This window comes from Ceratotherium simum, chromosome 19, assembly GCF_057802395.1.
Source record: "Ceratotherium simum simum isolate JZ-2026a chromosome 19, ASM5780239v1, whole genome shotgun sequence".
In the NCBI taxonomy this organism is placed as follows: domain Eukaryota; kingdom Metazoa; phylum Chordata; class Mammalia; order Perissodactyla; family Rhinocerotidae; genus Ceratotherium; species Ceratotherium simum.
The window spans coordinates 28247217-28391395 of NC_141918.1; the positions used below are offsets into that span (position 1 = coordinate 28247217).

General features: G+C 41.1%; 1 protein-coding gene across 1 annotated transcript; it reads right to left on the reverse strand.

Moving 5' to 3' along the window:
• Positions 1–2574: 2574 nt before the first annotated feature.
• PREP (prolyl endopeptidase) lies at positions 2575–119688 on the reverse strand. The gene is made up of 15 exons (XM_004422165.3): positions 119495–119688; positions 113982–114056; positions 94673–94806; positions 93218–93348; positions 90001–90210; positions 85879–86000; positions 69408–69513; positions 55262–55453; positions 51078–51275; positions 45460–45563; positions 15775–15911; positions 12674–12768; positions 9503–9634; positions 5824–5980; positions 2575–3331 (listed from the first exon to the last, which is right to left on the reverse strand). Exons 1-15 carry the CDS (start codon positions 119537–119539, stop codon positions 3037–3039), a joined length of 2133 nt encoding a protein of 710 aa, XP_004422222.1. The 5' UTR covers positions 119540–119688; the 3' UTR covers positions 2575–3036.
• Positions 119689–144179: the final 24491 nt, after the last annotated feature.

Here is a 144179-nt window from a genome sequence, read left to right on the forward strand (position 1 = left end):
TTTTTTTTGGTGAGGAAGATTGGCCCTGAGCTAATATCTGTGCCAATCTTCCTCTACTTTACATATGGGATGCCGCCACAGCATAGTTTGATGAGCAGTGCATAGGTCCGTGCCCAGGATCTGAACCTGCAAATCCCAGGCCACCAAAGCGGATCGTGCGAACGTTAACCACTATGCCACCGGGCTGGCCTCTAAATATTTGTTATTCATTGGCTTCAGCCCTCATCCTACTGGCCTGACCACCCCCTTAGATTCTGACATGCTTTTTTATAGCCCCCTACAGCTTTCCAGCCTGCCCTTAACTCATCTTTGAGTCTTTGTAACCCTTCTGGACATTGGCTATGTGGTCCACCCTAGGGGACTCCCTGAGGCTGGTCAAACTGTCTGATAAACATGGAGAGACTGTGACAGGCTTAGTTGAAATTGATCCTTTCAAACTAGCAGCACCATTTGTGTGTAACTGCCTAAGCCTTAGTGGGGGTATTACGAAACATGACTCTCTGCAAAGTTTTACAGTATTCCAGGTGTGTACACATTAGATGTCATAAATGTGACTCTATCTTACTAAGGTAGCAAATGCTCTGTGGCATGTTCAGCAAGGCCCCATGATCACCTGTGCAATGCATGTAGCTTTTTTGCCCCCAAACACCATAGACCAACATGAGACAAAAGGGCAGAGCACAGGACATAGAGAAAGGTGGCATCTCATAGGGAGGATGCTGTGAGATCTGGGAAGAAGCCCCCAACCTCAAGTCTTACTTCCAATGTTTAAGGCTCAAAAGAGCATCCTTCAGTGTGTGGGCTCAATTGTCCAGCTAAAATCTAGACATGAAAATTAGCCTGGGAAAGAGAATTCAGTTGGAGGCCAATTATACGCTAGGCACGTAAGTATATGATTTTGTTTATTCCTCATAATCGCCAGTTACTCAATGACAGGTTGGGATTTGAACCTGGGCCTGACTGACTTCTTCTATAGCTCAGGCCTACACACTGTACTTCTACCTTCTGCTAAGTAGGAGACATCAGTGAGAGAGCATGGCTAGATTCTGTGCAAGCATGAAAATGCTCTGGACTCAGTGGGTGTAACTCAGCTGTCTGCACCTCAAACATCCCAGCTGGTCTAGGAAAAAGGCTGCCTTTGGTTTATCTATGCAAATGCATTTTATTCAATTTTTTTTCTGCCGTGCTGGTCCACAGTTACATGGCAGTTAGCAAGTGTTGGCATCTCTCTGGGTAGACGGTGGTGATGTCAGTCTCTGCATGCACTGCTAGCTAGTGGCACACTTCTCCAGGGGTCATAGTGAATCATGTGTTCAATGACAGCCCCATTATACACAGTGCTTATTTAAACAAACGGTAACAGAAAACATGATTCTAGAAGAGAAAAACCAGACCACGTAGCCACCTTTCAGCTGTGCTTGGTATGTAGTGATATGCCTGATAGAAGACAGTGTGTCTAATTTTAGACTACAATTTGAGAGGTGGCGAGAGCTCTAAAGAAAAGCACAAATATGTAGGATTTGGAAAATAGGACTTACCGGGAAAGTACAAGTTATTGGAATAATGAGGTAATCTTTTAAGCTACTTTTTTAAGGTTAAGATACTTCATACAAAATAGATAGTAATTATTTTTGTCATATCTGATGAAGTAAGACAAAGAAGAAACTGTTTTCTTCTCATAAATTAGATCAGCATTTCCCAAACACATGCCCAAAGGAACAGTGTATCAAGAGACACTAAAACAAATGCCTTAGAAATTTTTTTTATGGACAAGTTTGAGGAATGGTATATCCTCCTCTCAAAGATTCAGGACACTGTGAGGATCCAAACTGTTTTGTTAAAGTATGACTATTTCTATTTCCAGGAAGTGGTCTATAGGAGGAAAAACAACTTGGGAAATGCTGGAATTTCTGATTGTAAGATAAGTTTGGATAAATGTATCTGTTTGGATAGTTCACTCATGTGGTCTCTAGTTCTACATCCTAGGTACTGATTTCTAGGAATATTTTGTAATCAAAATGATAGACAAATAGGTGAATAATCTGAAGTTTCTGGTCCACTGATTTTTAAGATTTTATTTATTTATTTATTTTCCCCCCAAAGCCCCAGTAGATAGTTGTATGTCACAGCTGCACATCCCTCTAGTTGCTGTATGTGGGACGCGGCCTCAGCATGGCTGGAGAAGCGGTGCGTCGGTGCGCGCCTGGGATCCGAACCCGGGCCGCCAGCAGCGGAGTGCGCGCACTTAACTGCTAAGCCACAGGGCCGGCCCTGGTCCACTGATTTTTAGAAGGAGACCTCCAAACCAAAAGAGCCCTAGATCAGATTATCAGCTGACTGAGAGGTTAATACGTAAGACAGTGAGCCACCTCTAACGGCTGCATCATCCATCAACAAGGGAGCAGGAATGGATGCACTCAGCTTCCTTCCAGCGCTCACATTCTATGACTTCACTGTTTGGAAACTAACTTGCGTGGAAAGTGAACTGCTTATGCCCCTAGAAAAGTGACATGATCCAGGATGACTGCACTTCTGGAGTTGCCCCCCCCACACACAAAGGGACCAGAAATAAAGCCTCCCGTTCTTAAATAACATTTATTATTGTTGCAAAGAAGTCTTTTTCATGAGAACAGTTCTCACATTTATTTAAAGATATATCAGTTATGGTTATAGAAGCAAATGTCACTGAGGTGCTATAGATGAAGTATGCCCGACTAGGACTCTGAATTCAGCAATCTAATATTCACAATGTGTTGGGTGCCATTTAGCTATTTATCCAAACATGCCCTTTTTTTTTTTTTTTTTTTTAAAACACGCGCCTGCACAGGGTGGAAAAAGAAACGCCAAGGGCTCGCTAAAAAGGAGAAGCCTAAAAAAGATAAAATTCCCGCAGCAGTTCTGTTCAACTGCAGTCTGTGAGTGCAGGAATAGTGTTCGTGTGGTGAAGCAGTATGCCCAGTGGTTTCTCGGTTTTAACGGTGTGAAAGCCCTTGAGGTTTTCTGCGGCTGTCGGGGCGGGGGAGTAGGAAATTCCATTTACTGAATCCAGTCGATGTTCAGGCACCGCGCTATGAATGCAAACATATCTGAGACTTCTTCTATGACTTTGGCTGTGGGCTTCCCGGCCCCGTGGCCCGCCTTGGTGTCCACGTGGATAAGCAGGGGGTTGCTTTGCTTCCGGCTACGGCCCACAATGTACTGAAGGGTGGCAATGAACTTGAGGGAGTGGAGCGGGACCACCCGGTCGTCGTGGTCGGCAGTGAGGAGAAGCATGGATGGGTACTGGATGTCGTCTGCCTCTGGTAACTTCACGTTGTGCAGTGGAGAATATCTTAAAGGCAAACACACTCGCATGAGGCTGGACGTCAAAAGCACAGTTGTTTGTTCACCACGATAATCAAGGTGGACTGGTGGGCACAGTGGCCTATGTAGTTTACCAGCCTAACTTCACTAGCAATGAGGAAGCAGCTAACTAGTATATGGGTGGGCGACCACGGCAGACGACGCTTGCATGGTTGTTTAACTGGCCAGGGCAACTGGGAACTGGGGAGCTGTGTCCTTTATTCGGCTCCCACTCTGGAAGACTATGTAAGAAAGAAACTCACAGGGCTGTTGAAATACCCAAACTATATGCACACTTACTATCTTGAGCTGAATATTTTCATATTCTTTCGATTTACTTTTTCACTGCTACAAAGTGGACTGATTGTCTTTTTAAACCATTGACTGTGGATATAATAGGTGCAAGCCTTTCTTTTGTGGAGGAACTTGAAATCCACAGTGTGCAGCAGCTGTTTGCCCCTTTTATATCTATAACACCTTTATTCCAGGCTTAGCTTGGCAGTCTTAGGAAGAACACGGGTCCTTGCTGGGCCTGGTTTCCTGTCTCTAAACTGGGGAACCATGGATGGGCTGCTGACCTCCTGCTGGCTCTCAGTCAAAAGAAACTCCCTTTGGCCAATGGTGAGAACGTAGAGGAGCAGAGGAGGCACTTTCTGAAGGACAAGCTAAGTTTCCAGGTTAACAAAAAGGGTTTTCAGAGTAAAAGTATAGTTGAATTAAACAGTGATTAATAATAGTTAAGTGAGACTCACTTATCCTCTTAGGCGTATATTTTCTCTAATTTAAACTATAGCTTCTTCAAATATTTAGCTTTTACCAATGTGTCAGCAAGCCTATTTGTGCATTTAAAAGTAGTGGCTTTTAAAGTAAACTTTTTCCCTCCTACAGAATAGAATTTAGTAGTTTAACAGTATTCAATTAGAAATTCAGCTAAAATGACTGAACTCTTTTTTTTTTTGGTGAGGAAGATTGGCTCTGAGCTAACATCTGTTGCCAATCTTCCTCTTTTTGCTGAGGAAGATTAGCCCTGAGCTAACATCTGTGCCCATCTTCCTCTATTTTGTATGGGACGCTGCCACAGCATGGCCTGATGAGCGGTATGTAGGTCTGTGCCCAGGATCTGAAACCACGAACCCTGGGCCGCTGAAGCGAAGCATGCAAACTTAACCACTACACTACCAGGCCAGCCCCTGACTGAATTTTTTTAAGTGGAGCGCTAGCCATAAAAACACATAAAATGAAAGAAAAAACTGACTTGAGAAATTAAAGTTATTGTATCAAAATTTATAGTTGAGCAAGAAGACCAGGACAGAGGACACAGGCTTTTTGTGCTATTCCAAGGGCAATTCCTAAACACAGCTGATAAAAATCCTAAAACTCCTAAACGTGGAAACTAAAGAGAGGGAAGAGCCAAAAAAGAACATAGCTCGCAGTCTTGAGAATCTACACGTCTGCCATTTTCTCAGTGATATCGCCAAAGTGGTTGAGGAACGTGAATGAGGGAAGTTGTACAGTATTTCAATAATGCGACTTGTGGTTCCAAATGTATGTGGTTATCCTGAGAGCATAAAATAAGTTTAATTGCACTTGCATATATTCCTCTTTATTTCCTTATTTCTTAACTTAAAAAAGAAAATCCTATAAATATGGATATAAGGTATAATGACACTTTTTATTAGTTTTTGCTACAGTAACAAATGACAAATTTAGCAGCCTTTTAAAACAAGATAGATTTCTTATCTCACAGTTCTATAAGTCAGAAGTGTGGGTTGGCTCAATTGCGTTCTCTGCTCTGAGTTCAAGACCAAAATCAAGGTGTTGTCTGGCTGGGTTATCAGAAAATTCTGGAAAAAAATCTATTTCCAGACTCATTCAAGTTGTTGGCAGAACTCAGTTCCATGCGGCTATAGGACTGACGTCTCCATTTATTTGATGGCTGTTGGGTGGGGGTTGTTCTCAGATTGAGGCCCCCACCCTCCATCTTCAGAGCCAGCAGTGGCAGGTTGAGTCCTTCTCATGCTTCCAATCCCTCTGACCTCCCTTTCTGCCGCATCCCTGACTCCAGCCAGAGAAAGTGCTCTGCCTTTAAGGGTTTATGTCATTAGATTGGGCCCACTTGGGATAATCCAGGATAATCTCTTTATTTTAAGGCCAGCTGATTAATAACGTTAATTTAATCTGCAAAGTCCTTTCACAGCAGTACCTAGATTAGTGTTTAATTGAAGAACCAGGGACAAGAATCTTGGGGGCCATCTTTAGAATTCTGCCTATCACATCTCTGTAGTTGGTTGTTTTTCTTAAAGATCAAAACAAAGACAGACAGGTATTCCCATCATGTCCCCTACTTTTGCAGTAAATTATATGCAAATATGAGACATTGAAGGGGACAAAGAGTCAAATACTTTTCCCTTTGATTGACTGTGTTCAGTATTATGATATCAAATCATTAGCAACACATGTCAATACAAATTAAAACCTTACTTGATAAGCCAGTCAAAGTGTTGTTTGCAGTCCGAGCACCCGTAATCGGTGGTCCAGGCATGACCGATGGTATATTTGTGGAACTTCAGCATGTCCATAACTCCAACTTGGGCAATAACACAACCAAAGAGGTCAGGACGCTGATTTGCACAAGCAGCTAAAAACCAAGACAGAAAGAAAAGGGAGGCAGTCCATCATTAAACATCTAAGTAAACAAAAACAAAACAACACTTCAATGCTTTCAGAACTGTGGTTGCCTTTTTCCTTAGAGCACAGGAAAAAACCAGCATAAATCACCTGCCTAATAGCCTACAAGCTTTTTCCCCTCCTTCCAATATATCCTAGGGATGGGATGTTCTCATCAGTAATAAGAGATTTACTCCCCAAAGTGAATCTCAATGGGAGAGTGTTATTTGAAAAACTCAAGGACTTTCTACAAGACCCATGTCCCCTCCTCCCCTCCCTGCATGCTTTCACGGTGATGAGGGAGGTTAAGGAACTTGTTGAGGATCTCAAAACTAGCCTGTGATATAATAAGAAATATATATTCGTGTGTCTTTGCCCCCAGTTCCTGGCACAGAACTCCTAAAACTCTTGGAATTTCGTGAGTGATAAGGGTGAGAGGAGCATCTTTTATAATCCCTAACTAGCCCCTTTCAACCATACCTGAGTTTATGCTAACGAGGTGACTCTTGGTGGCCCCTAGATAGCTGATTGCCAGAGGAACCGACCATGTCATAGGAGGGTTGGAACTTTCAGCCCCACCCCCAACCTCTGGGGAGGGGAGAGGGGCTGGAGATCAAGTTAATCACTAATGGCTAATGATTTAATCAACCATGCCTGCATAACAGAACTTCCATAAAAACCCCTAAACAACAGAGTTTGGCATGCCCAGAGAGGATATGAAAGTTCTGCATGCAACCCCACCCCATCCTTTCCCTATGGATCTCTTCCATCTGACTGTTCCTGAGATCTGTCCTTTATAACAAACCAGTAAATGTAGGAAAAGAGTGTTCCTAAGTTCTTTGAGCTGTTCTAGCAAATTACTGAACTCGAGGAGCGGGTCATGGGAACCCCCAATTTATAGCTGGTTGGTCAGAAGTATAGGAGGCCCAGGACTTGGGATTGGCGTCTGAAGTGGGGGCAGTCTTGTGGGACTGAGCCCTTACCCTGTGGGGTCTGAGCTAACCCTGGTAGTGTCAGAACTGAACTGAATTTTAGGACACCCAGTTGGTGCCTGGCGAGTTGGAGAATAGGTTGGTGTGGGAAAAAACCCCACACATTTGGCGTCAGAAGTATTGTGAGTAGAAATAGTTCATATGGCCCAAGGCAGAAGAGGGCCTAAACCCAGCTCAGGGCTCTAACCAATACCGGCACACCTTCTTGTTCTGTTTTAAAAATACTCTTTATTGTATACTTATGTTACTTAAACCTAATTTTTTTTGATAATTCAACAAATATTTATTGAACACCTGCTATGTGCCTGGCACTAGGCCTGGGGATATATCAGTGAATACTTTAGTGGGAAAGATAAAGAAGTGAACAAGAAGTTATAGTGTGCCAACCACTACTGCTGAGAAAGTTCAGGCGCTATGGAAGTGGGGTGTAGGGTACCTAACCCGAGGTTAGGCAGTTAGGGAGGAAGTCACATCAAAGCTGGCATGACTAGGAGTTAGTCAAGGGATTTAGACTTTTCCTGTCTCTAGCAAAAAAACATCGTTCCCACCCCAATTCTGCTATCAGTGCTTATTCATAAGACTGAATCCTGAGTCCCACCCTCGGAAGTCCTGATTCTCTCACTCAGACAGGAGGGGCAGGGATCTGTCCTTTTACTTAAGTATTCAGCATACTATGGGGGAACTTCATCTCTGCCGGTTCCTTAAGTGACCAGGTTTGTCAACAGACATAAACCAACTCCTGAATATGAAATGCCGAACATATAAAGGAGTTATTGGAGGAACCAGAAAATTACAAAACAATTCTCCTACTATTGGAATCAGATGGTATTTTCAATGTCCTCTCCCATTAAATCTTGGATTCGCTCTTAGTTTTTCCTTCTTTTACACTTCATGTATAATCCATATGCAAGTTCAGTTGGCTCAAATTCAAAACATACCCAGAATCTGACCACTTCTCACTACTTCCAATGCCACACCCCAGCTCCAAGCCACCATTGGCTTTCACCAGGATAGAAGCCTCCTACCTGGTCCCCTGCTCTTCTGTCTACCCTAACACCATAACAGCATCAGTGCATGATCCTGTTAAAAAATAAGTCAAATTATGACACTTCCCTGCTCAAAACTCCCCCAAAGGCTTCTCCTTTCAGAGTAAACCAGGTCCTCTAGACTGGCTATGATGTCCCACCTGATTTAACCTCCTGTCACCTCTCCCTCACTCACTCTGCCCAGCCACAGATGTGGGCCTCCTTACTGTTGCTAGAACACTCCAAGCCCCTGCTGGCCTCAGGGCCTTGGGTGTGTTGTCTGCCTCCTCCAAATAGAATAGGCAGAGATGTTATCTGTTTTGTTTCTTAAGAATTTTATCAATACCCTTTCTAAATTTAAACAAATTATTTTGGATGTATATATTTTACCTCATGGGAAAATGATTTTTTCAAGCCTATATTCTATTAAGGTAAAGAGTAAGAACTGGAATTCAGGTTTTGACATGACCCAGTATCTTTCAAAGATAAGGAAACTGAGTGAACATGCTGCCCCCGACCACCCCGCTCCAAATCAGTCGATTGAAAACCCCGAAAACTGTCACATGTGTGTTTTAAGTTGAGCCTATATGTGCTACTCTACATTTGTACAACGGCCCCTCATACCCTAATGACATTGGATGTAGGACCCAGCAAGCAAAGTTCAGGCCCACCATAAATGTTCGTTATAATGGTAAGTGCTATCGAGAGAGAAAATGCAAAGGAAAATTTCATTAACTACCCCAAATTAGGAAAAGCTACTTAGAGACAGTGCCACACAGAGGTTAAAAAAGCAGAATCTAAAACCAAGTGCTAGGCCCCAACCCCAGCATCACATTTTCCAATTGTGTGACGCCGGGCAAGCTATTCCACCTCTTAGTGCCTCAGTGTCCTCTCTGTAAAATGGGGATAACACTCGTCCTCATCTCACAGGCTGCATGCACATCAAATGAGAGCATGCGTGTCAAGGGCTAGCACTGGACCCTGCACACAAGGTGCTCAGCAAATGTGAACTATTTCATTACTATTATGCTGTGGAGCCATCTGTGTGTTCCTCATTTTCCTTTATGACCCCTCTCTGCACCCACAGCATTTAGCATTACATGGCTTAGGTATTCAACAAATGTTTAGTGATGATCACATCTTACAAGTTCTCAGTAACACAAGCAGAGGGGTTATCAGGCCCAGTCCTGTGCTGGCTGAACCCTAGAAACCTGTGGATCCAGTCTGTGGGGAGAGGGATCCCACCCCAGGGAGGTGGGACAGCTTTTCAGGCTATCATGAGTTGAGTCAGTACAATGTGCGTTCAGCTGTTTCTTTATATGTTGCTTATCAGATGCCTAAACACAAACAGGTTTTGCTTTCTTTGTACCACTGCTCCCATCCATGAGCCAAAGTGAACAGAGAGCTTCCTACAATGTATCTGAAAACCCCAAGAGCGTTAACTAGTAAGTACAATGAATAAAATCCAGATCTCACCTACTAAGAGGCCTCCATTTGAACCTCCATTAATAGTCAGCCTCTTGGGAGACGTGTAACCTTCCTTGATAAGATACTCCGCAGCGAGCTGAAAGTCATCAAAGCAGTTTTGTTTGTTGGCCAAGATACCACCTACGATGTGCCAAAGTGAAAGACAGTTAATTAACAAAACAAAGCATTAAAAAAAAAAATAACAGTTTAACCTAAAGGGAATTCAAATGATGATAGGGCATAGTTTCAACTACTGATCAACTTCAACAACTTAAAAGCAATGGGCTACATTCAGAAAAATTGCCTCAATTTAAGTTTTGTTATGCATGGTGGAAATCATCATCAATACCACAATCGCTAATCCATATGGTGGATTCGTATTTCTGTAAAAACTCCTAGAACTTAAAAGGCAAATGCCCCAAAGGGAAGAAAATGATCTGTTAACGTCAGAGAAGCATGAGATTGAAAGAACGAAAGCGTGTCATCAAAAGGAACCTCTATGTGGGAGAAGCTGAACTTAAAACTGGAACAAGGCCTCGAGCAGTGTTCAGTCCTCTCTGAGCTCCACCTGGCACACGAGGATGCGGCTGCGGGCGCCTCCCTCTCCCTGGGAAGATGAAAGTGCTTTGCGCAGAGGCGCACTTCTCGCTCCTCTTGGCCTTGCAGGAGTTTGAAATGGGTGGGTGATGATGAGAAAGGAGTTCTCCAGTTTTGCCCTTGGTTACTTATTTAAAGAACTTATGTAGGAATGACGTGGGGAGGCGGGTGCTGCAGAGCAGCAGCCCATCACTGTTTCTCAATTCTTGAATGAAGAGGATCTCAAACATCTCCCCAGAGAATCTGGGCTTTCTCATCTAGAAGTCATTCCGATGTCTAAAACCACACAAAGAAATTACTTAAAGAGAGGAACATTTCAAGATCTTGGAATATCGAAAAGCAAAGGCCAAAAGTCAGAGGGATGCCCTTAAAGAAACAGATGTCTGAAATAACTGCCTATGAAATGAACAAAAAGCAGACACAGATCTAATCAGATATTTGAGATTAACCACTTCTGCAGAAATTCAATTAAAAATGAAGCAGTGCTACTGAAGAAATTTTTTTATATAGCAAAACAAATGTTAAGGTTTTAATAAGAAATTATCAGTGAATTAGAACAGCTAGGATTACTTAGTTTCCAGGAATAATATCATTTTGGGTATATGACTATATTTTTTAAAGAGCACTAAATTTTAAACTCAATTAACTGAATGGAATTTAGATTTTTCAACATCCAGTATACTAGGGTCTAATGGGAAAACGTCCATTTCTGGCCCTTTCACTACCTAAATTTAAAGAAAGTTTATGCATCAGTCTAAATACAGTCCACTTTTAGCCCTAGTCAAGCTCCAAACTCCCCTCCTCCCAAGGCTTTTGGACAGTAAGTTGGTCCTAATTAACAGAGAGATGAGAAAGAGAGCTGACCAGGACTGAGGGCACACTTCCCTATCAGAGCATCGTGGGCACCTGATGACCAGAGGGGTTTTATGGAAAGAATTCAGGTTCTTTGAGGAGACGGCGCAGGATCAGGAGGCGGTCCGTGCAGGTGGATGTGTGTCTGAGTGTGTACACCACAAATTTTAACTAAGAAATCAGGCGGGTCAAGGGGTCCAGACTTAGCATTGGATTTGGGATGTTTATGTAGAGATTTTATTCTTATTTATTCTCCTTTTGTCAGTCATCTCTTAATATCACAGTTTCACAGTATGGTTTTAGTGTAATTAAACTCTAATGTCAGATCAAAGTCAAAATTATACAATGAATTCTACGCCATTTCAAATACAATGACAACTGATAAAGTCTTTGGGGATGACCCTGGCAGCAGTCGACCTAACGATGGAAGGCAGGCCTGTGGCCTGTGGGTTAATTAGGAACACTCCCTCTTGCTAAGATGTTTAAATTGTTGTCTGACATCAGCTCTTGGGATGCATGCTGGATACCCAGGGTTAGGCCTGGGCCTTTCCTGCACCCTGACACCTAACAGATACTTATGTAAAATCTCTCTATAGATCTACCCTCAACTTGGCTGATTTGATTTGATGCAGAAAGCTGGAGCCTTTGGCCTCAGGTTTGGGAAGTAGAGAAGAACCAGAGAACACATGGATCTGAAGGGTGGTCTCTGATGTTCCTACTGCGGGAGAAGACCCTTGGTGCCTGGTGCTGCTGATCAACCCTAAGCACCGGTGCCACCTTTGTCCCTGAGTAGGCCTTCTCACACATGATGGCTGACGACGACAGAGGGGAGAAGCACGGCGCTGGTGGGAGTGAAGGTGCTTTCCCACATCCTCCTCCCCAAGAACACAGGAATAAGGCAAGTGAAGAACATCTCCAGACCATTGGTTAGCTTATGAATTCCAGATACACAAAAACCTAGGAGAGAGGTGTGCTCCATACATAAAGAAAAGGAAGAGATAGGGCTTTAAAAATAAAGATTATCATCCTTCAAAAAAATGGTGATAATCTGAGGAACGAGGTTGAGTACAGAAGCAGTACCTCAATCAATTAGAATACATGAATCAAGAGGTCAGAGAATGGAGACTGAATCATTAAAACCAGGAAAAAAAAAAACAAACACAAAACCGACTGAGTTCTTGTGTCTAAAACCTGCACGATAGTCACAGCAGCAATGCCAGGAGGATGCTATTTCTCAGCAACATTGAGAAAACCAGAGAAAACAAGTGAAAGGATGCCCACACTGGGAACAGGAAAGCTCTATTTTAGATCTCTTTTCTTTTAAGAGAAAATGACCTGTTTTGAAGCCCATTTTGAGACAGCCAAATAATGCTAAAGAGCACAAGCCAGACTAACAGGAGACAGAATAACAAAAAGTCCCTGCCCCAGACTCACTTCTGACAGTGATCGATAAAAATGCACCCCCAAGCATTGCTAAAAAAATTTTTGATTATAGTCTATAGGGAAAGCTTCTGAAAAATATGTACTTCATTAAAATAGACTACAAAGGAAAATAAAATGTGAAAAAACAGTGTTTTTTTAAAGGGGGAGTGGTGCCTGCAATGTGTTTGAAACTATCCTTATTTTTCATCTGTCTAGTCAAAATGCTTTTCTGCTCCTAACCCCCTCAGCTCATTCAAACACAGCTCTGACTACACCATATTTGCGTTTCCGTAGAGAAAAATACCTCACCTTTATGCCACGTCTCTCCGTATTCGCCACCTCCTCTGATGTTGGCCACTGCGAGGACACCGCCCATGTGTCTCACAAAGATAAGCCTGGACACACTGAGAAACAGTAAAAATAGTCAACCTTCCATTATCCTCCTAGTAAGGACCGTGTTGTCTCTCTCCATCTCAAAAAAAAAAAAAAAAAAAGTATCCCCAAAGACGTTCCACATGTAATATCACCTAAATAGGAGCCCAAGACTTTTATATTACTTGACTAAAGTGAAAATATATAACTCCTGATTAATGTTTAACTGCAAAGCTCATACATTTTTGTGATCATTCAGTATATCTCATTTTTCTATACTGGTAAATATTTCGCTAAACACAGTGGGATAAGCAATTCGTAAAGCAAACAGAAAAAACCAGAGGCCCTCACTGCATATTGAATCCATCTTTTAAACAACTGTCTTGGCAAACAAAATACCATCAGCCACATGACACAGCCCTGGTGGTAATGGTGCTGGGCTTATAGAAACACCCAATAATGGCCCTGCTACCATTTTTTCCGGTATCGCTCTCCAAAGTGTTCAAGTTGGAAAAAAGAAAGCTATTTCTGAAACATGGATTTTAAACAGGTTTTCCAGTTTTACAGACATTTAGATGTTGAATTAGACAATATAGGTGTATGAGAGGTAGAAGAGATGAGTGGAATGTTCAGGGCTGGAGAATGTTTTCTAGAAATAAACAGAAGAAACTACAGCACAAAATTTCCAGGAAAAACAGTTAAGTTCTTTGGAAAATTTGGATTTTACGTTTTGCTCCTCTTCTCTCCACTCTGACCCTAATGGTGCTGAGTGACATTTATTTTTCTATTTGCTGTGAGCTAACATTAATTTTGCTTTAAGAACTATTTCTGAAATTTTTATCATTCTTCCTTTTAGTAACTGGGGAAACCATGGGCTTCTGCAATCTGAGGCTCTAGATGGTCTGGGTGCTAATTTCCTGGATCTCAAGGAAGAAGAGGAAAGGAGAGTTGGGGTAGGTGATCCGACCATACAACCATACTGTTTTGACCAAATGGATTTTCAATTACTTGGTCTTCTCGTCAACATTTTTCATGCACCCCTGATGGTCTCTACTGAAACTACCAGTGTAGCCACTAGGTTTTGGGATAAAAATGGTACAGGGACCCTTCCTTACTCATATCTTGATTCCTGACAGAGCAGGCTTAATAAATACAGGCGTGCCCCATTTTATTGTGATCCGCTTTATTGCTCTTTGCAGATATCACGTTTTTTACAAGACCCTTCACCAGCAAAAAGATTACAACTCATTGAAGGCTCAGATGATGGTTAGCATTTTTTAGCAACAAAGTATTTTTTTAATTAAGGTATGTACATTGTCTTTTTAGACATAAAGCTATTGCACACTTAACAGACTACAGTACAGTGTAAACATAATATCTATATGCATGGGAAACCGAAAAATTAGTGTCACTCGCTTTATTGTGATACTCGCTTTATTGCAGTGGTCTGGAACTGAACCCGCAGTATCTCTGAGGTATGCTCGTACTTGTTGCACAAATGAACAAAGACAAGTAGTTTTAGCTACAGTAGATCTGCTCAGGAATCAGTGTCGTCTTCATCCAAACCCCACTGTAGGGACCAGGGGAATGGGGCTCAGGGTCTCTGACTTCGGTCTCTGACTTGTTCACTGAATGGAGCACGTATTCACTGGCCCGGCACTCAGGCATCAGCATGACTTAAAATACAAGCTTCAGTTTCATCACTTTGAGTGACAAAGAGGGGCACACAGTGACACATTTTACTTTTTCTTTTAAGGATTGGGTTAATTGAATGAACTAACAGTCACTGGCTTGCATTCTTAGACTAATAATCACAGATAATAAATATGGCATATGGTTTTCTCACACAGACACGGACATACCAATGAAATAGCAAATCTCATCACCTGGGAAACTCTCTGGCAAGGGATAGGAAGCCCATCTGTGGGCTCAGGCCCTGCCTAGAATGGTGGCTGGTACAGAGGAGGCATTATAGAACATTGAATGGTGCTGTCACTGTAAAGTGAATGAAGAGCCACTGTCACTACACTCTTCTAACTAGTTTCCTTTCAATTTACTCATATGATGATGCCTCACAAATCTTCTGAAAATAATATTTTACATGATGGTTTTACACTTTCATCAGCTCCTCACTAACAAAAGGATAAAATCAAACTTTTTAGCCAGATGTTCAAGGCAGTTCACAATTTGGCTATGAACTACTTGAAGGCAGGGACCATGTTTCATACTTCATCAAATCCTAAATCATTAGCAGAGTGCTCCACTGATATCAAGTGCTCAAAACAAGTAACAGTTTTCTTGTATTCAGATTTGGAACAGCTGGTTGAACCTAATCTGAATTTATGTTCTGGTAGTCACTAGTCTATGACGTTCTTCCCGAATAGAATCAGATTTCAAGTGAGGCTCTATTTAGAAGTTGGCTTAAAGCGGGTCTTGCTGGTAGGAGATTCCTTGTTTCTATTAAAAATGCTCAAAAGCAAATTCCATTTTATACTGTGAAGGGGATATTAAAATCAAGTTTGCAAATAACTAATAAAATATACTCATATAAACAATAGCCAATGTATAAATGCAGACTTTTCTCCCTGAACCTAAGTTATTGGGAAATAATCACAGAAACAGTGCAGAACAGTTTAAAATAGATGAAGTAATAGGTGAATGTTAGATAGTTTAAGACTCTGTGCTGATGAAAAACGAAACCATTCCCTCTCAAGAGAACACACAGTGGGCTGGTAGCAAATGACAAACACTGAAGGTAGGAGCTTTGTTTCTTCAAGACCTCAGCTATAGCCTCGCCATCTAGCTCTCAAACAACCTATCACTGAAGACACAAGATTAGCTTGTAATGATCCTGAAATTCCTGATCAAAAATGCACGTAGTTAACACATAATCCTGCCCCTCCACAAAAACGAATGGCAAGAAATATAGAGTTAAATATATTAGTAAAACATGATTTAGTAGACTAGTCTCAGGTTTCTTTCCACTGTATGGAGAGCATCAAATACACGTTGAAGTTCCAAGAATGTTCCCTGCTTACCTGTAGTTTGGTGTGATAGATATGTTGAAGCCACCATAGCCATATAAGAAAGCAGGATGAGAGCCATCCAGTTTTATGCCTTTTTTATGCACAATAAACATTGGAATCTTTGTACCATCCTTGCTAGTGTAGAAAATCTAGAACAGAAGAAAGCAGAATAGATTTAGTATTACTTAGCAAACACTTGCATGCTTTTAAATGGGAGAAACATGCAGGTAGTAAATTCCCTTTTCAAGATGTAGAGTCGTACAATGAAAATCCAGTACCACTCAGAACATGTGATGAAGCATCCTTCAGTTTTTATGGAGATGGTGTGCAGTGGTGAAAAGCACATGGGTCTGAAAATAGGGAGACTTGAATCTGAATTCTTATTCCATAACTATCTAGCTAGGTGACCTTGGGCAAGCCATTTATCCCCTCTCAGCCCCAGTTCTTCATCCCCAAAACAGGGCCATCACGCCCACCTCTTAGGGCCTTCACAAGGCACACAGAAGGGAACAGACACTCAGTGCTCTACTCCTGATCATCCCTCCCAGCACTGGAAAAAGTCGGATTTGGCCATCCTACCAAACAATTCAATCTAGGGAGATTTCTTTTCTAAAACACAATTTCATATTCAACTTCCTCTCTATACGTTAGGACACTCAACTCTTCATTTCTCTATGTTCAGCTATTTAAATGTTAGCAACAACAAAACATATATTAGCTTAGAGAGTAGATGAGGAATAAAATAGAAATCCTATTATTCCTGTTTAAATAAAGACAGACATTTTCTCCAGTATTTTTAATTAAGGCTCATGAAACGTTACTGAATCTGGCAAGTTCAGTCAACATTTCTATATTCATTACTTTTTGGATAAAAAGGAATAAGAGAAAAAGGATAAGAAAGAGAACATTGAATGCTATTCAAATGATAAACCATAGAATAAGTGATAAGTTATCAAAAGCTGATAATGGCTTTTTCCAGATAGAAAATCTGTAAATAGCTTTCTCTTTGGGCAAACATGGTGTCTTTACCCCACCTGACACCTGCAAAGTTCCCCAGCTCAAAGAGGTCTTGCTGACCTCACATGTTATAGTCAAGACATAAGCCTTTACACTTAGGGTGACTTGCAGCCATATTCTACCCAAATCTTTTTAAGGTGGCATTTCCATTGTAGAAAGCTGCCACAAAGTTCTTGGAAATAAGCAGTGGGGGGCAGGGAGGAGAGGGGTGGAGGCGGTGCAGATTTGGAGAAAGGCCCTACAGGGCCACAGTAAATGCAAATCTGGTAGTTTTGTGAAACCTGCCAAGAAATACCAGCATAAAAAGCAATTGTTTTTGACTTTGGAGAGAAATACTGAGAAAGGCATAAATTTGACAGTTTAGGAATCATGGAGAATACTTTGCAGAGTTCAAAATTATCAGAAGGAACACAGTTTTATTCAAGTTATTTAGTGCCAATTAGCAGCCACTAATGGAGTGTAACTGTGTGGTTACACACAGTAAATGCAGAGTAAGAGGAACAAGTTCCAAGTGATTGGCTGATTGGCTGAGGCTAATGAGCTAAAATACTTCAACTCAGACTAGAGAAGAATCTGGAGTACTCTAACCACAGAGGCAATAGCATCAAAGGAGCAGTGGGGCAAGGTGTCCCCCACGGTTCTACCTTAACTGAATCATCTGTTCAAAAAATAATTTTCCCTCCAGCTAGCCCCCAACTTCCCACCTATCCTCAACTCCTGCCCCGGCACCTAATCCCTCTCCAGTCCCGCTTACCCCTCCTCAGGAAACATCCTCCTCTGACTCCGCTCTTCACCCAGTCAGTGGGACTGATGCACCTCTAGTCCCCACTAAGCTGACTCTCAGACTCCCCTTCTGTTTGCCAAGTGCCCCAGCTTGTTGCTTTGTGATGATCTGGCTTCCTTCTCTGGTACCACTTTTCTTGCTACCACCTGTAGGATTGTCAATGTCTGCAAGTCGGTCTGCAACTCTCCCACCTGGCTCCAGGACAAAGGCACCCTTTTAGAATGCCATCAAAAGCCTCAAGTCCCCTTTATGCCCATAGTTGCAAAAATATATCCAAGCTTTAAGTTGGTGGGTTCACATGTTAAAATAACAACATTTCGAATGCTGTCCGAAAGTGAAAGGGCACTGTGAAGATGATTATGATAAAATGATCTTCAGGAAAACTCCTTATAAGAAGGCTATTTCAGACGTGAAATAAACATACACACCACATACATATGCGTGTATACAGATCTCTACACACACACAACACTATTCCATGCCATTTCCATTTATAGAAGGGCAATTGATAATAAACCTTAACCTGACTCTTCAGTAAAAGGGCAAATTGAATCCTGAGTATTTGATAACTATGGAAGGAATCCATGTGGACATTTTAGAAATAGTCATTCAAGTAGCCCAGCCATTTTCCATCCTGCACTTTCTACTTCTTTGACTTAACTGAAACTGGATTCCTCAAGAAGCCACTTCCCTCAAAACTTTTCTCTAAGAGGCTCTGTGGGTATTTTCTTTCCCACTGCTCTAGATTTGCTCAGTTAGGAGGAGAAGACAGCAAAAGTCCTCGTTTCCATTTGTTCCCCAAACCGGGCCAAACCAAAAAGCTCCACTTCAGAATCTACACCAATGGTTCTTAAACCTTATTGGCTGGGTCTAAGCATCTGTGGCAAACATGTTAAAAGTACAGTTTCCCAGGGTTCATTCCCAGAAATTCTGATTCCACAGGTCCAGGGTGGAGTGCCCAAACCTGCAGATTTCACATGTCTCCCAGCCACTCTGACGCAGGTGGATCTGGGCTCAAAAAACTAGTCACAACATTTGCTTTTATCACTCCCTCTATCCTTGTCAATTCTATCAACTAAAAGCAGGGATTTTCCCACAATCCTTGACAATTCCATATGGAACTCTATACTTCATCTAGTTCTGCCGTGATTTTCTTCAGTGACTTTAATAATGAAATTGATGACCTGTCCAGCACCCTGCCCTTACAGATGCTCGAATGCCTCAATGTCAAGACCTTCACTTCCACCCCACCCTAACCCCTTGTTCATTCAAATATTTGCTGTGTGTCCATTATGTGCCAGGCATTGCGCTAAGCAGTGGAGATATAAAGATGGATAAGACCTGGATAATTCCTTCCCTCATGGGACTTAAAGTCTACGGAGACAAACCAACAGGTACTACAAACACCCATCACCTTGGCTATACCTTGGCCCTTAGAACGTGAAACTCTTCCGTGAGGAACTCTGACATTCCTTCTGTGACTCCAACTTGTTCTTTCACTGCCTCCTTCCCTTCCTTACTCCTGAGGTATCTGCTTTTTTAAATTTTTGCCTCTAACTACAACATTCGGTCCTTATACTCTCTCTGGCTCTGTCAGCCTCCCTTGGGGTGTCTTGCCCAGCTTGCGACCCTTAGCCAGTCCTTTAGGTGTCACTAATGCCTGAAATCTTTTAATTTTAACCTAACCCACTGAATTCCTTCTCCTCCTCCAGGCTGCTGGGCACTCAGGAAATGCCAACTCACCTCATTACAAATTAATAAGACTTGAACTCATGGGCTCTGAACTTATGCCTGATGTCTTTTTCTTTCTTTCCTTAAACGAATTCTTTATTTTTCCTTCTTTGTCTTTTCCTTCCTATGTCTTTCCTAAATGTCTTCCATATACCTCTGTTGTTCCTAAATCAATTCCAGAGTAGCTGTTTCCAATGTTTTCCATTTCTTCCATTCCCACACCACCTGTTTACATCCCCTACTCTCCAGCTTTGTCTGTCTTCAGAGGCTATCTGCTTGGAGATCTTGAAAAACCTTCTGCCAACTTCACTCATCCTCTACGACCCCAGAGGAAGAAGGATCCCTCACTCAACCTTGATTCCATTTCTTACCAACTCCACCACTCCCGCACTCTTCTGACTACCACAACTTTTTCTTTTTGTATCTTCTCCCTTTCCTTGGCATAAAATAGACTCAAATTTCTCCATCCCTGTACAAAAAAACACACAAAAAAGAAAACCTGTTGTATTGCCCTGTCTGCCCCTTAAGCTAAATTTTCCTCTCCCTCTTCCTTCCTGATCAAACATGTCCACAGTAACCTACACCCACAGCTCACGCTTTCCTACCTTGTACACCCCTGTCTCCACAACCACACTCTCAAAGGGCATCAGTGAACATTTTTATCTTTCTCCTTGCCCCTCTATCCCTACCTTTACCCCAGTGGTGTATATCCTTCCTTTTCATAAGCTTATAGAGACGCATCTATTTATACATATTCATACACATACAGGTTATTATTATATGGTGATCCATAGAATCAGGCTAATATATTGGGTTATAACTTACTCCTCCTCTCCTTACTCTGCAACATATCATGGAATTTTTTCCAGTTTAAAACACCCAGATTTATCTCATTAAAGAAAATGGCTGCCTAGTATTTCATTGTATGAATGTACACAAATTTATTTAACCATTTGCTCACTGATGGATATTCAGACTATCCTTCGTTTTCCTGTTATCAACAATGATGGAATAAATCCCATTTAGATAAATCTTATATACTAATGCTATGATTTCTGTAGGATATATTCTTAGAAATGAGATTGCTAGATCAAAGTGTATGTGCATTTAAAAACTCAATAGATTCTGACAAATAATTCTCTAAAAACAGTGTATCAACTTAAGCTTCTACTGACAATGATCTACCTAAGTGTCCATTTCTCATCAGCAGTGGATGTTAAAATGGATTTTAAGTTTTGCTAGTTTAACAGGCAAACACTACCATCTCATTATTGCTTTAAGTTTTTAAAACTAGCAAACATTTTGATCTATTAGTCCTTTTCTCTCTCTTCCTCAGAAAGCAAAGTGTGCCCACCCTTTTATCGTTACTTTTCTGATTCGTTTATAGAAACTCTCCGTACATTAAAGATATTAACATTTTTTCTGTCATATGTTTGTTTATATTTGCTCCCGGTCTGTAACCTGTCTTTTAACTTTCTTTGTATATCTTGAATATAGATACCACATATATAGATAGGACTCCTTCACCTGAGGTTATAAAAATAGTTGTCTATATTTTCATTTTGAATTTTTACGTTTATATATATATATATATACACACACACACACACACACATATTTTGTGTGTGTGAGAGGAAGATTAGCCCTGAGCTAACATCTGATTGCAATCCTCCTCTTTTTGCTGAGGAAGATTGGCCCTGGGCTAACATCTGTGCCCATCCTCCTCTACTTTATCTGGGACGCCACCACAGCATGGCTTGACAAGCAATGCGTTGGTGCGCGCCCGGGATCTGAACCTGCGAAACCCAGGCCGCCGAAGAGGAGCGCGTGCACTGAACAGCTACGCCACAGGGCCAGCCCCTTTACATTTATATTTTTAATTTAAGTGGAGTTTATTTTTACATATGGTTTGGTATCTAATTACTTTTCCCCAAATGGCCCACTATTACGCACCATTTACCAAAGTGTTATTCTTTCCCTTACTGTTCAGAAACACCATTTTTGAATCGGTTTCTTCCCAGGCCACAGCCGTTTTAGTCCCTATCTGGCAACTGCTTCTTTGGCTTCCTGGGTAGGATATTTCTCTGGTTCTTTTTTTTTTATTTCTCTAACTCTTTTTCAACCTCCTAACTGATCCATTACTACCTCTCCTCTCTCCTGCCCAGTGCTACTGTTTTGCAATTTTCTATGCTTCAGTCTTCTTTTTCCTCTCTGCAAATTCCCTCTTGGCCATTTCAAAGGGCACCAAAAAGTACTGTGCTAAGGACCTTCACGTCCACATTTGCAGGCCGAGGTGAGCGGCTGGTTAGAAAGCCTCTCAGGTTGCCTCGACTCTGAGGGGCTGTGATCTCACATGGTGGGTGGCCTGTCTACATCTCCAAGTCAACGTGCCCTAGATATACCTGTGTACGTGTTCCTCTCCAGGGCTCTCTTATTTTGGCTAGTAGCAGCAGTCTCTTATTTGACTCTCTTCTCAGCCACCCAACTACCAACTCTTAGAATCATATCTTGTGCCAAGGACCCCCAAACCCAGGCACTCATTCAGTCATTTCAGTTCCTATAACCTGGCCTCTCCTCTCCCATTTGTATTGGCAAACCTGCTCAGAATTCTCTACTGCACTAGCCTCAAAACCAACCAGTCTCCTTGACTCCTCTCATTTGCTGAAGTGGAGTTGTGGTAGGAATAGAACCTTAAACTATTATTAGTAACTCACAAAAATTATAATGTAATTTATATATATATAAAATACAAAAGCCATTAGTGCTTGATGAGTAGACAATTGCCAACGCTTAAATCCATGTGTTATTTTTCAATTATTCAATATTTTATTGCTACCACAAGATGCAGGTTCAAGTTAAAAAGCAAAAAAGGGTTACTTTTTTTTTCTCATACTTGTAACCAAATGAGAGAGAGCTGAAAATACATATCCATTCTTTCTCAGTGTCCACTGTAGGCACAGCCCTTTAATGGAATGCCAAAGCTTTCATGGGATCTCTAATGGACAGGAAAACAAAGTGCTCACATGGGATCTAACAGGCGCCCACTTGAGTAATAGAAAAAGTCTGTCCGTCATCCAGGGCTAATGGCTCATCATGTGAAGCTGTCCGGCCCTGTCTTCCCTTCTTCTGTCAGCAGCAGAGCAAATAAGTCATCTGAAAGATCCAGTTCAACAAGGAGCCAACAGGGTCTGTCCCCTGCACACCCTTTCACCTTAACAGACTATAAGCACCACCAAAGAATCTATGACCGATGGACTATCTTTGGAAGCACCCATGAGATCTCATAAGAGGACCTATTTTAGTGTATTTCGATATGAAACCTTCATCAGGGACACTGCAAATAAAAAATAAACGTCACCACAGTGATTCAAAGCCACAGTTAGTTCTGAACACTAGTGAGCCAGCCAAAGATTGATGACACACTAAATTAAGAAAGCTTCCTTCCTTAATTTTCTTTTCCTCTTCTTTAAAACTTAAATTCTTCATTTTGGAAACTCTCACAGCAGCATAACAATGTTGTTCCACATCTAAAACCAAGAACATTCAGCACAAGGCAAAAAGGAACCATGCCCTCTGTAAAGCCTACACTGTTTCTTGATAGAGGACAGCTATGGGTATTTTCTGAGCAGTCACAAGACTGTGCCACCTGGTAAAAAAAAAAAAAGGTGGTGTCAGTTCTTTCTCAACCCTAGGGAATTAAGATGATAATCCCCAATTCTGGGGATTTAAAACATTTCACATGCAAGGAGAGATCATCACTCCAGGACCTCATCTAGCTGGTCACCTCTCTTATTTTACAAATGACAAACCTAAGATCCACGAAGATAAGATACCTGCTGAGGTAACACTGCCAGCTCATGGAAAATTACCACCTAGGTCTCCTAAGTCCCTGGTCTAGAGATTTTTCTACTCTATCACAAAGTAATTCACTTCCAGCAATTGTTTACTTGTAAATATCTTTATTGGGTGTAATTATGCAAAAATTTTGCAAAAGTTAGAACCTCTGGCATAGATTTAATAGATTTTTTTATGACAATGACCACCAGTCCCTAGAGAATCCAGGGGACATATATTCTGCCAGAGATACTATGCTTTATTTGCTCTTCTGTTTTTATTTCCTTCTTGAAAAGGAGACTCATTCAAGCATGTCAAAAGCCATATTCCAGATACAGGGGTTGTTATGTATTTATTTTTTTAAGCAAAATGAGTCTGCTTGGGAAGATGATCCTCCTCCAAGCAGTCATCAGTGTTACCATCTAGAAGACAGATTATTAAAATGATAATAAAAATCTCACTATATCCTGCCATGCCGTTCTACTAAAAAAAATTCAGTTTCAATAGTATTTTTAGAAGGGTTACCAGACACAATTTACTTCACAAATGAAACAAAAAGTGCTTGAGAGAATTGTAAAGAAAGCAACCCCAACTTACTAAGTAATAATGAAATCAAAGCAGCTTCTAATTTTGCACTTTTTAAACCATATTCTAATGAATGATTGTTTGACAGATAAAAGCTCCTGGATCCTTAAGCTGAATCCTTTAAATTAAAAAACTATTGAGGAAAACAGAGAAAAGGTTTATATTTATATAAAGTACTTAGCCAAAAAAGTCAGAAATGACCCATCCCTATTGTCAAGCATGACTTTCCAGAAGCATCACCAAATACAAAGGGGCTTTACTCAGAAGCATGTTCAGCATGAGACGGCAGTCACTGAACACGTGTCCAGCTATCTTAACATGTGAATCTGGTTTCAAATAGGTGAAATAAAAACATCTTCCTTTAAAGGAAAAACAAGAGGAAGAAAACATAACAAATCAAGGGAACATTATTGTTCTTCAAGAGAATGACATCAGTTATGAAAAGATCAGCGATCTCTACCTAAATGATTACTTTTCTTGAGATGAATGCATTTGGTAATAAAATCAATTTTGCTAAGACGTTCAGACATGTGCAACCATTTAAGCTCCCGAAAACAACAATCTTCAACCTCGCATTTGATGTAGTTCGGGTCTGGAGCTGAGGCAAATGCCAAGACTCTCATTATCACCAGTATGGGACGCGCTCAGACATGCAAGATGGAGGTAAACTGCACAGGGCAAGCCCTTCGGGGAGCAGAACCTCTGGTGATAGCAGCTCCTGCCTAATTTTAGAGCCTGACAAGTTTAAAGGAGAATGTTCCTAAAAGGGTGCTGAGCTTCCCTTTTTATCAGAGTTGACAGAGGCCACTTGTGTGGCCTGTGCTAAGTGTGGCAAATACAGCTGACAAGGAGCAGAGCCGCTCAGAAATTCCACAGTCAACGCAAACAAGGAACAAGACATTCCATTACCCAAAGAACTGGGCAGAAGGCAACCTCTGTGCCCTCATTATCTTGTAAAACAAGTATCTGAAGAACTTCCTAGGACTTCGAACAGGCACTGCACATGTCTGCTCCATGCTTAGGTTAAAAATACTAGCTTGGCATTAGAAGGTTGTAACCCTATCTGTTTTCCAGGCATTTAACTTTGGAGGAGTGGGGAGGAGTTTGAGTCACCTTTGGGCAGAATATATCAAGGGAAATTTCTATTCCAGGTGGTTGAAGTTTGCTTTTCAAAGGATGGTTGGACATTTTTGTCACACTGGAGATTTAAAAACTCCCATGGGGCACCTCAATAATAGCAAAATCAGTCTATTTAAAAATCTGTTCTAATTTTTGGTACATTTCTTGAGCGCCAATAACATGCTAAATGCTATATTGATAGTTTCTGCAGAAACGCATCAGCTCTCAAAGGCTTGGCTGTCTATTCTTTGGAATAATAAGCCTATTCCCAATCTCAAACTGTGGAGCAAGAAGTGAAATAGAAAGTGGAAGGTTCTGAACACAAGGAAAGTAAGACAGTGGTGGAGGCACAACTGGATCCTGGCACTCTGATGCGTTTATTTGGAGTTTAGAGGAATTCAGGTATTTTAAGGTAGAAAGACATTCACGCCTATGATGAATAAGTATGACTTGATTGCAGAACATAAAGCCGTCTTCAGTTCCACTGCTCCGATCTCTTTGCGGTCAATGCAAACACATAACCAGACATTTTCATACAAGAGAAGGGCCTACTACATGCAGAGGTTCAGAGAAAACAGCTTCTGTTTTTGTAACAGGCGTTGTTTCTAAGGGTGCTCTTGCAGAACGCATCAATTGCCCCATAATCAGGCTTACTACAATGGGATTTAGGCTGCACATGGAACGCACGTGTGTTTGTTTTGCTCTTCATGAAACAGTATGATGAATCCATTATCGGGTGTTACGAGCACTGTTTGCACTCAATAAACATTTGTTGAATAAATAAATGAGTAAGAATTGCATATTAAACACTCTCTTTCTGATCCTCCAAATACCTATACCAGCTTGCCTCGGTTCCTGAGGCTCAAAGTCATCTCGGATGCCTCTCTCACACCATCTTATCCCTGCCTCTCTACATGATGGCCTTGTCTTCTAACAGGACTCCTGCTTCCAAACTTTGGGCACTTTTTACTGGATTAATCTCTCTGAGATAAAAAAAAAATCTTCCTTTCAATCTAGGTCACTCCCCTATTGAAAACATGTGGTGCTTGCCCATTCTCTACAAAATGAAGTGAATGTTTTAGACCAGCGATTAAAACTCTCCACTCTCTGCCTTCAACCTTTGTGAATCCTTCCCAATTTCAACTGTCCTCGCCACTGAAATTGCCATTTCACATCCCTAGACCCCCGTACCCAATGTGGCATGACTTTATAGACTACAGCATAACTGGGAAAAAAAAAAAGTTCATGGGCTCTTAGGAATTCACTTGTTTGACCCACTTCCACTCCTACCCAATGCAGGTATCCCCAAAGCGACATCTCAGGCAGGTTTAACCTTTGCTTGGCTATTTCCAGTAATGAGAAAGAAATTTACAACAGCACAAGTAATAACTCATTTCATTTTGGAGCCTCTCTAATTGTTAGAAAGTTCTTCCTTACCTGTAAATGTCAGAATAACTGAAAACACAGAGAACAAAATTTACCCAAGACTCTGGAGACAGAACCTAGTGATAGTAAATTCCTATATAAGCTAGCTATCAAGTAAAGTTTCCATACATTAAAAAACAAATATTAAAATGCCTGACAGTTAGCTTGTATATTTTTCACAATACAGTTTTCCTTAGCCCTTACTTTGGTCAAAATATATTTTATCTATTTTATTTGATTTGCTTAAAACACTTACATAGTTCTTACCATGTACCAAGCACTATTCTAAGGGCTTTATAAATATTCCCTCATTTTAATCCACATATGAGGTCTATACCACGAACACCCCAATTTTTTCAGGTGGTCACTTTGACCCAGAGAAGTAACTAGTCCAAATCACACATCTCATAAATGATGCAGGCAGGATTTGAACCTGGGCCATCCGACTCCAGCCTCCATGCTCTCAGCCACTGTGAAGAAGGGATCAGCAAATCCCCTGGCCTCTCTTCCAGGGGCCCCTCCTGCACCCTCCGTGGCACAGTGACTGTGTCCTCCTGTGTCTCCCTTCTGAGGTTGTGCATCTATTTATCTCTGTACCTTGCACAGTGCCCCGAAGAGAGTAGGCACTTAAAAAACAAATGCTGGATAAATCTATAAATGAATGCTGACACTGGACCCTATGCTTCAATCAAATAACATAAGAAAAAGTATTTTAAATGGCAGTTGATTAAAAAAATCTATACAAATAGAGCAGTTGAGAGTCTAGCATCAAAATGCTTATAAGCTGAAAAGTAATAAAATACAAATTACCTCGGTTGAAGCACTTGAGAGACTGTATAAGCATGTATAAGGTCACAAATTTCCAACTTATTACTAACGAAAAATATTTAACACCTGGCATTTTCCTTATGTGCAGCTGTTAATTTAGCAATGCCATGGCGATGAGCTTTACGGCGCCTGAACTGTTTAGTTATGGTAATTTACTGCATGAGATTGTACCTGCGTCATGAAAACCTGACAAGAATACTTGAAATCCATTTCAAATCCTCATTATATTAGAGACTACAGCAGACCACTTATTTATTTTATTGCATTAGAAAAATAAAATTAATAATCAAAACGCTGAAAAGACAAACTCCGGCCAGAATGTTCAATAACAGAAGAGAACTGTGCAGCTTTAAAAATTTGCCGCTGGTAGTTATGCACGCCTTAAAAGGGTGGACTATTAAAGAGAGACAGATGTTAGTGAGGAGAGAGGAGAGTAGTGTTTGTGCAATCAAGCGGTCTGCGGCTGTGGGGGGCGGGAGGATGAAAAAGAACTGCATAGAGCTGAGAGTGGCCCTGAATCGAGGACAGCGTTGACAGAAGCCCGAGAACCAGGAAGCTGGCACAACCGTCCAATTACCATTTTTCGTTTGTACATGCAAGGGGAAACTGAGATACAGAGAAACGCTGTGAGGAGCAAATGCACACAAAATAATTTCACTGCAGAAAAACGAATGACCGGAATACTGAAAAGGCAAATTTGGAAGGAAAATTCTCTGGCGCGAAGACACTTACGCGAGTTTCTGTGGACACAGCCAACGCTGCAATTACACTCTGATCCACTTCTACCTAGAGTCTCTCAGACAACACAAACGCAAGTCACCAAAGTAAACGCCTCGGGTGCGTAAGAGGCAAGAAACACACCCATCACAGATGATTTCGAGTTGCTTAAAGAACAATCATTAAGAAGCTCATGAGCACCACAGTGCATTTCACTGCGCCCACTGGGAAACGTGGGGCCCGAAGTGGACTCATACTGGCGAAGGCAGGCTGCAAAGACGTGGTCAATTAGAAGAGACAGAAGCAGAGGCTGGGAGGAGAATCACAAATAGTTACCGGGAGGCAACTCACCAGGGGCGGAAGAGAGGAAGGTGAAAAAAGGAAGGCAAATCACAAAGTTCAGGAATCCTGCTGCGAAGGCACAAGCACAAATTCTTCTTTGATTTATGCTCTATACTTGGCTGTGTAAAGTGTTTTATATTTGTGCAGTAGAATAAAAAAATCTTATCCGTGAAACCGTACATAATTTTTTTCTTTTTTGATGGCTACGAAATGCCTCCCACCACCTTGTTTACCCCAGCACTATCATGATAGAAAGATCTTGCCTATTCATTTTAAAATGTTTTAAAATGTGGAAATAATATAATTATACACCTTTTTATTATCACCAGTAATCAAGGGGCATTAAGGCAGTGAAAAATCAAAGTTTATGAAAAACAAAAGCTTAAGATGAATAACTGAATCATGTTCTTGGAAGAGCTAGAAAAGAACATCGTGCTGTACTGATGATAGATGGCATTCAGGATGGTTGATGGGGAACATTCGACGATTATGAAGCATCAGGGGTGTGTGCAGTAAAGCTAGCTACAAAGCCAGCACACTGAGTGCAAAAACTTTTATTTAGTGAATTTTGTGTAATATCTCTACTATCTACTAATTAACACACAAAGCCCAGGGCTGTAAGGAGACCCCTCACTCCATTAGAAGGGACGGGCTCACTGGCTCCACTCATAGGCTCTTCAGTCCATTGCTACCTGACTTTCACTGGCTGCTCTCACCATCAAATGCTCATGGCCAATCCCAGTGCTCATGCCCAGCACTGCCCAATCCATGTCCCCTATGACTTCTCTGCAATACTATGCCATCCTCCTTGAAACTTCTCCCCCTGCTCCCATGATGCCAACTTGCCTGGCTCCTCTTCCTCCCCACCATCCCTTAAATGTTAGTGCTTCCTTGAGTCTTTGGTCCTCTTCCCCCTCTATACACACCGTTGTAGTGTTCGAGCTGTGCCCATGGTTCATCTACCACCACCACCACCAGCCGTCATGACTTTCCCTGACTCCTGATCCTAATTCTCTGAGCACTTGGTAGATGCCACATGTGCAGCTGGCACAGGCCCTTTCAAGAGCTCCCCATTGCATAGGGGATAAAATCTCAACCCGTGTGAGTACATACCAGACCCTTAGGGTTTGGACCTGTCTCCCTTTCCAGGCTCTTCTCCTGCCACTGGGCTCCAGCGGGGTGCTGAGGATACCTCTGCTTTTGTACAAGCTCTCCTCCCTCCACTGCCTTCCCTTGTCTGCCCAAAGCTCCTTTCCAGGAAGCCTTCTCCCAGGAACAGTCTTACATGCTCTTCCTCCTCTGGGCTCCCATAGGACCTGTGATCAACTTTCATATAGTTTCCCCTGCCATCAAATTGCTAAAAATATTTGATTACATCCCCATTTCCCCTGGTAAACTCTATCCTTCTTTATATTCCCAGCACTGCCAGTTACAAGGAGTAGCTTAGTAAATGTTTGTGAAATAATTATTTTTATTTACTTAAGCAATCTTTTTCACTCAGTCATTCCTAGACATTCACTGTAATTTCCTACTTGAAAATTCCATTTTATTTAAATTAGTATTAGTATAACTGTCTTAAGCATCCTTTGGCTTCTCTCTCTGAGGCACAGGGACTTCTGGGACCTCATTTAGACTAACACAGCATGGAAAGACATTACAGGAAATATAAATAATGAAGAAGACAAGAACCATACATACAAATCAATAAAAATATTGAGAAGTGAAGGAAAGGGAAATTGAATGCATGAAATAAGATGCTGCTTTAGAACACATGTTAGAAAAGCCAAAAGCCACTTAAAAGGGAGAAAATTTGGCTTCCAAAGTCTGAAAAAATAAAAAAATCCAAAGTAATGATCATAAACTCTGAGAAACATAACAAGGAGTCAGTCGAATTTACATGTTCGTAGAATTGCTTTTTTGTTGCTCAACTTGTCTAAAAGGTTCCCACACATTTGTAAGCAGGCAATAACAATGCAATAAATATGTGCTAGGAGAATATAAAGAAAAATTTACTTTGATGCTTTAAAAGGGAGAGGCCGTATTATTTCCTGCTTTGGTCATAGACCATGACCCAAAATACCCTTAAAGACTAGATCACACAAACAATTCCACAGTACAAAGGGTAGTAAACATTCATCTTCTGACAATATTTGTTGGTTTTGAATGGACAAGACCAATTACTGTAGGAGAGGAGAGGGAGATGGTCTAACACAGAAATTTTACAGACAGGAAATATTCCGTTTTTATGAGTGTCTGGCAATGATAACTAGATAATTTCAGAAGGCACCATCTATCCTGGCCTGTCATTCATTCATCAAGTATTTACATGTATCTACTCTGGGCTCTGGGGACATAGCAGTGGGCAAAAACCACTTTCTGAAGGGAAGACAGTTGAACACATAAACAAATGAAAAGATAATGTCACCTGATAAGTGATAAGTGCAATGGGGAAATAATAAAGCTGGATGTGAGGGAAGGGATCTCTGACTAGTGCAGTGAAAGTAAGTGAAGAAGGGGGCTGGGAGTGGGGTGGACATTCCAGGCAGAGAAAGAAAGGGGAGGAGCGGAGGGAGTGTTGGGGGCGGGGAGCGTGCGTGTGTGCAAGCAAAGTGAGGCAGCTGTTGTGACTGCAGCTGAGTGGACGAGGAGGAGAAGGCAGGGCCCAGACTGTGGGCATTACTCAAGGCTGGTCAAACTAGCAGACAAACATAATCGTGAGGGATATGCTATTTATTAAGAAGCCGCATTATCCTATGAAACAATAGCAAATAGTCACTTCCTTTTGACCACTGATCTCAGAACTGGCTGCCCTGCCTGCTAATACTGACCCCAGCCAGGAAGTCTGCCCACTAACATATCAAGAATAACCTAGATCATTCACCCAAACTGACACCAGCACAAACTCTCAATACTGTGGGGGTAATATGTTTATATGAGACTCGAATTCACTCATGTCACCCCAGGGGACGAGTCCGGCTACATTACGCTTATATTTTTCCACTGACGAAAGAGTACCACATTAGAGGCAATCTAGCGGAGAGCTCTAGTTTCACCTCTACTACAAACTACCCCTACTATTGGCCCCGTGGCTTGGGGCAAGCCCTGTGGCTGTGGAGGAGAGAGCAGCCATAGAGGGGATCCCAGCTCTCCAGGAAGGGCTCTACTCTGAGGGGTGGGAGAGAGAGGGAGGTGCCCTGAAGGGGTAAGACAAAAAGGCATGCAGACAAGGAGGGGCCGGAGCAAGTGGATGGAAAAAATAAGGAGAACGAAGACAGGGCCAGTGCCTGGCTACACTGTGACGCAGCCAAGGGGGTCACAAGTGGCCAGCAAGCCCCCGTGCCGCTTCCCTGCCCCCAGCATCATCCTGCCCTCCTCTCACAGACCCGAGGCACCTGAGAACTGGGGAGGCCCAACACAAGTTCCTGGATCCAAATGGGTCTAAAGAGCAGTAATGGAGATCTGAGAGTTATGGGCAGAATTCCAAAAAGCCCAGTAGGAAGCAGACCTGTAGGACGAGGCTACACAGATCAGCCCGCAGTTATCAGCAACTCAGGCTAAGTAGAAGCTGATTGACAGTTCTATACATTCTTTATTAAGTAAAAGTAGGAAAATAAACATTACTTAAAAAACAGTGTGTTCAGGACACAAACTCTCCAATAATTTTGAGTCCACCAAAGAAAATAATAACGTCCTTGGAGGAAAAAAAGGTGACTATTCACTAGGTTTTCTAGAGCTGTTTATATTTTTAAAGAAAATACTTGGAAAATGAAAGCTTAAAAATAAGGGAATGGATTTCTATTGACAGAATTTTAGGTGCTGTGGTCAAAGGATGGGGCTGGGTGCAGAAGCTACCCCCAAAACTCCACCAAGGCCTACAGTGCCTTCTCTGGGGAGGGATGTGTGGTGTCAGCAGGGCGAGTCCTGCATACGCTGTTCTCTCTCCTTCCAGCTCATGGAGGATGGCCATCGCCATCTGCCCGCTTGGAAGCTGGTTTGTCCTCATGACATGGTGTTGGCCAATGATATGCAGCCGGGGGTGGGAGGTGATACTTCTAGACAAAAGGACTGCAGGCCACTGAGGGATGTGATACGCTTTCTCTCTGTGCCATGGGGCAGACAAGGCTTGGGTGGGGCGGCTCCTCAGGCAGGGCCTGGAGGGAACCCAGGCCGACGTCCGACAGACAGCACAGGGGAACGAGATGTAAACTTGTCTGACTGTAAGCACCTGAGATTTTGGAGGTGCTTGTTAACTGCAATGGCCCAGCCTATTCTGACTGACACAGCAAAGAGCAATGGGAAGGAACCACTCCTAAGAAGCAGAAAATTCTAACGCTCAATATTTGAGAATCTTCCTACTCCTAAGCTGAATACTCAACAAAAAGCATACATATCTCGAAATTTCAAAATTATTTTTCGATTTTTAGTTGGAACTCAAAAATTGTTTGGAAAAAAATTTGGTAAGAAGATAGAGAATTCAGGGCCTAAGAGTTTCTCACAGAAGCAGAGGGAGGGCTTGCAACTCTGAGGCCCCTCGGCACTCTCGAACCCAAACTGGATTTCTTCCCTCCCGGCAGAATGGAGGATATGTCCCTCCACAGGGCTTGCGATCCCCTCACCTTCTGAAGGAACTCAGCTCCTATGGTAGTTCGCTTCCTACTGGGACGAACCCATCAACACACCAAACACAATCTGGTTTCTCCCACCTTAATGAGACACGTCATTGACCTCAGACACCCCTCTCACTCTACGTGAATAAACTTCTCCAAAGACTGTCGACACACCTGGTTCTCCATTTCCCTTTCCTCTCATACCTGCTCCCTGATCCTGAACTTACTGCCACAACGCTATGGAAGGATCCATTTGCAAAATGTTTTATGAAATTAAAATTTGATTTTTTTGATTGATTTGTTTTCTTAGCATAGCTGTATAAGTTATTCTACAGGAAGAAAATGACAAATTAGAAAAGTAGTCTGGGGAAGGAGGAAGAGAGTGGGGAGAGTGGGAAGATATAAACCCACAGCTGTGAAAAGTCAGAGATGTGCAGTTAACCTATCAGGGATTACTTTTTTCTTATAAATTTTTTAAACTTTTAAAATGTAAGCTTTTCGGATTATAGCATTAATATAAGATTGTTGTAACTAGGAAAATAACGCGATACAATGTATGAAAACAAAGCTAATCCCCCAATCCCTCAGTAACACCCACCCATAAGACAGCAATACATGAACACCATGTACATCCTCTCCCCTCTTTCTCAATATACCTGTTCAGCCACCAGTCTGCCCCCGCTGCTCACGGAAAGTGTTCTTGTCAAGATCACCAATGAATCCACATTGTCAAACCCAAGAACTCCTCTTGCTGCCTTATTTGACCAACCAAACACACTGACTGTCGTCTGCCACGCCCTCCTTTTAGTACCCTTTCCCTGACCTCCTGGTCTACCCCGTCTGCGGTTTGTTGGTTTTCCTCGCACCTCTCTGGCTGCTTTTTCTCAGGCTCCTTTGCTGGCTCTTCCTCCTCCAAGTAACTCCTAGATGTGGGGCTCCTCAGGGCTCAGTCCTGAGCCTTCCTCACTCTATACATGCTCCTCCATGTGATTCTGTCCTTGCCCCTGGATTTAAACAGCACACTTCTGCTGAAGATGCCTACACTTACAACTCCAACTCAGATCTCTCCTTTAACCTTAAGACTCAAATATCCAACTCCATATTTGACATCGCCACCTGGATGACAATTTAACAGGCACTGCAACCTCGACAAATCATTTTTGCTCCCAAACCCATCCCCCTCAACCCACTGCCAACAACTTGCTACATGGTACCTACCAGCTGCTCAGATTCGAAATCTCAGAGTCATCCTCGATGTCTCCCTTTCCCTGTCCCCTTCACATGCAATCCCTTAGTGTGTCCTGTTGATTCCACCTTCTAGGTGTATTCCAAAACCACTCTTCCCCACGTCCACAGTCTCCACTTTAGTCCAGGCCACCTATCTCTTACCTAGTCTGTTGCTACAGATGTCTGTCAGCTCTCTCTGCATCCACAACTGCCCCTTCAATCCATTCTCCACAAAATGGAAAATGATTTTCTTAAATCAGAACATGTCACTTTCCAGTATAAAACCCTGCAGGGACTTCCACTATACTAGGGATCCCTAACAAACTCCACGAGGCCCTGCCTTCCCCCACACCCATTGCCCATTTCTCCCTCATTCATCATGCCCCAGTCTTCTCCCAGGTCCTCTCTGAGGCCAAGCGCTTTGTTCTCAGGACCTTTGCTCTAACATTCTGGGCTGCTCTTCCCCCATTTTCACATGGTTAGTTCCCTCTTAGCCTTATAAGTTTCCACTTAAAACTCCAGGGAACTTTCGTTGACCACTCCATGCACACTGGGCCCCTCTGTCATTCTCTCAACAGTTTTTATTTATTTTACTCACAGCCCTTGTTCCAGCTTGTAATGTTCATGTTTATTTTCTGTTCCTTGTTTAAGGGCAAGGACCACATCTCTCCAGGTCACTGCATATGCCCAGTGTTTAGCACAATGCATGGCACAGAGTAAATTCTTAATAAATACACTGATTAGATGAATGAAAGTGGTTCTTCCTCATTCCACCTCCACCTGTCAATGCTGACCAAGAATTTCTGATGGAAGGTGAGGAGCAGAAGACCCGCTGGTAGCCATATATGGACTTGAACTAGCTGTGAAAGTCTAGACCGGTGAGCAGAGGCAACTCCAGCGATGCCCCATAACACTCCTTTGCCCTTCCTATCTCTGAAGATTCTGAGCAATGGTTCAAAGTTGGCCATTCCAACACAGTCAAATCCACAGATTCTCAAACAATGCATCAACCACAGTTTCGAGTATTTATACTCTTCTTTGCTCTTTTCCAAATATTTAAATTAGCTATACGCACATTAAACTTTTGAGTCGAACTAGATATATTCTATGTAAAACATAGAAAAATTCAGGGTCCAGACGTCGGCAGCACGTATATAATAATTTTTACTTGCACCATAAATGGTTTTCTGTTTGAGATTCAATTTCAGAATTACCCATTACCCTAACTGGGATCAAAGAGCATATTCTCTGTTTAAAAAACAGGTTTGTGTGCTTATTAGTATTTATATTTACTCATATACATACACATGTATACAAATGAATGCAGCTGGAGGGAGGGAGGACACAAGGCATCATCTATTACTTAGTTCAGCAGAACAGACTAGCAGATGACGTTAAACGTGTAAGAATTAGTACTGGCTGCGTTGACAAATACAGCCCAAGTAGATGATTTACATTTCTTTCTTTTAAGTCATTAACCAAGGTAAACGATGAAGCTTTCTCTAGGGTCTTAATAAAGCCACAATATTTTATATCAATTTCTATATGAAGACCCAGAACTACTCACCTCATGGTACTCAGCTGTTGAATCATGACAACCACTGTCATTGGAGACCTGGGCTTAAGTGCCAGTTACGCCACTGTGTGACTTGGGGCAACTCAACTAACTTCCTTACACCACAGGCTCCTCATCTAGAAAATCGAGATCATGAGAGTACTGATCTCAAAGGGTGGTTTTCCTCTGAAGAAACGAAATAATGCACAGAGAACACTGGCACAGGGTCTGGCATATTGTGTGCACGTGCACATGCTGTATTTTCAAGTAATAGCTGAATATCTCCTTTCCCTGTCTTTTGCTTTAGACTGAGTTCCCAAGGGTAGAACAAGAAGAGAAGCTTCTACAGAGGAGTTGGGACTTGGTTGAATACTGAAAAATGTGTAGAATTTCAGAAAATGGAGTAAAGAAAATGAGCAGTTCCAGGATGGAGCACAGAGGAAGGAGAGCCAGGCAGAGGTGAGTGAGTAGGCTGGTCAAGGGCTCAGCTGGGAGGTGAGCCTGGATGGTGTGCAGTATTTGGGGTGGGGGCTCAGGACAGTGAGGTGGCCCCTTGTAGGGCTGGATAAAGGAGGGCATCAAGAATTGAGAAGAATGGCTCACACTCAACACAGACAAGGACCTCCTAACCTTTGTGTGTCCCCAATTACTACCCTCACAATGCCTTCCATTTCATGATATGTTACTATCATGTTTACCACTATCACAACATTTCTAATCCACCTCTTACATGTAGTCAGCACTGGAAGTGAAAAGAGAATGATCAAGTCAACTTCTCTAAACCTAGGTCATGGTAAACTTGATCCAAATCAAAAGATTATACTTATGGAAACGGAACATTTTTCCTCCCTTCTTCACAGACAATGACAGTTAGGCCAGTAATGGCTTTCCCTCCAGGGAGATAATGGGATATCTGCAGTGCTTGGTTTATTTTTACTCACATCACTATTTTACTCACATCATCCGCTGACCATCAACGTAACTCTAGGCAAAGGCAGAAGGGAGGGAGGAAACTGTGTAGCAGGTGGAGGGTCCACACTAAGTTCCTGTGGTCTCTTTTCTCCTTTTTCCCTAAAGGATATAGTAGAGCAGGAAGCCAAAGAACACTTGTCTAGTTGGCAACCTACATAAGACACACTCCTGGGGTTTAGGAGTGATAGTATCACAGAAAAGCAGGGGAAAGATAACCTCCAACTCTCTCCTGCTGAGCCTTTTCAATGCAGAGAAAATCTAAACAATGACCAGATTCCCGTTTCTAGATGCCCTCCTAATCCTGTGGATTCTTTGTCTAACTTCACCTATTAAGAACACAGAAATACATGGAGAGACACTGGTACGGTGTCCCCTTCTAAGAAAAGGCAGTAGAGAAGGTTGCCTGCTTTGGGCACAGAAGCTGCTTTCCAGGTTCACTGCACAGGAAGCAAAAGTCTTGGGCTGGAGCTTCCAAAATAAATCTGTGAATATTCTCCTGAATTTGAATGAGAAGCAATCTGGTGCCAGTATTGACATTAATGCCAACCCCTGAGTAATATCTTGGGGGAATTTCAGCAGAGATAAGATGACAAAAGCAAAAATATAAATACGTCAGTTTTATTTCACTTCTGAACATACTTTAAATGGAGTTTCAAGTTAATACATGGTGACCAAGATTTAAGACAAATAAAGCTCCTCAGATTAAAATATAAATGTGTGTATGTATATGTGTGTGTGTATAATAAATATATAATGTAAATAAATGGATAAGGCAATGAGAATCTCCATTTAAGTGCAACCAGGAGACTGGAAATGAATATTTAAATAAATCATAATAATAGTTATAAGTCATTAAAAAATAAACTTATGGGCCCTTATCGTCTCCGCTTTCACACAGAGAGTATTTTTATTGTTTAATAGTTTCCATAAGAGCCTACAAAGTACTCACTAGATACTTAGAACGATGCAGAAACATACTTTCAGAGGTAAGGGAGCTTAGGGATTTAGAGGCCTTTCAGTCTAATTTGTGTATTTTAAAAGTGAAAGAAAACATAGCTGAGCTATAGAGAGCGCAAATATCTTATCCTCATAACAAAATGTGCAGGATTAGCACAGCTCTGGAGTTCTGTGTTCCAGTCTTGGCTCTGTCAATTATCAACGGTGTGACCTTGGTTAAAACACTTACATCGATTGAGTTTTAGTTTCCTCATCTGTAAAATGAGAGTGCTCAACTAGAGGAGCCCTAATGTATACGCAATTGGAAGGCATACAACTTTGTCCAGAGTCCAAAACCATATTAGTGGAAAAACATACCACCTAGGAGAAAGCAAAAGAGGCAGCTACGAAATTAGGGACCTAACCACCTCCCCAAAGGCTGATTCGTGCCGTGCTTCCATTCCAAAGGGCAGGCCCCTCAAGGGTGGCTTGTGTGCATGTCCTTTGCAGGGACAGTGCAGGAGGGTGGCTGGGAGCTGGTCATCCTAGGCAAGAAGAAGACTCTAGCATGGAATCAAACACCTGGAGAGCCACCTAGACATTAGCTTACCTAACTTCCTCATCACGCCAGAGGTAACCCCTCCGAGTTCATCTTGATTTTAATGCTCAACTAGTCCCATATACTCTTGCATCACACTTCTGCTAAAGTCAAGACGAGGGTTCAGGAACGCCATATACTTATGTTCTAGAAGCAATATTAAATGTCTTTCTTCATGGGAGAAGAGCCTCTTTAAAAGGTGCTTCTCTCTTTGTAGTGTGTGGTTTCTGCTGTCCACAATTATAAGATTTGAAAATTCAACTTTTTTGGAGTCTTCGTTTTTCCAACCCTGATCCTGAGATTTAGGTACCTGGCCACCAGGTGGCATTTAGGTTCCTTGGTCTCAGTCCACACCAAAAAGTTTTTGCTGAAGGCCGGTTTTGCCTTGTGTGGCAGATTGCTTGTTGTCCCCCAGTATCCAGTCCCCCCATTTCCTTCATAACAAGGCAGATTTTTTCTGGGAATAAAACTACATCTCTAAGCCTCCTTGAACAAGGTGTGACCACTCGAGTACATTTTCACCAGTAACATGAAAGCAGACATAACGTATGCCACCTTCTAGCAAACACCCCTATGAGACGGCTGGCATGCACCTTCCCTCCCCCTCTTCCCTACTGCTGCCTTCCTGCTGGCTGGAAAGTGGGTATAACATGGCTGGAAGCCCAGCAGCCTTCTAGGACCATGAAGTCATGCTGGGAACGGACACCATATGTGATGAAGCCGCAAGAGAGAAGGAGCTAGGATTCCTTACACCTTGGACGCCACGTCAGCCCTGGACTGATTCCCCCTGCACTTCTTTTATGTGAGAGGGAAATAAACATCTCTCTCCTTTAAGCCATGGTTATTTTGATTGTTTCCTGTTGCTCACAGCTGAACCTAATCTGAAAAACACACCTTGAGATTCAGATTCATTTTTAAAACAGAAACGATTATTAAAATGGCAATAGATATGTACCATGAGCACACGTACCATTCACAGATGATACTATGCTATTGATTCAGTTCTAATCAGAAGGAAGTAACTTTCTACTTTGTTTTTATAGGATAATGAAATATAACATTCTGTTCCCAAGATGATTTTCTAGCAAGAAGCTGGAGCTAGCTGTTAACTGTGAGTAACCAGAAGTCTACCCACCTCAATATCAGCAAAGCTCAGCAACCTGCAACTTTTATGGACCTCAAAAGTGATGACTCAGAAAAATGTAAACAAACTTTAAACCTATAAACTCAGTATTATCTGTAGATATCCAAATATTGAAAACTTTGTATATACTCCAATGAGTATAGTTGTCACCTATGGTACTGAGTTCATGGATTGCCTGATCTCTGACAGTTAGGGCCTCTAATACAACAATATTATTAAAGAACAATAAGCCTGGACGGCCTTCTAAAAGTGACTCTAACCATTTCAATTAAATCAACACCTGTTCCACTCACCAACACCTCGGCAAAGCAAGATGAGCAAATTCCCATGATGCCAAGTCAACACCGCACCCCCCAGGAGAGCCAATCACTGGGGCTTCTTTTCCTGGCCTCCACCCTCACTCTGTAAGTCACCAGGCACGGGTTCTGCTGCTTTCCTGGTCCCCATCTCACTGCAGACCCACTCATAATTTAAACAGGACCCGTTTCCTCAGAGCAAAGTTCAGAGAAACTCAGAGGAAGGTCAGCACAGGCCTGAGTCAGCCTTGAGCTTTCCTTCCCCTTACCACAGGGAAGCCCCACAGAAGGCTCAAGAAATCTCCCCAGGCCTATCATCATGGGGACTGGTTGCTCAATTCTGAAGGCCACCTTGTGATTTGTACTGAGAGCGGGTTACATATTCTCAGGTGGCTGCAAAGTAATGTCTTTTTTTAAAACACGGAAGAGGATTTATTTATAGTGAAATGGAGACTGCAGCAACTACAGACGTGGGCCCCATAACTTATTTCTCCATTATAAGATAGTGAGAAAACAAAGACTTTATCATCTTTTACAATCAAATTATTTTAACATAGCTGATATGTAAAGAGGAAAGAGACACAAATATGTACTCTTTGAATATGAATATGATGCCCTCGGTCTAGAATGCCTGCATGACAAAGAGAATTCCAAAGAAGGGCAGGAATCTGTTTATGCAAGAATATGTCACCATGAAGCATAATACCAAAAATAACATGAACGCTTAGGCAATAAATCATCAAAAACAACTGATTCAATTTAAAGCAGTTTCCTAATCATATGCAAGCACAGTAACCCCTCAAAAAGTTCTTTCTGCACGTTTCCCCATTCGCTCTTCACTAACATGTTCTAAAGATTTCTGACCTATACCTAATGGTGAGAACACAGTGCTATAGAAAAATATCATCACTAGTTCAACAATGAACTCACCAAGGACACGGATGAGTTAATATTCAAAAACCATATGTGCCATGTGCTCAGCAAAGAAGTTAATGAGTATTAAAACACTAATTAATCTTCTGAGAACATGTTCTCTGAATGGCAAAGCCTGTATGCTAGCAACCACAAATTGGTTATTACCAAGGTTAGAAAAATCCAGACTGAATTAAAGAAAACATATTCCCACTCTTTCTACTTCCCCTCCCAAGGCATCTTGGTAAACCCAAAGAATCATCTAATTTTAACTATTTCTGTTCAGCTACATGGCAAATCACCTTTGGGATGTTCTTGATGTCTCATATGCATTACTGTAGGTAAACCTCAGAAAAGTAAAATTTCTATTAAGGATAACAGAACAGGAATCAAGATAATAAAATCTACGTTAAATACTTATAATTCTTATTATTTTCGTTCTATAGTCACACACTGCATAATGACTTTTTGGTCAATGATGGACCACATACATGACAGCGGCCCCATAAGATTATACCATATAGTAGGCTATACCATCTAGGTTTGCATAAGCACACTCTATGATGTTCACACAACGACGAAATCACCTAATGATGCATTTCTCAGAATGTATCCCTTATGTTAAATGATGCATGATTGTATACTGATTTAAGTTTGCTTTTGCCCCATAAAGTTGGATTTTTCTTCTGATGTATTGTCTTTTATAAAATGCAGAAACTATTGTTAATGGAGTTTATTCATAGTTCACCATTCTTTTTCAGGTCTATAAATTTTGTCTTTCATTTTGGGAGGAGAAAAGCCACTCTCTCAGCTGGCTGAACAAAAATGAGATACTGAGAAACCAAAAAGTACACTTTTGCTACACTACATTCCTCTGTCATGCCACATTCAAGCACAGTGCAAACACTATTCTATCCACAAAAGACAACTGCCAAAGGCAACCTGTTGCCCAGGATACTGAGGGTGTGATTCCTTTCTTTTTGAAATTCCTATGAAATTATGAAATTACACTGCTGTGAAAAGGCAGTCTCTGAATGAACACTGGTGGTTCTGGGGACCACCACCAGTAGGGAACTGGGAATCGTGAAAACACCCATCCCTCAAAGCCCTACCCGATTTCCACCTCTCCTGTAAAGATGTCCTCCTTGACCCCGGCCAGGACAATCTCTAACACCACAGTGCTGACCGAAGCCTGCACCTTTCCTTTGATCATTGTGATAACATCCTTGGGGTGTCTGATCTTCCAAATCTGTGTGTTTCAACTTTTCAGTCTGACTGTAAATTTCCGAGGGACAGTCCCTGTGTCTGGCATGTCTCTGTATTCAAATAGTACCTGGCATTGCATGTCATGTCATAATTATTTGTTGACAGACTAACCACCATTTCCCTATTACTTCACTTTGTTTAAAACAAAACATATTACTGGTTATAAATGTAGACATATTTTTCAGGTAAATCACTTATCATCAAACCTGTTTCACAAATGTAATTTCTGATGCTCAGTATTTCAACTTTTTAAAAGACATGGAGGGCCGGCTCCGTGGCTTAGCGGTTAAGTGTGCGCGCTCTGATGCTGGCGGCCCGGGTTCGGATCCCGGGAGCGCCCCGAGGCACCACTTCTCCGTCCAACGTGAGGCCGAGTCCCACATACAGCAACTAGAAGGATGTGAACCTATGACATACAACTGTCTACTGGGGCTTTGGGGGGAAAAAACTGAATAAATAAAATCTTTAAAAGACATGGACACAGAGGTTCTAATCAATATTATGGTCATGTCATTCACAATAAAAAGCAGGAAAAAGATTAGTCAATGGCAGATTTGATAAACCTACCTAAAACTAAATTCTTGTAGGTACTCCAGATTGGAAGAGATATGAACAGTTTTTCCAGGATCTGATTTTCAAAATTATATTTCTGATACAGATCAATTTTCTGCTCATAGCTGTAATTAGGAATCGTTAGAGGCTATAGAGACAGCAGCTTTGTTCCGTGTCTATCAGCAAAATACGACACCATACCCTTCACCTTGCCCATTCGAGGTGCTCTGAGTCCTGAGAGAATGCACATCACACAGAGGACAGACCTCTGTGGCTTCTTTAGCCCTCTGTTTCTTTGACCCCCTTTCTCTTTCCTTGGCTTGGTCTCTCTTACCAGCTACACTGCCAGGTAGATGTTCATGGTCATGACCACCATTAATTGCCTTGACCAACCATGCAGGGTAATCCGTGCTGCAGTATTTGCTTCAAAACGATCACGTGCCTCATAGAATGCAAGAGGGAGTGACAAATAGCCCAGGGGTTCTTTTTTTTAAATCACATTCAGAATAAATATAAACACCAGGGTCAAGTACAATCACAAGCGCCATTACCCTAAAGTGACTGAAAACAAAAATAGAATATCTTTTTTCAAAATGCTGTGGTTTCTATTACACACCATCAGGATGTTTTCCTTCCATGCACAAATCCCTCTCTAGGGTCTGCTTCTATAAGGGTAGGTTATGGTTGGCAACCCCGCCGAGAGCCTAATCAACATGTGAGACATGTGTCACACTCATGTTTCATGTCAGAGCTCTGCTGCACACACTTGAATCTACAACGCTGCAAAATGGATTTTGAGTGACACAAGTCTAGGGTGTTGTGACCTCACAGTGCATTTCAAAAGCACCTTTTCACACTGAAAGAATTCTATTCTAATAACTCAGTGCAATATGTATGATGTGTATAACCAACAGATACAAATCTTCTATTGGCGTTATACATAGAGGCTATACTCTGCCCACAATCATATCTCCACTTTCTAAAACATGGAAAGGAGGAGCAGTGCATTAAGATCTGTAAACCCATGTGTTCTCTCCTTTACTATCTCTTTAAAAATTTACCATGAGTCTTTCTTTTTTCCCCCTCCTGCAGCAGTACAAATAAAACGTTGTAAGTATTTGAGTAGTTCAACATCAGGGAAGTTTTCTTTGTCAAGTGGACAGCCAGGCAGGAGTTCAGTTTTCCAACGACACAGGTGACTGGCAGCACGCAAGCACATTTCCTCCCCAGTTAAATCTGGAAATTTCAGGCTGCTATGGACACGGTTGAGAGATTCCTACTCCACACAAGCACTTGCCAGGATGTGAAGTTTTATCTTTTCATTTATAAATGAAAAAAATACATATTAGGTGGTAATTAGTTTCTTTGTGTGTCACCTGTAAAGAATATTACTATCATCAGAATAGACAAAAACGGCCACTTAATAGGAGACACAACTCTAACCATTGTCACTGAGAAGAGTCACTTCCCTGTAAGAAGCAGCCTCCCCGGCAGCCGTCATCATTACAGGTGCCCCTCCCTCCCCCAAACTCCAAATGTAATTGTACAAGGGGCACCAACTGCTTGTGGGAAGGTAGAAAAGAGAGAAGAGCTGAGGGGATCGTGTAGCAGAGATGAGGAGAAGACAGGGGATCTCAAGTGGGCAACTCTGCCCAAGTCTAGGGCAGCCAGGCTGCACCCTTGAGAGCAAAAGAGGGGACAGTCACTGGGTGCTGCCCAGGCATCCTGGGCATTACTGATGGCAGAGGGAGAGGCAGTGGCGCCCACATGTGCACACACGCCCATGCACACACACACCCTGGCCCTGGGGATGTCAGGCAAGGACTAGAATCAGGCCCTGAGAAGGCCAAATGTTACAAATGATAGGGACAAATTTTCTACACATGGACAAAAGGGAAAACAGCAAAGAATGATGGCCTAAAAGTGATTTTAAAAGTCTAATACAGGACAAGGGTGAATTAATGAACCACGTTAGCACCAGACAGGGGCTCTAAGCTCCTACAAGACATCTCTCCAGGTAATGGCTCACCTTGAAAATGAAACAAGAAGCAGGCCAGAATAGATACAGAAGGCTAGAAGTCTGTTATATTTATTTCTATTATTGATTGAAAAAAATATTTATGCACCTACTAGAACATTCCGACGTTATAAATACTATTTATATAGACCAGGGATCAGCCAACTTTTTCTTAGAGGGCCAAGTACGAAGTACTTTAGGCTTTGTGGGCCATACAGTCTCTGTGGCACCCACCCTGTTAAAGTGATAAAGTGGCACAGACACAATGTAAACAAATGGGCGTGGCTGTTCTCCAATAAAACCAGAGGCCGGTCTGCTGACTCCTGACATAGAACAGGGCTGGCAAACTGTAGCCCTGGGCCACATCCAGCCACCATTGGTTTTTGTACAAAGCTTTATTTATGTATGATTGAGATCTAGCCCATCATCTAGACTAGCTCTAGACAGACGAAGGGTAATTTACCAAGCTAAAATAATGCTGGAGTTTCACAGAAACATTCTTGGGAGAATTCCACGCTCTTTGTTTTAATCTTCCTTCACAAACAACGTCCTGACTCCTAATGTGTGGTTGGTGTGGTCCAGCCCTCCAGGAGAGTCCTGATCAACACCTCGTACCTGACAGGTGACCTCTCATTGCAAAGGAACAGAGACATCCTCAATCAACAAGTGATTCAGTGTCTTTCAGTACCTTTGGGAAGCTGAAGAAACAAAAATAGAGGTTCTTAACCTGAAAGGAGGGTGACCAGAGATTGAGCTTGTGGTGCCCTGACAATTAATTAGTTAATTCATTCCTTCTAATACTTCACGGCGTGCCAGGCAGAAATACATATGAACTTCAGGCTGAAACGACTGACTCACAGCACTTGAGTAAATACTTTATGTATAGCAAATCTGTATTGTTATTTACGACACCACAGACCTGAGCTAGAACACAACCACTTCCAAGCAAGCAGACAAACTGTGTGGCTTTGATAGCTACTGCAGTAACATCCCCCAGACACGGGACTCTGGCTTCCTGTCAAGAGTAGCAGCTACGGGAGCAGAACCTGCAGGCTCTAGGAGGGCAGGACTGTGCTTGGCTCAATGCCCAGAAACAGCAGAAGCTCCAAAAATATCTGTCCTCCGTATCACTATGGATTACCTCCACGGCTCCTGACAAGCTAGCGTGTGAATGGCCCAGCTGGAAAGTCAGATTTTCTAACTCGCACATTATCAAGATCAAATGCTCCATACCTGGATTGTCTGGTAATCAGAAGCATCGATTCCCTTCACAGTCACCTCTCGGAAGACTCTTGGCTCCAGTTCCTCTTTGGTAAGATCACAGTGATAAATGATACCTAGAAGGGAGCGGAAGTCTTAGTTTAGCCCACAATCTCACTAGATACAAGATCATAAAGCACAATCGGATGCCATGGACAGCAAGAGAGGAACATTCGTCAGGGACAATGTCATCGCACGCAGAGTGCTCACAGCAGTCTGGCATGTGTATCACTGCGTAAGGGTTCGCTCTTCATCACCACCATCGCATGCGGCCTTCCATTTTATAGCCGTAATTTGAGTACACATTTTAGAAAATTCTAATGCATTCCATGAGTATGAGAAGAGGTAAACAACTAACTGTGGAAATGTAACAGGTCTTCCCCTCTCCAGAGCCCTTAGGAGTGCAGGTCAGAGAAGACAGAAAACTGCACATGGGGCATTTTACCTGAGGTGATTAAGACAGAGAACTCAAATGGTCTGCCCAAAGTCAACAGCCAGTCAGGGGTCTCTTGATGGGAACTCTGGGGCTCCTGCTACCGACACCCACCTATCCCTGGACACACGAATGGACCAAAATCAGGGACCAAAGATGATCGGGTAGCCATTTTAGAATTGCTTTTTAAATTTTGCTTATCCCAGTAATTGTGCACAACACAAATTGATGAATATACACCAAGAATTCCAGCTTATTTAACCACTAATTAAAATTCCATTTCCTGAATTTAATGCTACTACACTCTAACATTTAAGAACTAAATCAAAGAAACAGTAAGACGAGTCATTACTGTGTGAAAACAACGACACTGCTGTGGTTTATGAAACACAATTAGTCACCCAGAGTGGCTGGTGTGGAAACAGCCCTCCCACGTAATACTTTAAACATACGTTGTCAAGTAGAGGAAAAATCGATGTAGTGATCCCAGTGCTTGCTGGAAAACCAGAAACCAAACGGGACTCCCACAGGGCACATTCAAATTGATTGATCGATCATGTATTAAAATGGCGGCTTTCTTTCTTCTCAACTCCTCTGTGTATGTTCTCCACTAACAGTTGAGAAACAATACTCTGCCCCCACTGACAAAGAGTAAGACATTTAGATTCATTAATAGCATGCCTGCTAATCTCTATGAATGTTATCTCAATTCTCATGCTTACAGACAAATTATTTTAAGGTACTATAACAGGGAGCGCTATTAACATTGACAGTGGGGAGATGTGTAACATGACTGAAGTATTGGCTTTCTTAGTTTAGGTTATACGTGGATATTTGCTGAAATATATCTTTATTTATTAAAGTACTTCCACACTACACTCTGGGCATATGTTCTAATTCACCAGATACACTCAACACTGTACTTGCCTAGATGAATGTAATCTTGAGGGCAAAGGCTATCTTCACTTAAATGTTAATTTTTTGAAGAGCTTCTTGATTGGTGCCTGCTCCCTTCTTCAAAACACAAAAAGCATCTGAATCCTTGAAAAAAAACTCCAAACAACAACAAAAAAGAGACAGCAGACCAAGCATGTGCCATTTGAGCACCTGACTCAGCCTGGCGTCTCCGCTACCTGTAGTACAGTGAACGACAAGGACACTGGGAGCCAGGATTCCCAGCTCTCAGTTACTGGGTCAGTGACCTTAGACAAGTCACCAAAGTACTAGATGGCAAGTTCCCTAGTGAAAGACAATGAGTAGGAAACACACCCTAAATCCTGCTTATCTAGAAAAATCGAGACATCAAATCCTCTAACAGCAGAATGAAAAAGTATACAACAGCGCCTGACGACTGTTCAGAGAAAGGGCCAAGTGTCTGACCTCTATTCCTCTGTCTTGTGCAGAAGTGGCAACTTGGAGAGGCTGGGAGAAACCTGAAGGTACCAGTGCTTAATATTTGATCAATACTTTCTATTTACAGATCCATCTGTGTTAGCCCAGGTTAGCCCATTGCACATTCACAATGTAACATGAATCCCTATAATTTAATGATGCTCTGTGTCCTGTCTGAATTGGCTCACTAAGTACAAGGAAGGTGGGGTTTGGAGAAAACATCCTAGAATCATGAACCAGAGAGGACTGGTTAGGTGATCTCTAGGAAATAAATTTCAAAGTTTAAGGATGAAAGAGAGAATTGGATCATGGAAGTCCCTTATGCCACAGGAGGTATCTAGACTTGAGGAAATGGATCTCCTGAGGAAAACAGTGCTTTAATAAGGCTATTGTAGCAATAGGAAGGAGGCAGGGACGATCAGCTCAGATATTCCTGCTATAATCTGAAACAAACGTAAGGAAGTAAAAGAAATGGGAGTTAAGAGGAAGGGGCAATGCTCAGGGAAACTGTAAAAGAAGAATCAGAGGGATCTGAAAACCCAGATATGTAAAGAGAAGGCAAAAGAACTTTGTAAAAGATGACCCACGTGGATACTGTTTTATCTGATTATAGGTTGAGTTTTAAGGTTATTAAAAGAAAAAAGTATAAACAAAAACTAAAATAAGTCTCTCAAAAAATTTTTGCACTATTTACCCAAAGGAGTTGAAAACTTATTTATGCCCACACAAAAACCTGCGCACAGATGTTTATAGCAGCTTTATTCATAATTGCCAAAACTTGGAAGCAATCAAGATGTCCTTCCGTAGGTGAATGGATAAATAAACTGCTACAACCAGACAATGAAATATTATTCAGTGCTAAAAAGAAACAAGCTATAAAGCCATAAAGGAAACTTAAATGCCTATTACTAAGTGAAAGAAGCCAATCTGAAAAGGCTACATGTTGTATAATTCCAACATTCTGGAAAAGGCAAAACTATGAAGACAGTATAAAGATCAGTGGTTGCCAGGTGTTGCGGGAAGGGGGAGGGATGAAAAGGCAGAGCATAGAAGCTTTTTAGGAGAGTGAAAATATTCTGTAGGACACTAAAATGATGCAAACACATCATTATACATGTATCCAAACCCATAAAATGTACAACACCAAGAGTGAATGAAGCCTAAGGTAAACTATGGACTTTGGGTAATGAGGATGTGTCCATGTAGCTTCATCAGTTGTAACAAATGTACCACTCTAGTGGGGGATGTTGATAATAGGGGAGGCTATGCATGTATGGGAACAGGGGGTATATGGGAAATCTCTGTACCTTCCCCTCAATTTTGCCGTGAACCTAAAACTGTTCCAAAAAAATTAAGTCTTAAATTTTTTTTTGCCTTTCCCAAACAGTCTGGGAAAGGTTCTTTGATTTCTTATCTCTGTTTCCCAGAGCCATGCACCTAGGAGTGCTGTACTGGATTATTACAATGTGCAAGTCTGTCTGGAGCTAACCTTAGACAACCCTCCAAGGTTGCATGAGCACAGAATTAATCGGCTCAACCACTAAGTGGTTTGAGCCACAGGGAATAAGTGCATCATCCTCCAAATTGCCCTGGCTGCCTGCTTTCTCCCAAGTGTGACTCAAGGTACAAAAGTCCTAAATGGCTTGGGCCCAAGACGCGTCTTCACTATGTGTCTCCATGGGAAACGAAGTCAGCTGGTCTGCATTAGCCAGATGTACCACATGTCCGCAGCAGCTGGAGCTGCAGTTATTTTTGGCCTTGGGGCTTTACTTATGATTTAGTGTCCTATTGTTTACCACGGTAGTGGACAGCGAACCTTCAGAGACCAGTGCACGACAGCCTGTGAGCTGACATATATGTGTATGACTGTGTATTTACACACACTGACCATTCTTGCTTTCAAGAGATCTAGTTTAATTACCTGATGGTCGTTTTTACATTTGGACGGGAAGGCCTGAGTCTGGAAGCCCCCGTTCTCTGGTTTTAGATATCAAATTGCATTAAGGAGAGAAAAGAAAAAGCTGGAGGCAAAATGAATAAGAAAAGACAAAGGGAAAGAACAAAGCATTACAGTAACAAATTAAAGCTTGTTCAAAGCTGCCTGGCAGTACAGAACTAAGAACACACGTCTCTTTTCAAACTTCACAGCCACAGTCGTGGATAATATTTCATTGCTTGGCATAGAACCCATCATTTTACACTAGGACAATGAGCTCTTTCTTCCCCAGGTAAAGATGAGCTTGTTCCTGAAATAAACAGCCACATGGGGTCACTGAAGGTGGTTTAGAGGCCTGTGGGGACTCTGGCTTTTATTAAGAGCAGGTGGTTCACACTGACTCTGTCGTCCTCATTGCCCTTTATCCATTGAGACTGTTTAAGCTATGAGATTTTCCAAAGTAAAACTTCTGGAACTAGTATAAGTTGAGGAAATAAATGCAGACGCCACAGCAGTGGGTTGAGAATGGCTATCTGGAGGAAACTGATTTTTCTTGTTTCCTGTCCACTGGCTGCCACTGTACCCCAGGCTCCGAGGGAGGAGGGGTGAGTTGCAGGACACCCTGATGCGGAGTTCTTGACCCATGAGTCCCTGACTCCTGGCCCTGGGCATGGTTTCCACACCCTCGTGGGCACTTCTCCTAGCCCCCCTAGGTCCTCTGAAAGGCGTGTGGGCAAGGAAAGCTTGCCAGGTGTTCCAGGTATAGCAGCAGACCTACCTACAGAACATCATTCTTTCGGTTTTAATAACCCTGACAGCACCTGTCATGAGGATAAGATTCCTTATAGATGCCTGCTCTGTGACTCTGGGGTGCAAAAACAAGTAGATGAGGCATCACTGTCATCTGGCTAAACCCCAGGAGGATGGAGCTACTTCAACATCTGCCTGGCTCTCCCCTATGTCTGCTTTATTTGCTGAGGACAAAACTACTGCAACAAAATTGGGAAGGACAAAAAGGGCTGTGGAGGAGCTTAAAAAACAAAGAAGGAAAGTGTAGAAATTGTTTCAGCCATATTGCCTTTAGGATAGGGTCTGCCCGGTCAACTGCAAACTGCCAAGTGAGCCAGGCTCCTCAGACAACTCAGAGTATGTGCTATGGCTTCAGCTATAACAAAAACAGTGCAGCCAAGTGGAGAAGCAGGAAAAAAATCAAAACAAAGCAAAATGAGTGTGACCAAGTTAAAAAAGTTAAAAAGAGAGCTATGTTTACTTTGGGGAAAATTAACCCATACTGTGAAATGTAAAATCGCAATTTACAAGCATCATTTTTCTTTTCTACTAGACCCAAGTAACAAGTTTTTTTTCTAAATGATGTAAGACTATACTTTTAGAATTATATTTTAAGTCAGTTTAACAAAAGCAGAATTTATTCTCGGTTTGTTCTACAAAGCAGTTTTTTAATGTCAGATGTGACTACAGATTTTTATTTTATGCTTTTAGTTATCTGCACTGTGTGTGTCCTGGTATACATAGCCTAAAGCCTGAATCTAAGGTTATACTTGTTCATATTAATTTTTTAAATCAACCTAAAACAACAGTTGGTGCTGTCCCCTGGACAGACATTCAGGATATAAGATAAATGAGAGTACAGTTTTAGGCGTGCACATTTCTCTTTGCTCTGAGCGTCTGTTTTATTCCCAGGAAGTAGTTTTGGCTATAATGCAGCATATGTGATTTTCAATAACATAGCATTATAGTTCCATTTCCCAAAAGAAACCCACATATTAGTCCGATTTTTAAATTGAACAACATTAGTGAAAAGACTCTCACCTGGAGATAAAAAGGAAGTAAACTGATAGAAGATCTCGGTGTCCTTCTTCTGACCACTGTATCCCACCACACTGCCGACATCGAGCGGGAAGGTCTTGAGGAGAGCACCAGTGGCCAGGTCGTGAAGCTGCAGAACGTTCTTCACGTCGTGGAGGTAGCATAACACCAGAAAGTTGGACCTGACGCAAGCTACCCATTCTGAAAAGATAAGGATAGATAAAACCTAATGTCGTCTTGAAAATTAGTGAAAAGCATATTTATTTCATCAAACAATAGTTCTTGAGCTACACATTGGGCTATGCAGCAATGAGACTTGCAAAGTGACTTTATAATTGGTTTTAATCATTCATAGTTTTCGGCATATTTCTTTAATAAATCATCACTCTAAGTCCAGAGGAAACAAAATATTCTCCACCTTGGGCCAGGGGATTTTGACGATCTAGATAATGTATGTAATACATATAACCCTGCCCACTGATTTTGTGTCCAATATCATGTTGCAGGAGATATAAAGAGGAAAACAACAAAAACCAAACTATGATCCATATCTGTCAGGGTTGTTTATTCAACAAAAAATGTATTAAGCCCTTGGTATGAGCCAGATACCCTGGAGAGACAAGCAGGAAGATGGCGCAACGTCTGCCCTTGAGACACAATCCTATAGAAATACAAGCAGTAACATGTAAACAAAGGAAAGGGAGTGGTTGGTGGGGACCCAAAACAAGTGACAGCCCTTAAGCAGGTGCTGAACCGTGTCTCAAGTACAGGAGTGTGGAGACGGGGTGTCCCTGGGGTGGTGTCAGGACAGGACAGCTCTCGGGGGACGAGGTGGTGGGAAGACAGGAGACTCAATGAATGAGGGTCAGTGCTAGGGATGAGGAGAAAGGAAAGGAATACGAACGAACAGCAGGAAGGGAGGGAGGGAGGGAGACTGGTAAAAAGAACAAGTGAGAGACCCATTTTCAGGAAGAAAAAAGCTGCTCAGTGCGGGGGTGGGTGGCGATGGTGGTGGGGGTCTGATGGGGGATTCGCTGAGCCAGGCAGAGTGGAGTTTAGTTCTGACTTAGCTGTTACTGAGGAGCTACTGTTTGGACAGAAGGGTGACATAGATCAAGATGACATCAGTGAAGGATGTAGAACAATGGACGGATACTGAAGGATGGAATAGAGACCAGGAAGAACACTACTGCAATAAGCCAGTCAAATCAAATCAAGCTGGGGATAACGTCTGCAGAGGAAAGAAAAGAAATGAAAGGCATTTCCCAAGAAGAATCACCAGGACTTGGTGACTGTGGGGAGATGGAGAGTAAGGTAGAGAAATGAGTCCTCCCCAACTCCCAGGGTGGCAACTTGAGTAATGGTGCTGTCAGTGACAGAGCTGGGAGAGTGGAGGTGAGCGAGGTGATGGGGAAAGGAGAAAACAGCAGGGCAGGCACAGAGCACAATCCATTTCGTTTTGGACACGGTCAGCCTGAGGTAAGGACAGGCCATCTGCAGGGAGAGATGCTGTGGCAAACGGAAGCAAGGACCGGGCTCCAGGTAACAGCTCAAACGTGGAAAAGTCAAGCCTTTTCTGGGTTGCATGGTGGGAGGTGAGGTGGTGGGGTTCTTAACACCGCTTATTTTTATAACCTAAGAAACTAGTAGTTCACTCTTATGACATGATCAACCATCAATACGAGCAAGTCATTGGCCAGAGGAAACTCAGGATCACCAGGGGCCTCCCTGGGTTGTTTAGATTACCACAGCAAACTTTTCCTCAAGTAAGGATAGAAAGAACTCTTACATCTAAAAGTAATTTGCTCATTCTCCAGAACAATTTTTTTAAAGTGCCTCCATCAAGCAATATATGTCATGGAGCCCTAACAGTTTAAAGAAAGCATGGGGAAAAATTGGAGTAAATTATTTCTGTCAAAGAATAATCAATCTGTGTTAACTACTGGTACATCAGAATTATAAAACAGACAAAGTGAATCAGAAAAGGACAAGGTGATTTGTAGACTGTCGTTAACAAAAGCTCTGACTTTATAGCTGTACTTTATGACTCATCGCTAGCTTTTATTCTCAATAGGGCATTCTGTGCTAATGATATATAGCAAATTCAACTGTGCTGCTCTTTGAATTGATGAGTTCTAGTGAATATTGAAGGTTTCCCCTTTCCAGTCTAAAGAACGTATAACTTTTCAGAAGGAAGGGTATAAAAATATATCACCTCCCAAAATCTCTGAGCATCGATTTACATTTCATTAGATCTACAAGTGAAATGGGATGTCACCTTAAGGCATAGTTCAAACCACTTGTTTTGGCCTTAGAAGGCAGAAAATTCACATGCCTTGGGAAATATTTACATCTCTGATGACCTTCCCTATACAAGAATCACTATTCCAACCTGACCTGCACCTGAACAATGCCCAGGGCACCCTATATGAAGACTTATGCCATCAAGGTCTCATTTGGACCCACCAATACATGAAGTCCACTCATGTGGTGCTTAGGAAGCACTCACTACATGCTGCCTCTTACCACCCTTGGGCGGACGTTCTGTTTCAGCTTGGACAGAAGCCATCAGGCTACCGAAGTCACTGTAAACCAGATTCCTCACATGAAGATGTTAAAGGAAATGGCCAAAAACCTGTTCTACAACTCATGGCTGGGTCCTTCATCCAATTATGAACGAGGGTCAGGGAGTCAATGGAAGGTTTTGAGGAGACAGGTGAAGAGATTTCCTTGGAAAGAGACCCTGTCAGGCTGTGAGTCCCCCGCCCCACTGCGGAGAACCCCAGCCCTACAGAGACAGAGCACTGGCACCTAAACCAAACCTAGAAGCTAAAGGGACTGTGACTGGAACATCTAGAAGGCAGGACAAGGTAAGTAAGTCCTTTAGGGGAAGAGCCCGGGATGGGCTGCTGCCTGGGGGCTGCAGATGTGGCTTTTGCAGGGAAGAGCATAGAGGGGGTTGTCTTGGGTCCCGTCCAATAGAACTGCCTGGAGGGGTGTGGAGACCTCAGTACACAAGAGGGTGGAGGGTGCGGCCAGATGCCCAGGGGCTGAGGAGAATCTCAAGCAAACACCCAGAGCAGTGCTTCCTCCAGGGCCAAGGGAACTGCAGACACATGGGCCCTCGGAGCCCCGTAGGATGCACTCCCTGAGTGTCAGCTGTCATCATCCGCCTACCTTCCCCCTCTACCCACTAAGCAAGGCCAGGTTTAAATATCCGCCAGGCACAGAGCACCCTGCCTTGAGCCAGGGGAGAAAGAGCTCCTTACTCTTCCAGGACGTGACCCTGGATCTGTCTGACCCCAATACCTGTGCTTTAACTCACTGAAAAAGACATGTGAGGACTGCTTTATCTGAGCCAGGCCACTCTGCAGATCTCAAAAGGAATTCTTTTTCTAATTATATATCTTACACCTTCGCATTCGGGGAAGGCCCTAGATTTTATCCTCATTCGTCCCATCAGCAGAAGTTCACCTCCAACAAGTAAACTCTTCATTGGCTTGAAGGTACTGGACTTTCCTTTTGTGTAAAAAGCTGTAGCAAAATTAGCGAGTCTTATTCTAATCAAATCGAGCTTTCAGGCAATAAATAATTTATAATGCTGCGTATCATTTTTGGAAAATCATAGAGAAAACGAATAAAAGGGAACTTAAAGGCATTCTGAAACATGATTGATACAGAAGTGAGGTTCTCAAAAGTTTAATGTAGCTCAGGTCACACAGCAATCACAAAGGATTTCAATTAAATCTGACAATAGTCTCTTTTCCTTTCTAATAAGAGGACTGTGACTGCACTCTAAGATCTATAATAGATATAATACAAATAACCAAAGGCTATTCAAAAGCTAAAAGCTAAGGATTCTGAATACGAATGGTTTAAAAAATTAAATGTTAGTGATTATTATCAGACAATAACTATACAAAAACAACTGATAATAAAAAAAAAACTACCTTTGAAAGTCTGGATTCATACCTTCACCATTTTTATGAAGACCATGCATGATATTGTACTAAGTACAAAGATATCACATAGTAACTACTTGGTTGTGCTATTTAGACACTTTATTCCTAATGAGAAGAGGTTGAAGGTTCTTTACCTTATAACCGGTCACCAGAGAACGAGAGATGCACCAACTTGTTGATGTTCTCAGCAAAAACAAAAGCACAATTTTCAAGCAGCAATCTTACCTAAGACATCCTTCTCGTGCTCAGGAACAAGCACTTTCCACTTAGACTCCTCAGGATCCGTGAAGTCGATGTTGATCAGGCGATAGTTGGGAGAATGGCGATTTGTCTTGAAGGTGAACACTGTCCCCTCGTTGGTCACGTAGTCATATTCCCCTTCAAAGTTGTCGATCAGTTTCACCCACTTCAGGATTCCTGGTGAGAGACAAACACCCATGTCACCTCTCTAGTGTTTAAAAAGGTGTGGTTTGTGTGCAGGGAGGGGAGGGTGGACCTTTTCTGTTTATAAAACCCAGAGCAGACACAATACTTGGAAGATCTAAGGCTTGATAAAGAGCAAGGACAAACATGGGTGAATTTTAAGGTTTTTAAAAATTGTGAAGGAATTTTTTCCTGAAAAGCCTTGCATTGGAGGAGAGAGAGGGAGCTCTCCTCTCAGCCCCCCCACCTTACATAATCTGGTAAATCCTCTTCTACCTGAGGGTCTCAAACCTGAGCACTTCTCTCTACCTCTCTTGCCATCACCCCATTCCAAGTCTTCCGCATTTCCCTCCTGGTCTACGGCAGTGGCTCTCAACTGGGGACAATTGCACGCCCCCAGGGCACTTTTGGAAATACCTTGCAGACATTTTTGGTTGTCAACTTGGAAGGTGAGAGGAGAGCTACTACTAGCACCTAGTGGGTAGAGGCCAGACATGCTGCTAAATGTGCTTCAGTGCACAGGACAGCCCCTCCAACCAAGAATTAGCCCGCCCAAAACATCAACGGTGCTGAGGGTGGGACACCCTGGTCTGCAGCATTAGCTTCTCACCTGGTCTTTCCACTGCCACTCTTCTCAGTACAGCAGCCACCATGATGTCTTAATATCCTAAATTGGTCCATATTGGTACCTTTTCTAGAAACTTCCCCATTACTCTTTGAATAAAATCCAAATTCCTTTTCATAGTCTCCGTGGTCCTGCATGTCACAGTCCTTGCCCACTTAGCCAACCTCAGCTTCTTCCAACCCTACCCCCTCATGCCCCTCCAGTCCTCTGGCAACACGGGCTTTTGTTAGGGTCCTTAAAACACGCTTCAGGGCCTTGGTGCAGGCTGTTTCCCCTGCCTGGCCCGCTCTCAAAGGGCAAGGCACCTCTTATCAGCACCCAGATCATTTCTTCACAACATTTCTCTCAAGATATGTACTTAATTGCTTGTCTATAACTTGTCTTTTTTTATTCACTATTTAATACTCAGCATCTAAAGAGAGTGGCCGAGACCTTAAAGGCGCAAAATAACACTGGTGTTGAGTGAAGGGAGAAACACCTTCCAGTCCTTTAGTCCTAAGAACTAGTCTGGAGACGGTTATCACTAAAAAAAAATCTTACATGTGCTATTATTATCATTTAAATGGTTCACTAAATGCCACTTCTAATATTTAAAAAAAAAAAAAAACCACTGGGAAGACATCTGCTTCACGATGTATCAGACATAAAGGTTCAGAGTACATCTCGAAAGTTTTATAAACAAAAAAGTCCTATGACTTCTAAAGTCCTGAGAGGCAATGCCAGATCTTAGCTATTCTCCAATTAATCTTCTGCCTTCAATTTCACAGTGAAATTGCTACATTAATTTGCATAGTTCATTTATATTCCTGGTGATTTTACATTCATTATCTCATTCATCTCCACAGCATAATATCTTTATATAATTTGTTGTTGAATTAAATTTATCAGGGAAAATATAATCCCATGGTAGAAAGAGAGTTTTTCAGTTAGATATAACTGGATTAAAAGCCCAGCTTCACGGCTTTTCAGTTGTGTTATCTCAAGCAATCTCTTCATCTCCTGCTAAGCCTCATTTTCTAACTATAAATGAGGAATAGTAAGTAAATGTGAAAATTATTATAAAATGACTACTAATGCCTATCCCACAACAAAAACACACTAATATTGTTTTGAAATAAACAATTGAAATTAAAACTAATAAAAAGCAGTTAAAAAAATCTATAGTTTTCCCACATGCTAGCAATAACCAGTTAGAAAATATGGGGGGAGGGGCCCTCATTTACAATAGAAGCAAAATTAATAAAATACTTAGAAATGCAGTTAACATGAAATGTGTAATCTCTGAACTTTTTGTTAAATTGAATCTTAAAAACAACAACCAAAACCTGAATAACTGGAAGCACCATATTCCTAGATGGGAAGACTCAATATTTCAAAGGTGCAAATAATCCCAGAGGAACACAATTCCAATAAAAATCCAAATGAGATTTTTAAAGAATTTGACAATATCATTCTAAAATTCATCTGGAAGACTAAGCACGTAAAGAGAGTCAACACATATATATATATATTTTTTTTTTGTGAGGAAGATCAGCCCTGAGCTAACACCCGATGCCAATCCTCTTTTTTTCCGAGGAAGATTGGCCCTGGGCTAACACCTCCGCCCATCTTCCTCTACTTTATATGGGACGCTGCCACAGCACGGCTTGACAAGCAGTACCTCGGTGCGTACCCTGGATCTGAACCTGCGAACCCTCGGGCCACTGTGAAGCAGAGCATATGCACACTTAACCACTATGCCACCGGGCCGGCCCCTGAGAGTCAATACATTTTTGATAACAGAATGGGGAGGAACTTCTTGCACTATATGCTCTGAACAAGCCCCTCTCCCTCCTGAATGTAAACATCATCCTGACTTTTATGGTGATCATTTTCTTATTTTTCTTTGTCCTTTTTCTGCCTTAATATGTATCCATAAACACTATAGTCTAATTTAGCCTTATTTTTGAACTTGATATATAATGAAACCATACACCATGTATTCTTTTGTGTCTGACTTCTTTCACTTGACTTATGTTTGTGAGATTATTCATCCTCTGGTTATTGTTATTGACTTTTGGCTAAATCCTATTGTGCTCAAAGAACATATTCTGTATGATTTCAATCTTATAAAATTTATGGAGAAAAGCTCTATGGCTTAACCTTTTTTTCCTTAAATGATTTTTAAATGTTTCTGTATGTGACTGAAAAGAATGTGTATAGTGCAGCCTTTGGGTGTGATATGCTAAATATGTCTAAGTCATTTTTTAATTATATTGTTCAAATCTATATATTTACTGATTTTTGGGGGGCCATTGTTTTCCATCAGTCACAGGAAAGGTCTGTTAAAATATTTCTCTATGATTGTAAAAATTGTCTATTTTTACTTGTAGTTCTGTTAATTTTTGCTTTCTTTATTTTGAAATCATGCTGTTAGATTGACTCAAAGTTAGAATTATTATATTTAAATAAAACTGAATTAAACCTTTCACGGTTATGAAGTTTTAGCTCTAATAATTGCTTTTTACTTTAAAGTCTACTTTGATATTAAGACAGCTATACCATTTTCATGGTAATATCTTAGGCCAGCTGTCCTCTGCAGAATGGTTGGTCCCAATTATGTAGTTTATCATTTCTAGAACGATTTGCTCTTTTCCATGTCTCTTAACCACTCATATTCTTTCTACTTTTTGGTAGGCTGCATCTAGCTAATTTCTTTACATCTATATTCCATTTCATTAATTCTCTCTTCAGCTGTGTCTAATCTCTTCATTAACCAAATAACTGAATATTTTAATATTAATATTCTTTATTTGTAGAAGTTCCATTTAATCTCTTCCAAATCTGTTTGGTCATTCTTTACAGTATCTTATTTCTTGCTTATGCTTCCAAGCTTCTTCTTTATTTTTTGTAAAAGCAGCATCACAATCATTTATTTTTAAAAGTGTATTTAATGTACTTATTTTACATTAGGAATCTGATAATTCCACTCTGGTGTTTCTGCTGGCTCCATTTCTCATGCTGGTGAATTTCTTCATCTGATTTGTGATTTTTTTGTGTGTGTGTGTGAGAAGATTAGCCCTGAGCTACCATCTGTTGCCAATCTTCCTCTTTTTGCTGAGGAAGATTGGCCCTGGGCTAATATCTGTGCCCATCTTCCTCTACTTCATATGGGATGCCTCCACAGCATGGCTTGACAAGCAGTGTGTCGGACTGCGTCCAGGATCTGAACCTGCGAACCCCAGGCTGCTGAAGCGGAGTGCACGAACTTAACTGCTACGCCACTGGGCAGGGCCCTGATTTGTGATTTTTGATTGTGAACTAATTTCCTTTGAAATATTATCTGTGGGAATTTTTGGAGGCCTGAGTTGAAGTGGCACTCTTCCAGAGAAGATTTGTATTTGGCTTCTCCTTCTCTCTTGGGAGGCAACCGACCTGGGAGCACTTTAAATTAAATTCTTGGCTGAGGATTTTTGGACATCATAGGCACAATCAAGATAACCTGCTCCCATGTGAAGGTCAGCCTTTCTCATGTTTTAGGAGAATTTACATCCTGCCTCCCCTTCCCTTTCATTAGTGCCAAGGTAAAGACAGGTAGGTTTCTTTCCTATACCCTCCCTCCCCCTCATCCCCCAGCTCCACCACTGGTAGGTTTATTTCTCAATCACCCTTACACTCATTAGACTCTCAGCCATGGAGAACTAGAGGCCTTATCTTCCATCCCCCTTGCCCTAGGTGGCCAACAGAGAGAAGCTCAGCCTCCAAGGCCCCGCAGAAACATTTAGGGACAATCCAGGATTCCTGCTTTCATTTCATCTTTGGTGTCTATGATTTTTCGTTTTTTCTGCCAACTTAGCAATATACTTAGAAAGATGCTTTATAGATTTTTTACAGCATTTCAGTTGTTTCAACTGGGAGGTTATTCAGAATATATAATCTGCCAAACTCCCTCAAACAGAAGTCCTTACCATTAATTTTCATAAAAGGTTAAGTTCTGCATTTGAGTTACAATTTTTTTTTTCCAGTGACAAACTGCTAACCTCAAAAGCAGATGACCACTCAAAGGTAACTGTATCTTAGCTTACATAAAACAATGCTTTAAAAGAAAAAAAACCTAAAAACCATTCTTTAGAAGAATAAGTAAAAAATTAGCTGGCAATGCAAAACTTGCCAGAATGGTCAGAATGGTACATTTATTTATAATAAGAATGATGAAACACAATTTTCTGGACTATGACATTTGTAGACACAGAATCTTGGTTCAGGGAAATGTCAGATTCCTTAAATGTTCCCTTGACAACAAAACATTTCCTGATGTGAAACCTTTATTTCTCAAAGTAACCATCTTATGGTTTCTGCCTGAAAAGGTCTTACAGCCAGTGCAGTGGTATTTATTATGACCCTACCTCCCACAAAAAAGTCACTGAAATATCCACCAAAGGCAAAACACGGTAGAAATTTCCTTCAGTACCCCTGTATAATCAGGTGAGCCTGAAGATGTGGCACACTTATTTTAAATAATCAAGCTCTAATGAACACCAAAACTATAAAAAAGTTTGTGGTCATTATCTGTCACCAAGTTCTGAAGCATTACATACCATAAGTCATAAATTCATTCAGATTTAGAAATGTGGCAGGATTTACACAAATCCAGCTGTAAAATTTGAAAAGCAGTTCGAAGTACAGGCCCTCACAGGGCAGCATGTTTAAAAAGAGAGCTCACGAAATCCTTTTGCTCTCCTGAAACCCTTGCTCCTCAGGGCTTCCGCCAGGAAATAATTCAAGAGAAATGGCATTTCAGTTGAACAATGGGGCTCATTCAGTTTTGCTATTCACAAATTAGAACACTATTGATTTAAATGGAAAACAGGAAAATTTCTTAAAAAAAGAAAGATGTGGCTAAATTCCAGAACCACCTCACTTTGTGCCCACCTTTTCTGAGGTCCTTTTGTCTGTAAGTGGAATTATTCACTCTGAAGTCAACAGAATTCAATGTCCAGACTTCTCTGCATTGAAGTTGAAATTACTTTTTATAAACCTGCTTCTCAGTGGGGGAATGATTTGTTTACTGAGTGAAGATTAGTTTAAAATAAGTCATCTTATGCTTTCCCTAGAGCAAAGTCATTACTTTTACTGCTTTCTTTGAGATTCAATGGTATTAACTATGTTTCATAGAAAATGTTTTGTAAGCTCTTTAATAATAGGAGCTAAAAAGTGCTTTTATACTTTACAGAACACTAAGCGCTTCTCATGTAACAACGCTAAATATGCAAAGCATGGACCATGCTCTGAGACTGAGGCGAGCAGAAGGCTGCTGTTCCTGTTTTCCCTGGCCTGATGCCTTCCTTCCATCGCATCGGCCACATGGTGATGGTTAGAGCACTGGCTTGGGAGTTCAACTGACCTGGATCTGAATCTTTAAATGGCATCAGGAAAGCTAATTGGCCTCACTAGCCTCAGTTTCCTGGGAATAACAACACATGTTCCTCAGAGGTTGTTGAGAAGACTGAATGGGAATATCTACATTCATAGCTCAGACTCTGGCATACAGAAAATGCTATATAAACAATACTTACTACTATTCCAAATAATCCCAGGATTCTTCAAAAGCCAAAAATAAGCTAAATGTGACTTCTGTATAGCACAATTGGCCAACAGTGAACTTTTAAAATCTAATTTCCATCTCTCACGGCACACAGCTATTTTCCCAGAAAAAGCCCTAATAATCCCCTAATTTTAAAATTAGTAAAAATATTAATCTATCACTATTACTTCTTATTTTACTTCAAAATACACGTTTGCTTCTTATTTTTACACTGTCTTTTGGTGTTATAATGGTTATTGGGTTTTTTTTCACATTCCCACTCTGAAACACATACTATTTTCTAATAACTTCCTGCCTCACACAGAAGCCCTCCTATTGGTCTGCCTTTTAACGCTCAGATGACTTTGCTAAACTTTGGACAACTCATTTGTTTAAAGCTTCTCAAATGTTTATCTTCTCCTTTCCACTCCACCCCCAAAAGGATGCCCAGCCCCACCAGGCATGAAGCACGGAGTCAATATTTTCTCAGCTCCCTAGAAACAAGAGGTCATCTGCCTTGCATTAGCCAGAAATGGCTGAACAACTTAAGTGTCTGACAAATACCGAGCTTCCTTTTATCGTTATGTGTTACCATGTAGTGTAGATTAATTACTTATGTTGGAAAAAGCCAGTTTTCATTAATGACATGATAACATTAAAATGAGGACATGGTGAGTGCTGAAAACATCATCAATCTAAAATGGTCAAACTTGCCACAAAAAAGGAAAAAGCAGAGAAACATGTTAGTGAAAGTCTGGACAAAGTACAGCATAAGCTGATATTTCCTAACAAAAATCAGTATGTCAACACCATCCACCTTTCCCCCCATAACGCTTCATAAATGCTGTGACATGAGCAAATACCACTTCTGGCCCATTTTAAGGATGGCTACATTGAAGCAGAAGGGTGTTACGTTACTAACAAGGATTTTAGACATTTATAGTTCTTTTCACCTAACAATTGCTTCTTAAGGATTCTATTTAAAAACCTCTGAGATAATTTTAAATTTATTCAAAATAGGGCCAAATAGCCAGTGTCTCTTTTGCTGCTGATTACCCTATAAAATAGGGAACAAAGTGTCGGACCTTCTAGAGAAAAATGAAAGAACCAAAGAGAAAAGTGAACAAGGGAAAGAAAACAGAGGAGAGGGAGGGAGTTTAGAGTTTTCAAACTCAGAGATGTCCTAACTCTGAGCTTGGGCACGTGTGCTCGGTCACAGCACTACTGATACGCCCTGGAACCATGCACTGGCAATCTCACGGCTACTGTCCAACGGGTGGGGAGCACTCGACGGGCAGGGACAATGGGCTGTCATCACCTCTATCACCCAACACAGCACCCGGCACAAAGTAGGGCACCGATACTGTCTGCTTCATAACTAAGTATAACATTTACGTAATCCTACATTTTAGACTGAACCTTACGTATATTTGTTGATAATGTAAAGGCAACAGAAGTAACCAAATTTAAATTTTAAAAAAGTTGGCAGTCTTTCCCACTTTTCCAATAAAAATATTTAGAAATATATCATACTAATTTAAATATGCATAAAAGTATGTTGAAAATCATCACTTACATTTTTAGGGTATAAATTAAGTTTTCATGAAATTTTTAAAAGTTCACATATTTGAAAGAAAAGAGACAGCTCTAAGGCCTGATATTTAACTATAACATAGAAAATATGTGAAAATTCAGTCTATATGAAGCAACTTTATATATATTCAAAAAGGGTTATTTACAACAAACTTAGGAAACAAAGTGTATATATAATTCAAAAGAAACAGTCTTGATTTACAAAAGTACAGAAAGCATAACTAAGAAAATCCAGACACAAATCATTCTCTTGCAAGGTTCAGGATGATTAATTTCTATGAATATACAGGCATGGATCACATTAGAATCACAGGAGTCAAGACTCAGCTGTCTTTTCTGTTGCAGAACTAATAAAACGTCATGCCAGCCTGGTGCCCTAAGTGATAGCTTGATACTTCACTTTTGATTTTAAACAAGGCACAGAAAAAAAAGAAACAGAAATCTTCTGCTCATATAATACACAGGACTGGAGAAATATGGTCTGTAGCTATTCATCATTCTCAGAGTTTAACAAGGGACAAAAATTTAATTTAAAAAATTTAGGAGGCCAGAAAGGTAAAGATTCAAAATGTTCACAAGAAAATTAACAGTTTCTGACAAAGGATGGCTTATAAAGCAGGGCCACCTGAGCATAAGGATCCCTAAAGGGGCAGGTAAAGTCATTCAAGACAAGCTGGTGCCCATCTACTATGAGTCTGTGTTAAAGAAAAAATTATTCTGACACTTGTTAAAGTGGTAAAGAAGACTTTAGTCAGGACTATTGTGATTGGTGTCAAGACTATTGCAATAAGGGAGAGAGATTGGGCTTAACTCCCAAAACAGAGAAGACAACCGGGGATTTACAGCCAATGAGCAGAATGAGGGGGTCAATGGATAGAAAATTATTAAGAGGAAACATCAGGGCAGCGGGATTCTTGCTAAAGTGACCAAATAGGATTCCGGTGAAGGCAGGTCAAGGTAATCAGATACCACCTAGGGGAGGGTGTGATGAGGAATTTGATCAGATATCGAGGGTGATCAGATATCAAGGGTAGGGGATTCTCTATGAACTGACTTAGTGGGATTCTTGCTACAATTGGGCTATGCAGGCCCAGCAAGGAGGATGGGGGGCAAGGAGCCAAGGTTGAGGCTCAGTCAGGAAGAGGGCTCAGTGGCCTGACTAAGGCTTGGTCAAGGACAGAGTCTTTGTCATCTGTCAGACACTGATGTAGGTGCTGGGGACTCCACAGAGAGCAAGACAGACAAGGTCTCTGATCTCATGCAGCTCACAAATCCTCAGACAACGTGCGTTTGTATGGAGAGAAGAAGCAATCAGAATAGGGGAAAGGAGCAGAGGGGCCAAGTGTAGAAGGAATGGTATCAAGCAAAAGCATGAGGAAGCATGGTAACTTCTGGGACACAAATCGTTCTTCCCCCAAAGAAAGATGATAGCGTCTCTGGTAGCCAGCGTAGAAGTGGGTGCAATAATCTTTGGAGGGGACCTGCTTAGCTGTTTTGAACACTTGGAAAATTATAAAAACTTCTACGGCCCAGATGATAGGCCTAGTGCCATTTCTACACAGCGGTGAAGGAGGCCAGTCGGGGAGTTACCTGCTCAGACAGGTAAACAAAGGAACAGCCACCGGACTCAACTGCAGTTCCTGTGGAAGGCTATGGCCCATAGTTTGTAACTAAAGTGCTCACATTATTCTGAAGTAAAAATACTGCAATGTCAATGGCAGAAATGAGGTTCTCCAAAGAGAGGCAAAGGGTCAGAGGAGAGAGATTCCGCTCACAGAGCAGCGAGTAGGAAGATGGTCAGCAAGTCAGAGAACAGAAATTGAAATTTACATGACAAATGTAAATAACCAAGGAATCCAGTTTCATAGAGAACTCCCTTAATTCTTAAGACGCTAAGAATTTTTTTCCATCCTGTATTTATGTGGTTCCCCCACCCCCGTGCTGTCTTTTTCCATGATATTAAATAGCCTTTGGCCACTTTCTTTGCTTTCCATTTCAAAATGCACAGGGACAGGTTTGCTTGGCAGACAAAGATGACAGGAAAGTTAGACAAGAGCTACCTAAGTGAATTACTTAGTCTTCCAGACAGGCAATTTAGTGGAGCCCTAATAAGCAAAGAATTAATTTATATGAAAATGCTGATAATTCCCCCTGCCTTTCAGGTAAAAAAGATTAAAATAATAGCAGAAAGGCTTTAGGTTATCAAAAGGAGGATTTCAGCACTATAAATTTCAGCACTATGAAATTAAAGATCTCGTAACAGTGGATTTAGTTTTCAGTCACCAGCTGTTCGGGTTTAACCTATTTAATAGTTAACTAGCACATTGAGCATTTAAGTTAAATGTTAATTATTCTTCCCCTTTGTTTAAAAGGATAACAAAAACGGAGAAGCAGGTAAGGAAACAGCAAGAAAAAGATACCCGGGAGGTAGTCACGGTCACCAACTGGGCATATAAACCCCTGAATTTTCAATTATCAACCTGCAGAATTAGATGATTTCCCTCTATCTCCCACTAAAGGCACATCTATTTATGTCTTCTTCGATGAAAAGACTCTTTTCTGATTATGAATCTGGTCTTGCAGAAAACAAGTCCATACCAAGATCTGTGTTTAGAGAAGCTTTGATACTGCAGAGAAATGGTTATTTTAGGGCATCCTCCATCCATTTTACTTTGCTACCTAAAACCAAAGTGTGGTGATTCAAAATATTCTCCTTTCAGTCAAGAAACAAAGAAAAAAAGAAAAGAATACTTGAGAATCTACTATATGCCAGGAACTCTGCTAAGCCCTTTTGTATGGATTTTCATTACTCCTCACAATTCCGCATGAAGCAGATATTATTTCCCCATTTGCAGTCGTGGAAATAGTAAGAGAGACAAAATAACTTTCCCAGGGTCACCAGTTATTTAGTGGTGGAGCTGAGATTAAAATCAAAATCTGATTTGAAAGTCTTAGGGTTATTGGCCCAATATATCCAATCATAACTAATAGGAATTATTTAAAAAATTTCAACGATCACTATCAATCTGCTATGTCTCTCCTGTTATAAACTAAATGTACTTACTTAACGTCTTCAAGGGTTAAACTCACACACAGTACTTGTTTCTTTACAGTCATAATCATATCATTGACTTATAATGAACCAGCCATCAATTAAAAAAAAAAAACAAAAAAAACCAAATCTCTCTAATCTTGTTTAATCTAGCTCTCTCCACTCTTGAACCCAAACTGGAAACTGATTTCCATTTCATCTTTTTAGTACTGGTCAATCACTGCAACTGTCAAGAGCTTTCAGAATCCCAGGACCACTATCCAAAAGAATAACTACTCTGAGGTTTATATTATCCACGAATTTAATGCTAGTAAAGCAATAATTTAAAAAAGATGACGGGCCCAGCACTATATCCAGAATTTAGCAGCTATCACTGGAGAAGGCTCTCCAAGTTGATCTCAATCCATCAGTACACAACTCAACAGCTTCAAATCCACCTATCCCATTATTCACTTTAAATTCTGCTTTCTTGTTTATAGGATATTATATACTTTTCTAAATGCCTCAATGAATTCCAAACATTGGTCAGTTTAGTAACCTTATTAAAAAATGAAATCAGGTTAGTATTGTAAGGCTTGTCTGCTCTCTTCCTCTCCATGTGGTTTTCCATGAGCTCACTGTGATGTCTTTGACATGTCAACTTGACTAGGCTGATGTCCAATTTAATCAATCAAACACTAATCTAGGTGTTACTGTGAAGGTATTCTGTAGATATGATTAAAGACCATAATCAGTTGACCTTAAGTAAAGGAGATTATCCGAGATAATCCAGGTGGGCCTATTCAATCAGTTGAAAAGCCTTATGAGCAGGTTGAACACCTGTGGACAGCAGCTTCAGCCTGTGCCCAGGCGTTCCAGCCTGCCCTTCCTGATGGCCTGCCCTACCGATTTCAGACTTACCTAGCCAGCCCACAATCATGTAAGCCAATTCCTTGCAATAAATCTCTTAATATACATCTCCTACTGCTTCTGCTTCTCTGGTTAAACCTTGACAGATACATTCACAAACCATCAATATCCCACAAACATAAAATACCTATAAATAACTTTAACAAGAAATATGTGGTTCCTATATAACTCTGAGACATACAGTCTCAAATAAATTTACAGGTTTACACACAGTCCTAGTCAAAAATATAGTTGGACTTTTGTTCAGATCACGACAAAATAATAGTAAAGTTCCTCTGGAATTAAAAAAGGGAACAATTTGGAAAATAATAATTGCTAACATTCACTGAGTCATTACTCTGTGCTGGGCTCTTCCTTTAAACTTCACAAAAACCACCTAGGAAGCAGAGAAGACAACAGTCAGGTAACTCAGGGAAAGATCAAGTTGGGAAGGCAGGCCAGGAGCTGGCTTATTTTGTAAATAGTCTTCCAATCTGAACGCATCATAGCCATTTAGGGTTTCTTAGATGCTTCCCCTTTTTCTTCTTCATATCCACTCATGGCTGCACTCTCCAGAATTTTGTTGATGAGGGCCTAGTGTACCTCGGCACTGCCTTCCTTTCTGAATCCCACTCTCTGGGTGTCACACCCTCTTCTCTAATTCCTCACTAATGCTGCAATGATAAACTGTGGGGTAAAAAGTATATAAGGTGAAAGAAAAAAAGATAAGGATCAAGAGCAGGAAAAAAACAGAGGGTTTCCTCAAGTTCTGTTGACACTTGTAAGTTTCATCCATACTATATATGAATATGTGGATGAAATTTTCTTCTCTGCTTGGAGTAAATTAAGCAATTTGTGTTTTTTAATTTGTTAACTTGTATCTTTTAATAACAAGCCTACCTAATAATTTAAAGACATAATGAAGTAACAAATAGAAAATGAAAGCACCGTCTGGAGGAAGAGCACTGTAACTGGAATTTTTAATAAACTGGAGAAAGGGGAAGTTCTTTCCACCATCTTAGAATCACACAGGAATATTGTGCAAGATAGCAGCACAATCATAGCTGTGACTGTTTCTTTCAGATTCGATCTTCAGAGGTTTGCTCAGTTCCATGTAGACCCAGACTTGCAACTCAAGTAAACAATTCTGGGGTGGTGGTTTACTCCTTTTAGACAATGTGAAAACTGATGTGGATGATCTTGAGATCAAAATAGGTATACCTTTTTTTTTTAACAGGAAAAAACGTAGCTTTATTAAATGGATATATATTTCACACAAGAAGAAAAGCTGTTGACTTCATCCTGCTATGTGTGTGAATGGTGCTCTGTAGTATCTAAGAATGTTAGGATGCAGATCTTGCTCAGCGAAGTTTAAAAATGATGCAGTCCTCAATCAATAATAAAAAAAATTATATATTTTCTTATCATAATGTAATATAGATAAGATACTAACAATGAGGTAACCTAATAATTAGAATGCACTCAATATTGTAGATTTTGAAAATCTGTCAACCATCTCTAAAATATATTTATTTTACATTAACCAGAACATGGTATCATTAGTTTAGTGTCCTTATCTGGGTGCTGGCTTATCACTGATAGAGTTTTTGCGTCTGGGAATTTTCAGCATAGTAAATTGTGCAGTTGAAAGCTTCAATGCTTGATGATGGTTGTGGTATGATATAAATGTTGGAAGAAAACAACATTTAAAATGAGCCATCTCCAGAATTTGTAACTGGCTGGTTCTATGCTTATTATCATGATATAAAAGGCTTCAGGAAGGAAAATCAGGCTGTTATTGTGCCTGTGGCTCAGTACTGAGGAGCTGTCTCATGATTACCTGTTAACGTGGTAAATTCTCACTGTTCTCCTCTCTCTCACCTGTGACAGCTTACACCATTACATCTAGACAATTGTAATGCTTTACAGACCAAAGGGCCAGCTTCTGCTTAATACTCTTCATCTGCAATACTCACAGGACATTTTCACTCATAACCAAGCAAAAAATATGATTAACCTCAATCTACAGAGAAAATGCTAAGGCCAACAAATAGCTTCATTCAATTTTCTTCATTTGATGGGATAATACTGAAAGAAAAAGTCAAATGAACTGAGATGATGTCGCTGAATGGACGAAGGTTTCTTGGGAAATCAATTAGAAGATCAAAATAATTGCTTTTTAATGGAGCTTTCCACAATAATTACATGTGTTTGAAAGATAACTTACCAGTGATGCCATTGGATTCCTGCTGTAGGTCACAGTACCAGAGTCGGTTTACTGGATCACATCCCTCCCTTATTGACAATAAGACATAGCGACCATCGTCAGACAACTATGAAGGAAGCAAAACCAGTGCAGGGGGCTGATTAGAATACATATTTTGCGACAGCACTGTTAAATATTAAGTAAAAAATAAAGGTTAACCTCAAATGTAGTATCTTTACTCCAAACTTATTATTGGACAAGAAAGTTATCGGAAAAAAGATGAATATCAATTTTAACTTGTTTCACTTTGAATCACAGTTTATTTTAACAAAACATAGTGAAATACTTAAGTAGAAAATATCAGGGGGCTGGCCCGGTGGCGCAAGTGGTTAAGTGCGCAAGCTCCACTGTGGTGGCCCGGGGTTCGGAGGTTTGGATCCCAGGTGCGCACCGACGCACCGCATGTTAAGCCATGCTGTGGCAGCGTCCCATATAAAGTAGAGGAAGATGGCCACGGATGTTAGCTCAGGGCCAATCTTCCTCAAGGAAAAAAGGGGAGGACTGTCATCAGATGTTAGCTCAGGGCTAGTTCTCCTCACACACACAAAAAAATCAGTATATCTAACTGAATGTCATGACTCAATGTGATTTTTATTTAAATTTAAAGTCTATTCTTTAACTGAAAATACATGCAATCTGTCATTTTGAATATTTTGAATATTCCTGACTTGGAAGTTTTGTCATGGGTTATGTATTTAAAAAGTTATTCTAAATGAGTACCAATAAGCAAAATAGGCATGGATGCAAAGTTCATTTGTGGTTCACACTGGCCACATTAACAAGTTTCTATTGAATAACTCTATGCATCTCTTTAGTCACCTCTATCACAAGATATTGGAGACAAAAGGCCTATGCTTCTGTGGATTTCTTTTATAGTATTAAACGGGAGCATCTTAGGTAGAAAAAGAATCTTGATAAAAAACGAATGCAACAAACGGTTTTGAGTTGGCAAAATTGACATAAGTGGTATCAAACTACATATACCCTTTTGCAACTAATTCTTTTCATTCAATAAAATTTTTAAAATCAATTCATGTTGATAAACGTATATTTACTTCATTTGTTTTAACTGCTGTACAGTATTCCAGTCTAGGAATATACCACAATTAACTGATCTATTTTCCTACCAATAAACATTTAGATTATTTCCATTTTCTTCCTTTGTGGTTTTAGTTCCTACTACAAGCAACACTTTAGAAAAATTCTTGAATGTGTTTAGATATGGCCTTATATAAGTGTTTCCCAGGGTATATACCTAGAAGTAAAATTGCTCAGTGGTAGGATATGCACATATTCAACTTTATTAGATGTTGCCAAATTATTTTCCAAAGTGGTTGTACCAACTTATACTCTTACATATCAGCAGTGTGTGAGAGTTCCTGTTTTTCCATCCTACTGTGGTGTTTAATTTTATGTGTCATCTTGGCTAGGCCACAGTACCCAGATATTTGGTCAACCATTATTCTCGATGTTTCTGTGAAGGTTTTTTTGGATGAGATTAACATTTAAATTGGTGGACTCTGAGTAAAGCTGATTATCCTCCATAATGTGGATGGGCCTCACCCAATCAGCTGAAGGCCTTAATAGAAAAAGACTGACCTCTCCCAGCAAGAGGGAATTCTGCCAGCAGATGGCCTTTGGACTCAAACTGAAACTCTTCCCTGGGTTTCCAGCCTGCTAGCCTACCCTGCAGACTTCGGACTTGTCAAGCCTCCACAATCACATTAGCTAAAATAAATCTCTCTCTGTATTTATACACATATCCTGTTGGTTGTTTCTCTGGAGAACCCTAATACACTTACCAACAACAGTTATTCTTTCATTTGTTCATTCAGTAAATATTTGGTAAGCAGTTATTATGCGCAACACACTTTTCTAGGTGTTAAAGATAAATTAGTGAATAAATTGGGGGGGAGTTATATTTTAGTGGAGGAGACACACAAAAACATGGAATTACATAGTATATTATAAAATGATAAGTGCCATGGAGAACATGAACAGGTCTGGGTAAGGAGCCAGGATGTGTGGGAAGGGACTGTAGTTTTAAATATGGCAGTGAAGGTAGGCTTCTTTAAGAAGGTGTCTTTCCACCATCTTCTGACTTGCACTGCTGCAGATGAGAAGTCATTTCTTCTTTTTACTCCCTATATGTAATGTGGATTTTCTTATCTGGCTGCTTTTAAGATTTTATTATCTTTGGTTGTTTGTGAATTGATTATAATGGGCTTTGCTGTAGTAGCCTGCTTGAGATTTGTTGAGCTTCTCGGACCTGTGGGTTCGTCTATTTTATCAAATTCATAACATTCTTGGCTGCTTTTTCTTCATATATATTTTTGTGTCCCCTCATCCCTACCCCAGGACTTCAAATACATAATGTTAGATCACTTGGTATTGTCCCACGGGTCAATGAGACTGTGTTCATTTTTGTTTTAGTTTTTCTTCTCTTTGTGGCTTAGTTTCAATTGTCCTGTCTTCAAATTCACTTATATTTTCTGTTATAGTACCTAAACTGCTGTTAAGCCCATGCAGAGAATTTTTTGATTCAGATAGTTTATTTTTTACCTCTAAAATATTTTGTTCATTTTTATATTTTCTATTTCTTTGTTTATTACATTAACATTTTCTAAAATCCTTTAAAAATTATTTTTATAATAGCTTTTAAAAAGTCCTCATCTGCTAATTCTACTACCTGTCATTTCTGGATCTGTTCTTTTGACTAATTTTTCTCCTGGATTTGTGTCACATTTTTCTGCTTCTTTACACATCTAGTAATTTTTTTAATTGGATTCTGAACATTTTGATTGTCTGGATTAAAAAAAATTTGGGGAGTCTTCCTTTAAAAGTTTTGAGGCTTAATTTGTTGGTGGATCAGCTTGATCCATTCAAGGCTTGTTTTCAAGCTTTGCTGGGTAAGGTCTACAGTCCTACTGCTAAGGCATGGCCTCTCTGGGCTATTCTCTGCTGAATACCCTGGGTGTTCACAAGATTTTTCCACTTTGGTTACAATGTGAAAGTCTCCCAGACTTGTTAAACCTCTGGTAGTTGTCAGCTTACAACTCCCTGGTAGTTGTTCTTAGTGTGAAACATGGAGTCTCATCCTATGCATCCACTACTTAATAGTCAGCCAAAGATGCAAGGGGACATCAAGGCAGATTTCTGGGTAGTGGGTAGTTCCTCCTTTTGGTACTCTGCCTGCAAATTCCAGTGGCTTCAGTCTTCCTGAATTCCAATCCTTGGATCCTTAATTCAGTGAGATTGCAATAATCTGAGGGCTTCTGTCTTCCTGAATTCCAATCCTTGGATCCTTAATTCAGTGAGATTACAATATTCTGGGGGCTTCTCCTTCTTCTGCCAGTCCAGAAAATACCTCCAGGCAGAAAGCTGGGGCAATCATAGGACAATCATCTCTCTCACAGATCACAGTCCTATGATGCCTGATGACCAATATCTGTAAAAGGTTGCTTTGTCTATTTTGTAAAGTTTTCTAGCTATTTATGGCAGGAGAGCTAGTCCAGTACCAGTTACACTGTCATGGCCAGAAGCAAAAAATTGTCATTATGTTTTTATTTTTTTTAACTTATTCTTAATTCTTTTTGGGATAATTACATTTTTTAGGGTATATTAATGCATATGCTTAAAATATATAGATGTAAGAATTAAGAATGTAATAAATACAGGACTACTTAAAAAGATAATACCCATGCTTAATAAAAAACATAACTAATATATTTCCTTCTGTCTCATTACATAGTAGGATATTTTTACTGTTTCTGTTTCTTATTCCAATAATACTTCTTTGAACTACCTGCAGCCTTTGCGACATACTTCTTTTCTTCTATGCAGAGGTAAAACTGTCAACATAACATTCACATTGACTTGTTGCACTGCTCTTATCAAGTCCACATACGCTGATTGCTGGTATCAGTGCAATGTGATGATATCGAGCTAAATGTCATCTGAATGAGAGTGTTTGAGCATGGAACACTTAGGGTTATACTTACTAGCAGTAAGTTTTTAGACCTGTAGGTATTAGATTTCAGCTCTCCAAAAATGTCCATCCACTTTCTATCTACAGGTTCGTTTCGGTAGACAAGCTGTTTGTCAATCATATTCTTTGCATTTATAAATCAATCATAATGGCTATGCATGTCTAAAATATCTAGCATTTTTAAACACTTGGCAGCACATTGGACCTTATAAGTTAAACATCTCTTTCTCAGAAAAAATTATTTTAAAGCACAGAGTTAATCTGTACTTGTGAAATAGAAGTGGGATTCTAAGTTCTAGTTTTAGAAAAGATTCTAGAAAGTCCTGTTTAATTTGGCTATTCTTTCTTGGTGACCTTTTTCTGAGTTCTGAAGCAGTCTCTTTTCCTCAAAATGAATCATGTTTTACTGTATGAGTTTTTATCACAAACTACACATAATATCAAATGACTCAGGTGCATTCTATTCACCTTTTTCTAGGCTCCTTATAGCCTTTTCAAAGATTGTCAGTTTTGGAGAAACCTCATATAAATTTCTAATTTCCATTAGATCTTTTCTCCATTCTCATTCTCAATGTATTTCTAACTTACCTGTCATTATGTTTTAAGTGGGTCTCTTACAAATGAACATATGACTTGATTGAGTTTTAAAAATCCAATCTAAGAATCTCTATTCTGTTTTCATTAATTGTTATTGCTGATGTACTGGCTTCCACATTCTTCATTTTGAATATTCTGTTCACCTTGCTTTTCCCTTCTTGCTTCTTCGTACTGTAATAATATAAATTTCTTTATAAACTGCTTCCCTTGACTTCTTTGGGAATTATACATTCTATTTCTAGTGTTTTATAAGCTTTCCTAAAGCTTTTCATATACATAGTTAATAAACCAATGACTAGAATTTTAGTTCCACCTTATTTTTAAACCATCTCTTATCAAGAATATCATCAGCAACCTCACAATTATAACATTATTAAATGCAATGGAAAGGAGCCTCATTAATAATACTTCATGCTTTTGTTCTCTTGTCCTTTAAATAAACGCAGAATCTTTACAGCTTAGTGCTTAAAGTCATGCTCCATCAATCATAAATGATGGTTAAATCAGTTGTAGTGATTCAGCCAGCAGAAAGACAGGGCAGTAAAACTCACTGCCTGAACCACACCAAACCTTCGATGACAGCTGTCTCAAGCACATCTAATGAGTTTTTCTCAGCATTTCTGGCTGGACCAAATAGTTGCAGCAGTTTACATTTAATCTAAGGCAGGAAGCCCTAAGGTATATTGCTATTGGGATGCCAATTAAGTCAGTCTTTTCACTATAAACTCTCTTCCTCACAACCCAGAGATGTTCCATAGCCACTCAACAAATTTGCTAAACTGGAAACAATTCTGAATTTTCAAATACTCAAGGTCTCAAATTTCAAAATCATTTAGTCATCATCGCCCCAAAGTATACAGATTAGAAATACACCTTCTTCCACTAAAATTTAATCAACAACAATACATATTGAACCACAGCTTCACATTCAGACTATATTTTAAGGCAATTTTAAAAATGAATTTTGGAAATCATTGGGAGGGGAAGACAAAAATCGTGCTGATGGTGACACGTGGATCTCAACAGAATAAAGAGACTTTCCTGAAATCTAGATAAGAGGAAAGGAGAAAAGCAGGAGAGCCATCAGGCCTTCATGGAACAGTATAAATTCCAGTTCACTAAATACTGTTGTTTTTTCTTTAAACAATATGACATCAGCTAGAATAACTCTGTTCTCTGGAAGCAATTAATCTGATTCAAAAGCACTGACTTTCTGCAACAAGGTTGTAATAACGTTAGTCGGACCAATTATGAAATGTGTAATTATTAAACCTGTGCTTTTCCCAGCTTCCTTCTTCTTTATGTCTATATTATTTTAAACAAATTTTCCTTAAGTCAAAACGATTTTACTTCATGATAAAATACCCTTTATGTAAATAAATATTAATTAACAAAAACAAAATTCTAAGAATTACTGTAAATGAAATATTTACATTTGCTGTTATTAAATCCATTAATTGCATTCCAAACAATACCAACCGGATGAAAGCTAAAATTCTTTACCATTCTTAATACTGCTAATTTTTTGCAAAAACGTATTTCCCTTTAGGTACAAGTTACTTTGACAATCTAATTCTGTAAAGTCATTTGTCGAATTATATTTAGAGTACTGATTAAATATCATTAGAAAATGTTAATTAAGGAAGACAACCCTAATAACATCTATATTGATAAAAGTATTTGGAAAGCGGAAAAATGCAGATGTAGGAAGAATGTGGTAATCTACAGATGGGCTAAATGACATTTGGGAATCCACTGGTACTTAGCTTTCCACTATCCATAACCGAAATGAACCTTGAAAGACAAAAAAACAAAGCCAAAAGCCAACCCCCGCCAGCTCCTGGTTCCTGGGGGTGGATGAGGTCAGAGATGGCTACTGTCACCAAAGGTGGCTGGTATTAATAGAAAAATCTAGGTGCCAGCCAACTTTCCATCTCCTTTACCAAAGACACAATTTAACATGTGCCACCAAACACAGCTGTCCACTATTGGAGGAGTCAGAGCTGAGGCTGTTTATTCAACCAACATTTACCGACAGTCAGACTGCAGCTGAAGTAGGTTCTGAAATGCATAGGACACGGCCTTCAAGAGCTCATGTTCAGGTGGGAGAGGGAGACAGACACGCAGACACACGCACACACAGTGATAAAGCAATACTGCAGAACATTAATTGTGAGAAGTATAAAGCACGATGAGAGTGCAGAGAGGAGCATCCAACGGGGAGGAGAGCTGGGAGGAAGGGTGAGATCTGAGAAGGCTTTTGGGAAGGGATGGCCCCTGAGTGATTCTTAAAGGAGAAGTAGAATTCCTCTAAAAATGGTGCTTGAATTTTTCCATTCTTACAACTGATATGTTGGTATAGGTATCTGGTTAGAGAGCTATGTCTAACATACACTCAAGCTATATACTTTCATTCTCAAGTATACATCTCACTGACAGACATCAGCATGTGCAGTGGATACAGTGGTCCGGGTGCTGGGACCAGACAGCGCTCAGCCGAGAACCCCCAGGCCTTGTCAAGTTCAAGATAGCCACTCCTACAATGCAGTCTATACAGACTACTGATAAACAATAACGTACACCTGAAATCTTACAATGTTATAAACCATTATGACCTCAATAAAATAATTTAAAAAAAAAAGAGAGCCACCTCTCCCAAGGTCACACATTCTTTTGGGTTAATCCCACATGCAGTGACTGATTAACGCAGGGGTATAAAGGCCCAGGCTTCTCATCCCCAGTTAGGAAAATGCTGAAGGGCTAACCCAGCTCGAGAGCTCCCCGAAGGATTGGCTGGAATCTCTGTAACGACGACATTACTGTTCAACTTCTCCCTCTGCTGCCTTCGCTCCCCAGCTCAGGCGGAGATTTTGAAAGCATTCCCACTAAACTTCCAGAGTCTGCTTCCCAGGGAAGCTGACCTGTGACAGCACCCAAGGCGTCACAAATACCCTGTAAATACACAGTGTGTAGACTAGCACAGCCCACAGCTACCACTCTTCCACTCAGGCTCCTGGGGGGCCCAACACACAATGCACTTCTAGTTGCTCAAGTTCTGAATCGACTAGAAACAAAACAAGAGTCAACAGATGAAGAACCAGATATCAACTTGATGGCTGACAAGGTGCTCACTTCAGAATGCAGCTTAGGGCTGTGAATCAGCTAGGCGGCGAACTCCCAGTCTCCCTCGTGTCTAGTTACTGAGAAACCCTGATCGAGGAAAACTCCTCTGCAGGAGGTCAGAGGAGTGGGGAGAGAATTGTTCCCCTCTAACCTTTGTGGGTTCTCATCTGGGCATATTTTATGCTAACCAGAAGAAAACTTTATAAATGTTGGCTTCTGTTTTTGGAGAAGGCACCTAATAACAGCTGTCATACTCACATTTATCAAAAGGTAAGGCACAAATAAGGTATGGGGGTATCAGACTTTATACTTTCATTAAACAAGCCACATTAATTTACTAAGAAATTTTAATTATGCATATTGTGGTATTAAGCTACACTGAGGTAGTAATACCAAGGAAGCCCTTGATCGACTTCATTCAAGCTATTGATGGAGTATGCATTTTCTACTTTATTCTGTGCTGGTCCAACAAACACATAATCCGTATGACTTAGCATATTCAGGAATATAACCTCTACAAACCCAGGAGCCATAAACCCACAGAATTTAGGGAGAAGCAGCAACCAGAGCACAGCTCAGGGGAATCTAGTCCCAGATAATATGTTTTCATGAAATGTCCTCAGTTAATGCCTCATGCGGGTGTGACAGCGATCCATTCAGACCAGAGTCTGGGTCAAGCTGCTCCCTGTTCACAAGAGGTCAGCAGCTCTACTATCCACTCATTTGTGGCTTTTTTATTTTTTAATTAATCTACAGAATTAAGTGTGAAATAGAACTAATATGTCAATGATAGCAGCTTCTCTGGAGAATGAGATCTTTGTATTTCATTTTAAACAATAAACCAATATAACTATTTACTATTATTAGCTTTACAAAACTTTTAAAATCAATGAATTTGGCTATTCTCAGTCTCAATATTACATAAGAAGAAGAGCTGGGCTTTCCAAATGATCTGAATAAGCTAGCTTTTCTTCATGCATCTCATGTTAGGAGAAAATTAATAGAAGATTATTTATTAATGTTTTAAACTCCCAATCGTTTATCTACAAAGTTATTTGTCTTTTAAAACGAGGAGACACACAACCAGTATTTATATATACATAGAATATGTGGACTTTCATCAAACATATTATCATTTTCAAAGAAAAACTCATAAGCTAGTTTATGCTAGAGCTACTGAATTCCATAGTCAGGTGGTCTTGTGTTAACCAAATCTTCATGGACATGAAATTTCTTTATATATAATTTTCTCTACCTAGAATCCAATAAGAAGAGGATGGGGAAAGTTTTTTCATAATTTGAACCTACATGCACTTTTTCAAATTGAGGAAAGAATTTTCTTTTATATATTATTATAAAAGAATTAACTGTGTGTATAAAAAAGTATACTAAGAAGCAGTGAGACTTAAAATTGTCTGGGAAAATAACAAAAGGAGTGAAAATGGATTTTAATAGCTTTGAGAGTTAATCATATTCCTCTCAGAACAGGAAATTTTATCAATTTTATTTTATAGACTCTTGGATTCCTTTCATAATGGTTGTGAATCAGATCATCATCTCTTTAATATTAAATGTTTCCAAACTTAATCTAGGACAACTTTTAAATGTCAAACTGATCACTTACAATGATGGTTTTTCATTTATGGGACTTATTATGGATTTGTAATAAAAATAACAATAACAGAAGTATGGGGTAGTCATAAGCACATGTGAGTGCATTAACACGAACATCGCTAACAGGTAGTTGTTAAATTAATTACCGAACTTTCCCAATACTGTGAAGTACTATAGCAAGGGGGGAAAAAAGAAATCAACCCAAACACCATATGACGTGTTGCTTGGTAGGCCAGAAACAGATATAACAGAAAATTCTAGGAAAAGAAAACCCATTCAAAGTAAAATAAATAATGTAGGTCTTGACATGATATAGCCACTCTTGTTTCTAATTTACGTGATTGTTTCTCTGGCAGACAAGCTTGGTTATTCAAGAATCTACTGTTTGTTTTCTTTTTCCCTTACTGAGCAACAGTGGGGTCAGGTGAGAAAAGCAATTAATTAACAAATCTACAGCAGTGCTACAAAAACCAGCTCTCCTTCTCAGGAGCTTTTCTACATGTACAGAGCAGCACAGCGTTCTAGCTTTACTCATACCCAGGTCTTTAGTTTGGCCTCCTGACTTTTCTGCCCTCCCAACCATGCTGCTGAGATTTCCCTGCGTCCTAATCAGTGGGATGCATATTACCACTCCATGCGGCGCTGATGAAAGAGAGGACACAGGCGATGAGCCTCGGACACACACAGTCCAGGTTAGGAGTCCACCCAGGGACTGACAGAGACAACCACTCAGTCGCTCCTGTGATGCACAGAGGGAATCAGTCCCTCAGAGCCAGTGGAGTACATGACTCCCGGGACAGCACAAGGAAATGAGGGGTCACCAACAAGAACACACACTGGCAGCCTCAGGCTCAATTACTGAAGTTAAGGTCAAGAGGACAATGGTGTCTTTAAAATGACACACAAACCGAACATGGAGGAAATTCTGTCATGAGCCCTCCCAGCCTCACTGTATTATTTAAAAATGTGTATATAGAATAGTTTATTACAAGAGAACATCATCCATAAGGGCCAGCACCTGCCCATCTCTGTTCCTGAGCATCGCCTGGCCCCAGCACAGTGGTGGATGCACGGTAAGGGCTCACCAGGCATTTGGGGGATAAATGCATGGACTGTGCTGGCCAGGAAGTGGGCTGCTGAACAGTCACTGCTCCAAGTCAAAACTACCAAACGAGTAAGGGACAGGTAGGGCAGAGCTCCCTGAGGAGCATCGGGACCTCACTGACCATGTAGGATCCGTAAGGTGAGGCTGGGTGCACACCAGGCCTAGAGGGTCTGTGTGCGTGAACATCAGCAGGAGAGGGGGTGGAAGGAAATCCACATTCACTGAGTGCCTACGGTGAGTCAACATCAGGCAATGATTTTACGTGTTCATATATGTGTAAATATGTACGGGTACACAAATATATATATTTTTTAATTACTAGGGCTCACAAGGGAGATATGTGATAAATATTAAGACTAGGATTACCTTTGTTAAAAAAAAGAAAATTGAACCTTTTTCCCCCCAAGAATTAAGTACAATAGAATTAGGTTCTCAATGCAGGATTCAGCTAGATAATCACAGAGGTTGGGCATTTTCTTCTTACTGCTTTCTAAAGGGACTTGATACATTTTCAGAATCTTCATTCTAGAGCACCCTCTGCTGGGAAAAGTGCCTCAAAATGCTTGATTTCTTTGTTTTTTCAAATGCTCTATAATTCACTTTAAAATAAAGAGGGCTTTCTTTCTTTTTTGTGTGTGTCCAATAGAACCTTCCAAAACATGACAATTTCTATCCTCCCACAATCCTGCCCTCCAACTGAAGCCTCACAGTCTATAGTCAATAATAATTAACATCACTGTCCCTTCAAGCCAAATGCTAGATATCTGTTGCACGTTACCCCCAGGGGCACGAGGGAGCTGCTGTTCCTGTGACCCCAGCAGCATGCAGGTGATGGGAGGGACTGAGGGTGGGAGGCCCTTGGCTGGCAGGTGAGGACACTGATGAACACTGCCTGCATTTCCAGGATGGAACGACCTGTGGATGCAGCTTCCCCTGGGCTACGAGGCGCCAGGAAGGAAGCTGGCCTCCAGTCATCTTAAAGCTTCCAGTTGAAAAAGGAATGGGGTTGAGGGGAGCGGCAGAGAGGTTTGAATCTCAAGGGAATCCTGCTGGGAGCAGAAGCTTTGGGAGGGCAATGCAAAAGGTCAGCCAGAGAATTGACAACCCTCATCGGGGAACATCCAAGTACAGAGGCTCCCAGAATTGAAGGGAATCTCACCACCTACAAAAGGATGCCATAGAGAGCTGGTGCCTAGACACACTTCATGACTTTGAGCAGCCAAGAGGCAAACAGCTCCGGATGAGCAAAAAGTCTATTCCCCTTCTCCAACCCCTCCTCCCTGCATGGCCACTGGCGAACCTAAACCACTAAGAATGACCCATGGGAGGTAACAGAAGATGTTGTCATTGCTCAGAATGGCCCCACCTATAAAACTTAAATTCCAATGTTCCAGTCTGATCATCCCCCTAAGTTTCCTCCTGCCCCTTCATATTCCCTCCCTCCTGTTCCCCACCTCCAATCCCCAAGCAACCAATGATCTGCTTTGTGCCATTAGAGACTAGTTTGCATTTTCTAGAGAGTGTTATATAAATGGAATCAAACACTATGTACTCTTTCTTTTCTGGCTTCTTTCACTGAGCATAATTATTTCGAGATTCATCCACGTTGCTGGGTATATCAATAGTTCACTCCTTTTTATTGCTGAGTAGTATTCCATCATAGGGATGTACCACAATTTGTTCATTCATGCACTTATTAATGGATATTTGGGTTGTGTCCAGTTTGGGGCTATCATGAACAAGGCTGCTATGACTATTCATGTCCAGGTCTTTGTATGGTAAAAAAAAAAAAAAGCTAAGGAGAGGATTGAATAGTCCCTACCCCACCTGCCAGTCCCCCATGTGCTCACCAAACTTGAGCTGGGGAGAGGGAAGAAGCATGTAGATTGGAGAGTCAATATTTTGTTTTGGACTGCAATGGACCTTTAGTAACAGTTCTAATGCCCAAAAGCATCCAGCAAGCTATGGATTCTGCCAGGTGGAAGGCAGTTGTCCTGGGGAGAGATGCTGTCAGAGGCAACAATGGAAAAACTAAAGCTGCTTCCGGATGGTAACTTCCAGACTGCTCAAGGCCAGAAAGACCTGCCCAGGCAGGAAGGAAGAGGAAGTATCTGTGAAGGAAGATGAGTCATGAGGAGATAGCATCTACGATACAGGGGAAGCCCTAAGTGAACTTGGATTGCAAAAGCCAAAGGGAAGCAGGACGGCAGCTTGCCAGAGAAACCCACACACATCCACACACCCAGCCAGCCACTCGCCCACCTGCCCCTCCAACCACACCCACAAAACCCAACACCCATGTCCTACGGCTCTCACATGCAGCAGCTACGTTCTCACCCAGGAAGCCTGCTTCAGGGTCTATGAGATGCTGTGATAAATCCCCCATCCATAGACTTTCAGAGCTGAAAAAGCCCTGGAGGAAAGGAAGGAAACAGACCTAGAGAGATGAACTGACCTGCCCAAGGCCACACAAGATAGGATCAGAAAAAAATCTGATTTCTGCCCCAGTACACCCATCACTCTAACACTGGCTCTCCATTCAGAGACATTGTTAGATATATTAACAAAATACTAGGTGCCAAATGACGATTCTAAAAGCAACTATTTGATAAAGAAAAGCAACAACTGCAGCACATGCATGTGGTGCCTGGTTATGAAGAGGACTACCACTGGTCTCTAAGGCGCGGGTCACCAAATAAAGGCTGTTAAGAAACTGTTTGCTTCCTTTCCAGTGAATGTCCTGAGTGCTTATCTGTGCACCAGTCCTGGGTGCTTCTGGTCTAGCCAGTCACCTGTGCACCAGCTGCTTGGACTCCCCTGGGCTTTATCATACTTCCTTGGCAGGTACAAGAAACTCTCACATCAAGATATTTTTCATAATCAAGATTTCTCTGACCTGGAACTGAACCATCAATTCAGGATGGGCCTGAGGCTTCTGAAGGCTTCATACCTGTGAACTATATAGTACTTGTATTGAAGTGACAACGAGTGCTCCTCTATGCAGCAAGAAGGTCCTCTCAGCTCAGAAAGACCACACATAGCAGGGTGAAGAAGGAAGGGGACACTCACCTAGTCAGCAGGACCTGCCCAACCAACCCTGGCAACTGGTGAGGTGACATCTGTCTAGCAAGACCCTCCAAGCAGCTGGAAGACAACTTAAGGGAAATCTATACCCAGTTTGTGTTTACTGAGCCCACTGGTTTTCTTAAAGTCTTCCTCTGCATAATTTGCTTGATCCAATATAAAGTTCCTTAGGACTCACCATATATGTCCCTTTAGTTTTTTTTACAACTTCATTTATTACTTCTGTGCAGTACAGATGCATCTCTTCATTTATTGTCAATCTTTAAATGGTCACTCCTACTGTTTTTGCATGACTTCTTTCCTTTTGACCAGGCAGGCCAAGTGCATGGTGGTTAAGATACAGGTTGTGGGGTCTAACGTCCCCAGCAGGCAGTTCCTGCCACGGACCTGCAAGTTAACCACCCCAGGAGGTATTTTATTTTGTCCATGCAGTGGAATGATCATCATCTCTCAAGGTTGTGGTAAAAATTATATTAGACAAGTTACATAGACTGAACATCTGTTGAGTGAACGGTAGAAGGATCACCTGAACTATTTAAATCTGCTTTTCTTTTCAGTTGCCTAGCTAGTAGAATTGAATATACACATGTTAAACGCATATAGGCCTCCACTGTATTTTAAAAAACTGGCTGCTCATAGCAGCATTATTTACAATAATGTTGTGGAAACACCCCAAGTGTCCATAGATGGATGAATGGATAAACAAAATGTGGTATATACACACAATGGAATATTATTCAGTTTTAAAAAGAAAGGAAATTCTGACACATGGATGAACCTTGCAGACGTTATGTTAAGCGAAACAGCCAGTCACAAAAGGACAAATACTATATGATGACATTTATAGGAGGTACCTAGAGCAGGCAAATGCATAGAGACAGAAAGTAGAATGGTGGTTACCAGGGACTGGGTGAGTGGGGGATGGAGAGTTATTGCTTAATGGGTACAGAGTTTCAGTTTTGCAATAGGAAAAAAGTTCTAGAGATGGATGGTGATGATGATTTCACAATAATGTGAATGAACTTAATGCCACCAAACTCGACACTTAAAAAAATGATTAAACTGGTAAATTTTACATTATACATATTTTACCACAATTTTTAAAAAAGAAAAAAAACCTAGCTGCTTCAACCAAATGCTGACAGAGTTGAGCAACTAGAGTTGTATATCTTTTCTACTGTTAAGCTTGTTTCTTTTAGACCAGTATGCTAAAATATATCGATATTCTGACATTTATTTTCATTATTCATTTTATTGTATCAATCAAATAATTTGACCTTAATTAAAATAGATCTGCTGCAATGAAATTATTAGCTTTGAAGCATAAAAATTTCACCAGGAGAGCATGTTTTGATTTTATGAAGAGTCCAGAGGGAATAAAATTTACTATTAAAATATATTTTATGTTTTCCAGATCAAAACCTCTCCCCCAAAACAGTTAAGAGAAACACATGACCTAACATTTAAAAAATTTTTGGTAGCATATTTATCTCCCTAAGTGTTTCATTCAGATGAAGGTAAAAATGTATATTATTTTATAAATAAATATCTATTATCCATAGTAAGCAGAAGGCTTAGGTGTGAGGAGAAACTGGGCTAAGAAGAAAACTTAGTAGAAACAATCTACAAATAGTCAGAAAGCCATTAAAAACAAATATGTGGGAAATATGACAATAGTAACTACACAAGAAAAGCCTGTAGGGTGGGGAGTTAGGCAGAAAAGAAAAAGCGTGAACAAAGGGCACAGATTTAGGTAATAAGATAAAAGTCCTATAAATTCATTTTTCACACACTGCATTCAAGTCTGGCAAATTTTTTCTATAAAGAGCCAGAGAGTAAATATTTTCAGCTTTGTGGGCCATGTGGCCTTCTGTGGCAACTACACAACTCTGCCACTGTGACTGCAGTTTGAAAGCAGCCACAGATAATATGTAAACAAATGGCGAAGCTGTGATCCAATAAAACTTTATTTACAAAAACTGGCAGCAGGCCAGATTTGGCTTGAGGGCAGTAGTTTTCCAACCTCTAGTCTAGAGAAAAATAAATAAAAGGAGAATTTGGAACAAGGTATGTCAACGCATGGGCTAAAAATATTGTGGATTCCTATTCTACCCTTCAATGAACTTTCTTACCAAAGTTTTAATTGTCTCTCAGAGAAGAGGTAAATGGCTCGATAAACTAAAAAGTTTCTAATCGATTCCTCATTCTCATTAAAAATGGGATGATAGCCCACCCATATTAAAACACTCAGAATGCTCTTCTTTAAAAAAAATTTCTTAGTACTCAGAAGTGAGCTAACAAGAAACGTCCAATTCTTACTTCAGTTACCTCTAAGTTTTTTCACAGTTGATTCTCAAGATACAGAACAAAATCTGGGCCAGTAACTTCAAAACACACCACTGCCATAGAGGATGGTTATCGTCAAGATCCCCAAGGAATGTATGAACTATCTATAAGATGGGAAAATGTCTAAAAGGTACTTATTTTAATGTAAAAACAAGTGAAAAATCTACATGAAGAGCACAGTTGTGTAAAAAAGGAAAACACACATTCTCTCTCTTCTCCCACATTCACACCTGCATAAAGAAGGAAAATTTTTGGAAGGATATTCTTCTCACCTCTGAGAAGTAGGATTCTGAGTTTCAAAATATTTATGTCTTACTTTACGTTATTCTGTACTTTTACATTTCTCTTTTTACCATAAACATGTATAACTTTTAGTATTAAGATTTTTATGTTGAGATTGCAGTTAAAAGGTTTATCACCTTCATTATTGAGTCAATTTGAATACCAATATTTTTAACAAAAGAATATTCAAAAGACTTCTATCACCCATAAAGATCATTGCATAGTGAGAATATTTATATATACAATCCATGAGACATGGTCTTTAGGGGTAAAATTTCATGGTAGTACAATACCTCAGCTCCACCCATCCACTTTGGCTCATCAGGAAACTCAGCACACAAAACATCTTCTGACTGATCAGTCCCCAGGACATGGTAGCAGAGCTTTTGGTGGAGATTGGTGGATGTCTCTGTGCCTGAAGAAGTTAAAATTGTATACTGAAGTGCATTTGGCAATTTCAAGAAAATCTATTCCACCATATTGTACAATGCTAGAAACATTTAAAAAGTTAAGTATCTGGTTGCAGAATACAAGGTCAATATACAAACGTTAATTGCTTTCCTATATACCAGCAATGAACAAGGGGAAACTGAAACTAAAAGCACAATGCCATTTACATTAGTACGCCTCAAAATGGAATACTTAGGTATACATCTAGCAAAATATGTACAAGATCTGTATGAGGAAAACTAAAAAGCTTTGAGGAAAGAAATCAAAGAAGAACTAAATAAATGGAGAGATATTCCAAGTTCATGGATAGGAAGAGTCAATATTGTCAAAATGCCAGTTGTTCTCCAACTCAATGTATAGATTCAATAAAATCCCAATCAAAATCCCAGCAAGTTATTTTATGGATATTGACAAACTGGTTCTGAAGTTTATGTGAAGTGAAAAAAAAAACAAAACCCAGAATAGCCAATACAACATTGAAGGAAGAGAACAAAGCTGGAAGACTGATACCACCTGACTTCAAGACCTACTATAAGTAATCAAGACAGTGTGGTATTGGCAAAAGAATAGGCAAATAGATCAATGGAACAGAGCAGAGGGCTCAGAAATAGACCCACATAAATATAGTCAACTGATCTTTGACAGAGGAGCAAAGGTAATAAAATGGAGAAAAGATAGTCTTTTCAGCAAATGGTGCTGGAACAACTGGCCATCCACACGCAAAACAATTGAGACAGACCTTACACACCTCACAAAAATTAACTCAAAATGGATCACAGACCTAAATGTAAATGCAAAACTATAAAACTCCTAGGAGATAACATAGAAGAAAATCTAGATGACTTTGGGTTTGGCAATGACTTTTTAGGTATAAAACCAAAGGCACGATCCACGAAAGAAGAATTGATAAACTGGACTTCATTAAAGTTAAAACCTTCTGCCACAAGACTGGGACAAACCACAAAAAGACAACCCACAGACTGGGAGAAGATATTTGCAAAAGACATATCTGATAAAGGACTGTTATCCAAAATGTACAAAAAACTCTTAAAACTCAACAATAAGAAAACAAACAACCCAATTAAAAAATGTGCCAAAGACCTTAACAGACACCACATCAAAGAAGATGTACAGACGGCAAATAAACATATGAAAAGATGCTCCACATCACATGTCATCAAGGAAATGCAAATTAAAACAATGGGATACCACGACACACCTATCAGAATGGCCAAAATCCAGAACACTGACAACACCAAATGCTACTGAGGATGTGGAGCAACAGGAACTCTCATTCATTGCTGGTGGAAATGCAAAATGGTCAGCCACTTTGGAAGACAGCTAGGTGGTTTCCTATAAAATGAAACATATTCTTACTACATGATCTAGCAATCATACTCCCTGGTATTTACCCAAAGGAGTTGAAAACTTATGTCCACACAAAAACCTGCACATGGATATTTATAGCAGCTTTATTTATAGTTGCCAAAACTTGGAAGCAACCAAGATGTCCTGCAGTAGGTGAATGGATAAACAAACTGTGCTACATCCAGACAATGGGAAATTATCCAGTGCTAAAAAGAAATGAGCTATCAAGCCATGAAAAGACATGGAGGAAACTTAAATGCATATTACTAGTGAAAGAAGCCAATCTGAGAAGGCTATATACTGAATGATTCCAACTATATGACATTCTGGAAAAGGCAAAACTATGGAGATGATATAACATATCAGCGGTTGCCAGGGGCTAGTGGGGAGGGAGGATAAAAGGCAGAACATAGAGGATCATTAGAGCAGTGAAACTACTCTGAATGATACTACAATGGTGGGTACATATCATTATACATTTGTCCAAATCCATGGAATGTACAATACCAAGAGTGAACTCTAATGTAAACTATAGTTTTTGGGTGATTATGATGTGTCAATGTAGGCTCATCAGTTGTACCACTCTGATAAGAGATATCAAATTAGGGGAGGCTACACATGTGCAGGGGGAGGGGGTGTATGGGAAATCTCTGTACCTTCTGTTCAATTTTGCTGTGAACCTAAAACTGCGCTAAAAGAAAAAGTCTATTAAAAAAAAAAAGTTAAGTATCAGGTGGGTGTCACCCGGAGGTAATTCATACATATTTGCTGATTTTGGAGGCTGCTATGAGATAGAACTACTTTTTTTTCATTATAAAAATGTACCAAGCTTTCAGGACAATGAAGAAAAAGAGTAAGATAATACCATAATATAAAAAAAGCTTTAAGGTACTTGGTGATTTTCCGTGGGTTTTCCAGGAACACTGGTAAGAAACTTAGCTTCATTCATAAGTCCCTCCCTCGCATAGGCTGTTGAGGTCCTCTCAACAAAAAGGCAGCAAAATACAGCTGGGGGAAGATGTTGGCTTTCTTAAATCAATTACAATTACTAATCATTACCACTTTTGCCACTGAAAGCTAAGGATAAATAATAACTTTCATGTTTTTCACAAGTTAACACTGTTCTCTAACAAGAAATAGCCAGTTACATACTTTTTTGGTCTCCCAGAACTTGGAAATAACCAATATTTTCTAACTCGGGGGCACTCTTAACACAGGCAGCTAATTCAGTGTACAGAGCACAGAGGTCTTTCTTTAGTCAACATCCTTGAATAAAGAGCCTACTCTTAGCTTCTCTTGCAGCTCATTGGTGAATTAAGAAGGTACTGTAGTAGTCTAATCAAAAGGCAGCAAAAGCTAAAAATAGCCAAAAGAGATGAAAAGCCTTGTAGCCTTATTCCCAATTCAACTGGGGGGGCAGTCAGAAAAGAAAGAAAGCATCTCTAAAGATGACAAAGATACAGCAAGTCATGAAAAGGGGACAGTACGTGCAGTAGAAAGCACTGGAGTAGCTGTGCTTCTTGCCAGCCCCAGGCCCTGCAGCAAGGAACTCAGACTCTGCACCCCAGCTCCAGATCTCCAACAAAGGGATCATAAAACCCACCTGTAGAGACCAACCAAGATAACATGAAAATGCTAGAAGCCACGTGGAAATATGGGGTGGCATAAAGAAGAAGATGATGTAGACAGCTTGTACCAGCAGGGTATAAGGTGCAGGGCCCTTCCTGTCTGGGAAGATGAGGAGTGAAGGCAGAAAGAAAGAGGGACCACTTGAACACAATAGGATCTTTGTGCAATTGAAGGGGAGAAGAGCAAAGGCGTGTCCTGGAAATTAACAAGGAGAAAAATCTCAAGATCAGTGCAACCAACAGGTGATCTGCAACTTCTCATCAGGGGAAGAGAGATGATTACTGCAATAGGAAAATTTTAAAATCAGTCAACATCATTAAATAATTTGGTTTTATGAAGAAAATCCATCTTCTCCATGATCCTCTTGGGAGATGTAACACATCTGTGAAGGACTAATGGCAATAATGGCCACAATTTTTCACAGTTCCCTATATCTGTTTCCCCAGCCCTTGAACAGGGGCTGGCCCCATGACTTGCTTTAGCCAACAGAATGTAACAAAGTGATGTTATGACAGCAGCAAGTCTAGGCATCAAAGAGGTTGTGCCTTTTGGCTCTCCCCCTTGGAATCCTGCTGAGCTGCCATGCAAACAAGCCCAGGAAAGCCTGCTAGAGGATGAGAGACTACATGGAGCAGAGCCGAGGCTCCAGACACATGAAGGAGTCAAGCCAAGATCAGCCAACTAACCTGCAGCTGACCACAGATACATGATAGAACTCAGCTGTGTAAACCCAGAAGCACTGCTTGGCCAGCCCATAGACTCACAAGCAAAAATAAATGGTCATTATTCTAAGCCACTAAGTTTTGGGGTGATCTGTTACACAACAAAGCTAAATGACACAACGTCCTTTGAGGAATCTTGCCTCTACACCAAGCAATCTCTATTAGGGTTTAGCTTCTCTTTTCAAGTCATGTGAGTCACACTTCTATTCCATGAAAAAGATGCTTGCATCTGAAGTCTTAACTTACCATCACTTTTTCCATCCTGTTGGGGGTATGAGTTGTAGAACATTCCCTTCCCATCATGGGTCCAGGCCATACAGCTGAACTTGACTCTTTCAAGCACATCTGGAAGCTCTTTGGCACCATCGACCTTCATGAACTTGATCGTCACCCAGTCTGAGCCACTGGCACTCAGACCATAGGCAAAATATTCACCATCTTCACTGAATGCATAGCCTATGGGACATGGGAGAAATCATCAAACAGTGAACACGGAGACACAACTCCTTGCCTTGCCCACTGCCCTCTTTGCTGTCTGACCAAGCTCTCTGTCAAACATGAGGCAGAATGCAGCAAATGAAGGAGAAGGAAATATAGTGAGGAAATCTGGGGTCTGAGCCCAGGTCTTACAGGAATTTGCCTGATGACCTTGGACAAGTGTCCAAACCTCTCCAGGTCTTAGTTTCCTCATCTGTAAAATGAAGTACAGTCATGCGCCGCATAACAACATTTTGGTCAACGACAGACCACATATACGATGGTCCCATGAGATTAGTACAATATAGCTTAGGTGTGTAGTAGGCTATACTACCTAGGTTTGTGCAACTACACTCTATGATGTTCGCACAATGATGAAATTACCCAACAACACATTTCTCAGAATGTATCCCCATTGTTACACGATGCATGACTGTACTGGATTATATGACCACTAGGATGCTTCCATTTTTAAATTTCTATAACTCAACAGGCAGTTCACTTGAAAGCAGAGCTCCTCTGGGACTTTTGGCGTATTTTATTTATACTCTAAAGGGAATGAGGGGAAAAAGGAATAAGGAAACTGCATATAGAGTAATGACAATTATGATGCATTCTATGTAACAGAACTAAACTGGGGCCATTAGGTAATTTTTGGAATGGATGCCAAACTATTTGAAATCATTCTTTACAACCTCATTTTCTGATCAGTGCTAGCACTCAGGGATTAACACCCACACCATCTGACTACCACGAGCCCAGGTAAATAAAGGCAGAGGGTTGGCAGTGAAGGATGACACCATGCACGTTCCAAAAATGACATGAAAAAGAAAGAAAAGCCACAGTCTAGGGACTGTTCCGCCGTGTCCAATTCTTCAGGGTCATGACAGAACACTGAATCACTATGGAATGTTTCCTGACAAATATTTACATGTTTATATATGGACTTTTATAATTATGAAGTATATATAGCATTTAATATGAGACACTGACACATGAGATTTCCTCACATGATGGAAGTTTGCTAAACTTTACTGGGGGTTGAAAATTATTCTAAGAAACCCAACTATTTTCAGAGGTTTTCTACTATTTTACATGGAATCTCTATTAATGGGAAATATGTTTAAGATTTCACAAAGCCTACTTGTTAATCGCTTATAATTCCTATAGGGTATCCAGGCTCAGATGTATGTAAATGCAGAAAAGAGTCTAGAAGGTGATGGGGAGAAAATATTCACTTTTTACTCTACATAACACTGTACTATTTGGATTATTTATATATAATTAGAAAATTTTCAGGAAAAATTTAAATAAAACATTTTGATTTAAAATATATGTTTCAAAAATCATATACTACAAACGAATCTGAATGTTTACCCATACTCTATCTTCCCTATAATACCGTTCTCAGAAAACTCAAAGATTGAGGCCCGGTCCCACGTCTAATTTACTTTTTCATCCATCAGGGCCTGTACATGGCAAGCATTCCATAAAACAGTTACTGGAATGTACTCCGAGAGCAAGAGATGAGACTCTATCACCATGAAGTCCTTCGGGATGAGCTGCAAGACAGACCTTTGTGAAAACGAAATGAATTCTTATACAGGGCACATTACTGCACAGAACCACTGTATTAAATTCAGTTACAACTCTAAGCTTAAATTTTAATCATGGAAGAATACTCTTACAAGCTGGCACCTTATTTTCAATACTGATTACTTTTAATACTAATTAGACAAAAGATCATCATTTACATACACAGCCTATTTGGGGAGAGGAGGAGGGGAACCACTAAATGACTGAATGCCTTTATGAAAGGGTCTTTGCACACACAGATCTGTTGGGACAGGGCTCTTTAATTCTGGCCTAATCGATTACAGGACTTCAGTGTTGCAATTGCTCAGTTTTGCAGGGCTGAACATACATCTGTGCTTTTTCCATAAAACAGAAGAGGCTACACGGGAAATGCTGAGGCAGCTTCACTAAAAACAGCTAGGATGCTAACAAGAGATGATTCTCAGAGTGTACAATTATTAAACCATAGAATAAGAGAACAGCCTACTTCCTTACCCTAGAACTAGTGCTTATGGTACAAACCTGGGATAATCTTTATGGCCTGTAGAGGAGGTTATCTTAGGAGCAGAGTTATTTAGGATACACACAGCAACTGCAGGCAAATTTATCTATTCAGTTTTTAAACTTGAAGCTTCAGGGGACAGGGTACCAAGTTGTCTCATTTCTACAAGATTGTGTTTCATACTTTTTTTTGTGTGTGTGTGAGGAAGGTCAGCCCTGAGCTAACATCTGATGCCAATCCTCCTCTTTTTGCTGAGGAAGACTGGCCCTGAGCTAACATCCGTGCCCATCTTCCTCCACTTTATACGGGATGCCGCCACAGCATGGCCTGACAAGCGGTGCGTCGGTGCGCGCCCAGGATCCAAACCCGGGCCGCCAGCAGCGGAGCACGTGCACTTAACTGCTATGCCATGGGGCCAGCCCCGTGTTTTATACTTTTAATTCTAAGAGACTAACAATTAACCAAATTTTAAAACTCTATCACTTTTTTCCCCCAAGGAAACAGATCTCATAAATATTCCTTCCTGTTTTATATTTATAGTTGGAACATTCTTTGTACTGGTTAAATTACTTATAGAAGAGGATTAATTTTTTTCCAACCACAGATAGATCTCAGGGATGTTATAGAAAATGCTGATGATACTTTAAGATCCCAAAAGCTCTAGAAGCTAAATTGGGTCCACTGTGAATTATTCCCCAGTTCTGCTTCATGCCATCAGAAGAACATGTGACTACTCATGTGTTCTAAAGATACTGTGCAAAAATTAGCTTTCCTGATACTGAGTGTGCATCTGTTCTACAATATGGTCCACATTCTGTCTGGTATTTCAGAGATGAGGCGACTGCACCAATGTCAGAGCTGCAAGTGGGAGCCCTGGGACTTCCATGGGCCTGGCCGCGAAGCACTCACCTCGGAGCGCCACCGTGCCATCATCGGAGAGTATGTTGGGGTCGAGGAACACCCTGGCTTCACTCTCTAAGGAATCCTGTACATATAATACTCGTTGGTTCTGCAAACCTGTATTGTAAAAATAGAAATACCTGGGGAACAGAGACGGCCTTTATTTAGCTGTGGAGTTTTTTATTTGTGGAGTAAAACCAAATGCATATAAGCAGAAAGAAAAAGAAAAACCACCAACAAAGCTACAGCTGCAAACAGGTCATGCCAGGGCCATGGGGACTAGAGTGGAAGGTCCCACAGTCTCCCTGTACCTAGAGTTTGTTACCTGAATTGCTTTAGATACTCAAATAATTTATTGTAATTCTGCACATTAGCTAAATAGAGACAAATAAAGACTGCTTTATTTGCTAAAATTAAAACTGATATTCAAATAAAGCAGTCTTTATTTGTCTCTATTTAGCTAATGGAGAAGAAAGTAGATTTTCTAAAATGAAATGCTGGTTCCCTTCCCTAGGCAAGCTGCTAGGGGAGGGGTCGGTAAACCTTTTCTGTAATGGGCAAGACTGCAAATATTTTAGGCTTTGAGGGCCATACAGTCTCTGTTGCTATACTCAACTCTGAAGTTGTAGTACAAAAGCAAGTCATATGTTGCTTAATAATGGGGATACATTTTGAGAGATGCATCGTTAGCTGATTTCATTGTTGTGCGAACATCATGGAGTGTACTTACACAAACCTAGATGGCATAGCCTACTATACACCTAGGCTATCGGTACTAATATTATGGGACCACTGTTATATACGTGGTCCCTTGTTGACCGAAACATCGTTATGTGGTGCATGACTGTACATAAATGAATGGGCATGGCTGTGTGCCATTTAAACTATTTACAAAACCAGGCGCAGGCAGGGTGCGACATGCAGATCATACTCTGCTGATCCCTGTATGGGGGGGACTAAGAAATTCTAAGGTAAATTTGTGATGGTGGTTCCAAAGAGACTTAAAAAAAGAACAAGAGAATATGTTTAAATGAGTGTGAAAGGGAGAGGTGAATTAATAGATGCCACCTCTTGGCCTATTTCCATTCTTGGATGGAAGAAATGTACATAATAAAATCTTTTCAAGTAGTATAAGCCAAAGATAATTAATTTTAGAGGAAAACAAACCTCCATTGCTTTCTATGAATCATCCTATCTCACTAATTACTAGCCATAAGACAACAATAATTTCCTACAATCTACATTTCTTCCTACGACATACCTGTAGTAAATTTCTTAATCCTTTTTAAAGAATTTGGACAATAAACCAAAAAATACTATTCTCATAATCAAGCATAGAAATGAATTGATTTTATAACGAATTAATTTTATAAACTAAGTTATTTAGAATTTGTGTTTTAAAATTTAAGAAAGCATTCAATCAGAAAAGTAAAAAGAAAATTGAATGAGAGCACCCTCTCATACCGTTTTCCTTTCCTGAAGTGGCAACTGTACTTGGGATAGTCATACAGTTCAGTCATTCTCTCTTTGTATAAACCTCTGATAGGGCACTGCTCGAGAAATGGCACAGTAATCTTGTTCTGAGCCTCCACGAAAGCCTGTAGAGAAAATTTAAATGGACAAAGCAAGTCAAATATAACATTATCTGTTATCCACTAATATGTATCAGTGAGATCCAGCAATTCCACTTCTAGGAATATATCCAAAGCAAACAAAAACACCATGTCAAAGGGATACCTGCTTCCCCATGTTCACAGCAGCTTTAGTTACAATAGCCAAGACATGGAAACCACCTAAGTGTCCACTGATGGATGAATGGATAAAGAAAATGTGGTGTACACACACACACACACACACACACACACACACACAATGGAATATGATTCAGCCATAAAAAAGGAGGAGACTCTGCCCTTTGCGGTAACATGTACGGAGGTTGAGGGCATTATGTTAAATGAAATAAGTCAGATGGAGAAAGACAAATACTGCATGATCTCAATTATATATGGAATCTAAAAGAAAAAAAAACTCATGGAAAAAGAAATCAGATTTGTGGTTATCAGAGGGCGGGAGCAGGGGGAGGGGGAATTGGAGGAAAGTGGTCAAGAGGTACAAACTTCCAGTTATAAGACGAACAAGTACTAGGGATGTAATGTACAACATGATGACTATAGTTACCACTGCTGTATGGTATACAGGAAAGTTGTTAAGAGAATAAATCCTAAGAGTTCTCATCACAAGGAAAAAAATTTTTTTTCTTTTTCTTTTTTTGTATCTATATGAGATGATAGACGTTAACTACATTTATTGTGGTAATCATTTCATAGTATATGTAAGTCAAATCATTATGCTGTATACCTTAAACTTACACAGTGCTGTGTTTAATAATAGCTCAGTAAAACTGGGGGGAGGGGGAAGATTGAAAAATACATATCAGCAAAAGTCTATTTTCCCTCAATAAATAATAATAACTAATACTTGCATGGCACTAACGATGTACCAGGCAAGTATTAACTCTTTTAGAACTCATAATCCTATGGAGAAGGTTCTTTTACCAGCCTACCTTTAATGATGAGAAAACTGAGTCAAAGAGTGGTTAAAATGTTGCCCAACATCATGCAGCTAGGAATGGCAGAGCTGGCTCCTGAATCTATGTTTATTTATTTATATTTTTGGTGAGGAAGGTTGTCGCTGAGCTAACATCTGTGCCAATCCTTCTCTACTTTGTAAACGGGATGCCACTACAGCTTGGCTTTGATGAGCGGTGTATAGGTCCGCACCCAGGATCCGAACCTGCGAATCCCCGGCTGCTGAAGCGGAGTGTGCAAACTTAACCACTACGCCACTGGGCCGGCACCTGAATCTATGCTCTTAACAAACACCCTATACTGCTGCTCAGATCACCACTGTTGATAAACTACATTGACACTGTGCCAAGGTTCCAGGCTTCTTAAGTCAGCAGCCGGTGATCCCAAAAGATGTCCGAGTTAAAGAAATAAAGTTAGAGATACCTAAGGCAATTTTATCAATTTTGCTTTTCACTTACTATCTTTCTAAGATCTACTACCTTTAAAATTCAAAGAACTTTGAAAATTTTGAAACTAAAGAATATTAAAAAAAAATTGTAAACTGGGTGGCATTTATAAGAATATCAACAACAATGGTTTATAAGAAGGGTAAGAGGTGGCCTGCAGGACGTCAGGAGACCCTGGCCGCAGGGGCAGGGGTAGCTTTTACAACAGATCAGTTATATCCAAGCATACCCTATCTGTAACTAAGCAGTTAGAAAGTTTATAATACTACAAAAACTTGGCCTCAAAATAATTTACATGTGGCTATTAGTAAGAAATGAAACAAGAATAAACATATCAGCTGTAAAGTCCATTGAATGTTTAATCAGATGTCTATAAATAGGAAAACCCTCAGGAGAAAACTTCATGAAATTAACAAGATATTTTGAACAGCAGACAAAAATGCATTATTTTCAGAGTCCACTTTTGGATGGATCATCCAGGTCAAAGGGCTCATTCCAGCTCAAAATGGTCTTTAAATGGGCTCTCCTACACAAACCATCAACCCCGCTCTGGAGAACCATGATTCTACATTGACAGAAAGCTGTTCTAAAACTCATTAATGTTTATAATGCACTTGAAAACAAGAGAGAAAGAGTATAAAGTATGAACACAATGATGAACAACATTTTTTGCAAGAAGATCAATTCAAGAAAAATAAAATTGCTATGGGTCACATTTCTTATCTCATTCAAACAGAAAATAAAATTTACCAAGTCCCACGGAAATACAATTCCAATTGCCCATTGCTAGGAATTGGCGCACTTCACCCTGGCCTGCTTTCCTATGGCGCTCAAGCCAAGAAAATTTTTATATTTTTAAAGAGTTAGGGGAGAAAAACACGAACAGAGACCTACATGGCTCACAACATCTAAAATATTTAATATGTGGCTCTTTACAGAAGTTTGCTGACCCCACTCTATCTCATTAAAATGAGTGTGAACAAGGAAACTGGTTTCTGTTTTTCAGTTACAAAATTGATGCACAGCTGCAAAGCCACTGAGGGGGAGCATTTTGGAGACCACCAAGTGTGTGTGAGAGCATTACCTGATTTTAGGCAGGCAGGAAATGCCATGCCTACTTTAGTGACATGGAAATGGAGGCGTGCAGTATTGAAGTCACCTGGTCAAGGTCATGCAGGGAGTGGGCAATAGCGCTGAAGCTAGAATTACTTTCTTCTAGTCATTCTAACAGTGACTGAGGCTGACTCAGTGCCCGATACTGGACGTGGAGACAAAGCAGACCCACCCAGGGGGGCAGCCTGGGCCTCCTATGATTTTCTTCCGCTTATGTTGGGCTGAGCTGGGCTGAGCAGGCATGTCAGGGTGCTGGAGCATCAACAAGGATTTAATATGAACCTAGTGTGTGTCAGCACCAATCCTGGCATTGTGGATGGAGGGCGACAAGTCCAAGACGAGATCCCTGTCATTGTGGAGCTAACATTCCACCAGAAGAGACAAAGCACAAGCCAGAGGGTTGAGAACGGTTAGTCATCACCACCACACAGCGGCTACTCAAAGTAGCATCCAGAACCTGCACTGGTCCTCAACTGTTTGCTACCGGCCCACGACGAGACGAATACAGAAACTGAGAGGCAGCGCTATAAGAAATTTGACGTTGCTGTGACGTCTTGGTGATATTTTACAAAAACATCAATCCACAAAGGTTTGGAAATTTAAAAAACAGTTGTTGACCACAGATCCTGGGAAACACCAGGAGGGAGGACGCTTACTTCCAGCAGGGTGGCCAAGGAGGCCCTTGGGAGGTTTTGAATTGAGGTCTGATAGGAGAGAGGGAGCAGCCATGCTAAGACGGGAAGGGCGTTCTGGGCCGAGGAAACAGCAGGCGCAGGGCCCTGGGGGTTGGAGGCGGCGGCGTGAAGGAGCGCAGGATCAGTGAAGCTGGGAATGAGTGAGAGAGGAAGCCCCGGCCACGGCAGAGCCAGGCAGGAGCTGGGTCATAAGCACCTGGGGGGCAGATATCAAGTTTAAATCTTCATTCTAAGTGCAAATGAGCTACGACTGGGTAAGAAGATAGTTATATAATCCAGTCTACCTTTTAAAAAGACTACCCTTGCTTTGGGTGAAGGACAGACGATAGGCGAGCCAAAGTGGAAAGAGGGAGGTCAATTAGGAAGCTGGGCCAGTGGTCCAGGGATTGACACGGCCAAGTGGAAAAGCGTCTCTGAAAGGAGTGGGAACGACCACTGTAACAGGAGCGAGGACAGAGGAAATGGGCACAGTGCACGTTAGTGTGTAGATTTGATGGCTATTTCCCAAAAGAGCCTCACCAGAACATTTTAGCTACTTGGGGTTCCCACTCTGAGACCCCAGCATGCTGAGGGTCTTGGTTGGCCCTTTCTCTTCCAATGGGGGGGTCCTCTGAGGAGGGAGCCCTGCAGACTTCCTTTCCCTAATTCTTCTGATCCGTGTTTGTATGAGGCTGCATCTAGGCCTTGCCTTATCCTGGCTCTAGGAGGACCACGGTGGGTCCGAGAGTCACAGGCTGCTCAGCGCATTCCCGTGGAAAGGCGGAACTGTGTTCTCCAATTGTTTCTCTATTTCCCTCTGCTTCTTTCAGATGTCTCATGGTACAACCACCACTGCTGCAACAGAATCCATCTCTCGCTAAAGCAGATGCTTTGGCTTTTCTTGTTTCAAATGTTCATAAAACCATTACGCCACGCATAATAATGCTACTAAATAACTAAATAATTCTAGGATTGTTACATCCAATTTTGTCACCTCCCACCCACAAATGTTAGTCAATTACTCTTTGAGTAGTATTTAAAGACTGCGCTCTTTCAACTCAAACATCTAGACGCAAAGCCAAACAACGTTCCAATTCCTAGAAGTCTCAAATTCTTTCATAACATACATCTTCATAACCTGGGCAAATCCTTGTCATGAAGGCATTGGCAAATTTTCTGTAAAGAGGTTTTGTGAAATTTAGGGTTCCACAGAATGCCAATATATTTTATTTCTGATATTTTATATTTAATACTATTTCTGATATATTAACCAGGAAAATAGCTTCTTGGTCATTTACAGATTTAATAGTCTGGCTTCTTGGCCTAAAAATTAGAACAAATTTGGGGGAAAGGGAGAAAAGGTATAAGCATAAAGAAAAAAAAACTGGAGGAATTGGTCAAGAGGCAGGGTGAGGAGAATTAAAATTCTTTGTCCCTCAAGAGTTTCAGCATCCACGCTCACACTCCAGGAAATTAATATAAAATAACTGAAACCTGAAAGCCCATTAATGACACCCACAGCTGAGCCTCTAAAGAGGATCAACCGTTTAGATTTTATAGCTATGGATGAATCTGAACACATTTTCCTAAGAATAGCTGCTCAAAACTATAATTCTAGTCATATATATATATAATATAAAATTCTATTCATCTCATTTTGCCTTGACTATTAGAACATTCAAAGCAAAGCAAAGTTCCAGTTATGCAAGATGATTAAGTTCTAGAGATTTGCTGTACAACATTGTGTCTATAGTTAACAATACAGTTTTGTACACATAACCCTTTAAGAGAGCAAATCGCCTGTTAATTTAATTTAATTCTTAGCATAATTAAAAAAGAAAAAAAAAAAAAAAAAGCAAAGCTACCTGGCAAAGCGTCGCTCAGTTTGGGAGCTGGAGATTCCTTTCCTTTCCCCCGTCAGAAAGAATTTTCTTCTTCAGAAAGAAGAAAAAAAAATTCTTCAGAAAGAATTTTTTGTTTGTTTGTTTTGTTTTTTGTGAGGAAGATCAGCTCTGAGCCAACTTCTGTTGCCAATCCTCCTCTTTTTGCTGAGGAAGACTGGCCCTGGGTTAACATCTGTGCCCATCTTCCTCTACTTTATATGGGACGCCGCCACAGCATGGCTTGACAAGCGGTGTGCACCTGGAATCCGAACCTGGGAACCCTGGGCTGCTGAAGCAGAGCATGCGCACTTAACCGCTATGCCACCGGGCCGGCCCCCAGAAAGAATTTTTCTAGTTGTTCTCACATGTACTATATTTTAATCCACAAAATACCTCAAGTCCTCTTACAAGTACAATTCTTACATATATGAATAAAAATGATTCATACAGTTACTCACTAAATAGATAGACAAAAAAGCTACGATTATATAACATGGGATAAAAGAGATGAAAAAGGATGAAGAAAAGTACTACAGGAGAACAAATGAAGGGGAAACTACTTCCAGGATAGGGCAGAGGGCTGGGGGGAGTGGGGCATGCAGGCAGTATGATGACCAGGAGGGACTTCCAGGTAGGAGACCCACTTGGCACAGGTATCAACCTCCACTCTTCCCAAATACCAACAAAGACTAAGAATGGTGCTATCTACATCCCACAAACTCTGAGGAGTTTCTGCTGCAAATGATATGTGTGTGTGCGTACGTGTGTGTGTGTGTGTGTGTAAATATATATACATGGATGACCTTGTTAAAGCAACTATCAGGGGCTTCTGGAGAAAGTGCTTGGCGTCACAGCGCAGCCTGGCAGAAAATCACGATCCCAGCCACACGCGAAGGGCTGAGCAGATCCTGGAGGCCAGAGGGGGAAGCACACTTGGATCCTCTGTCTCTGCTGGGAGTTTAGCAGGATTCAGAAATGGTTCTCCAAGCGCAGGAAGACCCCCATGAAAAAGAAGCCAAGAAGTGGCAAAGCTCATCCCTGAGGCTGCAGGACCCAGGGCCACAGGGCTGGACAGACACATGGAAAACTGGAGGCAGGTCATGCCAAACAGAAAATTAGATGCAGCAGTTTCAGGAAACATGTCTAGAAACTGAGACTATAAAGGAATGGAATAATGTACTTTACAAGACTAATATGAGGAATATATACCAAAAAAAGAGATGGGTGCTGCTTATGTTCCAGTACTCTCTGAACATTCACAAAAATTAGCAGTACATCAGCCAACAAAGGAAACTTTAAAGCTCAAGAAGCATTGTGACCACAATGCCATTAACCTCAACTAAGTGCGGTGCCTCTCTCTTCCCAGCCCCACAAACCCCCTAAGGCTCACCACCAAGGAGGAGAAATAAGGAATAAAATCGATGAGAGCCCGAAATCCATTCAGCTTGTCTTTTAATATTAAAACCCAAGGTGGGTCCATTTCTTCTGAGACCATCTACTCTCAGGTAAGGAAGGCTCCCAGTGAGCTTCCAGCTGCACATGATTAACAGACCAGGTAGGGCCTTCCAGAAGCCCAGCCAGGTCTCTTTCCACCTTCTCTGTCTGTCCTCGTATGGGTAAATCAATCACCCTCCTCACTGAGGCTGGTTACGGTCAATCAAGGGGGAAGGAAGCAGAAACCCTCATTTCGACCTTAGATTCAAGGCTTGTTCTCAAATCTAGTCATTACCAGGGAGCCCATTCAAACCAGAAACTTTAGCCCCATTTGGCTCAGTTCTTTGGTGTACACACTGCTGACCAGACACCTGGCAAGGATAGAGGTAATCTGCACCTCAAATCCAAACCTAACTAAAAAATTGATCATGAAGAAGTTAAACACATATGCATCCTCTCTCAAATAATTTTTGTATTAACGAGAGAATCCAAATTACAACAAGAATATCTAGAAAATAAGAAAAGACTATTAAGAATTAAAGTTCATGGGATGTGGTAAAAACATTTGGAGTTGACACCTGTTTCTTTCTGGTACCTTTAGGAAGTCCCACTCATAGTGGGGGGGGGAGGGGTGTGTGACCTCTGCCAGCCAGCAGAACACCCCTCCCTTAGATCCAGGATTGACCCAGGGCCCGGGAGGATATCCATGCAGGGTGAGGCTCGTGGCTGGCCTAAAGGCTTGTTATCATGACTCCTACACACACATCAGGGCAGCTGACCTGATCTAGTCCCACAGCACTGAATTCAGAAGTGTACCTGGAACACGCTCGGGAGACAGTGCTGGTGGCTGAGTGTGCCATGTACTGAAGGACAGTGACCACTCTGTGACTGATGAGGTACATCTGGCCCAGGTGAGGTGCTCTGTATCCAAATAAAAAGGCTGGGTCTGGAAAGTGACAGTTACGCCTTTGGGAAGTTTGGGGTTTACCCTCTCTCTCAAATCGGATTTTATCACTTCTGGGTACCAGTAGCTGGCACCACCACCTGTCACAGATAATGTTACTAATACCTTGGTCTGTATTCTAAATATGCCAACTCCTTTCTACATTCTTTGTATAAGTAAATGCTGTTCATCTTCATAAGAAGAGTCTTTCCATTAATTCTTATCTACAGGCCACAGTCAATGAAGTAGTTGTGAACCACGCAAAGCAATCAGAATCCTTTTTCAGGGACAAAAACGAACACTGGAAGACAGAAGTTATATCATTTTATGAGATTTGGGGATATATGAGCAGCCTGGAAGAATCTTGCCCAAGTGCTGGCTGGGGAAGGCTGAAAAAGATGTCTATGCTAAAGGTGTCTTATCAGTAAATGAGAAAGAGGGAAATTAAACACTCAAATCAAAAAGTTTTAAAGTAACAAAAGAAAATAAAAATAAATTAATGAACTAGAAAATTAAAAGAGTATAACTTATAAGTCCTAGAACCACTGCTTTTTAAAAAAAGAAGAAAACGCACATTCAACAAAACTTCTGGCTAAAGTAATCAAAGAAAGGGGAGAGAGGTTACAGACAGTCAAAAGTAGAAATGATAAAGAAATAGAATCACACACAGAGAGGGTAAAGTCATTATATGAAATATTACAAGGGCCGGCCCCGTGGCTTAGCGGTTAAGTGCGTGCGCTCCGCTGCTGGCGGCCCGGGTTGGGATCCCAGGCGTGCACCTACCCACCGCTTGTCCGGCTATGCTAAGGCCACCTCCTACATGCAGCAACTAGAAGGATGTGCAACTATGACATACAACTATCTACTGGGGTTTTGGGGAGAAAAAGGGAAAAAAAAAAAAGAAATATTACACATAACATCATGCTAGTAAATTTTAAAATCCCAATGATACAGACCATTTTCTAGGACATACAAATGACTAAAATTGTTCCAAAAAGAAAGAAGATCTAAACACAACAATAACCATGAAAGAAAGTGGAGGAAAAGAGCCCAAGAATTAATTGCAATAAAAGAATTTGTCTCAGATAGCTCTAAAGATGAGGTCTTTCAAATTATCAGGCAGATAATTTCCATGCTATTTAAACTGTTCAATAGTAAATGCAATGGCAGCATCTACTAAGCACTTACTTGTGTCTACCACTTTGCTGCATGATTCAAAAACACTATCACTTAACTTTCACCACAGTCATACACAGTATTTTCCAAATTATAAATCAGAAAATTGAAGCTTGGAGAGGTAAAAAAACAAGAACACTGTCACACAACTGGTAAAATTGTGGAGTTAAGATTCAAAACTGTCTTTCTACCTTCTAAAGCTGCTCATTAAATGACCATACGCTATTGCCTTTCCATGAATAAACAGGTTCCAAGATCTCTAAGGGTTCTCATTAGTTGCTGGGGGGAACGGGGTAGAAAGAAAATTCTGGAAGAAGGGAGACAACTTAGGAAGCTACTGAATGTCTAGCTCAGTGGCAATGCATGCCTGAACGAGGGCAGTGTCAACAGGGATAAAAACAAGGAGAAAGGTATGAGATTTTCTGGAGGGAGAACTGTAGCTCCAGAGTATCATGCGTATGATTAAACAGAGAGATGATTCAAATGATCAGAGCGCCCTGCAATATTATAAAGAGTCCCAGAGTCTTTATTATGACACATGCCTTGGTTTCCCCACCATGAGAAAAATAAGAACCGCAAACACTGTCCCTCTAATTTACAAAGATGCTATAAACAACAGTGAGGTATCTACTAGGACTTCAGGTCCTGGCAAGTGGGCCCCATATAAATCAAAGGAGTTATTACTGTTCTCTAATCATGTCTAAGCATTCTCTAGGGTTTTCCCAAGCTTTCTGGATCTTAAGAATTATCTAGTGAGGTGTTTGGGAAACAGAGCTTTCTACTGAAATCAGATGCTCCAGAAGTAGAGCTTGGACATTTGGATTTTTAACAAGTGCCCGGGTGACTACTATGACTGAGTACTTTCTCCTCTGGACGTGGCAGAATGGGGTGATGAATGGATTTTAGATACCTAAGTACGGCGGCAGTGGGGGGGGTGGGGTGGTGGGAAGGGTGCTGGGAGAAGTCTGAGCTATCTTAGCTCTTTAACAACTATTTTCCCAACGATACCACATCTGATACCAGCATTTCTCATAGAGCAACCGTAGATGATTGAAACCAAATCTGAGTAACCGCCTCCAGGGAAAAAACCAATGTTAAATGTACACAAGCATTTGAAGTATTTCATCAACAGTATAGGGTCTACTTTTCCAAAATGGAGCTTTCCCTGATAGTGAACAAAGGAGGCTGGAGTCCTAGCCTCCACACAACACCATGGCTCAGCCTCCCTACAGCACTGACCTCCAGCCCCTCAAAGGTTAAGTGGCGCACGATCTCCAATCTCTGGTCCTCCCCGGCTAGAACATGATTCCACGCTGGCATGGGCCACATCTGTCTTGCTATGACGGTATATCCTTTCCTCCCCTTCAATTTCACCTAATGCTTGGCACAGTGGACACACAGGTAAACTCAGGGCAGGAGAGGAAAGGCAGGGAACGAGCACATACAGAGAAGGAAGAGAGAATGAAACCAGTGGACTGTGGCATTTGGTGTAGCCAGCATCCATTCTCCTCCTCTGTGTCCTCCCTTTTTAGCAGGATGGTAACTCCAGATAGCTGTCCTGCTGCGACAGAAGCCAAAGAGGGTCCCTGGGGCTTCTATCAAATCTTTTCTCATTGCCAGCAATATAGCCAAGGGGTGAGCACATGTCTGGAGTTTGGCCGATCAAAACTCCCTCTCCTGGGATGCAGTCACTTGAACAAGTGACGGAGGTGGAATGACTGGAGAGCACTGACGCCATTAGCAGTGCTGAGTGAAAAGTGGCAATTCCTCCTATCCTTGCCATAAATTCCCTATTTGCCTGACTTGGGCAGAATCAGTCTCTGCTGCTTGCATCGAAAACCTTGTTGCAGAAAACAAGAGAAAGAAACTAGAAAAAGAAAAGACACAGCAGTGTTTAGAAAAAGAAGATGGCCCCGTACCAGCAACAGCTTCATACTTTTGACGATTATCCCATCTAGAGATCAAAAGGAAGTTGTTCTCTAAATACATATTTCACTTGTGGGTTGATGAGATGTTGACAAACTATAATAAGGCTAAACATCTCCACAGGAGGTGGTGAGACATCTAAGACCTTAGAACTCGTGGAGATTGCAATAATATGTGGTAATATATTTACCTAAGCATTTCCTGTTTACACTAGACAAGGGATGACACAGTAGTAATTCTCAATCCAGGTCCTAACATGAAACGTTAATGAATGGTTGGAAGGGCATTTCACAGGCCAGCAGGTAGGTTCATAAGCCACCATTAAAAAGGGCCCTACCAAAGAGCTTTAAGGTAATCTTTGGCCTAGTTTAATTATCGCACACTAGAGCAACGCAACCACACTTAGAAGTCACAGTTCCATTGCGGGGCGGGGGGGGGGGGGAATTGATGCTTGGAATGTGTCTTTTTATTAAAAACCTGGAATTCCAGAAAAAAAAAAATTCTGCTCAGTTTTGTGGGTGAAAATAAAAGCAGCGTGTCCAAGCTGCACCATCTTTATACAGAGTTTTGCTGTGGGTGGAAAATGAATTTTTACAAGCATTTCCTCAGTTGAGCATCACTAAAACCTTGGAGCTAGATGAATTCAGCATGATTATACTTATTTTATAGATGAAGAAAATAAATCCCAGGTTAGGTTACTTGCTATGTTCATAGAACAGAAAATGGAAGACCGAGGGCTACGACTTGTGTGTTCTGACTTCTAGTCCCATCTGGCAAATATTCTGTTCCTCCACACAGCCTCCCACAGAATAACATCAGAAATGCCGGCAAGCTCAGGGGATGAGGGAACTATCCACAAAGGGGATGTTCACAGTTTGTCCTAAAGTCTTCAAAGAACACTATAAACCAAAACCAGTCTCGTATACCTTTAATTAATTCCAGTATTCCTCGGCTCCCACAGTAAGCTTTATCTGCTGTCTTTTGGCTTAGGGACATTGAACCAGTCCTTCATGGTACTGGAAGTCACGAGAGCAAGCTTCCACTCTGTTGGCTCTTCAGCCTGACAGAGCAGCGGCCTGATGTGGAAATGCAGCTGGACAAATGAACCTCTGCTCGCCTGGCTCCCCACTAGTTCTTCCACACATCGCTCTGTTCCACGCTAGGGAAAGCAACCTGTCCAGGAAGATGTAGGCCAGACTGATACCAGAACAGAGGAGAAACTCCTAGCGCAACACTTTTAGGATTAACCTTAAAAAACAAAAACAAAAGCAAGCAAAAAAACAGATTTCAGGATAGACAGGAAGGATAACAGGGAAAACAGGTGTTTACCTCCCTGAACTCGACTCTCCACTGACCTCTGTGACATTAAAATCCCTACCCAGAAATCCTAAGCTATTGAAATATCCTAGAGAAGATCAGAAGGATCTTCTGATCCTGCCAAGGAAGGAAACAGTGAGGGGACAGGGGAAGAGAAAGGTGATGTTTCCAGGTTTCTTACTCAGCTAGGCTGAAGGACTTCCCTTCTCTCTACTTTTCCTTGCCTCTTGTCAGCAGGCAGAACATCTAACTATTCAGCCAAAGGGGAGAATGGCAAGGGAAAGGGAGAGCGAATACTGTCCTAGGAAAGAAGATCTATGCTGCATATTCCTTTCATCCTCTCTGAAACAAATGGTAACTTTATTTCATTGTTTTAGAAGGAATGAACATAAACAAAAACAAATGTTTTGTTTTGCTTTTGCTGGTTCCTGTTCAGTTCTCCTCTCATGACCCACAAAGGACATGGAGTTGTTGTGACTTTCATTTTGCCCAGGGCAGAGCTCAGGGAGAGAAAAAAAATTAAGTCATTGGATACATGAGGCTGATAGCCTACATTTGGTTACCTTGTGTCTCAAAGCCCCGGGGCCTGGGGGGGGGGAGTGGAGTATCCGTGAGAGCCAGACTTGACAGTTAGTTACAATCAAGGCAGCTATCCTTGGAAAGGTGTAAATTCTTCCTTTCTCTGTGTATCACTCCTTCAGTAACTCAGTAACAACTTCTGGAATATTCAACTAAGAGGCTGAAGCCACAATAAATCAAAGTAAAATGAGAAGACTCCTCAAGAGATTACAAGGACATTGATTCTCTCTGGACCTTGGGGCTGCAAAACCTGGTGACTACCAGGAAGTGTGGTGTGGACTGACTGCACCACAGTGGACAGAGAGGCCAGGAAAAGCAAATCCTCATTTAGGACTCTCACAGTGACCTGAGAGCGAGACTGCTGCCTCAGCGATGAAAGCAGTCAGCAAACTCCCAGGGCCTGAGAGTCAATGTGGGGTGGAGGGGGCAGAGCAGTCCCCTGGCCAGTATACAGGAAAGTCACTACAATTCCCCCAGACGTGTGGTCCATGTGTGCGGTGAAGAACACAGGGTGACTTTTTAAACTGGATTTGGCAACTGGGCCACTGCTGATCATGACGAGAACGGTTTATATTGATGGGAGATGTTATTGGGAGGGGTGAGAAAGGAAGGGGGGATTTCAGCTACATCAAGGGGCATGCAGGGTATGGACAGGCAGCGGAAGAGGGAGAGATGGCCCATGATAAGATCCGAACAGGGCACACCTGAAGAGGCCAGGAGACCGCTGGAGAGGAAGAAAGAGGTTGAAAAAGCTAAGGCAGAGTGTGGGGTTTGGGGTTCACTTGCTTGTTTGCGACGGGAAACTAGAGGGAAATTTAGGAAGTTAAAGGTTAGGAAGTCAACCACATGCATGTTAATGTCAGCGGGTAAAGGATAGGGGCAGAGTCTTGTTATTAGTAGACTGGAGGCTCACGTTATCTCAGTGTCAAAATATCAAGGGGCAACAAGACTGCTACAAACTTCCTCCTACGATCTGCAAAGGACAAGCTGGAAATGCCTGTGGAATGGGAAGTGTGGGCTAACTGCCTGTTGGGACCCGCCTATCTAGACTTCAAATTGTTTTTAATGACTGCAAACCTCTCTCTCTGGCTCCTCATGCTGAAATCTTCCAAGGTTATCCTGGTGCCCCACTTACACCAGCGAGATGTCACTACGGGTCAGACATTCTAAGACTATATCACACTCGGTAGAAATCTAAAGTGCTTTTTAACCCAGAGCTTTCCCTTTATCTTATTTATTTATTTATTTTTGTGAGGAAGAGTAGCCCTGAGCTAACACCTGTTGCCAATCCTCCTCTCTTTTGCTGAGGAATATTGGCCCTGGGCTAACATCCGTGCTCAAATTCCTCTACTTTATGTGGAACGTCGTCACAGCATGGCTCGATGAGCAGTGCGTAGGTCCATGCCCAGGATCCGATCCTGCAAACCCCGGGCTGCCAGAAGTGGAGTGCAGGAACTTAACCACTATGCCACCGGGCTGACCCCCTCCCTTTATCTTATTTTTGTTGTTTACTTTGTATTTCCAAAAATATTGTCCTAGAATCGTTTTACAAAGGTAGTTTTTAAAGTTGCGATCATTTGGAGCACTGCAGTCTTGCATCTTTCTCCCACTTAATATCCTACCATAAGCACTCTTTCATGTTAGTAAGCAATCTTCATAGCCCCAAATTTTAATAGATGCATAGACTATTTCACCAAACAGACTCACCATATTCTGCTTAAACACTACACTATTGTTGGAAATGGAGATTATTTCCAGTTTTCCACTATTATAAATAATGCCCCTGAATGGACCTTTTCTAGACCTCCATGTTTCTTTTTTTTTTTTTAAATATTTATTTATTTATTTTCCCCCAAAGCACCAGTAGATAGTTGTATGTCATAGCTGCACATCCTTCTAGTTGCTGTATGTGGGACGCGGCCTCAGCATGGCCGGAGAAGCAGCGCGTCGGTGCACGCCCGGGATCCGAACCCGGGCCGCCAGCAGCAGAGCGTAGGCACTTAACCACTAAGCCATGGGGCCGGCCCTAGACCTCCATGTTTCTGAAGTGACATTATTACTCTCCAGTAGGCTTGAAATCTCTTCTTCATTCTCAAGTACTTGCTTTTTGTTGCTGCTATCAGATGGGTTAATTTTTCATCACTGATGGTATACACGCGTGCTACTGATTTTATATTTATTTTGTATATACTCACTTTCTTGAGCTCATTTTTCTTTCTTTCTTTTTTCTTTTTTTGAGGAGGACTAGCCCTGAGCTAACATCCAACGCCAATCCTCCCCCTTTTTCTTGAGGAAGAGTGGCCCTGAGCTAACATCCGTGCCCATCTTCCTCTACTTTATATGGGACGCAGCCACAGCATGGCTTACCAAGCGGTGCGTCAGTGCGCGCCTAGGATCCGAACCTGCGAACCTCGGCCGCTGCAGCAGGGCGCGCCCGCTTAACCGCCTGCGCCACCATCCGGCCCTTGAGCTCATTAATTCTAGTAAGTTTTCAGTTGTTTCCGTAGGTTTTCTAGCTACATAATTACATAATCTACAATTAATGATAGTTTTACTTTATCTTCTATAAATTTTAGTTCATGTTTTATTGCTCTGGTCAAAGCTTTGCAAACATATACAAATAGTAGTGATAGAGACATTCTAGCCTAGTGTGTAGGTTGTTTTGAGTGATATTTGTTATTTTACTAAAGCATTGTTATTTCTACTTTTAGTTTTGGATTTTCTTTAATTTCTTTTAAATATTAAATAGGATAATTATAAAGGTTTAGTTTATTAATTTATTAATATTAAACTGTTCTTGAATTCTTGTGACAAATTCTGCTTTTTTCATTTACTAACTTTTATTTATATTCCTCACATCTACATTCACAAGAAAGGTTGGCCCATATCTTCACGTCCAATATGGTAGCCACTAGCCACAAGTGGCCACTGAGTGCCTGAAATGTGGCTGGTCTGAACTGATATGTGCTGTAAGTATAAAATACACATTGGATTTTCAAAACTTAGTTTGAAAATGAGAGGGGCCGGCCTGGTGGGGTAGCGGTTAAGTGCGTGTGCTCCGCTTTGGCGGCCCGGGGTTCGCAGGTTCGGATCCTGGGCGGGGACCGATGCACCGCTTGTCAAGCCATGCTGTGGCGGCGTCCCATATAAAGTAGAGGATGATGGGCACAGGTGTTAGCCCAGGGCCAATCTTCCTCAGCAAAAAGAGGAGAATTGGCAACAGGTGTTAGCTCAGGGCTGCTCTTCCTCACACACACAAAAAAAAGGACATAAAATATCTTAATATTTGATATCGATCATATGTTGCGATGTTAATATTTTCAGTATACTAGATCAAATAAAATATATTATTACAATTAATTCTACCTGTTTCTTTTTACTTTTTTAATGTGGCTACTAGAAAAATTTGAATTATATACACGGCTTACGTTGTATGTCTACCAGGCAGCGCTGGTCTACTGTTCCCTCTTTACAAAGTATCTCTGTTGAGTTTTCATATCAAGGTTGGATTTACCTCAAAGAATCAATTGAGGTGTGTAGGATCCTCTACCGTCTGGAACATTTGCTATAAAATAGGATTATACGGGCCTTGACAACTTGAAAAGATTCATCCAGATTCAACTCCCCCCAACTCTTGTTTTTGAGAATTTTCTAAGTCATAAGTCTGCTCTGATATTCTTTTATAAAGGATAAAGCCTTAAATGCCAGGCACCATCAGAAATAGATTACCTGTATTAAATACGAGATTAAATCAAAGACCTACTGATAGTATTTCAGATCTTAGTATAAAAGAGCTACAAATGTTTCTCACTTCCTGACTAGTTTTATTGAAAAGGTAACAAGCAGCTTTTTCTTTGTTTTGGAGGCTATGTGAAGATTCTCCTCTTTATACCAAGCTATGTATGACTAATACGCTTTTGTGTAAATGCATAGAAAATGTTTGTGCTGTTCTTCTGCTCATTAGAAAAATACACCCTGCCTTTTCAGTCTGAGACCAAAATCTAACTCATCAAATCCCAGATGAGATACTAGCCCTTGTTAATAACAAGCCTGTTTGGAGAAGAGCGAGAAAGGTGTGTATGGAGGATGCAGAGGGAAGACATAAGCTGCACAGCCCCTCTGACACCTGACATATGCTGACTGAAGGTTAGCGTGGGAGTAGGGGGCCAGCCCAGGGTCCACGCATGGGGACCTGCAAAGTCACACAGCAAGCACAGACATGAATATATTCCTATAGCTTGCATTCCCAAACCTATTACACCCAGCGTCTTTTTTTCTTTTATTATTTTTTTAATGTGATGTTGATAACCTCCTGAGCTACCTGGGTTCCACTCCTATCTCCATACCTACTGGCTGAGTGACTTCAGACATGTTACTTAACCACTCAGTATCTGAATTTCTTCATCTGTAAAAAGGGGAAAATAAAAAGATCTATTTCAGAGTTTGCAAATTAAATGAGATAAGGAATGCAAAGCTACCAGTAAAGTGCCTGGCATACAGTAAGCATACAATAAGTATATACTACGAAAATAACAGTGTATACGCCAATGTCATTAGCTTCTCTCATATGCTGACTGTAAGATCACTAATTAGCAAAGTTTCATCCACTAATAAGTGGCTTGTCATGCACGGGACCAGCCATTATCAATTAAGGAACAGCAAAGTGTGCATTCATTAACATGTAAACAAAGACTGGGTCATTGTGACATTGCTGAAACACTCAGATAATCACCATCAAAGGTGAAGAAATCCAGGCTGTACCCAATACTTCAGACAAAACAACCATCATAGACAGAGTCCTTGGGACAATTTCCCAAGAGATGCAAAAGAAATTCATTCCCTTCCCTGGTGCTTTCCATTCATTACAGGTTACGTAGCTGCCTGTGCCTCTCCACTCCCAGGCTCAACCCCTGTCTCAGCTCAGCCCAATGCTGGATGATCAAGGTCGTCTGTGGCAGAGTCAAGGTCAGGAGGAGACCCAAACCTGCTCCCTGGTCCTCCCAGCCTCACCTGTAGAGCTAGAGGCTTTGCCTGCTCCTAAAGATACCCATCTGTCTCTCACTTGGGAATTGCTACCCATCCACCTCTATAACCCAGGTGCTTCATGAAAGAAAAATGAAAACCCAAATACCAATTATGCTCACCCATGAGAACTCTGCCTTTCTTGAACGGAATTAGGAATGGGAGAGAATGTAGGATTACAGATAGAAGTAAAAACCATTAGAAAATCTCAAAATGGTGGTACGCTTACTTTAAGGACAAAGGATAGGGAAGAAGTTGAAAGAGCTTCTGCACTGGGCAGAAGAGAGAAATGCTAGCCACCAGGAACAGCGGAGGGTCGTAGAAAGGAGAGCAGGCGAGCCAGCTCGTGGGAACGAAAGCAGAAGAAAGAGACAACGTGGGATATACCCAAGCAGGACCAAGCTCTCCTTGCCTCGACTTTCTCCTCTTCCATAGATCATTGTGCCCGGCTGGGCCCTTCACCCACTCCTTTCCTTGTCAAGCTCTTTCCAGGATATGAAGGTGGTGGATTCTGCAACACCACTGACCAGGGAGTGTGTGTGTGGGGAGTGGGGATGGGCAAGGAGAGAATCCTAATCCCACTGGCCAGGGCCACATCAGGAGGGAATGCTTTCCTGGCAAATCTGAACTGTCTTGGAAATCTGAGTTCAGTTCTCCAGAGAACGCTGGTATACGTGGTGGCAAGGGACCATGAGACATAAGACGAGCTAAGACACAGGCTTTTGGAGGCTGAGCTGGAAAACCACCCAGAGTGCATTTAACATTTTTTAAATGGGAAATGTACTCTGGGAGTCTAAAAAAGCTCAAATAGACTTCTGGAATGGTAAGCATATTAAAAATGATACACATATACTTATGTACTAAGTAATATGTAAATACCATTATAAATAGAGTCAAGGAACTTGAGGTAGATTGGAGAAACACTACTCCCTTACCCAAGCAAATTTAATTAACCATATACAGTGTATATAAATGATGAGTCCCAAATGACAAGTCCTGGGCACTCCAAGGAGGAAGAAATATCCATAGGACATAGCACTTAGGGGCAGCTTTATTAATGAAATGAGACTTCAGCTCAAAATACTAAAAAAATTTCTCCAAAAAAGTAGGAAAAATTTACGTTTTTAGACAGGGCAGAAAATTCTCTCCTCCATGTCTTTATTTCTGTAAAATATAAGAATGTTCTTATATTTACAATTTAGTTTTTGTCTTATTGTTATTGCATTAAAATCAATAAGTAATCCAAAACCACCATTCAGTTTTCAAGACCTGATATTTGTACAATATATAAGATTTTCTTTCCTTTGGAAAAAACATATCAGGAAATTTTTTCTGTCATATTATTTTTCTCTAGGTTTTCATTATTCTTTGGTAAAAAAAACAAGTTTTCTTTCTTTCTAATATTTTCATTCCAAATAGCTGGTTCATCAGTCTCACTATAAACCATAAATATTATTCAAAACAGTTACTTGATCTTCTCTGGGACTAAAAATGCTCTCATCTTTTACCCACGAATCATTTAACAAAAAGTGGTAGTGCCAACAGATCCATTCACCAGTCCAGGGCAGGAAACACAGGAAGGTACCAGGAAGGAAAAGCCACAGTTCCTGACGTCTAGGGTTTGGTGCTGGCTACGAGGGCTGCCTTGTCTTTAATTATAAGCACCAATTACCTTTGTCTGCTCGCTGTCTGGGTCTTCAAGCCATGCATAAGGGTCACAGATTTTATGCCCATGATAATCCTGTACCTGCAAAAGACAAAATGTGGTGTTAGATAATTAGTGTCTAACCCCAATTAAATAAGTACTTTCTGATTGTGATGGAGAAATGGGAAAGGTACAAAAATACCCCAATTGGCTCACTGGCAACGTGTCTGCCCAAATTACCACATGAACCAAAGTTGGCAGGTTCTCAAAGGTGTCTAGCCACCCTTCATGAAAAGAATGTTTTAGCTGGAGAAGGAGGAAAGATGAAAGGTCAGAATAGGAAACAGCTCTGTCTGTACAACACAAAACAAAGGGCTGCCGCTGTGCTAAAGAAACTTGAAAATGTGTTGTCAGTGGCAAAGCACAGAGCTACACAATGCAGAGGGATGCGACAAGGGCACTTTTCTGAGGGAACCACCATACACATGCTCATTTTCCTGTTCTTGGTAAGCTTATTAATGGTTAGAAAATCTCCCTATAATATATAATACGATCAGTTTTGCCTTTAAATCTAAACTGCCAAAAAGCAAGTTACTAACGTGTAGTATGATTCTACCTACCATCGGCTGAAAAGGCTGACGAACGCAATTAAAGAACATTTCTGAAACTGAAGCCTTTCTTCCTTTTCGTGTATTACAAAATGCTTTCTTTCATGGTTTATAAAAGGAAGCACAAAGGCGTCACGCATTCAGACTATCCTGATATTTGAGGAAATAATATTGCTAGTATAAAGCAGGGCCTGGCTGGGCTGATCATCAGAACCACTGGTACCTTCTGAAATGCCCAAATTCCTGGCCTCAGAGACTGACCAAGCCTGGAAAAGCAATTAGGAGTCATGGCTCCCCAGGTGAGTATGTCTAAAGAAATTTTCCAAAGGTAAAAAGATTGTTACAAAATCCCTCCATTTCATATTATCATGATTAATCTAATTAATTGAAACCACAATGACAATGTCTTTCCAGCCAAGGCTCTCTGAACAACTCAAACATTCTGGTTAAGGCCTCTGGTATGAGGTCGTCAGGAAGACCACCTGTATTTCAGGTGAATTTTTAATCTGTCTCCTTCTTGCTTTGTTCTATAACACAAGAAGGCAAGGGCTAGTCCCTAAGGAAAGCAAACACTCTCCTGGAAAAGGAAAACTTGAATGTTGTTTCTACTGCTGGCCAATGGAGAAGAAACTCCCCGTGCCTAAAACCCCAGGCTGTCCACACAGGGTCTGCATCTGTCCTCATCTGGTGCCAGGTGACAGAACACCTGGGGGAATGCCCACCTGGAAGAATGGGCAGTTAAGGTGGAACACTCAGGAACTGTTCTCATTAAACAACTGACTGACAAGCGCAAGGGATACATACCAGACTAAAACCTCTCCTGAGGAGTCTCCACAAAATTACCAATTTTCAATCCTTACCTGACGCCCCTCTAAATTTTAGCTGATTGTCACCACTGAATGAAAGCTCTTTATATTTTCTTCTCATCCCCAAGTCTTTTACATTTTACACACCTTGAAGTGGTTATAAATTATGCTTAAAATAACAACCGTCTTTTCTCTGACAATAAGAAATCAGAAAAATTTAAAGTTGTAAAGCATCTTCCAATCCAACATTTTTAGGAGCAACGGCAGACACAAGATGGCAAGCTTCCTAGGGCCATACTGGGTTCAGAACCAGAGGTGGGACTAAAAACAATCTTCCAACAGCTTTTCCCCAAATATTCCTCGGAGGGGACAGGCCAGGCACTTTTAAAATGTTCCTCAATTACGATGTTACTAAAACTCAGACATATCCACAAACGTACCTTTTCATAAGGAAGTGGAAAAGATTAACCGGAAATCATGTTAGTTTTATGACTAAGTGAAGGTGTTGCCAAGTGCTAGACCCAAGGCAATAAACATTTGCTGAATATCCACATTGCTGTGCCCGATGTTCTAAAGCGACCTTCTAAGAGGGCTGGTGATACTCCTATTTTACAGATTACAGAATGCAATTCAGGGAGGTTGGTAAGGGTAAAGGTCACGGATTTACTGTTTGCTCAGAGATCACTGTGAGCTAAACACTGTGCTCTTGATTTCAGCCACGTCACCTCGTCTGGTCCTCACTGTGAGGTTATTACTAACTCATTTTCCTGATGAGGGAGCTGAAGCTGGAGAGAGCTAAAGCAATCAACAAAGGCCAGATGGTTAATAAGCGGTAGGACCGTGACCCACCTTGAGCCAACCCCAAAGTCTGTGGCTTTAACCTCTTGCTAATGAACCCGGCCAGGTGTAAACTGGCAGGTGCACAGCTGGACCCTGACTCAGAAGCCAGTGCACCCTACACCATGCTGCCACCTGAATGGGGTTTACCTCTGAGGAAACAGGGCCATCTTCCCAGAACCAGCATTACCACCTAAAGCAGACTGAGGTCACTTATTGAGCAGACATTTTTAACCAGGACAAGAAACTGATTCTCTTCAGGACAACCCCACAGACAATCCCAGGAGCCAAGCACCCCTCTGCCCCCCTCTTTTACTTTTACAAGACCATCCCCTACAAATGGGGGGGTCTCATAGCCACATCCCCTGAACTCAGGCTGTGAAGTATCTGATTCTCCCCACTGATCTAAGCTTGCAAACCATTCCTCATCTCCCCAAAAACCTTTACAAATAGAGCCCTGATAAGGCACTGTCACTATTCAATATTTTACCTGTACTGTTCAACAGCTCGCCTGCTGCCTTTAAGATACAGACTCGTACCACAGCAGCAGGCAGAGCCCATCAAACCTGGCCACACTTCCCTTTTTTTGTCTTCCAGCCCCTATCCAAGCTTATCCACCCACGAATGCTCTGCCACCCTACAAACAAATGCAATTCCACGACCGTCCAGCCCTACATAACTATGGCTTTATTTTAGTCACATGGCCAGGAATGTCCTTTCTACCTTATCCAGCTGGCCAACTTCCAGGCTAAATTCACGTATTCTCTCCTGCTCCTGATGGAAATTAATCTCATCCTCCTCCCTGTTCTCCTCTCCCCCTACACACTCTTCTACCCCTGTAGCAGGCCTGCAACCCCACAGCAACACTCTCGGGGGATGGGCAATGGCATTACACTGGAAGTATCATAGTTTCCAAATTTCTGCTCACTAGGCCAGAAGTCCACCCAAAACGGTTGCAGGCTCCAGCCCCATGGCTCAGTAGGAGACTGCCCAGTATGTGGCTGAAAGATGCTCAAGTGAGAGACACAGAGAGCTACAGCAATCTCGAGCATCTGCTAGAGAGAAACAAACTTTTCCTAGTATTCAAGGCTACAATTTTATTTTATTTATTTTTTGTGCTGACGATCAGCCCTGAGCTAACATCCATGCCAATCCTCCTCTTTTTGCTGAGGAAGACTGGCCCTGAGCTAACATCTGGGCCGATCTTCCTCCACTTTATGCGGGACGCCGCCACAGCATGGCCTGACAAGCGGTGTGTCGGTGCGCCCCTGGATTCGAACCCTGCGCGCCCGGGATCTGAACCCAGGCCGCCAGCAGCAGAGCGCACGCACTTCACCAGTACGCCTCGGGGCCGGCCCCTCAAGGCTACAATTTGAGCCCAGGGCTTAGTAATCAGGACTCTGTTACAGGAAAAAGATAACCCATGTAGCCTATCAGGTCTGGGCTAAGTGCCCTGTGGGATCCACAGAGCGGGGTCCAGGCTGGACCAGAGCTACATTCCCTCCGCCCTGAGGCTTAGGGTTATGATGAGTTCTGCTGAGAAGGAACTGGAGAGTATTAAAATCCACTGTATAGTACTCTTTTGAGTTAATTGTTCACAATCTTTTTGATGTCTTCATAAAATCCTCACTTAACCCTTTCAAGAACTATTAAACACAGATAAATGAACTGCAGGATTTTGATAACCTGAATAGGGAAAAACTTAGTAAGAAGCAACTCTTCCTAAAAATAAAATAAAACAAATCTAAAACGGAACTCATCAAACCACATAATGGGTAGTTCCTTATATTTTTATCTATCCTGAAAACTCAAAGATCCTCAAGAACTGAACTGAGATGTCCACATGTCTTCCCATGACTAAAGTATGGCACACTGCAGGAATGGACTGTCATGTGAATGAAAGAAAGAATGAATGAATGATATTCTCACTGCAGAAGCAAGCAAGCTCTATGGTTAGCCAAGCCAGCCCTAATACTTCATATATGAGAAAGAAGGCTATAAGAGATAAGTGATCTGCCAAGGGGCATCCAGCTGGTGAGTGACAAGACCAGAACTAGCACTTGGGTCTTATTTGGTCTGTCCTCCTTTCCATCCCAGCAGGATCACTTTACTCCCATACACAACGGAAACAACCCCTTGAACCACAGCAATAGAGCTTCTTGGGCTGTTAGAGTAAATTTAATAAGCAAGCAACCGAACAGACTGAGAAAACATGGTTACCAGATGGCCACTGGTCAAAGAAACCAGGAATGCACCAGCGCCACTTGGAAGTCTTAATTCAAAACAATATGATCTTTACTCTAAAGCCTCAGTACCCTTTACCTCAAAGTGAGATGCGCTTTAAGTACAGACTTTCTGGCATAAATTGGGTCAGAGTAAGCAGGAAAAAATTAGAAGTGTATTAAACAAAAATATTTTTATTCTGATTCTATTTTAAGTAATCTGAGGAATTTGGCTATTCCTAAGAAAATCATGCCCGCAACATTTGGACTCACTCCAGTTCTCAAGATGCCAAATTAATTTTTAAACAAAAAAGGTGTTTCCCCAGAATTGCATCCACTGGATCTCGACAGCTACCCTGAGTTCATCCACAGCTTACGTAAATGGTGGCTAACCTCTCCACCAGGCAAAACTGGAACTCATTCTGAAAAAGGCCATCCCCTCTCCTTTCTAAGGCCTCCTCTCAGCCCCTATTGACTCCTTTTCTTTTTAGGAAAACTTGGATCAGCACTGGCTGGTCTCCCCATCTGGCACGAGGTCACCGCTCCACCTTCCCGGTTACTCTGGCTGGTCTCCTCATCCCCAGCGCCCAACGCCCAGCATTCGGCCTGGGGCAGGAAAGGCGCTCAATACGCGTTCTGAAATCGAATGAATGAACTTCAACGCTAAGGATTTTAACATTGGAAGTTGAAAAAGTTTGCTTTTGCTTTCCAATGTTACATCATCTACACACACACACACTCTCTCCTACCACCATATTTAAGCAAGAGCCTCCTCCAGTCAAAACGCAGTGACACGTTCTGACTCCCCTCTGCTCTAAGGCGCCCATTCGTACCTGGGGGTCTGCCCTTGACCCCACTGATTTTAGGAAGCGGCCAAGCGGCGGCTGACCACAGGCTCGGCCGCCAGCAGGCGGACAGTGACGGCCACCAGGGCCCCCACGGCTCGAGAGGAGCCCGGCGCCCCCGGCCCCTTTCTCGCAAACAAAGGCCGAGGGGGAGGGGAGGGCCGCAGGGGCCGAGGGGCTGCAGGCGGCGGGGAGCCGGGTGGGCGCGGGCAGGGTACTCACCGCGGTCTCGTCGCGGTACACGTCGGGGTACTGGAAGGACAGCATGGCCGGGAGCGGGCAGGAACAGCGAGGGGGCGCGGGCTCCGGGGCGGGCGCGAGCGGGCCGGGCTGGCCGCGAGGCGAGGTTGGGGCGCGGGCGGCGGCGGCGGCAGCGGCGGGCGGCTCTCGGCCAGGACTCGCACGACCGACCGGCGCGGCGGCGAGGACGTGCGGGAAGCAGGAAGCAGCTGTCGGCGAGACCGGGAGCCCCTCCCCGGCGGGCGGGCCCAGCGGCGGCGGCGGCAGCAAGAGGGAGCAGGCGGCGCCGTGCGTGCGCCAGGCCGGGCGCACAGCTCCCTCTGCAGGAGCGCCGCCCGGGCACCCGGGCCACCACGCCGGTGCGCGCCGCAGCCGCGCCGAAGCGCCGCGGGGCCACCGCGCCGGCACACGCTGGATGGACGCACGCCGGCCGGGCCACCGCGCCGGGCACACGCCCGGTCACGCCGGCCGGTCCACACGCCTCCCCCGTCCCGCCCGCCGTCCCCGCAGTCCCTCCGCTGTCCGCCTCGCCATTGCCCGGCTCGCGGGGCCTCCCTCAAGGAGAATGTAAAGCAGGGTTTGCTCATTAATCGTTCCCCTCTCTTCCAGTTCCCGGGCTGGGTTGGGGCGGCCGAGAGGGACCTAGCCTCTCTCCTGCCCAGCCTTGAGAGCAGAGCGCTTCCAGTCGCCTAATTTCCACGGCCTGCGACTCTGGACTTGGAAGGGAAGGAATAATGGATCCTGATGACCATGAAGGAAACACTTCACTCCAACACCGCTGGTGGGCACTGGGTGGCTGGGCATCCGGATTAAGGAGGTGCGTTGAGGTGTTGGTAGGACGATGGACGAGCCCTTATTTAGATTTACCAGTTGAGAGGGGACCGAGGTGGGAAATCATCTAGGGTCTTTTGTTCCGCCTGCCGCTTCCTTTATTCCTTTCCTGCCAACATGTTTGTTTATTGAGCATCTACTATCCTCCCAATAGACAAGATGCTTGACCTCAAGCCTATGAAATTTTAATAGTTCTATTTCTTCATCCTCGGGCTAGGGATGATATGTGTTCTGGTCTTGCTCTCTGGATCATCAGCAAGAAGCTTTATAGCCGCAATCATCAGAGCTGTGGTGTGTGCCTGATGTGTTTTGTACTCCTGGCTTCTTAAAAGTCCTGGGAGGAGGACATGGGTGTGACCAGAAAGTCCTTCACGTCCTGAATTCCGAATGGCATGATAACTATTGTAAGCTCATGCCTTCTGTTTCTTTTGTGCTATGGTCACAATTCTGTGCCTCACCCATAGTTCAGTGTTTCTGTTCACCATGGGATGTGTGATAATCATGTTTTGCATCTGTATCCAGACTCCCTCCTTGGGCAACCTGAGAATCCTCAGTTCTGGGAGAGCTCACACTATCGATGCCAAACATAGTGCAGAAAAACGCGGGGACATAGCACTCTGCAGCCCAGCATTCCTGATCTCAGTCACCACCCCTTGCCTTGCCTGCCTGTCATCTGGGCCCAGGGCTTCCAGGCATTGCCCTATGCTTCTGCCACTTGGGGGGGTGGGTTCTTTAAGAGCAACCCAGGAACACCTGACCCAGCAGATCCCCTAATAATAACCACAATAATAATAGTTAATGCTTATGGAGTGCTTCTCATATGCCAGGAAATTATCTTAATTAACCTTGATGAGATAAGAACTAATATTGTCCCAATTTTACAGTTGAGGTAAACTGGAGCTGACTTGTGCCCAGGACTTTCCAAATAGTAAAAAAATGTCAAAAATAGTTATCTCTGATGCCAGTGCTCATTCTTAACCACTCTGATGGTCTCCTTCCTCATAAGTAGGGATACTTCATGGTCTACAAGGCCATACCTTAGTAGGACCTTCCCTAGGGCTTGATTTTAGCGGGACCTACGGTAGAAATTATGGGAACCGTGGTACCCAAAGGACAATGAAACCTCAGGTATCATCCTCTGTTCCCCTCCAGGCAGTTATCCTGGTGCCCAGCTCCTCTGGGCCCTGAAAACCAAGGTTTGTATGTGGCACAGACAGGGCAATGGGCTATCAGCATAGATTGTCTGCAACTGGGGTGGCGTGGAGGGGAAAGGAAGACAAGATCGCACCCATTCCCTTCCCATTGGCCAGACTGATTGTATACTACCTACGTTTGCCACATACTTGGTATGTGTTGTCTGCTTTAATCCTCCTAACAAAGCCCATCTTACAGATGAGGAAAAGGAATCTCAGCAGCTTGAAAGGAATTTGTCTGAGGTCATCACACAGCTAAGACAGAGCCAGGATTCAAATTCATCAGTTGACTGTAGAGCCCATGCTCTACCTTGTCCACAGCAAATGAAGAGAAGGAAAGTATTGAACCATCTCAGAAATGGAAGTGCCACCTCAGAATAAACACCAGAGCGCTCTTCGACCTCATTCAGTTAAAAATTTTCATTTGTATTCTGATGCCTACCAGTTAAGGACTCAGACCAAGACTTTTTGTTGAACTTGTTTTAAGTAGAGAAAGATGAAATGATCTATCATCTGTTTTAAATTTAGAACTGAGAACTTAAAACTATGCAGTAAATACCATATATAATAGAAAATATGCAGTTCATAATCATTGGCTATAAAAGTAGAGAGGTAGGAGATTCGGAAAGAACAGAGAGAAAAAGAGAATGACAGACAAAGGAAGATAGAGCGACAGTGTCCCAGATCTGCTAATATAAAGAAAGGTAAAGGGCCAGCCCTGGTGGCCTAGTGGTTAAGTTCGGCATGCTCTGCTTCAGTGGCCTGGGTCCAGTTCCCTGGGTGCGGACCTATAGCACTTGTCTGTCAGTGGCCATGCTGGGTGGTGGCTCACATACAAAAAGAGGAAAATTGGCAGTGGATGTTAGCTCAGGGCAAATCTTCCTCAGCAAAAAAAAAAAAAAAAAAGGTAAAAATAAGCACAAGAAGATAATATGGAGGCAGACAATAAACACATGAAAACACATCCAGAAAATCAGAGTTGGACACACAGAGAGACAGTCTTTGATGGAACAACACCTCATCTTATGGCCTTTAGAATATTAATGCTAAAAATTTTAAGCTCTACTGGAGGTTTTATAACTCTAGGATTATTAATGATGTGACCCCTTGGTGTTTTTCTCATTAATTTAAGCAGTGTATCTGACCTGCACACTCGTGATTCTCTACCCTGTTCAGTATCTCCAGTTTTCTCTGCAGTTAGTAGCAACCAGAATGTTTTTCCATTTACTACCACCTTTCCCATGGGGTTCTCACAGGTCTCATCTTGAATTAGTTAATTCTAAAGAATTAAACCTATATTCAAGTTCACTGTGCTGGTATTATTCGACATTTATAGTTTAACCGTTGCACTATAGACCACAATCTAGTATTCTAGCCTCTAATAAGTAATATGTGCTGGGGATGCATTAGTCTTCAATCCATTACCCGCTGCACTTTTGGAGAGTCAGTGTCCTATAAAACCTAAAGAGTTTGGTGCCCAGCTGGTTTACAGGTTGCCCCAACCCTTAGGACCATCTGAGTTCTCTAAGCCATTTCTTACTGTTAGCTCAAATTCCATTAAAAGTAGCTGACAGAATTCTGAATTTTATATGGGCCTTCCTATTTCTCTCCTTTTTTTGTGGGGGTAGGGAGAAAAAAGAATCACTTTATTGTTTTTATAAAAGTGCTACATGGAGACTTTCAGTTTGGGCAATAAGGCAGACTAGATAGGTCCTGCTAAAGAAAGAATTGTTATTGCATTGCTAGGCTCCCAGGGACACCTCCCTTTCTCCCTCCAAACAAACCAGCCATTAAAAAACAGGAGTGAAAACACGAGAGTTGGAAGCAGTAGAGTCACCAGGATAAAGAACTCCAAGGGGCATCGTTTACATCGCGTTCTATGTAAATGGTACCTTGTGGAGCTGTGCAATGTAGTTTCCCTGTACACACTCCAGAAAGATTACCCTGAAAACAAATGACTATATCTGAGTTGTCTATCACAAGGGGCCATTTTTGAAGGAAAGCACCCTAAAGTAGGCCCAGAAATTTCCTACTGATTAAATCAACCGTGATTTAACTCACAGAGATCATGCAAGGAAACTGTATGGGCTTTTAGTCTGCTAACATTCAGCAGCATTTTCACACTTCTTTGCTATCCTCTGCATTGCAAGGGGCTGCAAGCCTGACAACTACATTTCCTAAACTCCCCTGTCAGCTGGTTTTTGGGTACATTCTATCAACAGAAGAAGACAGAGATGAGAAGGGAGAGGAGGAGAGACGCTCCTTTTCTCTTTTTGCTTAGGTGCTGGCAATGGCAGGCACCTGCTGATTGCTGCAGGCTGCTGCAATAGCACCACAGTTGGATCAGTGGTGGGGAATGTTGGGTCCCCAAAGTATCAGCAGCAAATTCAGCAATTTCAAAGGGACTGTGGGCTCTTGCAGCATGAGGGGAGGGCAGGCTGTAGGCTTCCTGTGAAGTCGTGGCAGTAATTAGTGACATTGGTGCTGGCGCAGCATCAGCAGCATTGTACTCATGGGGTCTGCATGAAACCACTTAACTTTTTGCTCCTCCAACCTTAGGAGAAAGAGCAGCTTGATGATTTTCAGTCTACCAAACATCAAGGAGAAAGTAATCCCAATCTCAGATGAAGTAGTCCAGAGTGTAGAAAAAAGGGACTATCCCCCAACTAATTTATTAGGTTCACATAACCTAGATATAAATATCTGATTAGAACAGTCTGAGAAAAGCAAATTATAATGACTAATATAACTTCTTAACATAGATTCTAAAATATTAGCAATGTATAGAAAGGACAATCCATCATGGTCTAATTGATTTATCCCTGGAATACAAGGTTGGTTTAACATAAAAAATCAATTAATATAATTTGCCACATTAGGATAATAAATGAGAAAAATAATGTGATTATTTCAATTTTTATAGAAATATTTTAATTGTTTATTATGTTCAATATCAATTTGAGTTATGAATAAAGATAGTATGATTATATATGTATATAATTTTAAAAAAAATCTATGCATAAGTGATTAGAATTAACAGAATTTAGGAAGCTGCTGGTTACAAAATGGATATATAAAAACGAATTGTATTCTTACATACAATAAATGATGCCAAAACAATTGTGTATTAATATGGAAAAATTAAAATTGGACTTACATCTTATATCATATATAGAAGTAAATTCCAGGTAGATTAGAGACCTAACAAAAAAGAAAGAATAATAAACTGATTAGAAGACAAAACAGGAAAAACGTATCCTCTTAGTTTTAGGATAGGTAAAGATTACTTAAACAGAAGCACCAACCATAAAGGAAATAATGATAATTTTGACTACATTAGGAACTTCTGTTCATCAAAATACATCATTAAGAGAGTGAAAAGAAAAATTACGTTAAGGACAATAATATCTATAGCACATATAATTATCAAAATCTAGAATGCAGAATATATTTTAAATATTCTGAGAAATCAATAAGAAAACAGGAGCTCAGTAGAAAATGGGCAAAAGATTTAAATAGGCTCTTCATTAAAGAAGAAACCCAAATGGCCAATTAACACATGGGAACATGCTTAACTTCATTATTAATCCGGGAAATGCACGTTAAAACCACAGTGAGGTACCATTACAAACCCACTAGATTGGAAAAATTAATTCTGAAAGCACCAAGCATAGGCGAGGATGTAGAGGGAGGGGGACTCCTCTCATGTACTACTTGGGGTGGGGGTGGGGGTGGGGTGCAGATTGGTAAAACCACTTTGGAAAACAGTTTTGCTTTACCTAGTAAAGTTGAACATGCACATACACTACAACTGGCAATTCCACTATTCTGTATTCTTTAGAGAAATTTATACACATATGCACCAGGATAAATGGATAAGAATGTTTACAGCAGTGTTGGTGCATAATAGCACCAAACTAGAAACAAAACATGTCTATTAACAGTAGATTGAATAAATAAACTGTGGTGTATGCACACAGTGGATTATACAATACATATTATTTTAAATTTTTAAAAAAAATTAACATTCGCTTGACTTTAACAGAAGAAAAAGAAACCAAAATAAAACTGATGGGATTGCTGAAACTCAGATAGACATTTCTTTAAAACTAGAGATGTTAGTTCTGAAAAGAGCTCTTTGAAGTTTAGGGGGTAATATGAAAAAATGAACAGACTTGAATTGCCCCCCACCTTTTGCAGAGGCAGCAGTTGAATAAATTTTTGTAGTTTGAAAAATCAATATGTCATAGTCTTTATGGAGTGTCCATGGGTGTGTGTTTTCTTAACTACAAGTTTAAACCTCAGATAGTATTTATTGATTTCTTATTCTCTGTCCGCTCAGTTGAAAGTCAAGGTGGAAATAAATTGTTTTAAACTCATATTTAACTGATCTTGAATTTCCTGGCATAACCCTGGTATCAGAGACACAAGTGGCCCAAGAACACTCTGTGGGCTTGTTTTGTCAACTTACCTGTTGGATAATGGAAGGAATCTCTTCACTAGATAGCCCACTAAGCTGGTGCCAACTCAGAGTTTCCTTTGGGGGCTCTGGGGACCAGAGACTGCCTGATTGTTATATATGCCAGAGAGAGGGAGTAGAGCCCTCCTCGGAGACAATGGGCACCCCTAGGGTTGAAGGCACGAGCAAAGCTTAAAGCCACACTATGGGACCAAGATCCAAGAACCCCGTTAGCGTTTGAAGCCTGCCAGATCTGAGAAGTCCAGAGGCAAACATCAAAGTTAGACTATGAGACCCAGAGTTTGGGGCAGGGAAGTCAGAGCTCGCGTGAGTCGTGAACTGTAAAACAGAAAAGGAAACAGAGAGGGGCAGGAGGGCCTTGGAGAAAGTCCTGAGTGATTGATGACTGCTCACAGTACTCAGAGCATTCACAGTCAACTCCCACAACTTGTGGTTTATTTAAGGGCTGGCAAGAGAACAGGGCATGGGTGGTTCCACAGGGCGTAAAAGCTCAGGGGTGAAACACTAGTAAGCATGCTGACTGCAGTGTAGCATAAGGAAGTCTCCATTTTTATAAAGGAACAGTATTCTATAGCTTGCCAATAGGAAAGCGCCTTTGAACCCTCGCTAAGCAGTCACCCAGAGCCTCAAGATGTCTTTCTGTTAAGAGCTAGTTGCTGTCCAGTGAGGCTTCTGGGTTCACACTGGTGTCTTAGAGTTCCAGTGTTCCCTTCTCAACACTTGCCGTCCGCTAGCCGCAAGGACAGCAACTCTGGGGGCTCCCAGGACCTCTTTTCACAGCTTAGACTGGGTACCAGGCTCAAAGGAAAACTTTCATAGTAAATACAGCTCACTTCTCCTCCCTTTCCAGCCCGCTTACGGGGACAAACCAAACAAATCTCTCGTAACACGTCAACTTTTTTAGGTAGAAGCCTAACGATTTGGAGTCCAGTGGATCAAGAAGGAAGCAATGTCTTTATACTCTCTTCACCTTAGGGCGAGGTGGGATTTCTCCCATCTTGGTGGCTAGCAGTAGATGTGGGGTAAGGGCTTTTCCAAATCCATGGCACCGCTGTGCCAGCCCCTTTCCAAGACTATGTCAAGAGGGGTATACAGGAGAGAGCAGAGTGTCGGGGTTGCACCTGGTCCAGAAGGTTCTGGGGTGCCAGTTGCAGACTGCTGGAAGAGTGTCTGGGGCACATTTGTTGTGGTTGTTTTCTCTAGTATCAGAAACAGGAGCTGACTGCTTACTGGGCCATCTTCTTTGAAGTGAAGTAGAGACTCATTCCTAACTGTCACACTACTAGAATCTACTCATCAGAAGCGTGGGCTCACTCTTGATGGCTTCTTTATCTTCTCAAAGCAGCCTGAATTTCACAGGCAATTCCTCACTCCTTATTCACTAACAGGAAATGTATACTTGATTGTGGATATGTGTGTGTGTATACATATAGACCTTTCCATCATTGAAATCAGCTTCTCTCCAACAGGCTTTCACAAATCTGGTTCATACTTGCACCTGCCAAACTCGCCTAAGCCCCGGCAAGCAGGGTTTCAAAGTTCAATGCTCTGCCCTCTGCTGGCCTGACTTGGATTTCATAGCTCTGCTTTTCCTCCAAGCTGAGGTGGCTCCTATAGTTAAGTACGAGACTTCTTTTTTTTTTTTTTTAATTTTTCGTTTATTGCAGTAACACTGGTTTATAACATTGTATAAATTTCAGGTGTACATCATTATACTTCTATTTCTGCATAGATTACATCATGTAGTATGAGACTTCTGATGAGAGCTTCACCCTAGATCAACTGCTTGACCCACTCCCATTGCCCAGAGGTCCCTTTTCTTATCTGGTGAAGTTTTCCATCCATAGCAAACTTGGAAATGCTTATGCTATAGTACAGTTTCTGCAAATAGAGCAGGGGGCTCCTGGAAAGGGAGACTTCCCTCTTAAGGTTGCTCTTCTGCTCATGGTTTCACCTCTCCAGTGACGTTTTCTTCTAAGGCCAAGGTCTGAGGCTTACTCTACTCTCGAAGTCACTTATCTTTTCTTGGTCCTCAATACATCACCTCAATACTCCACCTTAAAGTGGAGTTAGACATCTCTTCCCTGAGGTGCTACACCCTAGAAGTTTGCAGTAATACCAATTGCTTCCAGTCTATCTTAAGACCATTCCGATGAAAATGCATGTGCATACCACCTACAAGTGCTAAGAGCACTCATCCTGTGTGTACACCCCAGGGCTGTCTGCCTTCAATCTGCTCTAGAAAGAATGTACAAATATTTAAAAAATATTATCTACTATACGGCAGTATCTCATCACAATACGGTACAAACACAAGCTGTGTTAATGAGAATTTACCTGGAAACTCAAAATTTACCATATTAATTCAAAATCTTAATAAGAATAGGATTTTCTTTGCTCTATATCCCTTCTTGACCTTCTAGAATTAGCTCTTCAGAACCCATTCTCCTGGAACACTTGATTGTGTATGTGTGTGTATATACAAATATACCTTTCCATCATTGAAATCAGCTTCTCTCCAATAGGCTTTCACAAGTCTAAGAGTTCTTGATCAGATTTTTATTTGCTGGCCTGCGGAATTTGACAACCCATTAAAATTTTCTACTCTTCAGATTAACACCATAGTCTCAATTCTAAACTTGACCTGATATTGTTCTATTTACCTAAATTATTTCTTTTGTATCTGTTTCAGTTATCATGGACATCCATTCCTCATGTATATTGAATTGTTTCAATGGTTACATTGATATTTCTGGAATTTTTCTAACCATTACTTCTTATGCATATGGAAGTACAACTCGGGAAATGGATAAAGGAGCCATTTTTAGGATAAAATGCAAATATTGGGTTAGGCATCAAAATTTTGCTTAGTTTTCCCTTAACGACAAATACAAGGCTTTCTCAAAGAAGGTAGTCACTTAACAGATGTGTACATGTAACATCTATGTACAAGGGACTGAATTAAACAATGGAATTATAAAAAGATATATGTTGTCTTGTTCTCAAATTATCTCAGATTATTATATTAGGAATTTGATGGCCATGTCAGGAATAAGTCTTTCATTTAATAAATATTTATTGAGTGTCCACCACATTTCAGGCACCATGGTAGGAGCCAGAAATTCAGTTATGAATATGACAAACAGTTCATGTTCTCATGGAGCCTACACTTTGGAGAGGAGACTAGTGCAGTAAGACCTACAGGATAGGATGCTGTGGGAGCACAGAGGTCACCTAACTCAGTCTTGGAGGGATAGAGAAGGGTTCCCCAAGGTAGTAATGTCTAAGCTGCAATAGGGAGAATTAGTGGGAATTAACCAGGTACAGATCAGGAGGCAGGGGGTGATTTGGGAGGGGAGACGAAGAATGTTTAAGGGAGCATCCTATGGAAGTGCTGAGGGACAGAGACACATTTAAGGTGCCCCTTTCCTACCCCTAGCTGCTGACTTGAAACCACTCAATCTTGTAAAGTGAGAAAGAAATATACTTCTTGTTTTCTAAGTCACTGAATTTTTAGGATCTCTTTGTTACTGCGATAAGGCCTATCTTGATTCTTGTTTGTATCACTTTCTTGACATTTTCTGACTCACACACTATTATTTACTATAAAATCAGTGCACAACTGATTTTAGTTCCCTAACAACAGTGAAAATAGGAGACCGCCATGATTTGACCAGTTTTATTTTCCGGCTTCATCACTCCTACTCCCACATGCCTCCATGTGCTCTAGCCATACTGAACTCTCACGTTCAGGTGGCCTCTACTCCTTGCAGAGACCCAGGCTGAGCTGAGCAGCTGAGCTGCAGCCGAGCCGTTTTTAACACATGGCTTGCAACGTTACCACCACAGGCAGCCAGAGAGGAAAAGGGGATTGTGAGTAGGTGGCTTTTATGGGCCAGGCCTGAAAGTAGCACACAGTGCTTCCTCTCACATTCCGTTCGTCAGAACCCAGTCACATGGCTACACTCACCACAAGGAACCTGGAAAATGGAGCCGAGCTGTCTGCCAGGAAGAAGAGGATTTGGGGAACAGCTGGCAGCCTCTGCCACCGTAATGGAGGGAAGAGCTGGTGGACTGTGAATCAGAACCACTGCTCACACTTTCTCCTCAAAGCCCTTGCTCTGGTTGCCTCTGATGACCTCATAGTCTTTGTCTTCTTTCAATTTCTAATTCCCTCATGCAGATGTATATAGGTCCCCTTAGATTATTTATCTGAACTCTACCCACCACATTCAATACTTTCCTTAACCACATTCAGTACTTTGATCAATCTCCTCTGACTTTCAGCATGATAGGTTATTCGCTTGCCCAGCTCAGCCTGTTGAAAGGAAAGAGTCCAACCCTCCTGGTCAGTTGGGCTAACCAGAAAGGCTGGTTAGTGAATCACTAGGTGGCACTCTGTGTCAGCAAGACACCGATTCCAAAGCAACACACACATGATGAGTGCCAGGATACAGTCACACTCAGGAGAACACAACAACATTGGCTCACTTGACCTACTTCCTCAAGACTCAACTTTCCAAAGAGTAACCACACCCAGACTGACCAGTGGATTGTTAAAAACAGGGATGTCAACATGCTCTGAACTGACTGGCAACAAAAATATTTCCTTTGTGTGATGCTTTCTCCTTATTGCACTCAGGAAGGGCAAAGAAGTTCAACCTGTCTGGGCTGGAGAGCGCTGTGAACTGCTCTCCTCGGGGTTCCTTTTCGGGAGTTAGAGAAAGAGGCAGGAGTGTTGTTTTAATGAGAGTTGGACCCACTATTTTCAGAACCAGTGGTTAGTCCTCTTTGCTTTTAGGAAATCCCAGGGCTCCCCATCAAAGGCCTCATTGTTTGGTTCTCTCTTTCTTTCACTTGTGTCACTCCTTTCACTCAGCAATGTCCTCTGGGTCATTCTGCGTGACACTGTGAAGGTGTGGACAAAAGTGGTAAAACAAAGATTTGGAAATACCTTTCCTCATCAAGTTTAAAATCGACGTTCAGCAGACCTGAGGAGGGATGGGAAATTTGTTGATGAAGAATTTGTTTATGTCCCGTGGGGCATCTCCTTTTTGTCCAAATTCAGATATTTTAAAATCATATGTCTGTGCTTGTGATTCAGAGAGACTTCCACTGGCATGATAAATAAAAGAGGTGCTACCTAGAAAAAGAAAATCTTCATGTTAGGCTTTTTATTTGTCTCTTCATTTAATACCCCAGCCTCATAAAATGTGGGTAAAGAATTGAATTGCCCTAAAACCAATTTAGGCATGATGGCGTATGAGAGAGTAGGATTTTGATGTTGTCTAAAAATATCACATAGTTATTATTGACCATTGGATTCTTAGCCATACATGAAATTAAGCTAGCCATATGAATATAATAGTTCTTTCACTACTAATGCTCATCTCTTATTCTGTTACTCTTTTTTCCCAAACCTTTCCCTAGAACATCTTTTCCAAGAAGCCCTCCTTCAGTCACCTCCAGTTGACTCATATTGTTTTGTTATATTTTACATTGGTATCCCAGATGTGGCTAGGTCCCTGGGTCATTCAGACTAGACCAGGTTATGTTGAGATAACAAATAATCCCCAAATCTCCGTGGCTTCAATCAACAAAAGTGTGTTTCTCCCTCGTGCTCCATGTCCAATGTGGATCAGTAGGGGGCTCTGCTCACATGTAGATACTCAGGGACCCCATCCAGACCTAAAGAGCCTCCATGCTAACATGTGTTCCATGATCATCATGTTAGGGTGAAGAGAATGTAGCAAAATATACATTGGCTTTTAAAGCTTCTGTCTGAACGTGTGGGTCACTTCTGTTCATATTTTATTGGCCAAAGAAGTCACATGGTCACAATTAACTGCAAATCAATAAGAAGCAAAAGATAGGTTAAATTAACAAACATTACTTTCTATTTGAATGTCTTACAATTTTAAATCCCTTTCTCAGATGTCTCAAGGAGGCAGGAAGGGTAGGTTAATAATTTTCTCGTTTTATGCATAGGGAAAACAAGGCTTAGAGAGATTAAATAATTTATTTTAAGGCCAAACATCTTTCCTTTAGATTGTTATCATGACTGCTGGGTTTTTAAATATTACTATTAATTATCTACAACGATTCAACATCATATTTGTAATGTTTGAATTAACAGGTACCAATGCTGTGGCACTAGCCTGGTGCTCAGAGTAATAGAAACCAAACAACATTTCTCTACCTATGTTGCAATCAAAAGAACTCCGAATCCTTTAAAGTCTCCCTTCTCAACTAATTCTAAGAGTTGCAGGGGATATTTACTATGTTCTAATAAATATGATCAGCCAGGTGCCATGTGGTTTTCTGTCCTTGCCCTGACTCTCCCTGGTGATGGTTCCTGCTAAGCCCTCGATGCCTGTGTTGAAGGAGCTTATACCCCTCCCAGAGAGATGAAATGGGTTGAGGCCTCAAAGGAGCTATCTCCTTTCACTTAACAAGCCAGCGCCCACAGTGTGAAGAGCTCTTTTAGTTTTTATTCACTCTTTAGTTTCAGCTCTTTCTCTTTCAGACTCAAACATGAACCTTTAGCCACTCTATGACACACATTAACCAGTACACAGGATCTCCCATGTGCTCGTGGGTCAGACTTGTGGGCCTCAACTCTCTTCTTTCATGAAGATGAACTCTTTCCCAGAAGGTCCTTAGTCACTCAGGCAAACAGACACTTGGTGAGCCCATCTTACCCATCTTCCAGACATGCCCATAGTTGTTTGGCTGTCATATCAAATGGACCTACCTACTTGCTACAATATTTTTGGAGAGGCTTAGATTTGTTCTTCTGTAATGTGGCAAAAAATATTACTGGTTATTGTAATGGATTTAAGCACATCAGTATTTCATGATGTATGCAAAGAGCACTATGCATTTCAGGTGCTCTGCCACCTAAACTAGTGAGAGTACATGACTGATTTAGGAAAATAAACACTGAACTCCAAGGCCCAAACCCACATTCTAGTCTCAGGTCCGTCTCATTTGAATGACCTTGGGAAAGTCTCTTAGCCCTTCTGAGCCCTTTTATCATTCATAAAATGAAGAAAGCAGTATGGATGGATTTCTAAGAACTTCTTCAACTGTGCAAGTTTGTGATTTGTGGAGTCGAGATTTATTATTTGCATTAATTGTCAACAGGTGGCAGCAAAAACCCACTCTTGAATGAGTTAAGAAAAGACAAAGTTAGCTGCCTTTGATTAATCCTCAGAATTTCAGAGAACATTTAGTTAATTTTGTTCATTTTAAACATCACGAGAAAATGAAAGCTCCACATTTAAAGACTGTGTGACAGAAAGAAAATATGTACAATATATGTTGTAAAATGAATTGAAAGTAGGGCTTTTAAAATGAATATGTTTTGTAAACAATTGAATTTAGCACTTTTTCTTCCAGTCATTTTGAATGCGACCGTGGCTAAAGGTCTTAGGATGCTAAAACTGCCATATAAAGCGATATTCAGAACGAGTCTTTTTTTTTTTTTTGTGAGGAAGATCAGCCCTGAGCTAACATCCATGCCAATCTTCCTCTTTTTTTTTTGGCTAGGGAAGACCGGCCCTGAGCTAACATCTATTGCCAATCCTCCTCCTTTTTTTTCCCCCTTTTTCGCCCCAAAGCCCCAGTAGATAGTTGTATGTCATAGTTACACATCCTCAGAACGAGTCTTTTATATCTCTATTTTTAACTTAGGTATGGAAGGATGGGCTAACAACTTTAGGAGTTTCTTTTTGAATGTTGGATAAGTTTGGCAATTTTGTGTTAAATGTGTTGGAAAAAATTAATATACATAGCAAAATAACAGTATCATTACATTTTACATTTTATCATAGCTTAACTCTCATTAAAATGAATTTTAAATAACCATTAAAAAATGTAAAACCTTATTTGTTTATTAAAATTTTGCTGATTTTAACAGTTTGAAGTGAATGAGCTGCTTATGGAGCTTTGACATTTTTACCACTCATGAGTTTTGTTGCAATCAACTAGAACACTAATTTAAAAATATATATGGATAATTTATTAAAATGTCAATGCAAATGTATTTATGCCATTTGATTCCATTTCATTTAATATTATTAATAAAATAATGATATATGGAACTGGGTAAAATGCTATGGAAAAGACTTGAAGATAGGAGCCATATTGCAGGCAGTCTTTTAAAGGACTTTACAATTTTAATAATGTAAATAGTTAGATAGTATGTTACTCTTTGAAAATTAAAGAGAGAGTATGCAAACTATAGTCTTGAATGCTTCCTCAATTACAGACTTGAACATTCAACTGCCTCCCTGACATCTCTACTTTGGCTTTGTATGGACAAAAAAGGCTTAGTATTGAAAAAAGAGAACTTTATGTGAACGTGTTACTTTAAGGGACTTACATAATCCAGTCCCTTGATCGGGAGATTTAATTACATTATTTATTAGCAGTGTTGGAGTCTGCAAAATTCTTTTTTTTTTTTTACTATTTACTACACAATTTTATTTTCTTTTATTTATTTATTTTTTTGTGAGGAAGATCAGCCCTGTGCTAACATCGCCAATCCTCCTCTTTTTTTGCTGAGGAAGAGTGGCCATGGGCTAACATCCACGTCCATCTTCCTCCACTTTATGTGGGATGCCGCCACAGCATGGCTTGCCAAGTGGTGTGTCGGTGCGTGCCCAGATCCGAACCGGCGAACCCGGGCCGCCGCAGTGGAGCTCGCGTACTTAACCGCTTGCGCCACTGGGCTGGCCCCTACAAAATTCTTTATATTAAAAAAATACATTAGTTTAAATCAACCATCATCAAGTTGACCATCAAGATTACAGAGCAACCAATAGACAGGGGAAAACAAAAAAAAATATAAGGTACGATCCTTGTTGGTTGATCAGGAATCCATGATTCATATAAAATTCTGAAAATTACTCAAAATTTTATTGAAGTACGTACTTCTTGGATGAGTCACAAATTCCTATTTTACAGCCGAAGAGATTTAATGGTGAAATGACGGGCACAAAGCCCATACTCTCCAAACTTCACGTTTGTTTCTTTTTGTACTTAAACCAGCATTCACCCTGATCCATGTGCCATAATAATCTTAGGATATAATCCGGTGTCTATAGCTGCACTGCCCAATGAGGTACCCACTAGCTACATGTGGCTACTTAAATGTAAACTAAATACAATTAAAATTTAGTTCCTCAGTCACACTAGCCACATTTCAAGTGTTCAGTTGCCACATCTGGCTAGTGGCTACCAGATTGGACAGCACAGATATAGTAGATTTCCATCATCACCAAAAATTCTACCTAGGCACCGGTCTAGGATGTGGAACACTATGGCCCTCTACGTGTTCAGGTGTCATCTTTCCTGTACATAATACTCCACTTTTACGACTGGCAAAATATAAAATACATGTTGGAAGAAAATTACACGTTTGCTTTGAAATTGCTCTCCTCAATCGATGATTTCTCTTTCTGCAGTAAAGCTGATGTTAATTATTGTTTGGCTGGAATGTGTCACAAGAAATATAATATCACGGTATCTTTGAAAGAAAAAGTCTTGATGAAATCCTTTTCTAAGGTAACTTTACATTACCTGTTTTTTTCTATCTAAAAGGGGCTAATTTTTCTTTCTTTTTTTTTTTTTTTTGTGAGGAGATCAGCCCTGTGCTAACATCTGCCAATCCTCCTCTTTTTTTGCTGAGGCAGACTGGCCCTGGGCTAACACCCGTGCCCATCTTCCTCCACTTTATATGGGATGCTGCCGCGGTGTGGCTTGCCAAGCGGTGCGTCGGTGCGCACCGGGATCTGAACCCGCGAACCCCGGGCCGCTGCAGCGGAGCTCACGTACGTAACCGCTTGTGCCACCGGGCCGGCCCCTAATTTTTCTTTTATCCAGCTATTACTGGACAGTTGTGCCACCAAATAGAAATGTTAGGCAGTAGCACAATAGATTATCCTTTGATCCACTTCATCTTGGACTGTGTTGGCTGCCTATGGGACATTTAATCATAGTAGACTCTATGATATCTGGTTCTTGATCTATGAGTGAATCTTGTCAATGTAAGTATTTATTCTGCTTTAGAATAGTCGTGATGAGTCAGCCAACCTAAAGGAGCTATTTATTCTCCCTTAGGGCCTGGAGTTGTGGAAACATGTTACATGGAACTGCTTTTCCCCACTGAGAATGTCTACTACATTATTTTGTGTTGGCGTGATATTCTAGAACAGTATTTAAGAATACTATTGTCCCCTTTTTGTAGGTCAAAATAACTCAGAAAAGCTCTCAATAAGGATGAATACATCTTTGCTGGATGGCACAATATTTCTAATTTTTCAGATGTAGTGGGTGGTGGATATAAGCAGACAGAATCTTTGGGTCTAGTATTTGATATTGTGATTTTTTTCATGACACTTAACATTGGCTGGCTTTATTTTTAATTTGTTTGAAATATTAGATAAGAATAAAAAATGATTCCAACAATTCTAAGTTATCATGTCTTAATATCCAGGCTACTGGATTGGGAGTCAAGAAACCTGACTTGCCTCTAGCACTCGCTCTTCTCTTGAGTGTTGAAGTGTTATAAAATCTAGTAACCTCGCCTGAGGACCAGGATGTCTGTGCTCCTTGGTTTTGGGAGGGGTTTAGAAACGTCGCTGGATGTACAGAATTATGAAGGAATATTAGAGCATACCTCCTGCCTGTATTTTTTTATGATAATAAACTTATCAAAACAATCACCATCTGATAGAGTGTTATCTACATGTTAGAAAAGGTAGAGAGCAAAGAGCTTTAGCTATCACAAGAGCTAAAGTAGACCTCTTCCCACTTTAAAGGTCAACTCTGATTCATGCCTGGCTTAGTGTCAATCCTAAAGTGGACAGTCAGGTATGGCTATGCCGGTTGTACGATAGACAATCTGCACAACCATAAAAGGTGATAACAACCATAAAAGGCCTTGATTAAGGCATCAGAGATCCTCAGTCACTCCAAGAAGTGATGGGAGAGTAAAGAAGAATATTCTTTCCCTGAAGCTAGTGTCTAATGTCCCTTTGGGGTCACCGAGGTGGGGCATACACAGCTGAAAGATATGGGAAGCACTTTCTTTCCCTGGGATGTTCCTGGATATAAGTTGGAAACTTATTTGCTCAGACTGTGAGCCAGTAGAAGTCTGGATACGCCTGCTCTGACACTCCAGGGATACAGAGCAGCTTTAAAGCAAAGAATCAAGAAATGTCAATGATTTTTAAAGTCCTATATTCAGCTATGCTGATAGCTAGACCACTTTAAAATTTAAGTTATTGGGAAATATTGGGCAATTATACCAAATTTCTGGCTGTAAGACTGAGCTCTCCTTAGGAATTAACTGATCAAAACCAAGGGCAGATTGTGAGCAGACTGGTAGATATCTGAGAAACAGATTACTTGTGTTCAGTTGGCATTTCATTGCAGGGGGTCTTTCGTAGTTTGGGGGCATAGAATCAGGGGGCTTGCATTTGTCACTGGCTCTGCCTCTCAGTTCCTTATTAGCTCATTCAGAAAATAAAGAGTTTGAGTGAGAATATTTTCAAGATCTCTTCCAATCTTCAGATATAACTTTTTTGTTTTATTCAAATTTATTAAAAGAGTATGTCATAAGAATATTTTAGATTAATACTAGCCCACAAAGACTGGGTACACATTTCTCAGACAATCAGAACTTTCATGCTTAAAGAAATCTGTAATGTCTAACATTGGTATATTAAATTGCCCCTCCCTTATCCCTACTGTATTGACTTTTTAAAATTAGACCTTTTCTTTTAGAATAGTTTTAGATTTACATAAAAGTTGCAAAAATACTACAGAGAGCTCCATATACGAGCATCTTACATTACTATGGTACATTTGTCATAACAAATGAGCCAATTTTAATACATAGACATTAACTAAGGTCCATACTTTATTCGGATTTCCTTTGTTTTTACCTAATGTCTCTTTCTGTTCCAGGAAGGATCCCATCCAGAATACTACATTACATTTAGTTGTCATGTCTCCTTAGGCAATTCTTGGTTGATGACCTTGACCATTTTGTGGAATACTGGTGAGGTATTTTGTAGAATGTCCCTTAATTGGGATTTGTCTGATGTTTTTCTCATGATTAGACTGGAATAGGGAGTTTTGGGGAGAAAGACCACAGAGGTAAAGTGCCCGTCTTTCCACTTGATCTCAAGGGTTCACACCATCAGTAAGACTTATCACAGTTGCTGTTGACCTTGATCACCTAGGTGAGGGAGTTTGTTGGATATCCCCGTGTAAATTTATTCTTTTTCCCCCTTTCCCTTCTGTACTCTTCAGAAGAAAATCACTCTGCGCAGCCCACACGTAAGAGGTGGGGAGATTTAACTCATTTTCAAGTCACCATAAATTGAATTTTAGAGTAATATCTCCTCAATGTTTAGCCACAGTTTTGAGACTATTATGGTAAGTTTAGCAGCAAAGTCATGTAAGTTCTAACTAACCTGGAACAAAATTTTTGGGGGGGGAAGAGAAGGGCTATGACTTGTCCTCTTAGGTATTTTTTTCTCCCTTCTCCTGATGGGAGTTGTACTAACTCTCAAGAAGTGTAAAACAACATGATTCCCCACCTCCCTATCCCTACGATCTAGTGAGAATAATGTATTACTTTAAAGGTGGAGGGAAACATACTTCTTTTTAATTGCTTTAGCAAAGAATTGGGCAGACTTGAGTCAACAGCATTTTTCTAAATTCTAGCTATGTGAATCTTAACATTTATATTAAATATAACACTTATATTTCTGTGCCTCTGCAACCTTGAAACTTCCTTTTGTCTCCACCACTTTAGGAACAATAGATTCCTAAAGTGTGACTGTTTACGTCAAAACAAAACATTTTCAGCCTATTATTTTATCCTATTTTTTAAATTATGGAAGTAGTATATGTTTTCTATAATAAAAAATTAAAATAACCCAGAAGTATATAAAATATAAAAGTAGAAGTCCTCCCTGGCTCTACATATGGTAGAATTTACTCTATTAATTAATAAGTGTTGAATTCTTCTTGGCTTTTAATCAAAGATGCTGGTGTTGTTTTATTAAACTAACTCTACTATAACATAGTATACAGAAATTAAAAGAGGAAAAAGAATTGTTTGAAATTTGGTTTGGCCTGTTCCTTTGTTACTTATTTAAGCAAATATTTATTGAATGCTAATTTTGTGCTAGGTGCTAGCACATATGTGGGGGTATAAATGATGTAAAAGCAAATTATCTGTCCTTAAAGAAACTTACAATCAAGAGAGAGGGCAGATTTCCATAAACAACAAAGAAGTAAACAAATGTCTGCATGCAATGTCACAGAACTTCGAAAACTAATTTTTACTTTGCTAATACGATTATGCCCTACTCACAATATATTTGTTAGTGTAATTAGTTTGTTGAATTTGGAATAATATTAAAAGCTCTTAATTTTTGAAAATAAGTGAGAACTGGTTCTGTTTAACCGTGTAAGACACTTTCACTGTTTTTCTGAAACTGCATGTGGTAATTCTGTTGTTGTTTTTTTTAAAATGATGAAAAAAGATTTTTTCCACTGATCATGCCATGAAGGGAGGACGCTGAATCTAACATCCTAATCTTTTCAAGCATATTGGGTATACCACACTTGAAACCTTTGATGACGAAAGAATTTCTATGGAATGTTTGGTGGCTAACTAATCTCCTAACATCCCCTTATCTCTTATGATATAAGAAAATGTACCCCTGGCAACAATCACTCATTCACTAAACATGAATTAATTTTATCATAAATCATATGTGATTAAATCAGCTTTGAAGTATTGTATCAGGAAATTCTAAAAGACAAAAACAAAAATCCCATAGAATTCATTTCCATTTATTTACTGACCCTTTCAATATATATAAAAATTATTTCATGATTGTAGTCTTTAGTGTATACAGAGTTTTACATTATGTTTACTTTATTTTTCATAAATATTTTTTCATGTCCACTCATCACACTTATTATTTTCATGGTTCCCTAATATTCACAGCACTGATAGTTTATTATTTAATTAGCCTGTGTTGTTGGACATTTAGACTCTTTCCAGTTTTGAATAGTATATGTAATGCTGCTCTAAGCATCTCTCTTTATTTAGAGATACTTTCCAATAATATGGTTTTCTCCTCTTAAATTGTTTCCTTAAGGTATGTTTCCAAAAATAGGATGTTGTATAGTCTGGTATTTGATATGCATTGTCAAGTTATTCTCCAAATGAAATGCTCCTTATTCACAAAGCCTAGAACAATAAATGGACAAAACTATTTTTCTGAAGTCCTGCCAGTACTATAATGATGAAATTCCATTAGTGCTATGCAACAAAACTCAGATTTATTTTTTATTTTACTGGTAAATCTTGGAGCTTTTTGGAAATCTCTCTTTACTAATGTAGGACACATGACATCAATCCGTAGATTGTGCTCCTAATGCCAGGACTGGGTTCACAGGGAGCAGAAACCCACTGCTGCCACCTAAGAACCTCCACTGAGACTAGCCCTGTTATCTTCTTCCCTCCCTCCCTCTCTCTCCTCCTTCCTCCTATTCTTTCTTTCTAAATTAGATGCTGTTCTCCTGAAACTAGAACAGGACCAACAGAGGTGAAAATAGAACAGTGAGCACCAAAGTCATACTACCCCAAAGGGCCTTGGACTCCCTGAAAGTAGCCTGTCATTTTTTGTTTTTTTTTTTTACAGGGAAGAGGAGAAGATGGTACCATGTTCCAACCTTGGAAACCTTGCCTAATGAGAAGAGTGACTGATCCTCTTATGGGGGAGATCTCCCCCTCTCCCAGGGAACACATATATGGTCACTGGTGTCGCTCATAAAGAGAATCTAACTAATGCAAAGGGAAAAAGAGTTCCAGAATATATTGTGAGCAAAACAAATTGCTTAATAAAGTGTCAACAATATCAGCTCAGGTTGCCCAGGACATTCCATCACTACTAAAACACAAGAAGGCAGGACCCCTTTTCAGATGTAGCTTCCTAAAGAGAGCTTCAAAGTGAGTCCACCAGGTCCCACAGCCTGAACTTTGACAATTACGTGAAATTGAGGACAAAGACGGGGTTATCAATAATAATAACTTATCAATGGGAGTGTGTTCTCTACCTTTCAATGTGTCTTGAACCCTTCAAATGGCACCATTGTCTCCTTAAATAGACCTGGCCAGGCAACCCCCCGGGGAATCTTTGTTGCCTTCCTTGAAAAACATTTAAAACAAACAAGCCCCTTTCTCTTCCCATAGACAGTACAAGCAATATGAACCGTTATCTACCTGTGATAAGCACAACAGTCTCATTTTACCTGACTTGAAAGGGTCATCTGTACTGTCAAGCCCAATTAACTTGTCTTACTCTCACACAAAGAGGGGAGGTTACTGAAAGGCCACATCTTGCTCTCTATCTTGGCTGCTCTGGTGCAATGACCTGATCAAAGGCCATCAAAGCATCAGGCCAATAAAGGCAGACCCTGCTTTTTTTGGATACTGGCATAGTGCCACACATGGAAGCTTGTGGGTTCTTACTGAAAGGGTCAGACGCCAAGACAGGATTTTATACACACAGGGCCTCCCAGAGGTTGAGAGAGGCCCCGGGCCACTTCCCAATTTTACAACAGGGTTATAAATAATTGTGGTACATTTTAAATGTTTATGGTTAATAAATTAATGCTTTTGATACAAAAGCAATGCAATGTAATTGGGCTTTTCATAAGATAATTATAGGATTTATAAAAAATATTTAATTTAAAGTGCACTATAGGCAGGATGCTTGTAATAAGACAGAAGCTTAAATCTGAATGACGAATATCTTCTGTCAATCAAAGACCTTCTTTAGGGAAAAGAACCCAAAGTCCACATGTGAAGCCCTGGGTGAAGGGGAAACCTCAGTCAATTGCAAGTCAATGGCTCCACTGGTATCCCTGAGATAGGTCCCAGATGTGCATATTTCAAACAGATCACAAAACTCAAATTACTTGTCTGGTCCACAGAGCCTATGTCAGTGCTAAAAATCCATTGGACACTCAAATATCTGTTGGTATATTTGGTTCTGTTTCATAGATTTCTAATGCCAGAAGGAAATAAACAAAAGCACATTTATTTATCCTCCTGTTTCTAGGAAAGCTTGGCTCTAAGTCACCCTAGACGCTTAGCTATACGCATTCCAGCGTGGTTCTTCTTCCCTTTAATGGTTCATTTTGATGTTTACAAATTTGAATTTCTGAAGCAAAATTAAATGAGGCTGAGATTATTTGATCTGGAAAAAAGGGGAATTGGGCAGGATTTCCAGATGTCCCATATGGATGGGGTTCTCTGGTAATTCTGTTTTTAAAAGAACACACACACACATGCACGCACATGTACATGCAGGCATTCACATGCACTCACACACGCAATGTTTCAGTCCAGATTAGACACCACAGGGCATTACTGTTAGCATAAGTCTTGTCAAAATACATACCATGTTCTCCAGGTTTATATCTGGCAAACCTAGCAAGGAGGAACATTGATAATGGTCTTCAAGTATCGAAACATCTTCTGTATAAAGTTGAAAACCAGATTTTTTACATTTTCACTAAGAATATAAAAGAATAAATAGATTTAAACTAGGTCAGACCAGGAATACATTCCAGACAGAAGCACTGTTAAACTTCAGAATATATTGCCCAGAAAATTTGTGGAGTTGTATTCTCTGGTGGAATGAGGATCTTAAAAACAAAACAAGATATTTTCTTCGATATAAGTGGTTTGATCCTTACTCTGGTACAAAAGAGAAATGAATGAAGAAAAATCATTCGAGGTCTCTCAGAACTTTAAAAATATTATAATGTTCAACTTAAAAATTAAATTTAACTTTCCTGAAATACCTCTAAGATCTTTTTTTTTTTTGGCTACTCCTTTCTGATGATCCCAATTCAACCGGATAGAGTGAGTCATGACTTGAATTTTGAAAGTACAACTGAATGTATCTCATTTCTTTAAATAAGATCAGAGTTGGAGTTCTGAGGCATTTTGAAAATGAAAGTTCAATACTTAGGAAGGAGGGAAAGCCAATAAGAGATGAACCTGAGATTATTATGAGCCACTTTAGCTTGAGTAAGAAGATGGCAAATGGGCGTGGTAGAGCTCTACAGAACTTTGTAGAGAAGCTTTCGATATTCCTTGGAGTGTGAGCTGATGGTCCTTTTGAGCAGGGGAAACTATTAGTCACATAATAAAGAAAAAGAATAAAATGTTGTGTACAGAAGCCCAGCATAGGACATTGCCTTGACTCTCTTTGTCTTCTCTCCTTGCCTCTCTCCAAGTTAGTAGGTAGAGCTGCTTTTCCAGATAAGTGCCAACACCAAGGTGTCCACGTCTGGTAGGCTTAACAATTTTAGTAGATATTTTTAGATAAAAGGGAGGCTTATAACCTAACTAATCAATGGATCTGTTGAACAAATGGTTTTGAAAATGTCTTTTGGCAGCACTGTCTACTCCAGTAGGCAGAATTATGGTTCTCCAAAGATGTCCATGTCCTAATCCCTGCAACCTGTGAATATGTTACCTTACATGCAAAGGGAAATGAAGGTTGCAGATGGAATTAAGGTTGCTAATCTTCTGACCTTAAAATAGAGAGATTTCCTCAATTATCCAGGTGGGCCCAATGTAACCATAAGGGTTCTTATAAATGGAAGAGGGAGGCAGTAGAATGGGTCAGAGTGATGCAGCATGAAAATGACTGAACCCACTTCTGCTGGCTTTGGAGAGAGAGGCAGAGGACCTGGAGCCAAGGAACACAGGTGGCCTCTAGAAGCTGGAAAAGGCAAGGAGGTAGATTTTCCCCTAGAGCCTTCAGAAAGGAATGCAGCCCTGCCGATATCTTGATTTTAGTGAGATCCATGTTGGACTCCTACTCTATAGAATGGCAAAATAATTAAATCTGTATTGTTTCAAGCCACTAAGTTTGTGGTAATTTGTTGCTGCAACCATACAGCACTAATATACCTACCCTGCAATTCCAAATGACATTCCTTTCACCACACTAAGTGGTCCGTTGGAGGAAGAAAACCAGACCCATGATTATTTAGTAGCTTGTACACATGTACCATTCACCCATGGCAGTGAAGACTATTTGTGATA

Bases quoted from the DNA above. Each gene is read 5' to 3' on its own strand.
- PREP (XM_004422165.3), bottom strand. From the start codon at position 119,539: ATGCTGTCCTTCCAGTACCCCGACGTGTACCGCGACGAGACCGCG. The intron at 15,912-45,459 runs GTATGGAGCATT...CTTCTGTTCTAG, and splicing joins CTGATTACCAGACAATCCAG to ATTTTCTACACTAGCAAGGA. The intron at 12,769-15,774 runs GTAAGCAGGGAA...ACTGTTTCTCAG, and splicing joins TCTATCACACCAAACTACAG to TGTGTCCAGGCTTATCTTTG.